The sequence below is a fragment of the Hippichthys cyanospilos genome, chromosome 4 (assembly GCF_059441005.1).
Source record: "Hippichthys cyanospilos isolate Australia breed blue-spotted pipefish chromosome 4, RoL_Hcya_1.0, whole genome shotgun sequence".
Classification (NCBI taxonomy): domain Eukaryota; kingdom Metazoa; phylum Chordata; class Actinopteri; order Syngnathiformes; family Syngnathidae; genus Hippichthys; species Hippichthys cyanospilos.
In genome coordinates this window covers 8,264,488-8,386,383 of record NC_142372.1, presented here as the reverse complement: position 1 = coordinate 8,386,383, position 121,896 = coordinate 8,264,488, and the positions used below count along the sequence as shown (strand labels likewise).

Genomic DNA, 121,896 nt, shown 5'->3' with positions numbered 1-121,896 from the left:
AGTGGGAGACGCAGCCGACTGTGTTGTCTGCTTAATGGCAACTGGGCAAGGTAGAGATGAAGTATTTTTTTAATAATTACTCCCCTGCATTTTAAATTCAAACAAGATGTCCTAATTCTGTCCAAAGCCTAACCCAGTGCACATTGAGGACCCCATCATCCTCAGCAAGCACAATTGTTATCTTGCTTCTCACGTCAGGGGCTCAAAGATGGACTCGGTATCAAATAATGACAAGGTGGCGCCATCCCAAAGTGAGCGTTCAAATTCATGCTGCAGCTAATGGAGTCTCACGCCAACTGCTGATGGATGAGATAACTTCTTAAGCACTCAAAAGGCAATAAACCGCCGTACAAGACTTTATTTGTTGTTCATTAAAAGCCCCGTTCATGCTCCGTCGGATCGAGGCGTCGTGGAAATACGTCTCACTGCATTTGCAATCATAAAAACACTCATTAATAAAAGGCATCTCCTTGTATTTCGGCCGTTGGCGAGAGCAACAAATCATTAGCTTTTATGAATACAAATTACGGGTCGCCCCAGCGAGACGTTGCAAGTGTTGCATCAGACCAAAAAAAATAAAGCTTTTTCATCACAGATGTAATGATGAGGTCTTCTGAGGGCTGCTTAGGGATAAGAATGCAAACTCTTTGCTTAAAAATACTACATTATGACAGGCATCGCCAGGAAAGGATGACAATCTGTAACGACAGTCCTATCCAAAAGTATTCAAACGACAGAGTTAATTCCTCTGTTTATGCAGCATATTGAAGAATAGACTTAACGCAATACAAATACATTTCTTCAAATCCTCAAAACTACTTAACTGATATAAACACACACACACACACATACTATTCTTAAGTGGGTAATCCAAAATGGCGGTCACGGGTGTTTTCCAGTTCTGGTTTGCCCATCTTGCCAAGCCAATAGTGAGCGCCACTGGTTTGTACCCCTACATTGTAACAGAATGGGACACATATGGTCCCCTTTATAGATGTTTAATAGTTTGGACCAGTTATGCATTTGTTTTAAACCACAAACATACTTATTTGTACCTAGAGCCTTTTTTAGGACATGGCAAAATGTTTTTCCCAGGAGTATAAAAACTGACTCCAACAGTATCAAAATATTAAAATGAACATTATTACATGAACTTAAAATAAACAACATTCAAAGGCATACTACACTTATTTACAGAGTTTCAACAGTAATAAATAATTTTTGTCTGAAATGAATTGATAACTAAGTTATTTTTGATGTGCAATGACTACATTTTTCGGAGTATAAGTCGCATTTTTTTCCGCTGTGGATTTGGAAGCATACGGAAAGAGAGAACAAAGAATGATAACTCGATGTAAGGGCCGCACGTCCCCTCCCCTCCACATCATCAGCACAGTCGGGCTCAGATGAAGGGCTTCGGCTAAGTCGGCTCCGGTCCGGCTCGCTCTTGCTCGGCAGATCAGCCTCCCAGTGTGTGGGTGCTGCAGACAGAGATAGTGACTCTCAAAGGGGCCGAGCGCCTCCACAATGGTGGGTGGCTCAAAAGGCTAGCTCTACCCTCAATCATACTTTTACTAATGGAAACAAAAAGAAATAAACGCTGTAGCGTTAGAAATAAATGAGTGACCCTCCCCAGACTCATCCCCGTCGAGGGCGTCACCCTTCTCTTGCTCTGACCTTGAGATGAAGGAGTTGCTCCCATGGCTACATGCAATGCAAATAAATAAATATACACAATTTGCCTCCCCTGATAGCCTGGGAAGGAGCCGGGAAGAACCTTCCACATGTCGGCATTAATCAAAGCGGGTTTAGGCCGCCTCTCTCTGGTCCTTTTTATTTCCCATTAACATCAAGTATGCTGATGAAATACAGAGCTGTTAAATGGTAACTAGTTTAGCCACAGTGCGTCTGCTTCTATCTGCTTCCAATACCATGATAGGAAGCGTGGCAAAAACATCAATAAAACATCTCGTGGATGGTGACCTTGCAGGCCCAACCGTACGTATTGGATTTTCATATAATGTTGCCAAGGACAAGGAGGACAAAGTCTGTAGACATAGTTTGTGTATAATAGTTTCTGGTCTCTGGGTAAACATGTTTTTACTGAGTATTTATCCATATTGTTTAGAGTAATTCAAAACATTCAAATCTCAATATTGTACAAAAAGGTACCTCAAGGTGCCATACACCCCCCAAAATTATTATTTTTTAACTTATACATATTTTTTTTTCTTAATAATTTTCAAAGTTTGAATGTGAAATCAAGTGATATAAATACCCATTGTTTATTTACATTGTTTTTAGACACAAGCATTATTTGTCGCAATTTTTTCTAGCAATTATGATTAGCATTAGAATGCTAGTGAGTACCACAAACCTTAACTTCCTTCTAGTTCACATTTGCATTGGGCTATATGCACACTACACATGAAATTGTGTCTTTAAAATAACTTAGAGACGTTGCGTTAACAATGTTGAGTAAACTTAGGAGAGGAGCTGCCCGTTAGCTACAATGTGGTCAATAACTTCCTGTTAATCTTCTTCTGCTGTTTTTCTTCTCGGCAACTAGACTGGGCATGTTTTGTGCTTCAGTTTGTTCTCATATTTGAACACCTAAAATTCTAACCATCATGCGGCACTGCTCAGCAAATTGAATGCAAATACAGACAAGTATATTTACCAGTAGCGCTTGAGAAGAAAAGAGAATGTTTATTTATGCTAGTTAGCGCAGCATACAAAGGAAGCACCCTAACCTGACCTGGGCTCAGCTTGTGAAGGCCGCCTGAAAAAACTCTGAAACAGTAGCGCCCTGATTGGCGGAAAGTTGAATTTGAAGCTGGGTCATTGGATGTCACATGCGTTCTTACTGTTTCTTTATGACAATCTGCTGAGTCAAACTATGTTCGCCGGTGACCCGTTAGATGTCATTCAGATGCATGAATTCTTAATAAAAATTAAATTTAAAAAAGATCAGGGAGACATGACATCGATGTCGGGCTGTCGTCCCGGAACCTCTGATTTAATGAGACTTCTTTCTGTCAATGGATCCGGTGAAAGCCAGGGTCCAATCGGGTTATTCGCCTGCTCATCAGACAACTCAAGAAATGGGGGAAGAGGCTGTCTGAGATTGAGCTTCATCATGGGGTCTCTGTGGGGGTCTTCCGCCACCTGAGCCTGTTGGTTGGCGGCACAGAACTGATTGGTCGCTTCACACCAATTTAAAATCCAGTTGCCGTGTCAGGTTACACCTTTTCGCACTCACCACCTCTTTTTCTCAACACCTGTGGTGATGTCATCACATTGCCTTGCTGTCTACTCAATCACCAACAGTGTCCCTTAAGTTTCATATATATATATATATATATATATATATATATATATATATATATATATATATATATATATATATATATATATATATATATATATATATATATATATATATATAATATATATATATATATATATATATATATATATATATATATATATATATATATATATATATAATAATATATATATATATAATAATATATATATATATACATATATATATATATATATATATATATATATATATATATATATATATATATATATATATATATATATATATATATACTGTTGTAGCCTGTCTATATATATATATATATATATACTGTTGTAGCCTGTACTTTAAGGTTGCCCCAGAAAAAACAAATTAAAAAGTTCTGAGTCACTTTTATGATAATGAGATCACAAGGTATCGATGAAAATATGAGCCAAACACCAAAGAAATTTGCATACAAATTGTCCAGCTGGTACCTTGTTGTTATGACAACGGTAGCATGCAGCTTCTTTGGGCTTACTGTATTTTTGGTGTCAAATATCACAACAAGTAGAGTCAATGTTAAAAAAAAAAAGAAAAGAAAAGAAAGAAAAATCATCTTTAGCAGCTATGAACCTGTCACACAATACAATATTATCTCATCTCTGTAGAGTTTATGATGAATTAAAAAAAAAAGTCTTACACAAATCAAGAATATGATGGTAATAAATTGGCTTTTGACTGATATTTCACCTGAAAGTCTTGAACGGTTAGAACAGGAGAATCTGCTAAATAAAGAGTTTATTTCTTGGATACATGTTGGCCATTAATCATAAATTACAAAAAATACATATTCTAGGGAATTTCCATAGTTTAAAATGTATAGTCTTGTCTCAGAATGTGCTTTAAAAAAACTTCATCAAAAACAATTAGGGAAAGATCATTTATCAGGAAAAAAAAAACACAAACTACATCAAACTACATTTTAGAGAATAAACACTAAAGTATTTGAACCTTAAAACTTTTCTTCAAGTCTCTTCTGTGGAAGCGTGGCAGGAAATTTGAGAACAATTAATTAATATTTATATAATTGCTGTACATTTAAAAAATGCATTAAACAGTACACTGAATAGTTCTCAGAAAATTGCTCTGTAACCACCTCAATTCATCAACTTTTCAAGCTGCGAGTGATGACAACTGACAACACAGTGCCCCCTTCTGGCGGCATTTGGTAACATGTTTATCGCAAAAAGAAGGCAATATTTAGCTCAAGGGCAACTGAGCTAAGCTGACGCTTTCTTTTTTTTTCCACAGTCATCCTGGCTCAGATTTACTTACCCACCCAGCCGTGAGTGATATAATAGTGTAATCATTTACTTTTTTTTTTTTTATCTAACAGAACCTTGGCTTGACCTGTGCTTGCTTTGTGCAACATTAAGCTGTATAGTTACTCCCCCCCCCCACACCCTTAGAAGCGTGTCAACTGTTATATATTGTTAAGCACAAAATCCTTTAATGGAAAAAGACCAGCGTCAGTAATAAAATCATAACCCATCAGAGTGTGTTTTGGTTGAACAGGTGACACAAGCATGACCTCTCAGGCGTTTAAATGCTCAAAGCTTGCCAAGGTCACACTTGAGTAATAGCCAGACGACAGTGGCCGCCAGCATGGGGCCTTTGCGGTGCTGGGAAAATCAGTCACGACTTCAGCGTGGCTCTGAGGACTCTTCCTCTTCAGGACCACCAGGTTTGCAAAACAAGAAGCCCGCCGCATCCTGAGTCACCTTACCCGACGTATCATTTGTCTAGATAAGAGCCATCGCTTCGAGGAGTCTGGCGCAAGCCCAAGACTTTGCCGAGAGGCATGGCGTCCTTGAGGCGGACGTTAGCGACGAATAGCTGTCCGAGGATCCAAACGTCGGTGAGTGTTGCAAAAGGCAAACTGTTTTTGAGATTTAAGAATGGAAAAAAAAAGAATGGGAAAACTCTGATTTATCATATTGCCATTTAAAGGGGAAGTCAGCCAAGACTCCTTGAGTCAAATCACAGCATATGAATTAAGATGCAAAATCCACACTGTTTTCTCCATCCAACTGTGATGACGACATCACTTTTGGGCTCAGGTAAGACCAACCCATGCTCACCTGCTTTCTGACTTTAGTCATGAGCCATTTGCAAGCTGAGCTATGTTTGCTTAGCGCTGAACAATCTTATTATTGAAATTTCAGTTGACAGAAAGTGGCAAAATGGCCGCTCTTTAAGTTGAATAAGGTGAAACAGGTGGATTTTACTGCAGAATTTAGATTCCATAAATCCGATATTAATCAGAATAGCATGTATGGGCAAGACTAGAGAATGTAATTCCTAAAAAAATTGCCCGTAAAGGCTGATTGAACAATGGGGAAAATTTAGGAACATTTTTGGTGTATGTGTATTTTTCGGAATGTTAAAATAGGTTCTCAAATTGAACCGAATGAGATGAATACTTTCAATTTCAAGTGGGTCTTAATTAATCTATTTCAATGAATCGCTCATTGGAAATTGATATTTTTTGGAGGTGTGAAAAAGAAGAATATTTTTGCAACAAGAAAAAAAATAGTAGCGCGGATGGCATGGATTTTCTGAATTTACTAAAATTTGAAAATATATATCAGGTGAAAAATGTGCAAGGGCATGCAAGAGAAAAACTGGTGGGAATAACATTATAGTCTAGGAAACAAAACAAAAATAACATTATAGCCAAGGAAAAACATAAGTTGTAGAGTTTTCAGGATTTCGGTGGGATCAGTAAAATTATCTGTAAAAATAATTTGTCGTTTCCAGCCTTCAAATAGACACAAGTCTAACAGAGCAGTCGAGCGGTCTGTGAGAGTGCACAGAAACATAATCAAGAGAAGGTTCTTATGCATCTAAAGAGGGAAGGGAGCAAACCTAAAACAAAGAAGCACTTCAGTGTTGAACAGACTTTTCTGTCAAGTTCGAAGTGAAATGTTATTTGTTCAAAAATAGATGGTAACAAAGAACAGCAAAATGCTTTGCTACTGTTTGCTGAATACCACATCCGTGAAGGCCTTCATTCTTTGCACAACTAGATTGGCTAATAAAGAACATTTTAGGCTTGACTTCCAATTCAATTACTTTTGAGCAGAGCAACGAGTTAATGATTCACAAACTTCTTCCTCTGATATACCAATGCAACGTAGAATGTAGTAAGGGTAACTCGAATTTCCATACTGTATTTCTATCACTGCGAACATTGTATACGTGGGAGTGCCGCAAACAGAACGCTGGAGGTTGGGTCTCCTCTTCCTCAGTGCTGGCAAGAACGTTCTGTGTTAGAAACCGTTTGCCATGAACTGTGCACAGATCAAAGACCTCGTGGACGCCGCCAGGTCAAACAATGTCTTTCCTGATGGATGTTCAGTTGCTCAAGGGTCACTATTCTAACAACATAATCGATTGCTCATCATTAAACGCTTTGGGGCACTTCATTGACCTTGCATGTTTAGGATTGTCTCTCGTCGAAATATATCCATTGACTCTGAACATCTTATCCGCACAAGCTAGAGGTGTCAATATTAAGCCATGCTGTCGATTGAAAATGACATCACACTTACGCAGGGTCACAAACAATCACAGCTCACATTTGTTCACTGGCTAAGCGGCCGTAAGTGGTTGCTATCTGAGTCTTGAGCACATTTGATGACATTTTCTCTCGGCAGCAGTGATGGGCAAAGTACACAGATTGTTTACTTAAGTAAAAGTAAAACTACCTTATGTAAAAAAATGACTTGAGTAAAAGTATAGTGCTGAACCAAAAATCTACTCAAGTCAAAGTAAAAGTACAAGCTCTGACATGTACTTTAAAGTAAAATAAAAGTAGCCTATCTACCTACTTATGTATCTACCTTCCCTACATTACCTATCTATCTATCTATCTATCTATCTATCTATCTATCTATCTATCTATCTATCTATCTATCTATCTATCTATCTATCTATCTATCTATCTACACTGTTAAAATTTTGCTCTGATTTCACAGTAAATTATTGGATAAGTTTTGCATTACTTTCACAGTAATTAATACAGCAAAATACTGTGAATGCATTTACAACAACATACCGATAAATGGATTCTACTGTAGAATAACTGTAAAGCATTGTAAAATCTAAGGCTGCTGTAATTTACACAGGTATTCATTGTAATACAATTTACTGTAAATGAATACAGGTAATTGTGAAATGCTGGTAATTTTTTTTACAGTATATCTATCTATCTTTCTATCTATTTAGAAAAACTGCATCCTAATGCAGGTTTTGCTGGATTCACTGTTTATGTTATGTCAGCTCCCTGCTGGCTGGCACGGCTGTTGGCAAGTATGGCTGTCGGCATGATGTCTTGACAAATAGGTTTCCCCTGCTTTTAAAGCTTGCTTTAAAACAACAACAACAAAAAACACATTTGGTTGTTGTTTTTCTTGGGTAACCATATATACGTTTCCATCTCAGCACCACAAGTACACAGGTAAAAACAACTGTATCAGAGACGTGAACTTTTTACAGCTGAAAATAGCTAAAGACATTTAGTACGCCTTTATTTTGACTATCTAAAGTAATCCTTTACTTTAATACTTGGGGGTTACTTTGGCTCCCCTCAGCTTGACATCCTGCCCTCGGTGGAGATGGAGCTCAAGCGAAGTTCCCTGCTGCATATCGGCGTCTACTGTTTGCAGTTTGTCCTGATGGTGTTAGACGGCGAAAGGCCGGAGTCCATCTAAGCGATGGGGGTTTTGCTTGACTCGGCTATGTGTCAGCAATTTGGAATTAGTTCGTTAACCACCTACTGTGGATCAGTGATGACAAGCTGCTTATCCTTGGCGTCTAACAGTGAAAAAAAAATGTCCTCATGAATTGCACTGCTGGAGAAAGAACTCACACACTGTACTGAAAGAGTAGCACGATATTTGGGAAAAGAATGATTAAAGCCGAAGTATGATTCGACTCCTCTAATTACCTTTATTGTTCTTGACTTTACTAAACTGGTCTTAAAAGTGAAATCCCATTTTAAAAATAAAACTGTGAAATACAGATCGCTGAGAACATTTCCTTAAGCGCGCAAACAAAGTGTTTGTCCCACCATAGCTGAATTGCAACACCTGCCTCGCAATAAATAAATAAAAAAACCAAGGGAGGAATTGTTCACGTGGAAAAGCCCAAAGTTATCTTTGAAAATGTCAGACTAATCCAAATCCCTCCCCCGGGAAGCACAGTAATACGGCGGACTGACAGGCAGTGTGGACCTGCTTCTCTGGCAGCCAGATAACCTTCCATGAAAGACTGTCACATTATAACTGTGATTTCCTTATCTTTCGCCAACCGTTGTGTTGCATCATTTAATCATCTCCTAATAATGAAGGTGTGAAATAACCTTTTCTTCTGGTTTAAAGCTTCATTCCTCTAATTGAAACATGTTAGCTCAGTGTTCCACGAACCGAATAGTAACCGGGCGTATTCATGAGAATCTTTGATTTTTGTTCTTTTCCAGGTGTGGATGAGTCTGTAGTTGTGGTGATGAAATTCATCTGGAACGGGATGGCCACATGAATATTCGCCGCCATCGCTGTTTTTCATGTGTCACTCACATGAGTACTAAGACATAATTTTGCAACACTGTCTGCTCAAAAGTATTGCCACAAACAGGAATCTATACCATGTCTTTTTTTTTAAATGAAATGAACTCTCCATCTGCCTACAAACACTTACCTAACTTTTGGTGGAAGACATTATTGAGGTAGCATTTTTGCTCATAATGCTTATCCAGCTAAATTCAGTTGTAATGTTTGCAACAGTTGCAGCACTATAAACATTTATTTATTTATTTATTAATGCTCGGTCCAGGTAGTGATTGTCTCACAATCCTACATTGTGTCATTGGAAATGCGGCGGCAGAAATGCTCCGATTGCGTTAGTAATCGGCCTGTTTGGCGAGAAGAACTTCATTTCCCATAATGCTTAGACACTAAAGCAGGAAGTGTAGTTACCTTATGCCACGAAAGTAAACAGGAAAGAATTTCCCCGGTAAATTGTTTTATACATTTTGTTGAGCAGCAGGTTTAAATGCACTTACCATTAATGATGATTTATTAATTTTATAACAAACCGATCGGAAATGGGCCATGATTACGCCATTTTCTGGCGATCATTAAAAGCCGGACAGCAAATTGAAATTGCTGTTCAAATACGTGTTGGTATTTGTCTCTTTTAAACTGACAGAGGGGCAATAATTCCATTCACCTATCTGTTTTCCGTTTCACTAGAGTCACTAGCTTGCTGGTACTAATCCCAGTTGTCTAGGGCAGTGGGTGTTGGAATCGCAGGCACACAGTCACAAACAACCATTCAAGCATCAAATAAGGATAATTTTGAGAGTCAAATACATCTACCATGCATGTTGCTGGAATGTGGGAGGAAGCCAGAGTGCCCGGTGAGAACGCACACATGCCAACTCCACACAGGAAGGCTGGAGCTAGCTGGACTTTGAGGCAGACATGCTCTGCCTCTGAGCCTAATATTTTTGTTATTGTGTTATGTGTATTGTTCCACATTTAGATTATTATCAAGAATTAATAGCTTGGCTTACTTGACCTCTTTTTGCTACGATTGAGATCGTTAGAATTTGTAACTTAAATACAATATGAGAATCAGGAATAATAATAATAGATTAATTTGAAGAGATTGCGCACGGGTGTTGTAGAGATTGCGCACGGGTGTTGTTGTATAGTCTGGTGGTTTATATATAATTCACATAACCACCACCAGGAAAATATAAATAAGTACTGTACAAACAAACGAAAAAAGTAATAAATTCAACTTTGTCTCCATCTATCGACACCATGCTACTATTGCAACCAGATGCACTCACACCACTTTTCCAAACATGGCAACCAGTTTGAGGGGGAGAACACTTACCCTGCAAAGGCCGGCCACGACTTCACGGTGGCCTCGAAATCTCTTCCGACTCACACGGTTCGAGAATTCACCTCTACATTCAAAACATGTTTACTCCATATTACCGTTTGCACACGCAAGGACCTCCGACCAGAACGAAGTTCAAAGCACAATAAGTTTATTTGCCCATTTCTTTTCATGCCAATTATTTATTTACGCTCCAAAGTGCAATTTGAGGACTCACATTTTTGTGCAGTTTTGAGAATGTGCATTATTGCGGTTTCAACCTTCTAGTTGTGACGAGGGGCAACGTACCAGACGAAAATTGACCTTTGTGGTCATGGAAACATTTTCAATTTGGAATACCTTTTAAATATTTTAGTATTTCACTTGAGTGATTGTTAAAAATTCATCTGTTGCGCTTGTCCTAGTTACGTAAAGAGAGCTGGACTATGGATAGATTGGTGTGATTGTGAGTGTGGTCCATTCCAAATCATTAACTTAATAAATATTTGTCCACAAAAAATAATCAACATAAAATGTCAGACCTGCTCTCAAAAAGAAGTTATTGTAAATTAATGCTTCTCCACAGATAAATAAAGCGTTCTGTTTTGTGTTTACAGTAGAGATCTGATCCCAATAATAAGTCATTAACGTAATTATTAATAAATATTTGTCCACAAAAAATAATCAACATAAAGTTTCACACCAGTTCTCAAAAAGAAATATTCATAAATAAATATTTGTTCACAGAAAAATATTCAACTTTTGGGATCATATTAGAGATGTGTTCACAAAATATATCATTAACTTGACAGGTAACGAGAGGTGGCACATGGCAAGTTGAGTCGCACCATCCAGTATGGGGTAGAATCTGGATTTTTAAAATAATGAAATTGAATAACCGACTGAACATGAAATTTGTTTTATGAACTTATATTTCCCTGAATCATTTAATTCATTCAATCGTTTTAAAAAATGATTTTTGCATGTCTGTTGGTTTTATTTAAAATCTCAAGTACCCCATGGAGCTCCTCCAAGTACTCCCATTTGAGAACCACTGCCTTTGTGAATAGCAGGGGACACATATAAATATATTGTTGTTATATATCCCCTATCTATCCTAATACAAAAAAAATATCCTTAAATTGCATGAAATGAATGGATATTTTCTAGGATTTATTTTTCCATTTGTTCATAGGATATTTATTTTATATAGAACACATAATAAGATGAACAAAAAAAAAATCACTTATAAAATTAATATATGAATAAACAGTGAAACATAAGTATCCAGTGGAAGGAAAATGTCCCATTTAAAAAACATGTGGTTGTACAACTTTTCAAAGAACACAGTGAACTGCAGGACAAATTAAATAAATATAATGGTGCTGTAGTATCTCGTTTTAGACTCAGGATGGCACTCTTGTAATGGCTGAATGGCAGAAAAAGTTGAAAACTCAAAACGAAGTGTTCTTGAGATGACATCAAACATTGAAGCGCTATATGCGAACTGCTGAGCTGTAATTTAAGTAAATTCAAAAAGAAAACCAAGACTGCTTATTTATAATACCAAACGGACCAAAACTGAATGTATTGTACGAGCACAGATGGAGACCAACGCTCGTTGTGAATCTGTTTGAGGCAATCTAAAGATTTTACCTGCGCTGAGCAGAAGTACGGTGAAGCTACATGCAAATGCTAATGTGAATGGGCGTGTAATATTCCAGTGTGTGTCACTGACCCAATCAACAAGCTATTTTGCACAAGCGTGCCAAGTTTTCACTTTCGCTTTAAGTTGCAGCGCTCATGGAGGCATCGTCTGTAAAAGATTGTCTATTGATGACGAGCAATGGATAAATGGGTCCATTTTTTTAATGCTTCACAAAATCATCATGCAAGCTGGATTAAGACTCCCATGTAGGCCGTCTCGGGCCCTCGGTCCGTATGTTTGACATCACCATTCAAAAGTCAAATATGTCCCCTTTCAATGTTCACATCCCTTCGGGTGGGTCTTGAAAAAGTGTCACAAAATAAAAAGACAAACTAATAATGTATTACTTACTAAAATGAAAGTTTTCAAATCTTTGAATTGTGCATTATTTGGTGTTTCCAGGAAATTCCCCTAAGGTTCACAAATGAATAAGTCACATGCTGCTCCAGACTGGAGCCTGACAACGACATCGTCGTCATTGGGACGAATGGCAAAATCAGGGTAGGTCTACCAGACTTGTTCAGACTTGTGCACAAACAAATATGGCATATTCACTTAGCTTTTTTACTCTGTCAAAACTGGAGGGATGAGATTTTGAATTACTGATTTCACACATAACAGAAAGTACAAAGTAAATTAACAGCTCATTATTTGTCATATACTAGGTCCATATATCCCCCCGAATATTGAGAGCATTATTGAGAGCATTGCAGAAGCTACTCTGCGGAACACTGAGTACGGGGCAGGAAGTGTTTAACCGACTGTCTTGACAGCAACACGTGTACTGCATAAATTATGGTGCAACTCGTCACTTGCTAGCAAACAATAAAGCTATTGAAATTGTCAGTTTTTGGTCATGTGTCAAACTGAAATCGCTAGAATGTAAATACCATATGAGTACGAAGCAAGAGTTTGAGCAGCATCACTTCGGCTCTTTAAATGAAACCAAAACAGTAACAGATTACATTTTGCAGTATATTTTGTAGTGTTTACTCATGATTTCATCTCTTGTTGTTATCTTGTTAAAGGAACACAAGCATGAGCATTGTTATGATTTTGAAAGTCATGCTGAACTTGTAGGCTATGCCTTTTGAAGTGGATCACATGAGAATGTTGTGGCTGGTGGGTATTTTTCCACTTAGCTGCTTTTTGGGGGGGATTCTTGGATGTTACATAAGTTGTGCGTTTGTGACATTAGACTGTGCAAGCAAAGCCTCCCTTTTTGGCACACACCTACTTGTTTTTAAAAATCTTGTTACCTCTTACAAACTTGTTGGTCTTTTTCATTTGCAGCATGCTCACTTGACGTCCCTCCATAAGTGCAGTGTCAATCATCCTGCAAAGATGTACAAACTGTTTTCGGTGTGCAAGTGGAAAAACCCCAAACAACGCATGGTGATGAAATGTACTTGAAATTTGACACTTCCTGACGTTGGCAATGAGCAAGCCAATTGAATCGTATGAGAGAAGATCACATTCATTGGCAGCAGGAATTTCCTGTCTCGCCTGACTCGGGAATACATGCTCAGTCACAAGTGGGACTTTTTAGCTGTGAGGCGCTGCTCTCGGATCTACTCACGCACTTGCAAACATGGCAACCAGGTGGGGCATCTGCAGCGCCGGCAAGATCAGTCATGACTTCATGGTGGCCCTAAAAACGCTTCCGCCCAAAGACCACCAGGTATTATTGTATTATTGTGAGATGCTCAGAAACCCCGAGGGCACATGGGACTAATTTGAATATTTGTTCGGTACCACTGCTGCGGTCTTGTGCAATACTAAGTGTAAGTTTACACTGTTGTTTGTGACCAGCCGTGACTTCATCTCAAGTAACTGAAAATAGGATCTGCTTTTTGAGAGGTTGAACATGATTGAAATAAAAGGGGAAAAATACTGCATACACAAAGAGAACATTTTTCTTTGTAATTCTTTAAAAGTTTTTTATTTTCATAATTTAGTGGATGTCTAAAAGCTTATTTGATATTTGGAGCAGTAGTAGCAATTACCAGCAAATCTAATTTAAGGATTTTTAATGCCAGGGCAGAATAAGCTTTTTTTTCGTTTTAATTAAGAGCAAATCAATTGAAACATGAAGCAACTGATGGCTCAATAGGGTTACTCTTTTGCAAAATGTCATATGCCTTGGTTTGTTTTTAAGTTGAATCTGGTGATGCAATTACCCGTCGGATGAGCCAGAAACAAAATGGATGACTTTACACCTGATAAGTGTGGTTCCAACGTTGAATAAAAAAGACACATATGACACAGCACTGTTTAAATTAATACTGCTTGTCATGCAAATACAGTATAATGGGTGACTTATGAGTTTCTATTTACACTTTAAAACGTCAATGAAAATGATAATGTACCCCCCAGTAAAATCATAGAAGAAACGCTTATATTTTGCGAGTAATAAATCTCACCAATGCTATTTTTTTTATTTTTTTTTTGGAGGAGGATTGGTGCTGTTAAAATACATTTCCTACATTACTGACAATTAAATACATTACTTGTGTGCGTGTATATATATATATATATATATATATATATATATATAAATTTAAAATATTCACTGGCTTGTCTGCCTCAATCAAAAACGACTATGTGTAATCTCGCCCAAGAAAATGCAGAAGCGTTATGGCTGGCTGAGTTGTGTCACTTTTATTTTTGTAAATTTTTAATTTCCGACCCACAGGCTGTGGCTGTGGCCGCCCGCAGCTTGGAGGATGCCAAGAAGTTTGGCAAATTGCACGACATCCCTCGAGCCTACGGCAGCTACGAGGAGCTGGCCAAGGACCCCAACATCGGTCGGTGTTCAGGTCGGGTCAATTTTGCGGCGCCCTGGCACATGCTCCTATGGGTTGTTTGTGTGCGCAGACGTGGTGTACATCGGCACCATCCAGACCAACCATCTGAGCTCCTGTTTACTTTTCCTTAACGCCAAAAAGCCCGTCCTGTGTGAGAAGTCCCTGGCCATGACAACCAAGGAGGTGAAGGAGATCCTGGCCTGTGCCAAGAAGAATAATGTCTTCCTCATGGAGGTAACTGAAGAGCGGCTTGACAACAACATGACCATTAATGTTGACTGTTTGCAGTAATGCTTAACAACTATGCCACTCAAATATTGTATTGTCAAAATATTTTTGTTTTATTCCCATTCTGTCATAGTGTATGCACGGAGAAGCAATGCAGTAAAAAAAGTGGTGGAACAACACAGGACAAATTATTTTTACTTGAATTCCCTAAAAATTCCTGTTAAATATGAATCAAGGCGTTTTCCCAAAATGGTTACGCAAAAACAAAATGGGTGACCGTATTTTATTTTGTGTCTAAGGGCCTTGAGACCTGCATCTAATGAGAGATTTTATGGGACAACTATGGCACAATTATATTCAATATTGAACTCCTGATTATAAATCACAATTGTTCATCTTGTTTGGTCAAAACTATGTATGGCCCTTTCTTAAAACAAGCAGTATATAAACAATGCTTCAAGGCTTGATACTTACAAATAATAATAAATAAAAATAAATAAATTAAATAATAATTAATGGAAAAAACTTGGCACACAGGGTAACACAGCGAACTTACTTGCTGAGCGCAAACCAATGAAAGAATCAGCCTACTTAGAACCAAGCACATAATTTACTTTTAAGCAGATTTTAATCGATTAGCAATCAAAATAACATTTTCGGTCATTTCTAACCAAATTTATTCCAATTTTGGGTCCTAATTGACAGCCAGCACTGTAAATATAAGGAATCAGATGAGAAACTCAACACCATTTCACAATGGTAAATAATATATAAGGTTGAGAACATTATTTTGTCCTGAAAACGTGTGGGAAACATTGCCCCCTGGTGGTAGGATGACGGTGCTTGATTTGACATGTAAGGTACAGTAGTCGGCGTTTTAAATGTTAATATCGCCATGGATCAGCTTAATTAATCGTGATCGCGATTAAAACTCAATTAGTTGTGCAGCCCTAGTATATATTTATTATATATATATCAATGTGTACTATATATCTCTACATAATAGAATGTCTGTTTAGTTCGAGTAGCACTGGTACTCTGTCTTCCTCTAGTGGTATGTAACACTCACTGAATTCAATGATCTCACATGAGGTGACCAATATCTTTTAATTTTTTTGAAAATTGCCATAATGAAAACACCTGCTTACATTGAATGCATGGAATGAATCAATGAAATCGATGATCTTTTCCAGGCCATTTGGGCCAGATTCTTCCCGGCCTACCGTGAGCTCCGGAGGCTGCTTGCCCAGGGAGAGATCGGTGACGTGAAGTTTGTCCGTTCCGAGTTCGGCCTGTCCGTGCTGCCTCTGCCGAGACTAGAGCACAAGGAGCTGGGCGGAGGGGCGCTGCTGGACATCGGAATCTACCCGCTGCAGTTCTCCATGATGGTGTTTGGCGGAGAGCGACCACAGAGTATCAAAACCGAGGGAGTCATCCTGGAGACTGGTAAAGAAAAAAAGGAGCAGCTATATTTATGAAACACATTTTTGACATATAAATGTTTTTTTTTTTCCTCAGGGGTTGACGAGACCTTGGTGGTAACGCTCAAGTTTTCCAACAACAGGATGGCCGTGTTCACCAGCTCCTCAGGCCTGCAGCTCGCCAACGATGCCATCGTGGTGGGCAACAAGGGCTTAATCCGGGTAGGTTGCATGGAATATATTCCCTTTACCTTTTTTTCCCCCATGAATTTAATTTCCTCATGCCTGCCGTGCTTTTTGGTGCAGTTCCCAACACACATGTGGTGTCCCGAAGTCATGGTGGTCAATGGGAAGGAGACCAAGTACCCTCTACCGGAACCTCACTTGCCCCTCAACTTTGTTCATAGCACAGGGTTGCGCTATGAGGCCGAAGAGGTCCGACAGTGTTTGCTCAAAGGTAATATGGCTTGCGAGTGAATTGTGTACTCTAAAACATCTCACCTTACATTTAGTACACTTTTGTTTGGGATTTTTTTCCACATCTTCTCATGTTTAAACAGAAGTTCAAACTTTTGTAGGTTACAGTTAAGTTAGCATGTCTGCCTCACAATGCAGAGGCAGCAAGTCACCTCCTGTGTGGAGTTTGTATGTTTCTCAAAAAACATGCAGGGTAGGATGGGTGTATTGGGACGCTCCAAATTGCTCTTAGATGTGTCTGTAAGTGTTAATAATTGTTTGCCTATGCCCCCTGTGATTAGCTGGCAACCCTTTCGGGGTGTTTTCCACCTACTGCTACGAATTCAGCTGGGATAGGCTAAAGCACACATGCAACCCTTGAGAATGAGCTACTAACAACATTTTGATAAAAAAAAATTGCAGCAAATCCAATTAGGTTTTTTTCTGCAAAATGTCCTGCAATATTTGCAAGCATGTTGTGAACCCTTTGGAATTGTTTGGATTTCTGCATACATTGCTTTTTAATGGGCACTCACTTTTTCAAATTAAGCACACTAATTAAGATTTTATGTTTTGTTTTGTCAAGAAGCATTGCATAATGTGAACCCCACCTTTCACAGAAAACCTTCCAGACCAATTTGAGCCAATTAAGACATTAAATTGCATAAACTTTGCCAGTGGTGCAATTCACATACCATTGTAGTGAACTTAAAAGTAGTTTAAAAACCTGACGTTTTCGAGACCAATTTTTGCTGTAAGTAATTTGAGGATTCACACAATTTGGCTTTTTTTTGCACTTAACCTTAAAAGTGTTGTATTTTTCCGACTATAAGACACAACTTTTTCATCATGATTTGAGCCCTGCGGCTTATAGTCCAGTGCGGCTTATCTGCTGGTTTTTCTCACCAGTCAAGCAAATGTGTGTTCAAAGAGTCAATTTATGGAATAACTATGAAATAGAACTGAAGAGATTTAGGATTGTATATGTTATTTATTTGCAGTTTGTGCAATGTTCACTAAGATAATATATCAATTAAACAATGGGAGATAGAATGCTATTGAAGTATTGATTTCGAGTTTGAACTGCTATTTAATTCTGCAGTATTTTGTTGGTAATATCCATCCATTTTCTATAAGTATAATTTTGGGACTAAATATGCAGGCATGTTACGTCTTAAAGAGAGAGGATGTTGCAGTTGGTAGGCAATTTAAAAAATATATAAAGAAAATTGAAGTTCCACATTACCACCATATACCTGCGGTTTATTGTCCAGTGTGGTTTATCCGTGGCAAAAGATGTTTTTTTTTTTTTTTGGCTCAAATTTTGCTGCTGCGGCTTATAGTCCAGTATCTTTTAAAGAAATTTTTGTTCATGAGAATTTTAATACAAACATTTAATAATCTCCATTTGCAGATTTCCAAGCCTCTCCTTGAAGCAATGCCATTTCTCTTGCAAACGTATTTGTATTAGATCACTACTATCATTTTGTGAGAGGATGGCTGCCTGCCAGAATATAGGTCAAATGTGCGTCTTGTCTTCTGCAGGAATGAAGGAGTGTCCAATCGTGTCTCACGCAGACTCTTTGCTACTTGCTGAAGTGAAAGAGGAAATTCTCAAACAAGTTGGAGTGGTGTACGATTGAATCCTTTTTGGCAAACCTTTTATTTTTGGAGTGTAAATCTTCATTTCGAGATGAAATTCACCCTTTTTTTTCTTTGCAATTTGAACAAAATAAAACTCCTACCAAAATAAAGCACTTACAAAAATAAAACACTTCGAAAAAATGTGAAGGTATTTGCCTCTTTATTGATGAAATCCAGTCTGGTGACAACAACCAGCTACACATGACCTCTTCACGCTCGCATAGCTCTAGTGTAACAATCAAAAGCGTGTCAGACAAAAGCGACGACGACAAAAAAAAAGGACTTTTTCCTACCTTTCAATCACCGAGGCCCACATCGCAACCTCACCTCAAAGTGCCATTTGAATATTTAAGTGCCAACTTAGATAGGATCGAGCACACATGAAAGGCTACGTTACATATCTAACTTAATACAGTAACCAGCTCCAACAGGGAACATCCATGCTATTGTTGGACAAAAGACAGAAATGTTCCCCAAACAAACACCATAACAGTCAAGTATAATAGACTAACACAGTGGGAAATAAGATTAGGAGTGTTACACACGGTGAAAGCAGAAAAGACTTCAACCACGCACACGGCACTAACACGACGATCTGGATTGGTGGCGTGGCAGAACAGCATTTTGTTTGTTCGCTTATTCGGCCAGGAGTGTTACGTTAACATGGCGCCGCCCAAACGAGAGCGGTGACCTACTGTACATGCATCTTTGTTTAACACAAGATCGTGGAGTGAATAAATACAGCAGCTTCTGATTGAGGCATGTCAATCTGATTGGGCACCCGGATTGGTTTCTTTGCGGTAAATTTAAACGTGAAAGGAATGGACACAGGAAGTGGACATTGCAAAGCCACCATTAACCCCATGAAGAACGGTTGTCGTGGCCTTTTGGTCTCGGATTATTTCTCGTGTTGTTCATGTAGCCCTAGCCCCCGTGTTGGAAAGAATGGTGGAGCGTTATACAGAGAACAGGCAGAGATGAAGTGGACTCTTTGTTTTGGCTGCTCAGGCAACCAAAACCACACGCATGGTGTTGGTGAAACCGGAGCCTGGACGCCAGCCGGTCAGGACGATGACGACGTCGCCCTCCTTGAAGAAGCCTCTCACCTTGCCTGTAGGTTATGCACAAACACAAACAACAAAATGAGCTCAGCAGAAGCATCAAAAATTGTGCTTACTTGACATTTTGGTTATAGCTACACAAAGGCGCCACTTGCTGTTAGACTTGAGAACTGCATTTGAACGTAGCACTTCAATATGTACTGTATTTTTAAATAGGGTTGCAAAATTCAGTGACATTTTCAAGGAATGTTTCCATGGAAATGAGTATGAATTTACAAATCTGAGGGGTGGCTCAGTAACAACTTTTTAAAACAGAAATAAAAATGACAATATCCGTTTGCTTTTACCCAAATTATTATAACATTATAATATTATAATAACATTTTCTCGATTGAGTACTGAGGTCAGGAAAAGTGAATATCTTAAGATCTTCGAGCTGCATTCGCTGTCTTTTTGCAAAGCGATCATATAACTATGTATGTCAATGACAAGTGACATTAATGCAAAGCCTTACCCATATCCATGGCGAAGTTGACACGCATGTCGACATCCTCGGCCCACACTTCGTGGGCGGGAGCAGTGTAGAGGACTGGAAAGATCCCGCGGTACAGATGAGCTTGGCGAGCAGTTTGGGCGTTTCGAGTTACAGCCAGAATGGGGGCGCGGGGCCTGTACCTAGAAATAAGGTGAGCGGACCTGGAAGAAAAAAAAAAAAAGTTGAGCATAACTCATAAAATGAGCATTTTAGAATCCAGGGATACGTTAGGTTATAAATAAAATTGAAAAGGTGACCTTGTCAACTGCTGTCTTTTCGCCCCTACACCACAGTGTGCCATCACATTCATTCACCCACACTATTTCGACATCTTGCGTACTTACCCTAGTGTAGGAGGGGAACCCCCGCATCTTACCTCCCGGTCTTGGTGAGCACAATAATGGCACTGGCGCAGCACTTGAAAGACGACTCCACGGCTCCGACAGCCGCCACCTCGGACGGGTCTCTGGTCAGGTGGGAGTGTCGCCTCAGATCCTCGAACAGCATCCTATGGAAAGTGGCTGCTTCTGCCTCGCGGGCGATCTAAGCCGGCCCCGGGGGGGACCAATTAGGGAAGGAGGGGGGGGTTACTGACTATCACACACGCCGCGTCATTCATACATCTGGGAAGGGCTTGAAATCACTCCACTCAGTCTCCTGGCTGCATTAGCAGCATTAATAAGTCGAAGTAGACCTTTTCATCATGCTTGAAAAATGAAAAAAAAAATAATATTGAAGTGTGTGGCAAAAGCATCTGTTGACCTGAACTGAAAACAATGCATACAATCTGAGGCTGCACTGCCAGATACTTCACGATAGTTATTTCCAACTTAAATCATTATATAGCTGAACCTGTGCGTGAAAAGCCTAAATGTAATGGATATCATAAATGGTTGTAAAAGCAAGATTCCACGGTGGCACAGATGTGGAATCGAACCTCCATAAATGTAATCTTGAAGGGCATTTTCTCATACAATGTATAAGGGTTAGGGTTAAGCAATTTAGCAAAACATAACTGCTAGCCTGCAAGCTTAGGCAATGCAAATTCAAGTTAGAATCGGTCCAGCTCCAACTAGTAAGTCAAACACACAATGCGATTTTAAAAATGACTGCACAGGTTTTATTATGACTCCAAGATGTTTAGCTAAGTAACTTCTAGTGCATTATCCATTTACCGCAACAGAAAAGTAAATTAGCCATCATACTTGTGTTCTTGTGAACTAAAATCCATTCTGTCTACTACCCAGTAAAAATAAATAATGTACCCAGTAAAAATAAATAATGGCAAGTGTTTCAGCTCCCTTCCAAACAATTTATGTCACCTCACGTGACATCTTTCACTTATTCAAATTAAAGCTGCATGCAAGAAGACTAAAATGATCCCCCAAGCCTGTTTTCCTCAATGACCCAGCCTCATTCAAATAATACAGTATGTTTTAATTTATGAGCGATGCAATCAGAGCTTTTGCCACCTGTAAATACGTCACCATGATTAAAAGGTCTACTAGCAGAGATAAACAAGCAGCAGATTCATGAACGCGATCTCCAGCCTTTCCCAGGTTTCCATCGGTCCCTGTTCTGTCCCTACTCTTACTCTCAGAGCTGACACGAGCGCCACCAAAAACGAGAACAGTCGCCCTACCTTCCGGAGCCCGTGAGCACAATGATGGCTGAGGCCAAACTCTTAAAGGAGGCCTCGACGGCACCGATGGCGATGGCCTCGGCCGGGTCTTTGCAGTGCGGCGTGGATCGACGCAGGTCCTCGAACACCTGACGGTGAAACATGGCCGCCTCGGCTTCGCGAGCGATCTGGCAATCGAGCGAGGGCGGGATGCGATGGGCCAAACCACCACCACCACCACACACAGGCGGGATGATCAAGATGGAGGATATATATACATTTTTTTTTAAGGGAATGAGTGTGCAGTTAGGGGAGAGAGAGACAAACAAATATTAACATAAATAAGTTCACAACCTTTTGCTTGACATATTATGATGAGATCTAGGAATGTATGAAGTTAAAGCGACAAATAATGCACACTAGTAGGACGTTGTATGAAACAGATGATTAAAAAGGTAGAAAATGACAGCAGCTTAAGAGGTGGGGCTGGTTTAAGGGTTTCAAGGTGGCGCAGTATTCTTCAAGTCAGAGTGAAGCATGCACACACATTTAGGCAGGACACAGCATATGAGAAAAAAGGAGGAACAAATGAGCTATTTCTTCAAGTGGAAAAGAAAATGCTGAATCACCCAGCATGATTTGAAGTGATGGGTGGTGAGCCAAGGGGCTGCTGATTGGCATGGGGACAGTAAAAATACACTGCGGTGCATTTTGAAGCACTGAACTTTATAGCTGTAAGCTGCAGAAAAGGTAAATAAGACTTGCACACTTTGCTTTGAAAAAAAAAAAAGTCTTCCATCCATTTATCCCAGATTGCACCTGACCTCACTGAGTTTGCAAGTTGACTTAGTGTGCATACACGCTGCACTGGTTGTCAGCCAATTGGAGGTCCACAAACGAGGATTCACAAGATCCCATGATACCAATGGACGATTTAGAATTCCCTTTTTGAAATTTGAGGAAAAAGCCCGAATGGTCAGAGGAACATGCAAAACCAAACATTAAAGAGGGCCAAAACCAAGACTCGGACACAGAACCACAAGACTGTGAGGCATCCGGGGTAAAGGCTACATTTGATGAAATAAAAGCTGAAAGTCTACACTGTTAAATTTACAGAAGAAAAATACCAAATTATGAATACCCGGTGACTGATCCACATGTTTGACGCTGTTTTCACTAAAATCTTTTGTCTGTCCCTATTGCTGACTTTCAAGATTTCGTCGGCCACATACCATAAGTGTCAAAGTCAGTGGTGCTGTTCGTGCTTAAGTACCCCCAAACCAGCACAAAGCATTTTGTTTTGGTGTGTGTGCCATCCGTGTCAGATTTATTAAACTTTATAACTACATTTATTGCTCGGCAAACTAGTTTGACATCATCGGTTATATTTTTCCTTGTCTGACAAAAAATAGCATCGCCAATGTTCATGCGATCCCTTCGAAGAACAAATCAAACATATTCAACAGTTTGCAAAAGAGACACTATAACACAATTCGTCAATAAGTTGCTTCCGGTTTTAAGATTATTATTATCTTTATTATCTTTATATTATTATTTTATCTTTATTTGAAAGAAAAACTGTACTGGTCCTGTCCGCCAGTAAAGAGCATTCTATTAGATTTGCTGATACATTAAGGAGGTCTGTTTAAGTCTCACATTACCCCGGAATTGCCTTGTACCCTTATATGAGAAATACTGGCTTCAGTCATATTTCATAGTGTTGGAAAACAATAAAAAAAACATTTTTTTAGAGCACACATTGTTGTTTTTCCTTTTATGTACTTGTCCACGCTGTTACACTATAAATACAAATATAAAAATGAACCCATTACCGTTCTAAGATTTATGTTTACTCTTCTCCAAATATACTGAAATTTGTATTAGGAAACTATGCTATGTGGCCGAAGAGAAAACAAAACAAAACAATCATGCAAGAACAGATTTCAATTAGTAAAAGGGATTCATTGTTCAAAAAGGGTTAGTGCAGCAGTATGAGTGTTTTTGAGGCGCGAACTGACCATGTGTTGTGTGCGCACAGCCTCGAGAGGGTAGTCTCCCTTTGCGGTCTCGCCGCTCAACATGATGCAGTCGGCACCGTCCAGAACGGCGTTGGCCACGTCGCTGCCCTCGGCCCGGGTGGGTCTCGGCTTCTTGATCATGCTCTCCAGCATCTGAAGACAGACCATTCCACAGGTTTAAGACACACAAAAAAAAGGTACTTTAAGGCCAAAGAGGCATTCCAACATCTGACCTGAGTGGCACAAGTGATTGGCTTGCCGGCTCTGTTGCATCGGCCAATCATCATCTTCTGAGCTACGAAGACTTTTTCAGTAGGGATCTCAATACCGAGGTCGCCACGGGCAACCATGATGCCATCACTGGCTTCCATGATCTCGTCGAACCTGAAGACATAAAATAGCAGTTACACAAAGATGTCAGGAGATGGCATAGTTTGCCTTGTAGATGTAGTGTCGTTATGCGGCCACTAGGGCGCGATATGTTAAAATCATCGGCTCATCACCATTACAACTAACACATTAGATCACCACCATGCCTCATATAGATGACACAAACCTGCGCACGCCCTCGTGGTTCTCCAGCTTGCTGATTATCTTGATGTTCTTGCCTTTCTCGCCCAGCACGGCCCTGACTGCGTGGACGTCGGCGGCCTTGCGGATAAAGGAGGCGAACACCATGTCGACGCCCTGCTCCACGCCAAACGTAAGGTCCTGGATGTCCTTCTCAGAGACGGCGGGCAGGTCCACGGCGGCGCCGGGCAGGTTGACGCCCTTCTTGCTGCCCAGAGTGCCGCCGTTCTCAATCTCACACATGAGGAAATCGGGACCTAACGCAAAAAAGCGTTCATAAATAGGAAGGCATCATACATTGAGTAATACAAAGGCAACGGTGTGCCGTGAGGGCCTTCAAGGCCTTAAGGCCTGAACATCATCATCAGCACTTAACTGCTTTTAAAACTTTTCATAAATCTGTAAAATATTCGATAATATATTACCGACATTGTTTTCTTTTCATTTAATAGTGTGAGTTGTCTGTGCAGCAGTGTTTTTATCATCATTGTTATTTTGACCAACCAGATTTCGGCTTCTGTCTGGTGTTATACCAGCAGAAAATACATGCATAATTAAAACAGCAGAAGAGCTTTTTAATTATTTTTTTTCTAAAGGATTTGACCCAATCAGATTTCAGTTAACAATTTTTTGTAAAAGGGAAATTATTGACATGAAAATAAAAAATAAATGAGATACTCTCCATCCCCTGTGTCGAAATGTTTTTAAGCACATTTTTACAAAACACGTGTTCAGATTTGCATGATGTTTTTTGAAAAAAAAATTAGACAACATTTATCTTTGTGTAACAAACAAATTAACAAAAGGTTCAGTCAGGAGCATGTCTTAAAAAATTAAACGGAAATAGGAAAAAAGTAAATAGCTCTCTATAGTTTTCAACAGTAAATCAAGTTCTCTAAAATGTCAAAATAAGAGAAATGTTCAAATTTTACTCATCTTTTTTCCTCAAACAAAAACACAAGGTGCAGAGTGCTCTTAAAATGTAGTTTCCTGAAGTTAATACTGTTTTTAACTGCTTGACTTAATGGCCATCAGTTTTTTAAAAAAGGTCGGATCATATATTCATCAAAATGCCCAACAATAGTGTGCCTCACTGGGAATCATTGTATCCCTAGCACAAAGAGGCTCCGTATTTAATTTTGCAATATATTTTGGTATCATATTGCATCAAATTGAAGCACCTATCGAGGATACTGTTAAGACGACACACCGGTCTTATATAATTACCAAATATTTACAGTACTACTGGCTGTTTCTTTATTGAGAACATTTAAAATATGATAATACTAATATTTATTCAACCCTGTTTCTTTGAGAAAATGTTAATTCAAATATCAACAAGCTTACCTATTTCCTTGACCTGCAGTGATATGAGTCCATCATCAATGTAGATATTGCTGCCGGGTTCGACCACTTTGGTGATGTTCTTGTAGTCCAGCCACAGGATCTCTTCGCTGCATTTGTCCTGGTAGCTGTCATCCAAGGTTATCTTGATCATCTTGCCCTTCTTCAGCTCGACCTCTGCTGTGCCGCTCTGTCAAAGACATTCTTATATCGCTGTTGTTTCTAAGTCAAGTTAGCAACCAACAGTGTACTCACTCCCTGGATGAGGCCCGTTCTGATCTCTGGGCCCTTGGTGTCCAGGGCGATTCCGATGGGCCGGTACTGGATGCTACCTGGCTCAAAGCTCTCACATGCCTCGCGCACGTTCTTGATGGTCTCAGCATGGTACTACGGGAAAGTAATAAATAAACCTACTATGAAAACATCAAATAAGCCGCTTTTTGCATATTTAATGAGCAAACAAACCACAGCCATTAAAATGAATAGTGTATGAGTTACAAATGTGTCACAATGTTGGCTTGACTTTTTTTCTACCACACCCAATAACTGTGCAGTCCAACCACAGACATTCAAAAGAAAACGCTGTAGAAATTCAGATCAGGAAAGAAAGGTATCAATCCCAGTTTAGCTTTCAAATGTCAGGGTGAGCTGTGTGATGACTAATGTTAATTCTATGGCAACGCCAACCCACACCTTGTCATTTTTGGAGAGGTCTTTGGTAGCGGTTATTTTTCATGAGTCAGATGACGAAAACGTCAATCATATTGACTTCCATTCAGACACATGCTGAAGTGCAACCTTAAACCAATTTAACCGAGACTACTAATTATGTAACTTGTTTTTTTCTTCCGTAGAAATCATCATTTGTACATTAAATACTTGTTTAACTCCCCATTTCCAAAATGAAGCCTTTTGCTGGATACCCATCAGAAGCAGAGAACTGTGATTGGATTTCGTGATTTGGAAGAGGAACCACCATTTTTCTTTTTGAAAAAGGTTGCAAAATGCATCTGAGGAAGTTGCAAAAGGCCATAGCCCGAAAGTCGAAAAGTGGTAACAGGGCCACCGATTAAACACCTCAAACACACAAAATTCCTAATTTCAAAAAGTAGAAAATGCATATTTATTAAAAACAAACTCAATTATTTGTGGAGTGAATTAAAAATCTTTTAACAATTTGTGTCTGGCTTCATCATATCCACCTGAACATATTTATCAATTTCCGTCTCGCCCACTTTGTGCATAGCCATTATAAATGAATGCCAGTTTACGAGCGGCCATTGTACACACAGGTGTGCAATGTTTGCAGAGCTACACAATGCAATGATTGCAAAACAGGAACGGAGCACACATAGGATAAGAAACTAAATAGCATGCGCCGGTTGAACGTGACGGCCTTTTGGTGGCAGTTGGGCTCAGCCTTTACCAATTTCAAACGGAAAATAGAGGAAGTTATGAAACAGCTCACCTCGTGTGTGCCATGGGAGAAGTTCAAGCGGGCAATGTTCATTCCGGACTTGATCATCTCCTTCAGCATATCCACAGAGCGAGAGGCTGGCCCTGAAAAATGATTCATAAATAAAGTAGGTTAGATCATTTTGACATTTTGTCATTTTACAAGTAGCTCGCACGTCCATAGATCATAACCATGGTGGAGATGCACATAGACACACCGATAGTGCAGATGATGCCAGTGTTGCGAGCCGTGGTGGGTTTTGAGTCGATGTCCAGCAGGCACATGTGTTCCAGGAAGGTATCGGCCATGGCGGCGTTGAGCTGCTGCGTCTGGATGAAGGCAGAGCCCATGTCGACAATCTTTGGCTGAGGCATGGCGATTACGTTGGAGTCCGGAGAGGTCCTGAAGGACACAATTAAACAAGGCTTTGTTTTGTACTTTGTTTTGCTTTGATCCTTAATAGTACCTCAACACTTTTCCCGGGTTCAAAATAATATTTACTAATACATGGCAACAGCACCATTTGCCAACAGGTTATAATAAGATGTGTACTGAAAAAAGGGTTTGTACAATCTAGAGTCATTTGAGTTTAGAGATGTGCTGTTGAGCAAATGTTCCTTAAGCAAATTGAACATGTTTATGTGTACACACCTACAGGTATACAAACAGTGCAATTAATCCGGAGCAACTTTACTTCACTTTCAATTTAATTATACAGGCTACACAACAGTTTATGGTGACGGTTGTCACGACACAAAAATTCAAAATTCGATGCTATACACATAACGTAAGTCAATACTGTTAGTCAAATGTTAAAGTTTTCCTTTGCGTCAAGGAGATCACACTTAAAACTACTGGTATGGAAAATATGCTTGCATTAGGACTGCACTTCTGCTTCTTTGACGATGACCAGTATCAGAATACTTTTTTTTATTTTTACTCTGAAGGATAGGGGGATAAGAAAAAGGATAAATATACTACAGCACTATACATTACGTTGAAAAATAACATTAAATACATTATGTGTGGCTTTTTTTCCTTACACAGAAAAACCTTCATAGTACCTTATGAGTAAGGCTGGATATTATGGTCAAAAATGACAGTCAATCTAGACTATTACTGTTTTAATTGAAGTAATAATAAACCCCCCAAAATAACTTATTTGAAGGTTTGATTGAAATCAATTGTGTGCAAAATGTTCAGAGAATAATACTGTACTATAGTAACCATTTTAATTTAGTTTTAATGTAAACTCATTTATAGCTTGTGAAGAAAAGTTATTCATAGCTTGTGCAGAATATTGCCTAAATGGCACGATTACCATAAAGTAGTTAGTAGCACCTATTGGACACGTCCCAAAACATTGGTTTCACAAGAGTATTTTTAATTTTTTTCCTTTTAAAATGACAAATTAATTTGATAAATTTGATTTTTTTTTTTTTTTTTTTGCCTAGCACTATTCATGAGGAGTGGGTTTTCAACTTCAACTGTAAACCAGACTGCACGTGTACAGCACATTCTGTTCTCCACCAGCTACCCCCACTAGGTTGCCATTGGCAACAATTCATTATGAACCCATTGACAGGACTGAGATCACAGTGCTTTCCCATGCAGATTAGTTAAGGTTTCAATTTGTTCGCAATCTAAACTACACAAGGTTTATTTTAAGCAACAATAAAAAGGCCAGAAATACGAGTAGTTGCATGCCTCTATTTAACGGCTGGTTGTCCAACTTCACGAAAGAATGGGACTCAACTACAACTTATCAACACATCTAATTAAAATGGATACTGGGGTCTGTTCCTGGTCTCTGCCATCTGCCTATACAGTGATTGCTGACTGATGATGTAACAGCAGACCAGTTAGTGGCTGAGGAGAGCTGTACGTGCTAGCAGTCACATCCTGCTGAACTGCATGCAGCAACACACAGCCATGGAAGCGGAACACAGCAGAGTAAGCTGAGTCACAATGAGCCACTGCAGTCTGCATTTTTCCAAGTGTGTCTTTTTATGCATACTAACAACCTCTCTCTCAATACATACAGTATGCATTGCTATTGGGTGGGCCAATGATTAGTAATCACAACAGTCAAAGCACATTTATCCCCACAACACTAGCGCATTCATTTAACTTGCTGTTACACGAGGCAGGAATGACACTGCGCATTTGAGAACAAGTTGCAGCCTGAATCCTTAATAGTTGGATTAATGCCACTCAACAGAAACACCTGAAATCAGTCGTAGCACGATTCGCTGTTCAAAAGTGTTTAAAATGATGCTATTGTTCTAAAAACATTGAATAGCTTAGGTCAGGAATAGGGTAAAGAAATGCTGATGGAGTACAAACCCAGAGCAAACATCAGTATTAAGATGTTATGCTGCGGACACATGGAATAAGATCTGAATTAAAGATAACCTTAAGAAAGGGCTATCTATGCTAATTAGTGGCCAGAGCTGAATTTAAGACCGTGCTCAAATTGACCATTGGGCACATTGACAGATCAGTAGCTTTCACAGTAGCATAACACCTATAATGCTGGAGTTTGTGATGGAGTTTAAAACGGAAAGTAGAAAGAAAGGTGTATCCACTTTGTGTAGTATCTTTTTTTTTTTTTTTGTAAAACAGCCAATCCTGCTTTCTTCTCCTTTGGTGTCATGGGAAAAACAAAGTTACATAAAACACAGGATTTGCTCTCCATGGGGCCCACGGATCTAATTTCACTTCCTAACAAAGTCAACTAAGTATCCTTCACGGACAGTTAGCAGTCACCCTGACACACATGCAAGGCTAATTTAGGAGCTGCTTGCTAATAATCCCCAACAATCCCATCCTAACCGGCTCCAACTTGTGACACACTCACCCTTTTGAATGCCCTTGGTCACATATGGCCTATCTTTTCCAAACACATGCTTTATCACTTTTTTGATAACTACCCAAGTACAATCATGGGTAGGGGCACTGCAATCAGGTTGTTGTGACATTCAAGACTGTGACTCAACACACACACATGAAAATGTCTTCTATCGTCCAAACCTGTTTCATCCACTACATACCCCCAGTAGATCTTCCTGGTCCTCTTGGGAAGAAAGAGGCACCCCACTGCGGCTGACCTCCAGAGGAACCCCAGCGTATTGGCGCGTCCGCCACACTGCAATAGCTGACTGCGACCTACAGTAGCAGGTCTGACGCAACTGCCAGCCGAGACACTCGTGCATGGCAACAATGCTTTCAAAAGGTCAAGAGTAAATCCTTTCGGTGTGGATGATGGGCAAATAGGGCGCCAGGGTTGACTGGGCAGTCGCAATGACGTGACACTACAACCATACATGAGAAATCCACCGACAGCGCGCAGGCACTACAGTGTCACTACCAGCCTTAGACTTGCCATGGTCTGAAAACAGACTAGGATCTAATAATAACATGCAGTGAGTGTTGAGAAATCCAATACTCATTTGGAGTATAACCTCCTGAGGCCAAGCCAATGTTTTTGTGTCCACTGTAGTGGACATTTGTTTTTGCTCTCAATCTTTTGACTAGCGTGCTCAAATCGAAGACTTCCGGGCCTTTCTAATGATGTTTCATGTGTTTCGGCGGGATTTAATTAATTTTGCTGTAATGCCAAAACAAATTGGCCACAACAGTGGTCAAAAAATAATAGTCTTGGTTTCAGAGAGGTAAAGGGATTGGGTGATTTTGTGGAATTAACTGTTGGTTAATTCAGTTCTGTTAGTCAATTGTAGGTTTACACTTTCAATTGTAGTTGGGTGAACACCTTCCCAGGCCAGAAGACAAATATCAACCCTACACAAAGTCACAACGTTGTTTGGAGCATGTACATTAAAAGCATACTGTTTCAATGATACCCATTTTCAAGACTTTCTGAAACGCCGTTTTCAAAAACACTTTTTTTTTTATCCATGTTCATTTCATTCAAGTTCACACAGTGCCACACAGCGCACTAAATAAGGTCTCGAGTGCTTTCTGTTTGTATAAATCCGGTTAGGCAAAACTGGTAATGGAGAAGATTTGAAAGTGTCTCAGAGCTAGACTTTGTCAACAGAGCTACCGTGGGAAAGGAATGCAAATGCACAGATGTGAAGTGTACGCCACACAACACAGGTCAAGGCCAGGGAAGCCATGAACCAGAGAATGCAGCTGAAATTTCATAAATCTATGTGGAGAGGGACTGGATTGAACGCTGGTGTCATTATCGCGCCGTTTACATTAAAAGGCTCAAAGCCTAAACTTAAAATACAGCAAACATAGCAAGACTTGCTTGGTTTCAGGTTTAATAAAGAGTGGAGTTATGTTTATCAGGCAAGAGGTTATCCTCGAAAACAATTTGGTGCTGTTTCAAAGTAGGATTATTGCGTCTTAGTAGAGGACGTCTGCACCTTACTGAGTCATTCTAGTGCAATTACTCAACTCTAATGATGACTTCAGTGAAAAACGTTCCATCTTAAAAATGTATTATGACTAGGCATACCACATGAGTTTAAAACTGGTTTGTTTGGCAGCATTTTTCCAACAAGGTCATTAGACATTCACGAGACTCTATCTTTTACAAAAGAGTCTATTGGCAAAAACAAGCCTATTCTGACACTACGATAGACATTAAATAAACACTAAAAATATTCATTTTACAATCTTTAAAGATTAGGCATCACAAAGTGTCAATGTGGTATCACAATAGACAGGTTCACTTAAAAGGCATTGCGGTATTTCTGTTTAAAAAAAAAGGCCTCAAAATAATGAGTAGGATGAAAACCATTATAAATTGCATTTAACTAGTTATATTTTCTAACACTGGCACTTCTACATCTTGGAATATTTACTGGCATCTTTACAAGCATTCAAAAAACGAAGCTCCTGAGGTGTATTCTTTGCTATTTAGTGTCAACAAGAAGGATTCTTGTTTCATTTGTTTACTGACTGCTTTTCACACTGACTTAACTGCTCTTCATTACAGCATATAACATAAAAGCCATGTATCAAGATCTTACATGGGAGATGTGTGCTCCTCAACACATGCACAGACTTCAACACATGCACAATCCTCAATGCACAAACCGTCCTCACAAGACATCTTTTTTGAACAAACGACGATTAGTTTTGCTGTAAACACAAGAAGCGCAACTTTAGCCTGCTACTAGCTGAATAACAATGGGCTTCATTAGCGATTACGTTGTAGTCGATGCGTCAAATAACATATTCGCATCACTGCGTCATACTGTCTAGCTTCTGAGCTATGGGAGCAGAACCGACCAATCGATGGCCGAGGGGATGCCGAGGCCACGCCCACAACAGGAAGCATCAGGACTATCGCATTCAAGCGGTCTCTTACAATTCTTTCTTAAAGTGCTTTTTACCAAACCGGATATACCCTTGCTATGAGTAAAAGTAGAAGATGGCTGAGCTATGCGAGACCTTACTGCGCACCCGCCCACCAACACGAAAAATCTAAAGAAAACAACGTTGTCGGGAGACTGACCACATAATACCGCACGCAGCAATGTCAGACTCTCAAGATGGCTGCAAAGTTCATCACGCACGTCCACTTCAACAAAAAATGTACTAAACTGATTATTAGTTAAGATAGCAATCGAGGAGATATTCTGTCAGCCGAGCTATATATTTGACACAAATTTAGGCAACATCAAAACGTGTCACGAGGAGTATTTCAGGAAGAACAGAATGTGAAGAAAATAAACTACGGTGATGACAATACAAAATTGAATTGCGGAAAAAATGAAGTAACAAACGATCGAGAGGTTCGTTGAACACACCTCCTCTTGAAGCAGGACGCTGATGATGAAGCGGGCAGCGGCACAAGAACAGGCAGCAGCTCAAGGTGATCCCTTCAATACTCACACTCCTTATTCCGCGGAACTACTTTGTCGTGATGCTGTAATATATCCCTCCGAGGCAGTCACGAAGCTCACACATAAACGCCAATTATGATCTTATACAAGGCTAGTAGTGCTATCTATTACACATTTCCATTTGTGCACCTTCAGGTAAGTTTTGTATTTAATGTTATACACCAAGAAAATAAGAGTTAAATGGGTTAGAGAAAGGTACGCGAAGGGATATACTAGATATAGAGCTGCGATAGGGACGCGTGGTGGATTCAGCCAATCAGAGTACGAGAATCCTCACACAGTCCGTCCGCCTCGACATGTGATGCATAATGGCGAGTCGCAGCAAGTTCTCCTGTTAGTTGGACAATTTAAGATCATGTATTTAAAACAGTTGTTTTACTACGAGAGTGCAAACTGATATATTTTGAGGACAACGCATCGCCTTCAGGGTTGTAGGTTGCCACCACATTCTATCTGAATAAGTAAATAATCCGTTTTGGAGATGAGACAAAAACGACGTTGTTTCACACTACAGTACGCGACATGTTGAGTCAAACGTCACCTATGTGGAGACGATTACATAAGGATGCTATGCGGTTCGGTACCTAAATTGTGGCTATGACACCATCTACTGTTCAAAAAATAGAATTGCACTATGACGTTCACGTTGTCGGGGACAATGTTTGCTATTTGGATTATTGATACCAACAGAAGATATATTTTTACAAAATTGCATATCATGTGATTATAAACGGGAATTTATGTAGATTAAATATGTAAAGTTGAATTTTAAAGGGTTTACGGTAGGAATACTGAAGAGCTTGCCCACTTGGGTGAGCAAAAAGTAGGTTTTTCTATTTTATTTTTTATTTATTGATACTATAGTTAATAGTAGTTTATCATTTACCTATTTGATTATTGTATTTACGTGCACATACAGTAAACGTACTGTAATTTTGGTAAATGAAGTGGATTTTATGTCGTGTTCTTTAAGTTTCCCCCTCTTTATTAGGCCCTCAAGCAAAAAGCACTACGCTCCTTTATTTGGGAGATTTCGCTTTCTTCAAACACAGTAGGAAGTTGACAATCTTATTCCATCCGGTCTTTGGGTCAATCTCCAATAGACACAATCAGATAACCGAGGTAAAGACAGATTATCCCCGAAGCCTTACCGCCATTGTTTCCCTACACAATGGTTATTGCAAAGGCAATGTTATTCAATATTCAATGTTATCACTGAAGTTTTTATCTAGAATAAACAGTAAGTAGTGGGATTCCAAGTGCCATTCCTGCACCTGTAGTATAACTGATTTGTTCAATATAACAACTATTAATGAAAACTGTCACAGTTAAAGCCAGGCAACCGCGCCCACTTTTCCCCATCAGCCAATCACAGTCTGTCAGCCGGTGACAGATGTGTCAAAGAAGTTCCTGCATTTGCTCAAGTGATTAGTCTTGATTTACAAGTTCTTTCCTGTTTCCATGGCCGTTTGGAATTTCTGCAGTGACAACTAAATGTGAGTTTACCCGTGGTGCCACCTGTGAATTACGGATCTACTACTACAAAGTCTGGAGTTTCTCATTCCCGCTTGATTACGGAATATTTCATGGCTTGTAATCAAAACCTTATCCCTGCCTTTAAATGCTTTCCATCTGGATATTACAGTTATCTGCCTATGAATGACTGTGATGTTAACTGCTTGGCTTTGAATGTTCTATGAATGACTGTGAAGTTAACTGCTTGGCTACTTGCCCAATTGGGCTGTCAAAGTTGTAGCCCTGCTCTGTATTTATAATGAACTACAGAGAACACCTGAATATTAGTTTCAAAATTTGCCAAGTTTTTCAATTTTTTTTCAAACTCATCTGCAGTTTTTATGCTCAGGTGAATAGTGCAAAAAAAAAAAAAACTGAGCATGCTATTAGCTAAGCTAAAAATAGCCTGCACCTTCTTACACAACACTTGTCTGTGGCGTGTCAACTTTGCTTTATTTTCACTTTAAGGGACCCGCGTTTGAATCTGGCTGGCTCCGGCCTTTCTGTGTGGAGTGTGCATCTTCTCCCCGAGCCCGCACGGGTTCTCCCCGGGCATTCCGGCCTCCTCCCGCACCCTGAAAACTTGCATGGCAGACGTATTGGACATACTAAATTGTCCTTAGGTGTGATTTGGTGTGTGGATGATTGTTCGTCTGTGTGTACCCTGCAATTGGCTGGCAACCAGTTCAGGGTGTCCCCCACCCAAGGTCGGGTGGGATAAGCACCAGTAAGCCTGCGCTATAGATAATGGATGGATTGATTTTCATTTCAGTGGAGGTTAAATATAAAATACATACAATATTAATAAAAGAAATGAAAACATATATGTTTTAAAAATATACAAAAATAGGGCATAACATCTGTATTAAATATAAAAATCTACAGAAAATAAAAGATGTGCAAAAATAAAGACTAATTTTGGAAATAGAAAGTGTTGGCCTGACACAATATGTAAAAGATAATTTCCATGATTATATGCAGTTTCTAAAAACCTAGCTCTGTAATAAATATCAAATATGTATTGGGGAAAAAGGTAAACATCATCTACTTCGGCTTCCCAGTGCTGGCTTGTCATCTTATAATATTGAGTTCGTGCAAAGCTAATACAGTAATGTTGTATTTATATTTGTAGATTACATGAGTGCACTCAACAACATCAACATGATTACTCATCAACAGACAATGACTAATGACATGCGCACAACCCTCTCTTCTCCATCCTTACCTTTTTTTTTTTTAAATCCTCCCATCCAAACAGCAGCAGTGCAGTCAGCTGCAGGTCACATGACTTGGCTGTCTGCTCTCACTGAGCATGCTCCAAATCCTTTAGTGTTGTCAGGCAAAATACACTAGACGGCGGACGGAGCAGTGAGAGCTGCAGTTGAGAAATACACACACACAGGCTTCAATCGCGGAGTTATTTTTGATGAGCTTACTGTCGTCTGTGCTTGCAGGCGGAAAGAAGCTGAGGCGAGGATAGCATCCTGCGTCTCCATCCTCTGAAGGTAAATATGGATGGAGGAGGTTGGGCAGGGCATGTAGAGGGGGGAGGGGGACTGCATTTTGTGCTAAATAATTATCAAGAGGAGAAATGAGGACGATGTGCTCTGTTGGTATGTGGCACCTCAAAGCCTGTGGGGATGGTGATGTGTGTGTGTGTGTGTTGGGGGGGTGGGGGTAATCGGGGTGTTGCACGTCAGGATGCAGTGTGCATCTGGGCAGCGAAAGGGATATTTTCATCTTCAGGACATGGTAAAATTCTTTTAAGAGGAAGGTTGACTGAAGCGAAGCACACAAAGGCAGCAAGGAGAGTCTCTTTACTGACGCCTCTTTGGATTTTGCATCAGTTTCCTCCACTGTATTGCCTTACTGTGTGTATTGCCGTGCTGTGCTGCTTTTTGCTGTAAACGACACGAAAGTGCTTTGTGTTTTGGTTTGTTAATTATGCAAATGGTATTTGGCGTGACAGCTGGCAGCATTCGATGAGGCAACATTCATCAAATGTTCAAATGATGGGACACTGTTTTCCTTTTTCCTACATCACAGCTTTGTAGGAACTGCGCAAGCTTTTACAATGCTGTTTGACAGACAATTTGTTGACAATTTCTTCTGAAACTAAGGGGATATAGTAATACTTCCCGTTTGAAGCCAAACTATTACCGCTACAAAACCCTTACTAACAATACAGGGAATGTTTGGGGAACCTCAGTTTACGTCGGTATTGACACACAACGTTTTTGCTGTAACAAAGAGTGCACATTGAGCTAGCTTTTCAGTTTGTATTCATGTCTATAGAATTTTCTATGTACACATTTCTAGCACTGTTAATACTGTTTTTTTTAGTACTGCGGACATGTAGGTTAATGCTATCATGTTGCAAAGCAAATAATCACTGTAACAATGAATATCATGTAGGTTATTCTTATTATGTTGTGAAGCAAATAATCACTGTAACAATGACTATCTCTCATACAAGTGTAAAAATAGGTTATCACTTCTTTTAAGATATCAAGCTTGTAACATAAACTCTTTAATGGCCAGAGTAAGGAAATATCATTGAAATGGTAAATGGTGAATTGACTTTATTTATAAAAAAAAAAGCAATCCTTGCATTTCTTTGTTATTAAGGACACAAATAAGAAAAAAAAGTCCATTTAAAAATTGGCCAAGAATTCTAGTTATATAAATCTGAATACTAGCCTAAATACTAACCTAAAAATGTATTGCTTCACTTAGTAGTCAGTAGTCCACGACTGTTTCCTCAGGTTTGCTGATTATGTTCAGTCGTCCACAATAAATCACGATATAACGCCAAAACATTACAACTTTTGAAAAAAGAAACAAAAAATTGTTCTAAGTGAGAGGTGGTTTTAGAAAGATTTGCATCTTTCTGGGAGCCCTACTTAAAAGTTGACTTTCATGCAAATGTCTAAAATCTAAAACATTCTAAAACATTCTTAAGTTAGTGTGTCAAACGGATACAGTGATCATTCAAGGGTTAAAGACAAAAAGGGAGGAACTAGTAACATTTTTTACTGGACGATTGTGAGAAGTATGTTTACCTGTTTAGTGTAAAATGTATGTAAAAATCAACAGTAAAAAAAACACATTTGACAACAAGTGAGAGCAAATACATTGCCTAACATGTCACCAACCAACACTTGGAGTACATAATAATGTTTTTGGTTTTCCCCGTGCCCGCATGGGTTTTCTCCAGTTAATCCAGTTTTCTTCCCCATTCCACAAAACAAGCTTGGTGGGTGAATCGGACATTCCGAATTGCCCTTAGGTGTGTTTGTGAGTGTGAGTGGTGGTTGTTTGTCTATGTGTGCCCTGTGATTGGCTGGCAAGCAGTTCACCACTTCAGAGCGTACCCATCCCCCTGTCCTAAATCAGCTGGGATAGGTTCCAGCATGCTCCTTTCGGAAACAATGACCTCTGCTGGTTGCAGTCAAAAAGCGCATGCCATAGTGACTGTTTCAAGACATGATTAATCAGCTTTCATTAATTTCATGCCATCCATCAATGTTTTCACCATCACCGGATCAATGATTATGCACATCCTTAAAAGTAACCTTAAAAAAAATCGCAATTCAGCATGCCTGCAAATCAGGAAACATCAGGTGTTGGCAACGGGCTGACATAAGCAAAGATACTATTTTTAAAACGAGTCCATTAAAAGTTGAGCCAACCCAACCCAAATAGATGTTTGTTTTTTTTTCCACCAAGGGAAAGACACACCGTAACACAAAGATAACGAGTGCTGAACATCCAGCACCATTCTCCCACACACACACTCTCCACAGTGATTAATGCCACTCTGAAAGGGAGGCAGAGATGGCTGTTGCTAGGAGACAGCAGGAAGGTGAAGTGCAGACAATTTAAAGGAGAGTTTGCCGACAAAGTGTATAATCATGTGAGGTGGCCTGGTTGTTACTTTGTGGCCACCTTATGAATTTGTCCTGTCTGTCGTACCAAGGTGCGCAAGACGTACTGGCTTCCTTCCTTCCCTGCTGCGATGGTTGGCACGAGGCCTAAAGCTGTCTGATTGAACCTTGAGAACAGCCGGACTGATGGTAAGCTAGTTAGCACCGTATTTGATAGCATTACCTGTTTAACCAAAGTCAAAACCATGAGTACATCAAATAAAAGACTATTTCATTGGACCTCTGGGGAATTAGCTTGGATTCTAATAATAAAAAAAGGCATGTTATTTTTAATCACTTTGTAAGTGCATTCTGAGTGTATCCGGTTCTTAAGGCTATATAAAGCTCTGTTTCAGAGTGATGTGTGATGAAAGGCAGTAAGAAATGGTCGCAGTTCCTTTGCACGCCAGTGATTCTTTACCATGCCCACAGGACATCAAAGGCCAGTGCTGGACCGACGAGGAATCTGATGGTGAGAACGAGCCAGAGCAGTTCCTGTACGGCATCCAGGTACAGAGGCGCAATTTCAGTTGTTTCCTGTTATTGGCGTTGGGGCGTAATTAACCTTGACACACCAGATGGAAAGTTTTGTGAAGGGGTTTGTCGCACAAATCCACGGGCGATAGTCATTCGAAGTCTTTATTAAGACTTTATTAAGGTGCAAGCAGTAAAAACAACAAAACTAGAGGTTGAGCATTACACCGCCTGGTCGGATCATGTCAGTTTCTCACCACCACCAAAAAACTTTGACCTACCCCGAAAGCACCTCCAAAGGTTTGAATAAGGATTTCATTCTTGGCAACACCACCATAGGGATGAATGGGGACATTCGCCTCTGGTAGCCCAACAATAAATTTTAATAAGAATTTCCCGCCTACTGCCCAAAGTCAGCTGGGATAGGCACCCAGGAAGCCTGCGACCTTTGTGAGGATAAGTGGAACCAGAGGATGGATGGATGAGTTAAGTGCTTTAAAAAAAAAAGTCCTTTGTTCCGTATGAGCTTCTGAAAAAGTAATGGGTGCTATTGTGACCAACAGAGATTCCGTATTTTACTGTAACTTTATGATCCCAGTCTGTGTTATCATCCAAGACCTGTAATTGAAATGTAAATCCAGTCAAGGTGCTTGCCGCTTGGCCGTCGTAGAACATGAAAGCAGAAAGATAAGGATGAAGCTCTGCAAAATGTCTCTGCAAGATGGGGTGATCAAGAGTGTTAATTTCCTGTCTCGATGGCGAGACAACAGTTTGGGCTTCCTATTATCCATGAATGTTTGTGAGCTGTCGTGAGCCGGTTGATGGACTACATTGCGGCGCAAGATGATAAAATGTTATAAAATATACCATGTTGAGCATGTTTAGTTTGCTTTAAAAAAAAAAAAAAAATATATATATATATATATATATATATATATATATATATATATCATATATATATATATATATATATATATCATATATATATATATATATATATATATATATATATATATATATATATATATATATATGTATGCGCAAGATGGCATTGCACAAATCAGTATGGCCCCTATTTAGAAAAATAATGTAGCTAAACATTAACAATATATTGATTCACTTGCCCGACATAACTGTCAAATATGAACTGCAAGGTTGATGGCAAACAATGTTTGTGACAGGGAAGTTGCGCCGCTGACCTCTATCGACATCCTCAACTCGATGCAGACATTGAGGCAGTAAAAGATATCTATACCGACAGTGCTGTCTCTGTCAGGTACACACACACACACACACACAAACACACACACTTTTGAGCTACTATAAACTTGACTATTGTACACTAGAGTCAAATGTCACGTAACCGAGCAATGTATTGAATGGAAACATTTTGCATGACAGTCAGCTATGAGAAAATGTAAAATCACTTTAAAGGGGCAGTCAACCCCAAAGTTAAAAAAAAAAAAAGTGTTTTATGGGTCCGCGCTTATCTAAACATGGCGTTCAGATTAATACTGTGTTTAGGGAAGTATTTATTAAGCAGCAAAATTTTTTCCATCTCGGGCAATCCAATCCATGTTTTCAATAATAAAAAACAATTTAATTATATATATATATATATATATATATATATATATATATATATATATATATATATATATATATATATATATATATATATATATATATATATATATATATTTTTAGATAATCGAAATAGGTGTAAAAAAGGGATACATTTAGTACATTTAAATGAAATCCATGTTATTTTAAATATTTCTGTATGAATACAATATACCGATTGACATTTATTTGTTCGCAATTTAAGACACTTAAAATAAATGTCATGTTTCAAATTTCAATTAAAACTAATTTAAATTAGGACATTGACTTGAGAAATGTATGACGTTTTCCTTGCAAAACAACGAAACAACAACTTAACAATCGTCCAAATTTTCTTTCTTTGAAAAAAAGTACTTAAAATAATATTTGTTTTGCACAGCAAATATTTTTCACAGTAAAGTCCCTCAAACACAGCAATAATGAGGCAATGAAAAACTAAAGGCGTCACACCGTCCGGTACAGCTTTAAAAAAAAAAAAAAAAAAAGACATTTATTTATTTAAAAAGAAAAAAAATTATCATCAGTATGTGGGCAGTCATTTTGTCATTGACTGTCACCTGAAAATGACACCACAGTTTCTCAGGGCTCAGGTAACAATCAATCAGTGCTCACCTGTTCTCTGAGATATGTCAGATGACAATGATTCGCAAGGCATGATTGGTCGTTACATGATCTCTGAGTAACTGTCATGTCATTTTCACTTGACAAAAAAATGCCAACAAGGCCGCCCCCTGAAATGGACTAATATGAGTGGACTCAATTCATATTCCACAAAATACACTATTAATCAGAATGCTGTGTTTAGACTAGTGGAGCTGCATACAGTAGAACACAATTGTAAAAATATTGTTTGGGGGGGTTGACATCTCCTTTACCCGCAGTTGCTAGTCAATAGTAGGTTAACGATAAAAAATGTGTGATTAAACTGATTAAACAGCACTGAAGTGTTAGCTAGGTTTTTGTGTAATCCCGCTGTCTGACGAACAAAAACAAGCGACATAAAAATCAATCAAAACAATCGATCAAAACAATACCACATTCTCATAACTCAAGTTTTGGAGCTGAGTCGAAGTCTCGGAATAAACAGCGACTGTATCTTTTGTGTCTTTGATCAGGGAGTATGGCATCATAGACGACGTCGACGTTGATCTTCACATTAACGTTGGCTTCCTCGACGTGAGTCAGCATTCTAATAATTTTGCATCACTGCTAGTCTTGTGCACATCTCAGCAACACAATGCATAATGCAGATTAGTCCAACTTTATTCAAATGCAGAGAAGTGCCCTCATTAGCAAGCTAACATTGTGGTTATGTGCATGTGTATGTGTGTGTATATGTGTGTGACTCAGGAGGAGGTTGCGACAGCTTGGAAAGTAATCAGAACAGAGCCCATTATTCTGAGACTCCGCTTTTCTCTTTCTCAGTACCTCGACGGGCCCGGTGAGTAGAGATGTCGTAGTTGATGTTGTTGGCGCTTTTTAGCAATTTGTGCCACACGTGCAGAGCGTGGGAGGTGAGTAGCATGCGCGCAGAATGAGGAGGCAGTGGAGGCTCAGAAGAAACGTTTGCGTGACTGTGCTGTGTAATAACGCCAGTCATCTCCCCGCAGTGCCATCAGTCGATGTGTTCCAGCCTTCCAACAAAGAAGGATTCAGCCTTGGCTTGCAACTCAAGAAGTGAGTTTGGCTATCTACATGTATAACTTTTTAAACGTTTTGCTTTTGATTGATTATATACGCCAACGGTCCTCTAATGGGGGTACAGTAAATGAAGGGCCTTAACGGATGTGTGATATTTTTACGGGGTTTTCATTAATGCTGTGAAAGGAACAGTACATTTTTATTTTCAAATTGGGAGCAAATCTATTGGAACATGTAGCGATGTAATGCTAAATTGTGTTGTAGTGACTCCTTAGAACAATGTTGTGTGCTTTTGTTTTGTGAACTTAAATACAGTTGCTCATTGTCATCAGTGACACAATTTTCTGGCAGATGAGCCAGAAATATAGCAGATTATGTTTGACAATTTATCTTATGGAGTTGCTGACTAAAAAATGCCTAAGGCTGCAAATGTGATACATTTATTTTTTTGAGTGAAGTTATTCTAATGATTCTGTAGACTTAAAAATGGCCATCACTACTTTCTTGCCAACTTTTTTCTATTGAATGGTAATCATGGAAAATATTTGTCATTCCTGTCAATAAATCTCATACTAATCTTTTCTTATATGATACCTTCATGCACTTCTCATTATAACTGACAGGATCCTGAGCACATTCATATCCCAGCAGTGGAAGCATCTTAGTAATGAGTTCCTCAAGGCCCAGCAGGAGAAGAGGCACAGCTGGTTCAAAGCCGGCGGAACCATCAAAAAGTTCCGCGCCGGGCTCAGCATTTTCTCTCCAATCCCTAAGTAAGCTTCTCCTATCTGTACTGCAAAATATCTGTCATGTTAGGCTATTGATCAATATTGCAGTGAATTGATAATTTGAATTTAAGACCTTCGCACTCTATTTGTGACGCTATATACGTATTGCTTCAACGTCCCCAAAGATGCATTAATTATTGCTGTTATACAGCATCTTGTCAGATATTATTATTAATGAGCGGTTTGTTTGTATGGAACAATTAAACATGGGCAGACGCACCCATTGACCTTGCAAAGATAAACATAGCATTGTTTCATCGTGAGTAAACAGGATTTGCTGCTAATAATTTGTATGCTCTTGTCATCAAGGTCTCCAAGCTTCCCCTTGATCCAAGACACGGTCCTAAAAGGGAAGCTGAGCGTGCCTGAACTCCATGTGACCCGCCTCATGAATCGATCCATCTCATGTACCATGAAGAATCCGAAAGGGGAGCTCTTCAGCTATCCGCCAAACAGCCAGGTTAGTATGTCTCACACAGGATCTGGCCTTGTCCACTTCTCATGTTGTGGACAATTGTCTTATAGTCCCTCCTTCTTTCATTCATATTCCCTCCGTATTCCTTCATATTTGGAAAAAATTGTGTAAATATGTATCTGGGATTGAATGTCTCAAATTTTGAATGTTAAAGTTAAACTTACTGTTTGATAGTCTCCTCTTTTGGAAATCACTGACATCATTTTAGCATTTCCCTAATGTCATGCCGTCACCCATAATGCTTTTGTCTTCACCAGACCGTGGCTGTCCCGGCAGCCAGGGCCCCTGCACAGATCACCACGAGGCAGCTGATCGAATTGTTCTTCTCATCCCAGGCGGGCGGACACTGCAAGAACATTCCCACACTGGAGTATGGCTTCTTAGTTCAGGTGCAAATCAAAATCCTAAAAAAAATATTACCAATAATGTAGGCTTCTAATTAGCTTAACGTGATTGTTCCGTTTTAACTGTGGATTAGGGCGTGAAGACTTGTTTTTGCCCCATGTGTGCATGTATGTGTTTTCTCTGACCAGATAATGAAGTACTCCGAGCAGAGGATCCCTACGCTTAACGAGTACTGCGTGGTCTGTGATGAGCAGCATGTCTTTCAGAACGGATCCATGCTGAAGGTATCAAAGAGACTAATCCAGGCATCTAAGTAGGGCCGCACAATAAATTAAATTTTAATCACGGTATTGACTGCCACGTTTAATTAAGCTGATCCTAGGCGATATTAACATTTAAAAAGCCGACTGCTGTAGCTTACATGTCAAATCAAGCACTTTGTCGTCCTACCACCAGGGAGCAATGTTTCCCACATGTTTACATGACAAAAGCTTCTGTTTCTCTCATCCTAATATATTATTTACCAGTGTGAAATGGCGTTGAGTTTCTCACCTGATTCCTAATACATACAGTGTTTCTACTAGTGTAGTGCAATTGAATCACTCCTGACTATCACGCAATTTTTTTTAACACTGGACACAAGTACAGTACTATGATGCTTTTTTTTTTTTTTTTTTTAATCGAGGTTGCTAAGTGTCTTCTGTATTTACATCCTGTCTCTATGTGCTTGTGTGTATGTGTACAGCCGGCTGTGTGCACAAGGGAACTGTGCGTGTTCTCCTTCTACACCCTAGGCGTGATGTCAGGAGCTGCAGAGGAAGTGGCCACCGGTGCAGAGGTGATAAGCTCACACATGCATAAAATGCAATATCAGCCCATCCATTTTTTATATATGCGTTAAAGCTGAGCTGGAGCCTATTCCAGCTGCCTCTGGGCAAAAGCCAGCCCGGGAACATTGTTCAATATTCTAAAAATGCATTTTATGACAATAGGTCTCTTAACCCCAACCCCTAAGAGACGCCTCCTCCGTAGGCAGTTCCTTAAATAGGCATCCCTGGTCACTCTTTGCAGAAAGATGGTCTTCTCAAATATTATAACAGTAATTAGAGTTCTCTTTCCTCTCTCCAGGTGGTCGATCTTCTTGTGGCCATGTGCCGAGCTGCACTCGAGTCCCCTCGCAAAAGCATCATATTTGAGCCCTACCCCTCTGTTGTAGACCCCAATGACCCCAAGACTTTGGCCTTCAACCCAAAGGTCAGCATTCCTCCAAATACTGTTTTATGAATACCATTAATTAGTAAAATTTAAATATGTTACGCTTCTTGATGAACTCATTCAATCCCAAAGACGTATTTTTACGCTTTTCTTCAAGAGTTCAAATATTTAATACCTGATACCTATTTTTTTTTCAATTCTCTTTGTTATATGGCAAAAGGATGGCCTAAAATGCTTGTTACCCAATAACATGAATACTAAAGTAATCAATTACTTTGTGATTAAGTACTCGAATAATTGATTAGGTTCAGTAATTAATCACAAGAGTAACTGAATACTTTCTATAGTTATTGATTATTTTAGTTACGAAAGTAAATAGTGATTTTATTATTTTAGTGCTACCAATTTTTCGACCCTCCTTTAGCCAAACACTTGAAAAAAATAAGTTGCTGGAATTGAACATCTTCATTTTTAAAAATTGTAAAACTATATCTGTGGAAATAGTGATTTTTTTTCCCTCTCAATCTGTGATAGTGTATTTTTTCTTTTGTTATTTTGAGGCAAATGAAAATCAATAAAGCCTACACAAAAATTCAAATTTGGACATTCAAATATGTTGTCAAAGCCTTCCTAGATCCATATGCTCTGCATGCCTTATGCTGTACTAATCTAAATGCCACAGCATATTTGTTTGAGTGGATCATTAATAATCTTGAATGATGAACTACGGAGGTTTTAATATTTTTTCATGAATAAAATATGCAACATTTATCATCAATCATTTTTGTCAATAGTTTGATGAGATTTTAATCGACTAAACTGCAGCTACTAGGCAGAACAACCTCCACATACAACTTAGTGGTAAATGAGCCTCAATGTTTTTGTCCTTACAGCTGATTTTAGACATGTTCATGTTCTTTTTTTTTCATGAATTACAAATCCTGCTGGGCTCCGCTGATAAACACAGAAGAAGAATTATGAGAGACTGCAAAAAGCGCTGGACAGTGTCATGTCTATACGGGAAATGACCCAGGTACAATAAGATCACAGTATATTGTAAAATAGACTAAAAATATATCTTTTATGACAGCCCTGTGCGTCAGCCATATCGCAGTGTGGCTTTTGCATTTGTCCCACTTTGGCTGTAAAGTGTTTATACTAAGCACACGATTCTGCATTTTTTTTTCCAGGGCTCCTATTTGGAGATCAAGAAGCAGATGGACAAACTGGACCCTTTGGCCCATCCCCTGCTACAATGGTGGGTGGAGAGAACATGTTAAAAAAAAGTGTTTGCTCATTCTTGCAAGTTAACAGCTTTTGAATTTTCTTTGAAAAATAGCAGATGGAAACATTAAATGAATGGAAAGTTGAAAACCTTTCAACTTTCACTTGAATGAGGACACAGCAAGCCGACGTTATTATGCAACTGTCATACAAGTGTGAAAAGATATTGACTGATTCAGTAAATTACTTAAAATGATTAAATTAAATCTATAAAGGGTGGATTTGACAGCCGTCAGTCATTCTTCTGAATACCATATTTTTTTGGTCTAAGTTCTCTCTATGTAATGTTCTCAAAAATTGACAACACACCTTATAATATGGCGCAACTGAATTTTGACTCATTTTGTTGTCCATTAATGTTCAATATATGCCTTTTTGTTTCCATTAATGTTTTGTAATATGCCTTTGACCCAGAGGGGCCTATTCGTGGAAACGAACAAAAAAATTAGACTTGTTCTTTGAGACTGCACCTTATACGCTTGTAACCCTATTCTGAAAAATACCATCAAAAAACCATGCTCTTGAGTTTCCAAATGGTACACGGGGCACACTTGGAGCATTTTTCAAATGCACAGAGAATTGTTAAGAACACTTAAAATGTCAATTGTTTGCACATAGAGATATTGTTTTCATAACAAAAAATTCTGATTATTTTACCGCGCAATTAACCACAATAATTAGGAATCACTTGATGTGAATTTCACGTGTATTTATTTATTTTTTGTCTTTTTGCAGGATTATTTCCAGTAATAGATCTCACATTGTCAAGTTGCCTCTTAGTAGGGTATGAAATCAGAAGCACCAGCAGTCCTCTATTACCAAACATGTTTTGCATAGTGTAATTTGTGTTCCGTTCTCTTTTCTGTCTCATTTCAACTTTCATATGATGACCACATCATTATGATAGCAACTGAAATTCATGCACACCTCCCACCAGTTCCTGCTTCTCAGCAGCCCCCCAGCCAAGGAGGCTCGCTTCCGCACTGCCAAAAAGCTCTACGGCAGCACCTTCGCCTTCCAGTGAGTCTGCTTCCCTCTCTCTGACACGCTTTACATTCATGAGTTTTTTTTTGTTTTTTTGGAGACAGCGCACTTTGTAAATATTACATAACAGCATTAGTACATGGAAAGGTACTACACTCTGGTAGATTTAGATGTTGCAACAACAAATGCCACTGCTCAGCAGGTGCATTTGTCTGAGATGTTGAGAAGTCAAGAAAACATGATGGTGAGATCAGGATTTGGAGCAAAAGGTTCACACATGCTCCATCTGGACACTAGAACGGCCCAAATACCGAGAGTATTTACCCCAATTAGCGCCATCCCAATGAAGCCATTCATATAAACCACAAAACCTCATTACATATTATATTTTTATATTATATTTTATATTTTTTACAACTACATTTTTTATGACACCTTGTTTGAATTTTTTATTATGACATATATGCTCCAATTTTGAACCAATTTATATGGGGACAAGACACAAAAACTACGAGTTTTTGTAAAAGAAAGTGCAGTTTTACAAAATAAATCTAGAATCTCTTTTGAAATCAAATAAAACAATGTATTATCAGGTGTTTGGTTGCAACTTGAGTAAAATAAATAAATAAATGAATAATTGCATCAGAATTATTTTTTATTAAACTCTTTATTCCTCTTAGCATTGATCTAAACAGTCTTTTAATGTAGTCAAGAGGTATTTTTTCCCATTCCTCAGATCCCATTCCTCAAAGCGTCATAATTTTTCATTTCTGTCTGACGCTTATATTCTGCTACTAAAGTTCAACTGACTTAATCTGGTTATTTTGTTTACATTCCCTTTAGCACAGCTCCATCTGGTGAATGCATAACACGGTATCAGCCACTACTGTAGCTTCTATTCTATGTGCTTTATGATGAGATGCGCCCTATACCTGAAAAGTTTTAAAATAGGCCATTCATTGAAGGTGCGCCTTAAAATTTGGTGTGCCTTTTAGTGCGAAAAATACAGACCTAATGATAACATTTTACCGTTGAAATGGGTTAATACATTTTGAATCCCTTTCCAAGAGACTAATGCAACTCAGGTCGTTCAAATTTTGACTGGCCAAAAAGCATTTGCAAACCTGCGAAGTGGGTCACCTCGCATGGACATGAAAGTAAACGAACTTTTCAGCATATACAGCCTGTTCTGATATTTTATTGTATTGAGAAGCCGGGACACAATTCACACGCATGTTTTCTCTCATTTCCCCCTACACTTGCTCTAGTGGTTCCCATATAGAGAACTGGCACTCTGTTCTGAGAAATGGACTAGTCAATGCCTCTTACACCAAACTGCAGGTACGTAAACCCTGGCAGTTTACCCTCTCGGATCGTCAGCCTGCTTTGCAACAGAGCGGGCTGGCTGTCCGGCTGATTCATTTTTGCAGTTAATAGATGCCAGCTTCCCTTTTGGGCTGCTTTGCCATTTGCACTTCAGCCAGCAGGGTGTACAAGCAGTATTTTCCTCCCGAGCAAATGTGTGCAACAGTGGATGCCACGCCTGTCGTGGCATTAGCTGTGATGCCGGCTAGGAGGCTGCCTGTGCGCCCTCTTGGAGTGAACCATTTAGAGCAGGGTGTAGGCTAGGTTTCTCGTCTGACGTTGCGGAATGCAAGGGTAACTGCACCCAAAGTGAGTAAAGACTTCTCAGAAAGCTTCCATTGGATGAGGTCAGTAACTAAATTCTATACTGGAACAACATTTTTTTTCCGAAGATACATGAACACTTTTTACTACCACTTAAAAGAAAGATGTATCTATTCATAGCCACTGCTAGCCCAGTAAAAATGAATTTTGACATCTATAACCATCAATGGCAGTGAATGAGTAAATAAATACAAATTCAAATGTGTTTGAAGACCCTGCAAACTGTTTTCTGTGATGTTTCTAAATACATTAAATAATTGTTATACAATATTTTAATTAAATAAAAATCTCATGCGGAAATAAAATTATCAATAAATTTATATATGGGGCGGCGTGGCTTAGTGGTAGAGTGGTCGTCTCCCAGCGGAAAGGCCGTGGGTTCGATCCCCCGACCATCAAGACCATATCTAAGTGTCCTTGAGCAAGACACTGAACCCCCAGTTGCTCCTGAGTAGGTAAATGACTAGTTAGTGTAAAGCGCTTTGAGTACCTAAGGTAGAAAAGCGCTATATAAGTGAAAGTCCATTTACCATTTACCAAAGTCCATATAAGTTCACATTCATCATTGATGTTTCTCAATATGTTAAATACATGCTAACAATATTTTAAATAAAAAAAAGTGTCCCGGGGGTCCACTGCGCGTGTGTGTGTGTGTGTGTGTGTGTGTGTGTGTGTATGTATGCATGTATGTATGTATATAGGCAATTAATTAATGACACTTCTTATTTAATGAAACATATATTTAATGTTGGCACTTTCAGTCCTCCATAAGCAGTAATTGTTGATTTGAATCCATGTAAACAGAGTTGTGTAGTTTTTTTTTTTGTATGAAAATGTGCTGACACTGATTGTTCTCCGTTCTTTTCACTTCAAGCTGCATGGGGCAGCATATGGAAAGGGCATCTATCTCAGCCCCATCTCCAGCATATCGTTTGGATACTCAGGTAAAAATGACTCACTTCCCAGCTTTTTGGACACACTTCTCCGCCCTGCTCACTTTTAGGTCCCTTCTAACAATATGACTGAGATCATCAGTGTCCAAATGGTCACAAAGCCTTTCACATTTTGCTTAAAAGTCAAGTTATGATAGAGGACTGTACTGTGTGCAGGAATGGGGAAGGGACAACACCGCATGCCCACCAAAACCGAGTTGGTGCAGCGTTATAACCGCATGAACACAATACCACAGGTAAGGGTTGAAGAAGTGTTAAACCTATTCACATGGGCGCACATTGCACGTCACATGTTTTTGTTTTGCGTTTCAAGCAGAGTCGCCCAATCCAATCGAGATTTCTGCAAAGTCGAAATCTCAACTGCATTGCACTTTGTGAAGGTAAAAAAAAAAAGAATGAGAGCTCACTGGAATGTTACAGCTCATATTGGTGTGTCTCCTTTCTTTTTTAAACAGTGATCACATCAAAGGATCTGCAGAAGCACGGCAACATTTGGGTGTGTCCTGTGTCGGACCATGTTTGTACTCGCTTCTTTTTTGTGTGCGTAATAGCTTTAAATTGCTTCCTTCTCCTCCTGTAGAGCTAGCATAGTCATTCTCAACCTTTTTTTTTTTTTTTTTAAGTAGGCAAGCTAGCATTCATCCATCCATACTACCTACATACCTGGTGGTTTCAGTTTCATTTCTGGCTTGTACGCCAGAAAAAAAAAAAGACTAATGGCAATGTGCAGCCACATAAAACTTAACAAAAGGAAAGGCATACAATGTTTTACAAAAGAGCCACAAAAACGCAATTTAGGAATGAGTTGTTTCTTTTTCTAGTTTACTTGTTCTTAGTTTGAAAAGAAAACTGTACAAATTTGAATATATATTTGCTGGTAGTTGTACAATTACTTTTAATAATCTGAACCCCTGAAATGCCTTCGCATACTCCCATTTGAGGATAACAAATCAATTAAACTCATCAATCATACACTTTGATTGTCAATTATAAGTAATTCGCAACAATGTCCTCTTTTAGTAAAGTGGAAACTACAGTATGTTTTATTTTACCTGATTCATCAATTGACAAAATAGTATGCAAATAAATGAATTTAAACCTAATCTACACCAAATGATCAGTTTGAAGGTTCTGTTTAAATTTTGACTTTTCTTCACTATGTGGAATTTGCATGCTGTGCTTGTATGTTTTTTTTACAGTGTTTTTTTTTTGCATTTGCATTTGCAGGTATGAGGACGGTCAAGTTGGAGACGCCAACATTAACACACAGGAGCCCAAGGTGCAGAAGGAGATCATGCGCGTGATCGGGAGCTAGATCTGCATCTCCTGGCTGATGGAGACTTTTTCTTTTTCTTCATTTTGCAAGCTGGGTCGCTCTTCATGTAAAGTAGATCCATGCATCGCCATGGGCACAGGTGCACAAAAGAAGCAAAGTTGAATGTATTTAAAGGTATTGAGAGGACATTGTTGTGTTGTTTTGGTCCCGACAAGCTTATTCTCTTGCGGACACTTTTCACCGTAAAAGTATACTAAATGGAAAAAAAAGAAGTCACTGGCATGGCTTTTCCACAGTTACAGCCTGCTTCATCTTCTTTCTTGCTGCACATGTATTATAGCTGTTATTTTTTTTCCTTTACGTCCTTTTTGTGAGTCAACTATAAAGGATGTAAAAGCACCGGAGTATTTCCCTGGCTTAGGGAACTGTTTTTCTTAGTCGTTCAAGAGGCAAAACAAATGAATATTATTGTGTTATTTTTGGCTTTTTAAATTAGTTATATGTGTTGTCAGAATCGCAATCCAGGCCGCATCGGGCAATCTCGCAAGTCATACTTAGCTCATAGTAGATTCTCCTACCCCTGCAAGAAATGATTGCAGATTATTTCTTATGTCGAATATTGTTTGAGTAATGGCTTCAATTACTTCTGTGCAATTGTTATCTAAAGGGCAAGCACAGCTCTGTCATTTCGTCCTTGGCCAATGGAATTCATTTGCCAGAATTCAATAAGGGCGGGTTTGAACTATCCACTAAAGGCACTTTGGTATGATGTGATTTATTGATAGGCTTATTATTTTGTCATGATGAATCCTTACAGCCAAACATTCCACAAGGTAAATGTCTTTCCTGTCATTACAGGGAAACCAAAACGTGAGACAAAACTTTTTTTCTTGATTAAATGTTCATTTCCTACACATCACATCAATTTCAAAGGAAAATAAATCCATGTGACTTTTAGAATATTTTCTATATGTTACACAAAACAACATTGTTACATAAGACAGTGTAAAGTTTATAGAGCAACAAATAATTATCCATCAAAGATAAGTTAATTGATTTCCCAATAAAATGAATGAGAGACACTTAAGTTCCGAAAAAGCACCTTATTTTCATGACTTGCATAATTTTGTGTTTGTGGGCATCAATTTTTCTTGTCAAATTTTGAGAAATTAAGATGTTTTCCCAGAGTCCAGTCAGGAGAATATTAGTATATTAATACACATTGTCAGTTTACAACCTTGTATAAATAATCTGTTTGATCAGTTATTTATTGTGTGCGGTCAATGTGTGAGCAGGCATTTTCTCGACATCGTATGACATTGTGTTAATTGCACTTGTGTGCTTGCCTAAAATCACATGTCCTTTACGCCCGGAACTAAAAATAATTACATTGAGACACTGTAACATTCTGAACTATGTATGTACAGAGAAGGCCTGTAAATATGGACGAAATGTACTGCGCAAATAACTGATGCGTGATTTTGGGGTTGGGGCTTTTTAGCTGCGAATTTGAACGTTGATTCTCTCACCGCTTGTCTCTGATGTAGAAAGTGTTTGGGAAGATAAAAGTGATGTAAAGTGGGATCAAACAATAAAATCCTGATTTTGCACAGTTTTAAATAAACTCTCCTGTTTTTTTTTTGAGAAATTAACATGAATGATGACCAGCTTCAACCATCTTTCACCAGAAGGGGGCAGTCAAAACCAATTAATCATATCAGCATGTTTATTTTATCCGTAAGAGCATCTTTAATATTTTCGATACAAAATCATTTTTTCTCTATTCAACACACCCCCTCTAACATTTGGTAGTAAAGCCCAACATCAGAGCGGGTAACAAAATGCAAGTAAAAACGAAGGCTTTGTGTCAGCCAAACAAGGCAGCATAGCATACTCTCCACAGTGACACAAACACGTCACCAATCACGAATTCGCACTACGCTACGATTTCGACAATTGTGCCATGCAATCAAGAGATGCTTTTTAGAAGCTAATGTTAACCATCATGGAGCCGTGCTGGTCTTTGAAGCTCTGGATCTTCATCCACGCTCAAAGCAAGCATGGGCGGAGAACCTCGTGGAGGTTGTTACATTATTTTTAGTGCAAAGCAAAAGACAGTTATTTGTTTACAGACCATTCAAAAGGCAATGGTCATTATCTCCCCCTTTAGAACCAGAATACTTAATGAATTATGGCTTTTAATTTACTGTTTACAGTGAATATTTTACTATTCACGAATATACATTTTCTAGCATTTAACCTAACCTCGGCAATTGGCTGGGAGAAAAAAAATCTTTGTGTTCTAGAATATATCAAAATGCCACAAGATGGCGCCAAAGCCCTATCAAGAAAGTTATAAATGCCACCCAAGGTAGTACGTTTAGTATCTTGACTAAAATTTTGTATTTGAGGGAGGAGCTTAAATTGGCCTTGGTCGTTAGTGGAATGCTAATAGTTAAAAAGAAAAAGGCTCAAATCTTTTGTAAGGCATAATTTGGCTCATATTAATCTCAGGATGTGTCACTCTTGACAGGTGTGTTCAAACCCTGTCCTCGAAGCCACTAACCTTCATGTTTTTGTTGTTTCCTTCTTCCAACACACCAGAATACAATGATTCGTATCGTCGTCATGCTTCGGCTGAGCTTGCTGCTGAGTTGATCATTTGCATCATGTGTTGGAGGATGGACACATCAACAACATTCAAAATAGTGGCCCTCGAGGTTTGGATAGTGTTTTGTACACCCCTGAACTACGACCTCCGATGCAAGCACTGTCCCCTGGTTTGGTTTCGTCCTGTTACCCCACCTACCACTTTTTTTTTTTGTCTCAGGCCATTTTAAAAGTGTAATTTCCCAATCGGCCACAAAAAGGAGCTCTGGTTTTGCAGTTGCTTCGCTCTCTTTGCATCTTTCAGATGAGTAGACACATAAAGAGACTTGGCTGTGGTTGTTTGGTAGAATCAAGAGTAAGCAAAAAGGGTCAGCGAGGTCTCCGGAAACCCGGCGGGCACGACCTACGGACCGCCTGAGGAAGTGCGGCAGTTCGATTCCCGCACAAAAGGAGCAATTACCGGGGGAGTTGTGTTAATCAAGCGCTCTTTTATCGAACTCGGGATGCGCCCCCGGAGGAGGTCGGCGGGTTGGGGCCGAGCCCCTCAAGAGACTCACCCCTGCAGTGTAATAAATGGAATGTGAATGTTGCGCATGGCAATTAATGCGGAGACATGGACTGAGCACGTTGTGCGTCGTTAGGCATGTTGGGCCGATCCCCCCCCGGAGAGCACGGAAAGCGAGTATCTCGATGATTTAACAAGTAGATGCTTGACAAGAGCTGGAGAACCAAAAACAGCAGTTACGGGTGATTACCGAGCACGGTAGCTGGCAGGCTGGCCCGAGCATACAAAATATGCGTCGGCTCATAGCGGCCAAAAAAACAAAAAACAAAAAGGTTTCTATTTCCTTGCTTTTTTTGTCCGGCCCTGAACTCCGGTAAACCCAAACTCCCATTTGAAACACTGCTCGTCTCCGTGTGTTTCACTTTGGATTTGTGTGTCTGCAAACCTCGTCTTTGACATAATATCTAGCAGATGTTTGACTAGTTTTTTTCTTTCAATGTATTCTCATCTATTTTCATTGTTTCACACACACATAAACACATGTTTATATTTATAAATAGTATGTGTATGAATCTTTGGTTGTCTAATGATTTGATTCGATTCTAATTTTGGGGTTGACAGTTTGATTCAGAATCCATTTTCAAATCAATGTCAAAACAACTTAATTAAAAAATTGACGATAATTTCCGCTTCAATGTATATTTGTGATAAAAAAAAAAAGTTTTGATACACTCCAGTCTGCTTTGTAAGCCAGAATAAATGGACAAAGTGTCATTCATTTTACATTTACTATAAGAAAAGGGCTATTTTCATCAAAGACTGCATGTGGACCACAACTGCTATACTTATTACTTATTTTGAATAGTTGATGTTATGATGTTGGGATAGTTCCACTAGAATGGAAATCGAGGCCTAATTTGTTGTTTTATTCTAAATGGATAAATATTGAATATATTTACTGGAAACAAGTACAATTTCTAAGTAATTTCACCCACAATCATTCTTTCTGATATATGTGAGATTTTAAAGATTGATTGTAAGCCCACATTGTTTAGATATTTGCAGTTATTAACGTTTCATGCTTAGAGGGACATTTTTCTGTTATAGCCAGTAGAACTTCTTCATGCATTGCAATTACGTTTTTCTTTGCATCGTCACCCCCACATTCCTTTGTACTACGCCAACATCTTTCATTTTTTTTGCGTATAGCGACATGGCTTCTAGTTGCTATTTATGGCGGTGCGAGGTGACCAACGTGAATCAGTTTGTGGGGGCATCAGAAGACGCTGGGGCTAACGCACCGTTGACATGAAGCTAACAGCTGTGTGGCTAATGTTTTGTGACACGGAACCCTTCTGTTTCTCCGAGAGCGATACGGGAGACACCGTGTTCCATCTTCACCAAATGTGACGCTGTCATTGTCCCTGTAAGTCTTAATTACACACACATAGGATCCATATCCACATTGTATTGATCCATATCCACAATGTATTGTTCCGCTCCATAATTTGCATGAGGCATTTATGATAATGGCCACGGTCAGCCGTTTCCCAAAATAAAAGGAAAAGGAGGGTAGGGGTGGGGGTTGGGGCAAAATTGTGGTGCAATCTGGCAGCAACCCCCCCCACCTACTTCCACTTGTGATTCTGCGTGTGTATGTTTTCCCTTTTGTTATTAATTTATTTTTTATAGCATTCACACAACTCGCATTAACCGCCCCCCTATCTGCCTTCAAGCGAAGGAAAAGGAAATAGCTGATGTTGATTTTTTTTTTCTTTTTGGTTCTCCCTTCTGTCTCCCTTCCTTTTCCTCTCCACCTCCCTTCATAATTCATTTTGGGATTAATTCATCTCGTCTTTGGAGACAATCCTAATTCTTTATTATTTCCACTTCACAGGCTTGATGACATCCTCGTATCCACATATCATATTCTGGGGGAACTTTATACCCAGCAGACCTTCTACTTTAATTCCTTGCGATACTTTTGAAAGCTATGAGGCAAAAGCGTATTTTGACCTTATTGTACTGAGCTGTCAGCTGCTGTAGCATAAGATTGCAATAGAGTTACCACAAAATAGAGGTTTCAAGAGAGTGTCACGGCTTGAAATTAGGGCTCCAAAACAACGTCAGTGTAATAGGGTTTCAATGAAGGATTGGGGTTTTATGTTCAGGTTTAAAGCCAACATTAAGGTTTCCAATCAGTTTCAGGGCAGAGTTAGGGTTTCGAGCCTGGGTTAACAAGCATTGGGATTTCAAGGCAATATTAGGGTTAAAGCATTGAAGGTTCAAGCCATAGTTAGAGATCAAATGTAGAATTTAAATTGAGGCTTCAAGCCAAAATTAGGGTTTCAAATTGAGGAAAGGGTAATGATTTAGATTTAGGGTTTCAAGGTAGGGTTTCAAGTCAGATGAAGGATTAAGATGAGGGCTTCATAGCAATGTCAGGGTTCTGAGGCATGGGCATAGCCATAGTTGGGGTCTTAAGGTCAGGTTTAAATTTGGGTTTCAAAGCCACTGTTAGGGTTTCAAATCTGGATTTCAACCCATGGAGAGGTTTGAAACCTCCAACAAAGTAGGGGATTCAAATTACAGTCTCAAATTAGTGTTTGAAGCCAATGCTGGCATTTCACCTAATCAAGATTCAAAGTTAAGGCTTTTATTTAAAACCCCAACTAACCTAAACCCTTTTTCAAAGGATTAGGTTTCAGTCGAGGTTCAAATGAGGTTTGTTGTTCATACTAAATAATCATGAGTGTTAATTGCCTCTATCTTCCTCCTTTTTGTCCCTCCCGCTCATCTTCTTCCTTTTCCTTTTGATTCCCATTTCTCATCTTGCATCTCCATCACGCTTGCCTCTCTGCTGTGTTCCATTTCTCTGCCTCTCGTTCTGCCTGTGTACGCGCCCGCCCTCCCTCAATCCCTCCACCTCTGTTTTTCTGCCAATCTTTTATTTCTATCATTCTTTTGTCACATGGCTCTTTGTGCTTTTTCTCTGTCAGCCACTTTCTCACATCACCACTTTTTTGGGACCATTTTCACCTGCCAAGGGCGCTCTCCCTTTTTTCCTGGCATCTGGCAAACATGCACGCACACGCGCGCGCGCGCACATACACACACACGCACACGCAATATGTCCCATCTCCAATTCACTATTAAGTGGGACCCCGAATTTCCCCTGAGCTCTGTTATGGCGGCGGCTGCCTCAAGAGTCCGGCTGTGCGAGATGTGTTGTCTGCTCCCTTACCATTCAATTACACGGCTGTAATCTGACAGGCTCCTCATGGCCTGTGTGTCTTGTGTCTGTGTGTGTGTGCGTGCCCTATCACTGTGCATTTTACCTTATATTATCTCCTGCCGCCGCTGCATTTGTATTCCTGTTCGTGTACGACTCTACACAGGAAAAAAAATGCATCAAGACACCCACATTATTTATTAATTCATCAATCAGGGTGGAGGTCAGTGACTTGGATGAGTTTGGTGTGGAAAAACTTTAAAGGCCTGAATTTTTAAATTCTAGATCTAGGATGAACTCCAAGTGTAAAGGGATGCTCTCAAAATATCTGTGTGTGTTTTCAACTCATTCAGTTCCAAGTTTTATGTTTTTTAAGTCTATCTATCTATCTATCTATCTATCTATCTATCTATCTATCTATCTATCTATCTATCTATCTATCTATCTATCTATCTATCTATCTATCTATCTATCTATCTATCTATCTATCTATCTATCTATCTATCTATCTATCTATCTATCTATCTATCTATCATCCATCCATCCATCCATCCATCCATCCATCCATCCATCATCCACCTACCTACCTACCTACCTACAGTTCACACATACAGTATATATTTAGTCCAATCAATTTGCTTTTAATTCGAAAAGAAAATTGCAGTTCCTGTCATCTAACATTCATCTCATTAAATTAGTTCAATTGTACTTGCTGATACCCACAGAAACCCCTGTAAAATACCCTCTGAAGTTGCTTAACATACCCCAAGATGTTTTGTAACCCTTTTAGGAATTTCCGGTCTCGTGTATCCGCTCGTCAAATTGCCAAATTAGTCTTTTCAATTTTGTGACAACCTGCACATAATCTCCCCATCAAACACCTTTGGGGTCGACTGGAACAGGACAAAAACATCCTACCATCACCTTTTCAAATGTTCTAGAAAGGCTTCAAAGTAGAGTGGAAGTTGTTATATCCTGTCAGAGTAATGACCATTTGTCCTAGTAGTTTTGTTCTTAGAGTGCGCATCGCCACTATAGTAGTTGAGTTGAAAAGCTGTGGTGGAAGGGAGACATGGCAGCTCTTCCCTTCCACACATCTCTTTTCAAAGGCACCATCAAAGTCTGGCAGAAATGTCAGTGCTGCAGGCGGGGGACCGGCCCTGAATGTCAGCCCTTCTCAGGTCAACACCGCCAGCGAACGAGCCAGTCTGACAGAGAGAGAGAAAGAGAGGAGAATGACGAAGGGACTGCAAGAAAGTGAGAGTCGATGAAGATGAAAGAGAGATGATGACGACACTGATGAAAGAAGGACTTGATGTACTGATAGAACATAAAAGACCTGTACAGTATGGCATAACAAAGGAGGAAATAAAAGACAAACGTTTTTTGGTGGCGCTGACAGGAAGTGGTCCGGCGCTGGTATTTTTTTAATTTATTTGTTAATTTTATAACTTTTAAAAATGTATTATTCTTATAAGTGTCTAAGTATGAGTGGCTTTATAATACAAACATACATAAATACTGTGCATACACTTACATACATCCATTTGCAGAGGCGCATTGCCAATAGTGACAATTTTCTCGCAGGGGGTACTTGGTTGAAAATCATTTTTCTCAGGGGTTTGATCATTGCTAAAAGTACGAGGTACTTTTTTTTTTTTTTTTTTGGTCAACAGGGGTCTTATTTGGTCAAATGTGCTGCTACCAAACGTGTGATGGAAACAACTTCTGGTTGCTCATTGTATTTTTCAAAAAGATGTTGGATCTCCAATGTGTCAGTTGTGTTGCATTTTCTTTCAGTGTTTTCTTTCGGCATGGTGGTAGAATGGGGAGCACATCTGCTTTATAGTTCACAAGTCCCTGGTTGCATTTTGAGTTTGTATGTTCTCCCCGTGCCTGCGTGGGTTCCCATCTGGCTCTCCAACTTCCTCCCACATTTAAAAAACATGCATGGAAGGTATTGGGCATTGCATCACTATTGATTGCGAGTCTGAAACTTTGTTTGTCTCTGTGTGCCCTGTGATTGGCTGGTAACCAGTTCAGGGTGTCCCCGGCCTATTGCTCAATGGCGGCTGGGATTGGCATTAGCACTAGATGGATGGGTGTGGCATTAGTCAGATGGAAAGTTAAGATTAACCTTTAATTGGTTTACTTTTTTACTGTTTTAGTTGTATGTGAACCAACTAGATAAAGACACAAATAAATCAAAGACTCCCCATCCGGGAGGGCTTCAAAGACACATTTTACTCTTCGATCAGATAAAAACCTGCGTGGAGCCGCAGAAGGGGACCAAGTTATCTATTCACCCAGCCCCCACCACCTGGCCACACCCCCTGCTGTGTTGCCTTCAAAGACAGCCATGTCATACCATCCGCCCTCACAGACCTCTCCGTTTTTTTTTACACTCATCTCTTGTGTGCGCGATTCACAAGGAAGTCTACAGAAGATAAAATAACGAGCAAAAGAACGGCTTGATGTGTGTTATTCCTCTGACAATCATTCCAGAGTCATGTTTTTGAAAAATTGTTCTGTTGTACAGTGAAGGCAAGTTGCCTGCCTCGGCAGAGTCCCTGCTCTCTGCTGCCATTGAACGTTTTTTTTTTTTTTTTTCCCATGTTGGGAGGATGGGAACAGAGCACAATTTCCACTCGGCGATTTCCACTCCATCTTCGACGAGGTGGACGAATCGAAACACTTCATTTTGTTTTCCTCCGAGGAGGTGCAGATATTGGTGGCAGATTCCACATCGACACAAGCCGCAATTCAAAAAGCTATTTGATTGCAATTCTCGAGTAAAACGTTAAATAATTCCTTTTTTTCTTTTTTTACTGTAGATGCATCAAATAGATTTAAGTTGACTTGAGATGGATTTTAATGATGAGAAGCTGACAAAAATCATGTTTCCATTTCTTCCAATTATCTCTCTATCTGTCATAGTACATGTTAGAGCGGTCTTTGTAATGCGGCTCACTTTGAAGTTTCTTCTTCTTTTTTAAAAGTAAAGAAAAACAACTATATGCATATCAAATCTGTGAATTCAACACCAGGATCTTAAATTTATACTTGGTTTTTAAACCTTTAGATGTAAAAATATATATATAGATGTTTACTATATATGTAAAACATGTTGAGTTCTGATTCTTAAAACAAAAACAGTGTAACTTCCTCTCCAACTAGATTTTAAACTATTTGGGATAACGACTCACACCGACATTCAAACATCAAACATCTTGTTAAAAAGCATGTCTTTTTGTCATGGAAAACCAGCAAAGGCGCTAATTAGTGCGAAGCACTCCCTACTTTCAAATTAAATTGTTTTAGCCATTTTTTTCTATGAAAGTCACATTTAGATGTTGTGTGATTTATTTGCTTGTATCTTTAGAAGAAATTGTAAATATCTGAATAACTGTTATAGAAAATGGAAGCATGTGAGGGTTGTCTGTTTGATGAATGGTAAATTGAACTTTAAAAAATGCCCCAATGGCGCCTTTGAGAAAGGCATTAATGCATTCTTTGTCAGAAGGCGCTTGATTACCACAGAAAAAAACTCAAGTTAGCCTTCCGCATAAATTGAAAGCACCTAGCTGTGACTGCAGCCACAGCTAACAATCGCAACAAAGATGCTAATCTAACAAGCCATTGCAAAGTTTGTTGCCAAACTAAACACAAGGACACATCACCTTTACCAAGTCTGCGATGGATGGAATTCAACGGAAGTTGAACCGTGTTTAATATGAATGTTATTTTCTCATTATTTGGCCATTTACAAACGAAAACTACACCATTCATCCTGATGGTTAAAACTAGGTTTCGGTGAGATTAAAAGGAGATCAATTACTGATTTCCTGTTAATTAATCTCCTTTTTTTTGTATGTGCCTTACAATTGGCTATACAAAATGAATGTTACAGTGTCAGAACCTTCCAAGACTGCACAACATTCCCTCCCTAACAGGGAGCTCCCCTCCCTCCAAGTTAGTGGTGGGCCCCACCGAGTGCAGGGATTCTGCCTGTACTGGGCTATTGATCGGGAACTGGGCTGCAGCTCACCTGCTAATTGAAAGCCGATCGAGGGGCCCTAGGGCAGAGCTGTAAAACAGGCCCCGCGTGGCATTAAAAGCTGAAGGCTGACGGGCGACTGTAAATCCAGTGCTGCTAATAGCGCCGGTGTACATCCATCTGTGTGTACGTCCACGCACTGCGTGGACGTGTCGGTGTTTGTTTGACTTCATGCGCACATATTAACCGCATGTGTAAAGTATGTGTGGGTATTTGAAATGTGTGTACGAGTGTCCCCGATGACTGTAAAGTGTGTTTTTAGTCGATATTTTTATTTCAAGAATAATCTGCCTTGGATGTAACTCAAGACTTCTTTAGACAGCAAACTAGACGGAATCAATAGTATAACAATAGTTGCAGCCAAGTAGCGCACTCTATTTTTCCTAAATCGTTTCACGATATGATTAATCAACAACCGATTCCACATAATTGACAGAATTATTAACAATCATTAAAGTACTAATTGAGCATTATGGCCATTCCTAACACATACACACTTTTCATAGCCTTGATCTTTAGACTTTATTGTTTTACATTAAGGGATTTTTATTCCCAAATGGAGGATAACAAAACACAATGCATGTTTAAACAATGTTTGATCAGGCAAACATGAGCTTAATAGCCCCAAACCATAAAAACAGAATAAGACAAACATGAATTATCGTAGCAAGCGGCAATGAACTAGCCCTTGCACCCGCTTTTTTGATTTGAGCTTCAAAGTTTGACGCCATGCTCCACCCATAAGACAGGTTAAAAAAAAAAAAAAAAATCAAATGCTTCAAAAAAAACAATTGAAGAGCAATTGACTTGATTTGAGGAGCAATTTTGTAATTTTGTTGAGCAGTTTTTTTTGTTTGTTTTTTAGCTCCCAGGGACCTGAAGCAACAGCTTTTATTAACCAATATGACATGGCATTATTAACAATTACAGTAGTATAACTATTACAGTTTTTAATGTTTAATCATCAATTAAATCTAACAAAACCTGGCACCTTTGAACACAAGTGAACTGCAGTTCAAAAACCTCTCTCAGATATTACCCATTTGTTGGAAGTTAGGGTAAGTCGCATATCAAATTCTTTTCTTTTTAACATTTTCATGTGTTTTCATTTATTATCAGTTAACAGATTTAGACAAAACCTTAAAACCGCTAAGAGAAATATTCTGCATTGTTTTAATGTCGTTTTAAAACAGTATGGTAATGATTTCAGTTTGACTTGCTTTCACAAAAATAATTAAAACTTGAATCTTGACACTAACCCAGCTGTACTTGAATTCTGGCTTCTTACCACCTTCCAACATGCATATTAAGTTCACTAAAGACTTTAGATGGTCCATAGGTATGAATGTGAGTGTGATTGGTTGTTTGTTACCTTTGATTCTCCCATAACAAGTTTAATACATACCCTACTTTTTGACTGAAATAAATCTCGTACAGTATATTTTACTCTAAAAAGACTGTTAGGTCCAGGTCTGATTACAGTAAATTTTGTGAGTAAAATTGGCATTTGGAAGAGAGTCAAATATTCTCAGTAAATTCAAGCGTAAATCTCTCAAGCTCTATATATTGTCACTATGCCGACCCAATGCCTTTGGTGAGCGCCTCCGCATTTTCGCCGTGAGTTTTATGACGTGAAGGCTCGAACAAAATCACGAGCTGAGCTCTGACTGAAGTGGGTTTACGTCCATTGATAGAGATTTGTAGACGTTTTTTCTCAGTCTATAGCACAAGCCACTTACCGAGAGTGGGGAAGCGGTTTCCAGTCTGCGACAGGTTAGTATAGCAACATTTTGGCCAGCTCTGCTGTTTAGATTTGGATCAAGTTTGATCTTTTTCAAATAAAATGTACTGTTTTCAGACACTCCCTGGCAGAGGTCATCTATATTGCTAGCCATGCAAATTGTTTTCTCGGGAACCACTTTTGAGTGTAATCGTTCCCTGCTTCCATACCAACTCACAAACGTCGATCAAACAATACCTTTAGTGTTCACATTTTTATGCTAGGCCAAAGTAAAAGCAGATTTGCATACGATGCAAATGCTTTCTCCTGAGACTGGATTCTTCTTTGAAATATGGAAGCTGGAAAGCTGGTGAACATGTGGTGAGCGAGCGGTGATAAGGAAGCTACGAGCAGCAGAACCTCTCTGTCTTTCTTGTCTCTGGTGCCTATATCCAAGAAAGACAGATGGATTTGCTTTTCCCTAGATATATATCCCAACACATGCACTGCACACACACACTGCAACGCCTTCATGTGCATGTACACACAAATATATTACTGTAAAATAGAGTGGGAGCGAGAGTGAGTACGGGTGGGATTAATACACAACCAAAGGCCTAAATATCTTGGAGAACACAGGCACAGTGACTTAGACAAACAAATAGACTCAAGCGGGCACACACTCAAACACTCAGTGCTTGGGAGGCAGCTGCACAAATACTCCGACCCACATTCTTTGCTTCTGAGGAGCGTTCCAAATACAACAGCAAATATTTCCCCTGCTGTCATCTCCTCTTATTTCTCCCGCTTATTTATCAGACGTGTGCCTGGGAAACGACGGGAGGGGTTTCGCGGCGATCCGCCGCGTGCGGCCCGTGGAACCTTCGCATCCTTCCAGGAGCTGTTTGGCGATTGGCTCAGCTGGAAGTTGTGTACCACTTCCCTTCCACTACCTTTCCCCTGAAGAAGATGAAATGTAAATTTAGCGACGCGGGCTCATTGGCGGGAGTCTGGTGCTGTGTGATAGGACCTGACTGGAGGCACATTTGATTAAGCTTAATTCCATCCTCTTGTGGACCACCGTTGCCACATTTGTTAGATTTAGAGGCCCGCTTAATGAACAATTTGCACCACGAGATGTTGGTGAGCAATTTTGGGGATTGATGACTGACCAAATGAAAACATACTAGCAGTTGGTATGTTAACAAATAGCATGGCAGCAACAAGTGAAAAAAAATGTCAGTATGCAGGTGCTGTAATTCTTGAGAACTAATTGATGGTAGAAATTGTTATACGAACATTTGGAGTAACATTTAGGAGACATGTATTACTTCAAATGATAACTGACCAAACGTAAGCATGCTAGCAATTGGTATACAGTCATACCTAATGAGATGGGATAAAATATACTAACAGTTGGAATGCTAACTAGTAGCATGATTGAAACCTGAGTGAAAAAAATCCTTTTGAAAAAAACATTTTGCTATGTCAGTATGCAGTAACCGTATTTCATGTGGATCGATGCAGTGCTAACATGCTAACATTTTGGCAATTGCTATGCCAAGAATGTGAGAAGCACTTACAGATCAGGTACTAATTCGAAAGATAACTGAAGAAACGAAAACGTGCTAACTGTTGGTAAACTATACTAACGAATGAGATGTGATAAAAACATGCTAATAGTTATGCTGACACATAGCATGATAGCAACCTGACTGCAAAAAAACTTTATTTTTTTTAATATTTCTGAGTAAATTAAAGTACAACAAACAAATTGATGGAAGACGAACATACTTATATGTTAGCAATTGCATGTTGTAGTTGAAGTGATCATTTGAAAATGTACACAATTGCAAGTTTTTATAGGGGTCACATTGTTTTTATTTCCCTCAAAGCAAAATCACTGTTGATAATTATTTTGAAAAAAGATGAACATGATCAATGACATTATTATTCACTATAACATCATTAAAGATAATTGAGCAAATGTGTGGATAGAGATATAGAGCAGTAAGTTAATGCCAGCGGTATTAATGTCATTCTTGGAATATCTTCCTCACACTGCCTGTCTTCGCTTGGCCTTGCATGTTCTCATTTGCCACGTTTACAATGGAAACATCCAAATGTACTGACACTATCAATTAATCACCTTGCTGCTAATTACGATCCAATTAACCTCTGTTTCCACGCAACGTCCTGCAGGACAGCTAGTGACACAACCCGCTATGAAATAGCCCTCCACCATCCTCCATTCCTTCTATGATCACACAATGCGTTGAAAGTAGAGTCATATTTAATATAGGAATAAGGAGCCATTTAGGGCTTTAACATGCTCACAATATGATCAAGTTTTGCATATGTATGTGTACTGCAATGCTCAACAGACATCCACGATGGACGACATTTCTAGTGCCTGACAAAAAATTCCATGAATGTGTCCTGAATTTACCTGAATTTCAACACAAAGTCATGGTTTGGAGCAGCCATGTTGTGTCTTTAAGTGACAATAAGTAGGATTTAGACCGATTTTCATGTGTAGTTTTTCACATGCGCTCGGGGGAGCTTTAGGGACATTATGGTAAAAGCAGCAATACAAACTCCTCCTCTGGCCGTCCGTCGCTATAACAGACATGGCAACCTCCAGAGGAGTGCCACCCCCCCATGTAATATAATTTAATGATAACTAGACCTACGATCATATTTAAAACATACAGTTTTAAATATTTAAAACATACAGTTTTAAATATAACTGTCATTAAGAACACATTTATTTGCAAGTTTTTTTACTTTATAATAATTTAATTAATTTATTTGAAAAAAAACATACTTAAAAATTTAACAATACTTCAGAACCTCCTAACTTGTGCATGCCACACACAAGGTTAAAAAAAACCCAAAAAGAATGAAAAAAAACAAACAAGGTAATTACAACACACTGTAACAATGTTCAAATGGTACATTTGGACACAGTCGTATTGTTGACTGAGCATGATGGTTTCCCTGTTCATTACACACGAGGAGAGCATACTTAGGGAATGGCATCTCGTGCATAACTATTATGTGGAGAGTTGTAAATAATGGACCAAAAAAAAACAAAACAATGCAACATCCTATTAAACTATGCTGAATTTGGAGGGCGGCACATGAATGCGCATTCATGTGAATGATGTAATGACTGTGTGCTTTTATATTGGCATACCCCCGTGTGGATGGTAATGGAAATTGGAAAGCTTACAGATAAATATTACCATGTTTTTTTGTGTGCATTAAAATGCATATTATTGAGGAACGAATTCGACTGACAGATTTAAAAATCCCTCATCCTTGCAAATGTGTAAGCAGGGCAGCTTTAAAATTGAAAGCATAACAAGCCAATAAAACAATCCTATCAATCACATCAAACGCCATCCTTCATATGTCCGTTCTGTATTTGCTAGGTTATTTCCTCTGCTGTGATAGCAGCTGCTTCATACGTTCCCCAGGCATTTCATGTTTCTATTATTATAAGTCGTCAATTAAAATGTAGAAATATAATTATCGTGACAAGGTGTCTAACCCCGGGGTTGTATAATTGACAAATGGAAAGTGACACAAGGAAGACTTTCTTTACTGTCCTAGTGCTGCTTCCATGGCATTTGTAATTACTGCCATATGTTTCTGTTCATAAGAGATTGATAAAAATGATTAGTATGATAAAGTACTTTTGTACATAAACATGTTTTCACAGGAGCACAGACAGCTGCAGAAAATAACTTTCCCACTTGCACAAACCAGCAATGTAACGCTGAGTCAAAGACACAATGACAAACATTCGTCATGTCCTTAACTTTAAAGAATGGTTGCAGCAGAGTGAATTTTAAAGTCTGACAAAACATTTTGTCCGGCATTTTACAGAAAATTGTATCCAAACTTAACTTGCAAAATGCCTCATCACTCAACAAGACTTTTATTAACAATTATTATTGACAATTATTAAAATTATTTGCAAGGTATTAAACAAATTTAAAATATGAACTTGTGCATTAACTTGTTTTCCTTACAGACATTCTAAGGAAATATAGTGCCTATATTCCAAAAAGCTAACCCAGAGCTGACGAGTACCAAAGTCTTGTAACATACTCCGATAAGCGAGTGGGCTTTAAATGATTGAAATTTACAGGGATTCCGCTGAGTGCCTTATAAAGGATTCAATTGGTGATTACAGCCTTCTGCTTTGAATGCGATGGCTGATAATGGACCAATATACTGTATTTGGGACAGATGTTTGATGAGATTGCCTGTTTAATAACAAGCGTCAACCCTGGGGGAATAGTCTGTCCTCTTCTTACAAAAATAGAGGCCCATAGAAAGAAAACAGAAGGTTTTTCTTCGGCTTTCTGGTAAACAAACTCTTAGCTACATACAGTTGAAATGCTGCACATCATTAGGATGCAAATAGCGAGTTCAGCACTGTGTTTAGACAGCACCAGTGGACCGTGTCTCATTTGATTACATGATGTCCCTCACGTTGCTCACCGAGCCCACGGGCCTTTTTCATCTGCCCCGTGGTTGACCCTCCGTTTTCCTCAAACGACCTGGCCGTGACACAGCGCCGCTCGCGCCGCCTCGCCCAATACGCACAATCCCTGCGTCCTTCCTTTCCACTCATGCTGCATCTGTCACTTTTTATTCTGGCTGCTTAGCCCTCCGCTCGCTTGTTTGACCTCAACTAATTCTGACAATCTTTGGTACTTGTTATCTCTACCTCTATACCAGAACTTTTTTTTTTTCTCTTATAGAGGGACCCCTTCCATCTGTCCATCAAACCAAACATTGATGCAAAAAAAAAAAAAACTCATAGGCTAGCAGTGAATACTTTATGTCAAACAAACAGAGCAGGAAACAGTAAACTGAATATGCCATTTGGGAATTCATTCATCTATTTTCTATTCCGCTTATCCGTTGCAGGGTTATAGCCTATCACAATAAACTCAGGGCAAGTAGTGTGGTACCCCCTGGACACATTGCCAGGAGTTTTTTTTTTTCATTCATGGATTCTTTGGCGGACAAAAAAGCTGCAATACAATTAAAGGTTTAAGAAAAATATGCCCCACAAGTCATGCAGAGTCCAATAGGGTTATAAAATGGAAGAGGGACAAGACAAATCAAAGCAGTTAGGCTTCCAGGAAGGCGGATCTATGAAAATGAAAGATGTCTGTTGTAAATTACATGGTCCTATAGGTGACGATAATGTACATTTCAAAGGACATCTGACAATTGTTAAAACAAATGAAAAGAAAAATACAGGCTATGCCACAAAGAGCTACACTGAGATTGCATGTCTTTTTTTAACCCTACAAAGAGTTTTGAAAAGAAAAAAATGACAACAAGTGGAAATTTTGGAAATACTGCCCAAAATGTTGAATTAAGAGCCCGTGAAGGCAATCATAACATGAATTGCAATTTCGCTCATGCTGGCACTTCATCATCAAGCCTCTTTATTGCGCGTTGGCAGCTTTCCTTGTTTCTTAGATATTTTAAATTGCTTTTTATCAACTATTTGTATATATGCAAGTCATGAAAAAGTTTCACAAGCTATAATGCGCAAAGTTTGCATTGCAGTGGCCACCGCATTTCCTATGAATGCCCGACGAAGACTGAAACTATCCTTCAATCACACTTTGTGCTTGGCGGAGGTAATGAGGGAGACATGCCCTTCCAGATGAGCGTCGTAAACTCTCCTCGCCTTCATCCGTCTTTCACTTACAGGAAGACCGCACCGTCGCAAAATCAATTTGCGGAGGCAAGTGAAACATTAATTTGGGGAGGGGATTCTCGGCATGGGCTTTGGTCGGCTTCCTTGGCGGGGGCTTCTTGGCGACAGAGCTGAAAATCGGAAGGACACAAAATGCCCGCTGGGCTCCAAGATAATGGTCCTATGCACATAAATTATGGCAGAAGCAGGATGGCATTTGACAAGCAGCGGTAACTTACTATTATTGCCTGCAAACCATGATGACAATTCCCGCACTAGCCAACAGGTCGGAGCGATGTAATATGCATGGGATTCATGCAAATGCTTCCAACACATGTCAGAAATATTGCCGCCACTGGCTAGAAGTCTTGTATCTTGGGAAAGCAGCCTTATTTTCATACTGACAACCATGCATCATTATTGTACTTTATGAATGGATTTGGAGGTCCCCCCCCAGGGGTGGGGTGGGGTCGCACAGCTGGCAGTCCCCTATAAAGAGCCACATAAACTTTGCCGCCCAGGTAGAAGCCGGGAAATTACAAGCGAGCGTGCCCTGGAACAGCAGGGATCTAATCTTCCAAAGCCAGCATCACCACTTCCATGAATAGTCAACGGCGTCACAATAAAAAAAAAAAAAAAAGTGGTATCATGGCCACCAAGCGCATTACAGCTTAATGGAGACGCATCACTTACATTCTCTCCACAATAGGGACTCCTAACCTTGTGAAGAGAGTTGTTCTCTTCTGGCTATTTATGCCCCTCTTTTTTTGATGCCAAAGAGCCGTCATGGAATGGCGCTACCCATATATTCCCAGCTAATGGCAAAACGGCGGGGGCAACCTGACACCCTAATGGCGTTGATGGTTAATGTTTTCATTTAGATTGAGACAGAAAAGTAGTAACCAGTCACATGCAAAGGGCACTGAGTCTGAAGACAGTTTCAACCAGAGAATTCCTGCAGTGCAAAGACATCGCCAGCCAGCTATGACGAGGGTCACATTGTTGCTCTATAATGGACGTACTGATGATTATACAATGATGCGTGTACATGAACAGACAAATTACCGTAATTTGGATTAGCGTGTACGTAATTCGACTGATATTTGCATTATGTGTGTATGTAAATGGAATGCCAAATATGTACATGATGTGTACGTGAGTAGACATGTTTACATTTTGTATGTATGTGAATGGTGAACTGACTTATAGTACACTTGTATTGCCGATATGGTATATATGACGTTTACAATGGCGAAACTGATGTTTAACACACACACACACACACACACACACACACACACACACACACACACACACACACACACATATATATATATATATATATATATATATATATATATATATATATATATATATATGTGTGTGTGTGTGTGTGTGTGTGTGTGTGTGTGTATACATAAAAATATTATACTTGCCAATCAGAATAGGTCCGTGCAAAGTCTATTTCACATATTCTCATCTTCACCATGCTTCTGCCTCATTATTTGCCTGCAGGGTTTTCATCAGATTCCCCAACTAGCAATTAGCACTCCTCTCCAAAGTGGAGGTGAAACAGTGGCTCTGAATGCCCCTTGCCTTTATTGCATGGTTAAGTAGCCTTCATGTGGCTATTAATAACAGTGCCTCTATAGCTCACAAAAACATGCATTTTGACTAAGTAGGTTATTGCGTTGTTTACTTTGCTTCAAAACATCACAAAGAGCAAATGTACCTCTTGTTCTTTCTCTCTTATTTCCTTCCCTCTCCAAATCCAAACCACCTCTTTCCCCCAGTTTGGGCACAAAGAGAGGCAGAAAAAAAGAAGTTAATTAGAAATACATCCACAGTGGGGAGAGGGAGTGCGTGTGTGCGCGCGCGTGTGTGTATGTGTGTGGAGGGGGGGCGGGGGGGGGGGGGGGTAATTTGGTAATGGAAAAGGGGTTCTGCATGGAAACAGATGGACCAGAATTTATTAACTTGCAGGAACGCTCGAAGGAAGCCACTGCGACCAGACCAGACGTCCGGCCAGTCATTGTCTGGGCCCGAACGCTCGTAGGAGGCTGGGTGCAGGTTGCGGCTGTCTGGGCTCCAAAAATAGAACGCAGATTTATCTCTGGATTGTTGCAAATGACCCGTCAGTGCGGAACAATGGATGCAATCCGGCTGACTGGTTGACATCTTTTAGTACACGGCTTGACAGCGAAGACGAGTAATGGGGTTTTTATTCGCTTTCAAAAGTTAGTTTTGGAATTTGATGGGATGCTCCATTTTTTTACATGCTGGATGTGATAAACACTCGAAGACAAGAAATATAGCCATGCAATTGGTGGAGCGGAACTGAGTGAGTGGGTTGTAAACAAAAAGAATACCTTAAACAAATCACAGGTGCTTAAGGGAAACTTGGCAGTACGTGGACATCCACTGGCAGCTTTCCAGCCAATCTTGATGTACTGGCCCAGAGAAATAGCGGCCACCCTCAAGAACCAATGCCAGGACTTTACAGACTGAAGAGACAGGAACACTATCACCTGCACGCTTGGATGATGTAATCTTTTGTGAGTATTTTATATGCCTGCTGGGCAGCAAAGTGCAACACAAAATCACAGTCAAATCTTCTGGGTTCAAATCTTGACTGTGACCTTTCAACTTGGAGTTTGCATGTTCTTCCTGTGCTTTTTTGTGTTTTCCCTGCTTTCTTATCCAAGCTGAGTTTGGGTGAAAAGGTATCCTGAACCTTTCCAAAGTCAATCTCAGGGCACATGTAGAGAAAGACAATTATCAGTTATCAAATTGGGAACTACCACTATAGACACCGTAGCTTGTTTTGGGATACTCCAGCCTGAGGGATTTTGGTTAGATCTGCTAATTTTTTCTTTAAGGAAAGACAGATAATTATTCAGTGTTTTATGCACATGAATAGCATCAGACCTTCAGCCCCGAGATAAGGCATCAAGACAAACAATGGAGGTGTATGTATGTCTGCCACCATTGCTGTATATCTGCAAGAAAGGTCCGTTCAGAAAACATTGGTGCAAACATGGTTCCAGCTGAGCTTCAAGGCAGATATTTTTAGTCGGCCTAGTTTTAAAGTCTACTTAGCCCTGTTTGACTTTTTTCCCAGTCCTAGTCAAGTCTAAACATTAAGTATTACTAGAAAAAAATACATAACTATCACTTGGAAAACAGTAAGGAGAGTGCTCACCAACTGTGTATTTTTGTTGTGTGTAACCACATCCCACCCAGCACCAGATGTCTTTGTGATGTTGGATTTTAGTCTTGATTTAGAAATAGACTTTTGCAAAATGGCTTGTGTTTAGCCCATTAAACATTGTCCAAATTCAGTCCAAAAATGATGTTGACTATCGGGTTGTGTTTAGCCCATCTAATGTGATCCATTTAACCCTAAAATAGCAGTTCATAATTGGGTCATGTTAAGCACATCCAATGTGTTCCATATTTAGCCTATAAATAGTATCACAAAAATGGGGTGTAAGCCTATTGAATGTGGTCAAATTGTTGCTCAACAAATTGTCACTGAAATTTGTTATGGAGTTTTAGCCCATCCAATGCCGTCCGAAGTTTGTCTAAAAGCTGTTGAAAATGCAGTTGTGTTGAGCTCATCCAATGAGGTCTAAATTTACTTCAAGAGTCAGCGTTTTTTCTTTTCTACCAGAAATAATGGCAGTCAGGATGATGAGGATAATTGAGTTCAACCCGTTCTTCATATATTCTTTGCCTGCCAGCATCCTATTCCCTTCGTTTTGTACTTACAGGTACATAGTCCAGTGGTTAAGACCACTTACATAGAACACAGGGGTCTCGGACCGATCACTGATTCATGTCAATAATAGCATTTCATTGATTTCTCAGGGATGAACCTTCATGGGCTACCGAAACAAAAATGTCAGGCAAGAGGGCGGACGCCAGTTTGCTGTTTGTAGTTTACAGTTTACCCTTGCAGCTAACAACAGCTAGTGTTAGCTGAGGTTGTTACGACAGTACTTTTAATAAAAGAAGCAAGCAAGCTCAATCTACGTCTGATTCCATCCTTTGTTCACACAGGAATTTTTCTAAATCCGAGAGGATCATGTAAAGGTTTTGATGTCTACAGTTTATTCAACTAAAAGTGGCAAGGTAAGCAGCCGAGTGCTCGGATTCGAGAACACAGGAAGGAATTCCATTTGGCATTTACTAATTGCGATCTTTTGGCATATACACACAATTATTCTTGGTGAAGCATGGATGCTGCACAACATCGGGTATTTATGACAAATGAACTCGAGCTGTGTCACAAAGAAAAGGAAAAACAACTGCTTCAAGCGTGTTCACTACACTGGCGAGGATTTACTGACCGCCCACAGTGTGGGAAATCTGAAATACAATTAACTTAACCTCAAAAAATGTTGATGTTACAAATAGGAACACAAAAAAATATGAAGGTTTAGGAAGATGAGATTTATTCTTTTTTTGCTGTAATTTGTACTTTGTTTCTAAAGTGTTATATATGAAAATACCAGCATTTGACCCTGAAATTTAGGGTGCTTCTTATACACATGCTTAGCTTACAATTGGGAAATTGCGGTTGTTAATTACACAGCTATAGGAACATTGAAATGTGTTCTTTTTTACAGCTATTGCCTATCATACTGCAAAGAATCCTGAGAAGACCTACCAGTTGAAAAACCCTGCTCTAAATAGATCATACATGAGTGTAAAACTTGTTATTGTGACCTGCAAATATCCACCCAGTCCAATTCACCCATGATAATGCTGAGACGCATAATCAAAAATGAATGATCTATGACACATTTTTGGAAAGTTTGCATTTCAGAGTCAAGAATAACAATACATATAGCCATGTTTACCTCCTACTATACGCGACCATGTACTGCATATATTTTTAGCAATACAGTCAGTAGTTGTAAATTTTGGCAGAGGTCCTGTATGTGTTCCCTTGACACTCTTACTGTTTACATTTGGCAGAGTGCTGGAAACATTTAGCAGCGCATGCTGGCTTCATCTCTAAAGTGTGCACTTCTACTTCCCATTTAAACTCTCCTAACTTCCTGTAAATTAGACGGATCCACTTGGGTCTGGTCCAAGCCTTTGCTTTATTTTTAATTGCACTCGCCTACCCATTGTATGTGAATATGCTAAACAATGAATAAAGAAAAGGAGGTGCCCTCCTAGTGGGATTAAGAAGTGCTGTGAAAAAGCATGTATCTTACAGGAAACTGGCTGCTGCTTTTATAAGAAATACACAACAGCCTGCAGCCTGCTCAACACAACAACAACAACACTCTTAATTGTGGCATCTCCAAAACATCATTTTAAGTCAATCTTATTGCCAATTCTGCTTTCGCCTTGGGTTACACATTAGCTCATCACTTCATGAAACACCCAGTGGAGCAATTGGTGTGTAATTTGCTGCCGTGGCAAGGTGTGAGGTGCTGAATTATAACCGTAATTTAGCAACACTCCAGCGACAAATGGAGTTCAATGATCTATTATAAAACTATATGTTTTGGCTTGGCACCTTTCATCAGGCGTGGAGGATATGAAACAAGTGAAATAAAAATTTCATAAAGAGTGAAATATGGAAAATGAACACATTTTATGACCATACGTGCCTGTGTGTGTATGCGTCAGTGCGGTTTAACAGTTCCGTGTAGAAATGTGACAAGCCATGTGCGTGTGTACGATACAACTATTGGAGGGTGAAAACAAACATTTTCTGACTATCAAACTCAATAAAAAGCATACTGGATGTGGGCACACTAGTCGTAAGGGAACCTTGTTTGACAAGGAGGAGAAAATGGAAAGATTATAGTGGCTCGAAGCATTTTATTCAATTGTGTTCCAACGGCAGATTTTTGTGATATAAAAAAAGTCCAAGATACATTTCAAATCTTCTTCTACCAATGATGTAGCCTCTATGTAACCTCTCTAATTAGAGGTTAAGTTCAAATAAACAACTGAGGTAAGGTGGTTTACACGCTATTATACTGAATTGCTGGAGATCTGAATGTGTTTATTTTTAACACATTTAAACTCATGTTTAATGGGAGTCAGCATTTACCAGTGAGCATTTGAAGTGTCATGTAATCTTCATATGTTCTAGTAGGCTTTTCCTTTCATTTCTGTCGTCGCATCTATAGCAGAATGGGTGTAGATGTGAATATGGAGATGTAGCCAAGCCCATAGCTTTTTCCTATCCATTTTTTGAGCCAATGGTGAGAAAAATTCATCATTTTGAAATGTCTCACAAAATTTTAGCTCAATGTGGATCAAAGCAAAACAAAATACTTTGCACCATGGGATTTTGTCACTCGTGTCTGTTGTCATTAAGCCCAAACATTTGGCAGTCTAAACATGACCAACTGAAATGAGATCCAGAGGGTGCCTAAACATTTTTGCTTTTAAAATCTTCTCTTCAAGCATCCAATCTACTTTTTTTCAGGGGTAGGGACTCCTCAAACATTCACCTGGGTTGCCAGGGAACTAAAATAAAAGGTGGCCAATATCACTCCGAGTACTTGAAGTATCGGTGAGTAGAATGCAAGTTAATCAGCAGAAGCAAGATTAGCATTCAATGTAAAGCGGCTCCAAAATGTCACCTTGTGACTACAAAACAAGCCCGAAATCATGCAAGATATCTTTAATATTACTGAGTTTTATTACTTTAATCAATGTGAACATAGTGAGAGGAACCTAAATATCTTACTACAGGTGCGAGAGGCTCGAGCACATCGGATAACACACTCATGCACGGGTATAAATAATGAAGAAAAAATGTATTCCTCAATCTAATCCTGATAAAAACAGAAGTCATTTGGGTGAAAATTAATAGTATACTTAATATAACCTGTTACATAGTATGTGCATCTGCAGGTATCTTTTAGCCCCATTGTTTGTGTTTGTGTATTTCTTTTTTTCTTCTGTATTGCAATCTCCAATCTACCAATAATACCTTCGCGATCAGTCAACCATGATCGAGGCATCGAGCACGCCTGCCATGTATAAACATAAAAACTTTTAAAAGTCGCACAGATAGACATGAAAACTCTCACACAATTTCACTGCCTCAATAAAAAGCCTCATGGTCTATTGATGTCGAACATTTTTCTCAACTTTCATTGAAATCGTCACTCAATCAAAGGCCTGGATGTCATTGTGTGCATCAGCGGCTCATTTATTATCTTCATGAGATGAAAAAAAAAGCAGTCAGACTCGTTTAGTCACTTCAACCCATTTCAAGCTTCACTAGTCATTTTGTCACATTTAACGTTGTTGGCATTCATTTTTAGGGAACACTGATATCCTCCTTTTCTTTTGTCTAAAACTGTTGCAAAGTGTCAGGTGAAGGGATGTGCGGCCCCCGCGGGCAGCGGCAGAAACATGCCGTTAATGGGGGTCTTTATGGCACTTACAGAGTTGTCACCACAGTCTATTTTTACTTTGGCGGGACCAATGCAGCGGCATCCAAAGCTCACGGCGTCTACACACAAACGTTGACGCTTCACATCGCCTTAGCGAGCAGCTCACAAGCTGCTCTGCCTTCCTCTCACGGTGCTTGGCAGAGCCTTAAATAAAGCAACCAGGCTCCACACTAAATCTATTTTTCATTAGCTTTTAGCACTGCGCTGCGCACGTTGTTTGATTCCATGCTGCAGCCTTTTGGCTCTCGGAACTCATCATTTGGATGATGATCCTTTTCTTGGGTGAAACATTTTCTTAAACTGCAAAAGTGCTGTTTTAGGTGACATGATTAGCATGCTTTTTGTGGAGCGTAAAAAGAAGATAACCTGTGAATATTAAAACAAAGCAACAAAATCCGAGCTAACGTGGCTTCATTAGAACAGCGTTTTTTCAACCTTTTTTCGACCCAAGGCAGACTTTTTCTTTGGAAAGATTTTGATGCACGGCACACTCTGCAACACAGTGGTAAAATTGTAAAATAGGATCATTTCCAATGGCACTCTTGATTTAAAAAAATACATTTTAATGTATTCCTTTTCCATTTAGTGTTTTTCATTTAATTATATGTATCTGTATATTTCTTGCAAAACATAAATAAAATAGGAAAATAAACATCTCAGCTCTGCTTGCGATTGATACATTGACAAATTCAGAGAGCAGCTGAGCTGTGGTCGTTATCTGAGGCCAGAGCAACTGTGATTTTTAATTTTCAGTGAAATGCCAGCTCTTTGAGATGGACAAAAATCACTGTGTTTTGCAGATTATTTTACATTTCATAATATTAATACCTTGAGCCCTGTTGATGTGAATTGATTTCAGTTTCAACTTCTAACTCGGCCAGACACAATGCTCAAAGTTTTCCGGTATGTTTTATGGTTTAAAAATGGAAATAAAAGTATTCAAATGGATTTTTGGACATCTATATTCGTCAACAGCAATGAATGCGTTAATCACAACGCCATGTTTGGACCAGTGAGGGCACATAGAACATAATAGATTTTTATTTTACATATTTTTTATTTTTATTTTTACTTGACTTCCCCTTTAATAAAAGTAATTAGAGCACATTTTATCCCAGCATTGTGAATTGAACTGGCAGCATTCACATTAACAGTCCCCAATGAGTAACCGCTTCCCTATTGCTCAAAGTCACCTGGAACAGGCTCCGTTTGAACCCAAGAAGGACAATTCATCCATCCATCCATTTTCTATAGCCGCTGATCCTCACTATGGTTGCTGGCTTGCTGGTGCCTATCCCAGAGAGAGAACCCAAGCGGGCAAGGGGAGAACATGCAAACTCCACAAAGGAACGGGAGTCCAGGCAAAAATTGAACTCGGGACTCTGAACTGTGAGACGGACGTGCTAACCACTCTTCCACTGTGCCGCCCATAAGAACAATCGATTGTAGAATTTGAATGAAGTGTCCCTCAAAAAAAAAAAATCTCTTCTTGTTCATTAGGTTTGCGTCCCCACACATTTTCAAGCAGTTGTGCAGACCGCGTGTCGCCGCAAGTGCCGTCGACCCCGTGCACCCTGGTCTCCGTGTAAAACTTTGTAAGTTGTCAACGTCTGTGCACCAATGTCACCAAGACAAATCCCTCTACATTTCTATTCGCAGCCTGCGGGTCTGAAAACCTTTGTACTCATAAAACTGCGCAGCCAGCAAATGCGACGTTTTGTGACTGTAAAAGCATCGGCAAAGGTTCTCCAGAGGTCCCTTTAGTCGCTGTATTTCATTATTGTGTAATGATTATTATGAACAGAAAAGCGACGCTTCCTCCGCTAAAAGAAATAACAGTCGATTTGAAATCCAAGGACACTGCGGCGTCTCTCCATATCACTTGACTCTAATTTCATAAGGAAAAAAAAAACATCTGTTAAATGATGCCTCTGCAAATTGAAACAGCCATTTTATTGGAATGCTCTCGGAATGTCAGTGACATTGCACTGATGTTATTGTTGGTAATGGCGAGCTCAGTGGGGTGTTTATTTGAGGAGCGCTTGGCCTGACAGCTCTTGGCAAGTGCTCTTTTTCCAAGCTGTTGTTTCCCAGAGTTTGGCCGGCGACCAAAAGAATTAAAGTCCTAAGCGTCTGTATATTCAAATAAAGGCCTTGATTACAAGTACGATTTGTCACCGTGATTAATCTTTGCGCGGACTGACTGGAGGAACGTGTGGTGTTTATTATTACATATGGTGGAGTCTTGAAGCCACTTTGGAGTTTGTCCTGGATGGACTCCAGCTACCGAGAGTGAAGATAATAGACAAACTAAACAATGAAATGAAAGGTAAAAAGTTGATATGACTTTAAATTGTTGCCTCTGTCTTGGCTCATGTGTAAGGCGGCCAGCAGGATTTAATGCACCGCAACCAAGCAGAACACTACAAACATATGAATAAGGCATACAAAAAAACAAAAAAAGCTGTGAACTAAAAATGCTAACACGTTAAAAAAAATCTAGCAAGAAAAAAACAGCAATCAAAAATACAAAAAAAAAATCACTCAGATATGTTTTTTGCATTTGTTTTCTGTTTTAAGTTTGTGTCCATGCTGTTTTTGTATATTGCATGTTTTTTTTACCATTTTTCGTTTGTGTCAACATCTTTTTAATCTCTGTGTTTTCATTCATTACCATACATCTTTCTATTGCAGATTAACATTCTTATTTTGTTGAAATATCCCAATTTTATTCATTAATAAATATTCAAACTCTAGTTTCATTCATGACTACATCTGTTGTAGGTTCTCCTCACTTTTTACTTGATATTTTTCAGGGCAGACAAAAATCAATTTCATGTTATCTTATCTATTTTTTTATTTTATGAAAGAGACAAACTTAAAAATAAAAATGAACAGAAGAAAAAGAAAGTGAATTTATTTGGGTATTTTGGGGAGCGTAACATTATACGATAAACAAGGGAACACTGTAAAATCAAACATCATAATTCTGTACCATAGTTACAGCAAAGTTCCTCTATTTTTATTTTGTTGTAGTTAATTACCCAAATGTTTTTTCCCCTTTAACCCTCATTTGAAACATTTGGAGGTTAAAATAACTCAGATCAAAGCAAGGCCATGAAGCATGGCTCAATACGAGCTACTTTGACAAACACACACAACACCAATTTAATGCATCCCTGATATATTACACAACATTCCTCCGAGATGTTCCCTTTGCGAGTTTTCTTTTTAATGCTATTATAAAACACGGTATGCGCATAAAACAACAACAACAACAAAAAAGCTTTAAAGAAAAAGTTGTGTGAAGTAAACTTACATATGCTGCTCGTAACGCAGCCGTGGGTACTTTTCAAATCCATATCAGGGGAATTGAGGTTGACAGAAAAATGCCATCAGTTTTGGAACAACAGCCTCAGGGAAGGGAACTGGGAAGAATGTGTGAGCTTGTAAAAGCAAAACACATACAAAGCATACACAAAACACAATGGTGGTCGCCTGCCTGCTTTTGTTTGTCACTTTGCATTACATGTTTCGTTTCTTCAATATTTTAGATGTTAGTTTGAGATTAAGGAAAGGAAATAAGATGACCTTTGCTACTGTAACTACATGTACAAATGCTGCATTTCCTTTTGATGGGCTCCGACCAAATCTAATTTACAACCCAATCTGGTTGGTTGAAATAATGAATCCATCATTTTGGAAAAGCAACCCAGTTTGCTCTAAATGAACAGCTAACCAGAGAGTTGGTTGAATACAGAAAATGCAAAGTGGAAAAAACTAAAAACCAGAGCTGAGATTTGAACCCAGAACCCACTATGGGGCAGACATGCACTAGATACATTTGCATGACTTTGACAATATTAATGAGGAAACATAACAAATCTTGCGTACTAATGGAAAAGCATGGTGGTGGATGAGCAACGTTAAGATTCAGCATGAAACATGACTTTGAGCGCATGTCCAGGCATATCTAAATTCAAGTGCAAACAGTGAGCGAGTAGTCAGAGGACGGATGCGCATTTGTATTTTGGGGATTCATTAGCAGCCAGGAAAAGGATGTCTCACTGCGATCCGTTGACCTCTCATTTGTTTTTTTCCATTTCATTTATTACCCACCTTGCAATCACAGGCCCATCATTATTCATTGGAACGTGTACAACACACCACACAGAGCATCCAATGAGGCAAAAAAAAAAATCCCAAACCAATGTCCAAATAATGAATCGCAAGTTCATTTGAGAAAACATCCTTCTGCATCACCTCTCCCTACTCCAAAAAGAAACATGTTATGAAATTTGAAATGTACTCGGAAGTGGACATTTTTCATTGTTTTTGCTTGTCCATCATTCGTCAGTGTCATACAGTTAAAAAAAAAACACTAAAGTAATTAATCCTCTAGGAAAACAATATTAAACCAACGATGACTTCTGAGCCATGATGGTGTGTGTTTCTCCAAAATTTTGCAAATTTAACACAGATGGTGACAATTAAAAGCCAAGCTAAGCTTATTTGTATAGCCTCGAATCACTAAAGTCTCAAAGGGTTTTGCAGGTGAAAAATAAATCATACAGAACATCTCAAAAACACAACAGCACCCTGCAAACAAGAAGAGGAAAGAAAAACTCAAAAACGGCATCATGAGAAAATGAGAAACCTTCAGAAGGGACCACAGGTGGGAGGAGCCCCACAGGTCCGCATGACAGCATTCAATTCGCCTTTCAACATCTAGACCACTCTCCAAACCAGGAGAAGGTTGCAGGAAGTAGAAGAACGTCTGAGTGATTTGTTTATACGCTGAGTGGGGCAATAGGAAATGTGCCCCCTCCCTCTGGCTATGTAGTTTTCAGGCCCTTCTGTTCCTACACACACTTCCACATAAAAACTACGGTCACACCTCATAGTGCATGCTGTGTGAATATCAATTATTGCCCCCCCTTTCGAACCCAGGGCCAGCGGAAATATGTTCTGCATGACGACATACCACCTGGCACCCAGCTCCACATTTCCATTTTAACTGTGTAATGAAAACACAGTATAAAGGAATTGTGCGTGACACTTAACGCATATATTGTGACGTTATAATAAGTCACCTTGACGGGACTATCAATGATTCTTTTTATAAGAACAGCGGAGTTTTGAATTTTGCGCTAATGGCCAAATGGAAGTTTTCCATCCAGAGCTAATTTGAGTGAAACGCGCCTCTCGGTGAGCGGGGCGCCTCCTGGGATTTCTCTTTCTTTCCATGTCAAATGCATACAAGCAATTCAAGTCCTCTTTTTGAGGCTGAAAGAGGAAGAATTGGCACATGAAGAAGCCAAGAAGAAGACACATTTACTCATCTTCCAACAGAGATGACACCAACACGCCAGACGCAATTGACGAGCAAACCTACGGCTTCAAAGTCGTCACAGCTGCGAGGGCAAAATGCACTGCAGGAGGCCGGGGAGGAAAAACACAGATATAATGGTAAATATAAAAGCCCCCCACCCCCACACCCAAAAGAAAAAAACAAAAAAACAAAAACAGAAGTTGTTTTGGAGACGCTTTGCTAAGACATAATTGCATAGAAAATGAAAGCATTTTCATAACAAAGCCGTGGCCAGATGTTAGTGTTGCTCTGAGAGAATTGTCATCCCAAAAGACGGCTCACATTGACAGTTGACACACATGCGCACACAAATTTACACACACACGCATATATTTGTCTGATCGAAGATGAACTTTCCAAAATTGACAACAGTTTATCCCAAAACGCTGAATGGAGTAAAAATATATTCATCATCTATTAGTATAGTTAACCCTTAGTTTCATCTTTCTTGAAAACAAAAAATTAAAATATATCTAAAACTAATATAATAATTAGTAAATAATGAAACTAAGCATTTTAAACACACAAGAACTAACACATTTCTTCCAAAAATCTAATTGAAATTAAATAACAAAAGTCAAAATTGAATAAAAAGTGCAACAAATGATTGAACATTGCTGGCAATTTTTTTTTTTTTGTATTTCATGTTTACATTTCCTTAAAGGGATACTAAACCTATTTAGGTATTTTTTTTAATAAGTTCATATTTTTTTTAAAATTAATTGGTTGCCTAAATTATTCTTCATATACATATCACATCACGTCATATCACATGACCAAATCCAGAAAACAAGTGAGGCATGAGTGTTTGAGCCTTGTTGTTTAAAAATCGTTTTTAAAGGTTACAATTCTACATGAAAAATACATGGCATTAAATTATCTATTCAGAATATATTAACTTTTTACTACTGAAAATGCCTCTATAAGTTTAGTATCCCTTTAAATCAGCCAATGTAGTCAGTGATCAATGTTTCCACGGCAACAGTGGAAACCATTAATTTATCACAGTTTACTGTCTTGGTAGCTTTGACATTTTTCTATTTTCTTGTTGACTAAGATAGCATCACATGTGTTCAGAGCTCAGGTAACAGGTAAATGTGGCATTCACAAGTTGAGCTATGATTGGTGGTTATCTGAGCTTTTAGCATGTGCTGTCATTTGTAGTCAACACACAGGAAAATGTAGTTTTTAAAGGTATGAACTGTACTTGAAACATACTTTAGTTATTAAATGAATTATAGCCGGGAATATTTTCTTTTTACTGCTGAAAGTAGCCAAGTAAATGATCCCTTCATCTGTCCGAAGTTTTGTCGTGGGCAATTTATCAAATGATGATGACTGGTTATTCAACTATGTCAACATATTAAAAATAAACATTTGCACGTGCATACACAAGACTAAAAAGACAAACTCAAGGATATTCAAACATAGCACACGTGTATACTCTTTGTAAGCTAGCATGCAACCCTCATTAGCAGCACTCCTAATTGACTTGCGACATGCAATCAATTATTGATACATGATATGATGCCATTGCATCTAACTTAATTACCCGTATCAGCGTGGGGGCCTCGCTGCCCTTGTATTGACGCCACATCCCCGACTGTGCTAATTATTAAGCTTCTCCATGTGTGGCTTGCACACTCGCGCTGACAGGTCACGTGCCGCTTGATATCACTCACTAACAATTTCCCTCGACGTCGCCTGCAGTGATCGCTCGAGATTTAAATAAAGCTTTTGAATTGAATGCAATCAATACGTAAATTAGGTCTAAGAAACATAGAAATAGAAGCCTTCAAAGCAAACATGGTGAAGCAGCATTTAGCTGTTAACTGAGCGCAAACAGAATAAGCTAGTAAAAAAAAGTTTTAAACATATTTAATCATCACAAGTTAATTGAACATAATACTTTTTTTAGGATTTTCAGTATAAAGTGTTTACCTCTTTACAGCAGGCTTCATGTTAGCTTCAAGCTAATGGTAATATTCCGAAGCTCTGCTCTAAAAACTTGATGCGCTTTATCTGGAAACCCTCAAGGGATGTTATTTATGAGCTGACCTTGACTCCACAAGCGGCCCAAACACATGTCTCTTTCCTCCTGTGAGTGTACTATGAATGGATGTGCCACATGACCTTTGCTTTTATTTTCATTTCTTTTTTGGTGGAGTCCATGTTTGCTCGGTTGTGACTAGATTAATAAATTGACAGGTCAACAATTTATTCCTCTCAAAAAACGGAATTTTGTTGCTTGAGGCAATTGTTTATTTTGTTTCTCAAATCATGTCATGTAGATGTGAAAAAGTGAATCCGTTCAAATAATACAAAATGCTGTGCAAAAAGACAAAAAGGTCCATCAATCATTTTTCTTTACCGGTTATCCTGATTGGATATCATTGGAGATCATCTCAGTTGTGTTTTGGGCAGTACACCCTCAACTAGTTGCCAGCCAATCACAGAACACACAGACGAACAAGAATACACACTCACAAACACACCTAAGAACAATTTGGAGTGTTCTGTATAACTACCATGCAGGCTTTTGGGAATAATGGAGGAAACCGAAATACCTGGGGAAAACTCATACAGGCATGGGAAGAGCATACAAACTCAGTCCAAGCCACAATCGAATCCTTGACCCCTGAACTATGAGGCAGACTTGCTAACCAATCATCCACCATGTCACTCACAAAGGCAACTAAGCAAAAATGAATAAATAAATAAATGAATAAATAAATAAATAAATAAATAAACATTATTTGATTGTGATATCTTTTCCAGAAAGGTCATTTCACCAGGCCTGCAAATGTTGTAAAATGTATTCACAATGATTTCGTACTTTTTAAATGTTGATGACATATATAGCATATAAGTCAGGAAATGTTTAGATGAAGAAAGAACATTGAAGAGTGTGCTTCTAAACTTTTGAATGGTACTGTATAACAACAAATCAAAACAGATTAATCTATAACCCTGTTGATATATATTTTTGTAAAATTAATATTTATAGAATGAAATTAAATAAACAAAAATAAATACAATACACGGTGAGCTGGAGCCCTTTAAATCAATGCAATATTCATTTATTCATCACCAAATCAACAAAATACACAAGCAGTGGATTTTACATTACTGTTTGCCTTCTGCGCTATTCCCCGCCCACCGTCACTCCTCCCCACGCTCCTATTGGTTCAGAGGGCGGGCGCTTGCGATATGTAAATGAGGCAGTGGGTGGCCGCGTCTGTTTGTAAACGCGACGTCACGATGAACGACGAGGAAGAGGAGTAGGGGAGGGAAGGGGAGAGGAGGAGAAGGGGGCTTAAACTTAGAAAAAAGGAAAAGAAAAGGGGAGGGGGAGGGCGAGAGAGACAGCGAGCGAGCGAGCGAGCGAGCGAGAGAGAGAGAGAGAGAGAGAGAGAGAGAGAGAGAGAGAGAGAGAGAGAGAGAGAGAGAGAGAGAGAGCGAGGGAGAGAGAGCGCCGATCGAGCCCCGCCGGCGGCCCATTGAGGAAAGATGGCCACAGTCAGTGCAAACGGAGTGCTGCGGGAGAATGGATTCAGCACCACGGACAGCGGCGGCAGGATGAACGGACTCGGCCTCGGCAGTCAGAACACCATCCCCATGAAGGACCACGACGCCATCAAGCTCTTCATCGGCCAGATCCCCCGCAACCTGGAGGAGAAAGACCTCAAACCGCTCTTTGAGGAATTCGGCAAGATTTACGAACTCACAGTACTGAAAGACAGGTTTACCGGGATGCATAAAGGTTGGTTCTGGACGCTTTCACTTGTTTGCCGTCTTTAGGGGAACTGCGCGAAAGGGAAACTGTGACCTCATTTCGCTTTTTTTTTTTTGTTGTTTTTTTTTTGTTATCTTTTACGGGGGGAGGGCGGAGGCGTGGAGCGGACCGAACTATTTTACACGCGCATGTGGTTTGGCTCCTGTTAATTGCATGAGCACGTGAAGGCAGCTACTCGCGTCCTTTGTGCGCGTGTATGAATGCGTGTGTGTGTGTGTGTTTACATTGACAATCACGAGCGTGGAAGGGGGCGGGACCCCGCTGAGAAGCTCGTGCGGTTTCACAACACACATCACAGAATGGATAGCGATAAACTTTCAGGGCAGAGGTCCCTCAACATTCATTTTTTTTTTTTTTAACATACAGGCGCAAGCAAAGACTCAAAAATGGGTAGTGCGTGAACTTTTAGTACAGGTACACTTTCACACACACACGCTCAATAATGTTTTGTACTGGACAATATTTACAGAATAAGCAAATGTATGAATGATCATGATGCATATTACAAAAAAATATAATGGCACCATTGCAATTAAGTCACTAAAATGAAGACTGACAGGAAGAAATATTATTTGCCAATCAACCATTTGCTTACAGGTGCACGGCTAAAAAATGACATATTAATTGATATATTAAGAAAATAAAGACATGTATGACAATATTTCTCTATATTGTGATCAGATGTGCAGATGTTGGATGCCGGATCTATTATCAGGGCATGGCATTTACAAGGAGAAACACTTTTATGTACGCACACACAACATAGCGCCATGACCACATATCATAGTGGCTCTAACAGCATGAATCTTGTACTTCGTTTTGTCTTACTTAAAGAAGCTCAAAAACTTGTAGGAGACTTTTATATCTGTAGGAAAGGAGAAAGAAATGGCAATAATGAAAGTAGACTGGGATTTTTTCATAAAAAATCTGTTTACATTTTAGTAAGTGCTGCTGTTTTGGTTAGCTACAGATTTCGAATGGGTTCAGCATTTTCGCTTTTCTGACTTATTTTCCCTCGCGGTAAAAGGGAGGCATCTATTCGGGGTGTGGCATTTACTTGTCCTCTTTTAACATAGAGACTTGCATAATGGGAGGAATTTTCCACAATATAGTGCAGCAACTCAGCGGCCACGCGTTCTCCTCAACATCCCTCCTGACTGAGGGATCAGTAATCACCTCGTAATTACGACGACAAGTCGCTGATTACGCAGAGATCGATCACTTCTTAATGATAACCAAAAAGCGAGGGTGCAAGACTTTTTCTAGGCAATGGGAGCCATTAAGTCCAGAGTCCATTAGGCAAAACTTTAATTGCTTTCTGCACTTTTCCTATATGTTCAGCGCACGACTTCTGCTACGATAAATGGAGTGAATGCAATTTTTTGGCACCAAGAAACGATTGCAGTGCATTCCATGATTGGTTCTTCCTTTTCCTAAAAATGTCAGTTATATTTCTTTGAATTATAAATCAATTGAATGCATTTTTTTATGTCATTGTCACATTATAATCATAACCTTTTGGCCTTGCTAAATACTGTATGGTTCCTAGACTTGCAACGGCTTTTTTGAAATAAACACAAAATACGCACAGCATGTTCTTACATTAATTGAAGACATCTGCCTGAAGCAAATAATGAATTTATGTTTTTTTTAAAGCTTATACGACTCCAAAAATGAGTTAAATTACATGAAATTATACATGGTCAAATTTACAAATTCATCACTACAAGACATGGAACCAAAAGAGAAACAAAAGTATGCTTTTCAAAAGTACAAGGAATACACATAGGGAAAATGAGCTTATATATTCCACTTTATTTAAAAAATAAATGTCATACTTATTTGATTCTCAGCTGGATATTCCACCACTGTTGGAAATGGAAGCCACATAATTTTTTAAAAAATGTGCAAAACTATTCAACCACCAATGATGAGAGTTTTCAGATTCATCCGTAAACTCATAGAAAGTAATTACTGTTTTAAAATAGCTGTTCTATTTTGAGACTTTGTTATAATTGTTGCTTTTGCATGTGGATATATGGACTATGTTACTGCCAACTTATAATATGACTTTTATGATTATTCCTGTCTTTTGTTCTCCTATAAGGATTTTATTTTTGAAATTATGATCAATCAGTACAATTTATGACACTATTTTTTTGGATCATCATTAGTCGTAGTACTTGTTTTTCATTATCGTCAATATTTAATATTTTTTCTTTGCTGATTGGCAATACGATAAGGTATCCATTTTAGTTGCACAATGTGGTCCATTGCCCTAAAATGGCTACTTGTCAGTCATTTGCACATTAGTATTGGCGTTAACGTTCACAATCATCCCCCCTCAGCAAGCCATCAAATTATGTATGATATGTAAGTCGGTGGCTACAGTTCATGATCTCATTGATCGCGCTGAGATGAGTTCAGCTCAAGCATCCTTGAAAACGCCCCGCACCCCTCTTGCGCCACCTGTTCCTCCTGCGCTCCACCTCTTTTCCCGCCGTGATCGATTAAAAACAATATCTGCCGTCGCCGTTGTTTACGCACCGTCCTCGGCCATCCCTGAATGTCAACACCAAGGATGAGGGAGGTCCGACTCGGAAAGAAAGCGTTAATCCTGTTCCGAAGACGGACCCGAGCGGGAGCCCCCCCGCCCCCGCGCGGAGGCCGCTCGGAGGCAGGCCTTCGTTTCTGCCGATCATTCCCGGGTGAGATTCAAAGTCACTTTGTGTGCACTTTTAATGAGATTTCAGCAATGCATTACAGGGATGAGTTTTTGCCCATGAAACACGTGTTCATGTGGTAGTACGGACTTCGGCAGGATGCAAGCAAATGGGATTAGGGCCATTAAGGAAAACCAAAGTAGGTGAAGTGAATCAGCAGCTGTGTCGCCCCAAGGGTGGGGTGCCCGCTAAGGGACAGACACGAGCTCTCGTTGGATGAAAGCAAGGCCACTTGTAGAATATGTATCAGGGCATAGTGTTAAACGTACAGTACACATTCACAGACTCACCAGTGATATTAAGAATTACGTTTTTGGGTTAATTTGCAATAGTGTGCCGCTATGTTTTTTTTTCTTACTCTTAGGCTGGGTTTACACTGCGGCCTCATTTTTTTCTGTATCTGATCTTTTAATGGCAGTATGAACCACACAGATCCAACTTTTTCAAACGTGATCCGGGCCACATGGGTAAGTGGTAATAAATCCCATACGTATCTGTTATTTTGACATATATTCAGTCTACCAGGTCACATTCATCCTACTCATATGTAAGAAAACAAGAGACAAAAGTCATAATTCTGTGCTCCAAAAGACGCAAGCAGGTTGAAAAAAACCCAAAACAACAAAGATAACTCAATGAAGGAAGAGCGAGTTAAATTTCGTGTCCATCTCTTTCTCTCTCAGTGAAAGCTTGTGTGCTCGGAGCGAGTGAGTCCCTCGCTCGGAGCAAGTGAGAAAGACGTTGCTGGCACAGCACAAAATGGCATGTCAAAAAGTCTCCGCCTCTTCAATTTACGCCATAAAATTAGCAGATTGACAATATTCTGGCTCCGCTATGATGGCCATTTCAACATCGCCAGGTACTTCTGTAAACACGTTAAGGATGCCCACTGTATGTGACGTCAAAATGTCTTCAATGGGGACAGTTTTGATTTCGCAAAAAAAATCAGAATTGAGCATATATATATATATATATATTTATGCTATTATTGTCCATAAACATGTATTTTATTAAAATGTATTTTATTTTATTTTTGTTTTTTATTTTTATTTGCATTCAGTAATACATATTTTCATTGAGGAAAGAAAATGTTTTATTCCTTTTAATGGCCCTGGTGGTGAAATGGTCCAGATACAACAATTCGAGTCAATTGGATGACCTCAGTAAATGAACAAACAATTTAGATACAGTTACTAAAGACTTTTGTTTGTCTCGGGATACTCCACCATGGAAAGGGCGACCTTAAATCTACTCTGGATTTTTTTTTTAATTTTTTTTATAACTGTGTAAGCCAACTTTAAAATACCAACGTTTTCACCAGGCCTAATGTGTGTGCAAAGTTGAATGAGTTTTTTACTTGTTGTCTAGCAGTTTCAAGCCACTGCAAGAATGTTTGTTGCCAGTTACTTGCAAATACCTCGCTGTTGTTGTAAGTGATGGCGGTGGTGGTTTGTTGACGACGCGCTATAGGAGGGCATGGCGCTCGTCAGCCCAGGTTGCGCTGTTTAACATCCATCATTTTGGCCCAGCACTACATTATCATAACACTTAGTGTCAGCCATGGAGCCCGTGTGCGCCGCTCAGACATGCTGAATGATGGCGGGGGGCAAATCCTTTCCTTGAGTAGCGTTATTTATCAATCCGTCTGCGATGCTGAGGGGAGACGCACCACACAGCGTAGGAGGAGCACATACAAAGACAGCCTAAATGTCCTCATCCATTGTGAACTCATCGGAGGGTCCATCCATGCTAAAAATATGCCAAGAATCCAACATAAAACCCTCATCGGTGTTCCAGTGCCATGCATGAATAAAATATCTCCTTAAAAGAAAAAAAAAAAAAAATGACACCGAATACTTTGTTCAGGCTGCTTTGCGATTTGGAGATTTGACAGATGCTGGCGCTAAAGCTGCAAGCGTGATGAGTGATGGGTCATGTATGTTGCAGTTAAGTGAACTGTATATGAACCAGACAGCCAGCGTTGTTATCCCCGGAACAGCTCGTCCTAGACGGAAGGATGTAAAAACACCCAAAGGGCGAGGCGTCACCATCACGCAAATGTGGGGATGTCGCTGCCCATGGGTCAAGTAAGGATCATTTAAGAAAAGCATAGCATTCACAGCTCTAGACATCAAAGATCCATTTTATGGAATAAAAAGATGGGCTAGAAACTTTAAACTACTCGACATAAACACTGCAGTGGTCCAGTGACTTTTTTTTGTCATCGTCTTAAAAGAGTTTAACTAATGTTTTATCCAGGGGCTTCAGAGCAACAGATGAATTGTGCTCAACTGATTACAGTCATGATTTGACTTTTTTTTTTTAATTAGGTAAATAAAATTTTTAATCTCTAACTTTATCAATCAATCAATCAATCAATCAAATTTTATTTATATAGCCCTAAATCACCGAAGTCTCAAAGGGCTTCACAGAATGAAAAGAGGTCATACAGAGACATCTTTTCAATGTAAGGTACAGCCTTCTCTATACTGATTTGGTATGTTTTTTTTTTTTTTTTCTTTTTTGCTGTGCATCAGGCTTCTTGTGTTTGATTTGTTGGGAGTTGGTAAACAAAGGTCAATCATACCCAGAGGTAGAAAGTGATGGCTGTCATTTTTTTTGGCATCACTTGATAGGCGCTTGTTTTGTGTATAAGGGCAGGTTTGAGAATTGCTGATTTAATGAAAGGTAAGTGTAATTTTAAAAAAGCAAACTTCCACTTTGATGGTTTGCATTCTTTTTAAGAAGGAGCTTGCTTACCACATAAGCAGCTCAAGTTTAGCCTACCACATAAATGTAAAGCAACCAGTTGTGATAGCAGCCAAAGCCAACATTAGCAACAAAGATGCTAATGTAGCGAGCCATAGCAAAGCTCTTTGCCATGCTAAACTTGTACAAGTCTTTGAGAGCTGAACAATGTTTTATTTTAATGTTATTTTCTAATTATTTACACAAATGAAAAATGAAAAGCATAACTTCTCTTAAATTTTGCACAAAAATGTTCAAGGATATTTTCATTTATGGACAGTGGCTGTCTTATGTCAATACTGCAAAGTATAGGTAATATAATGACAATGTCTGCATGGATGTACAATAATTGTCAGCTTATACATAGTTACCTTTTTGAAAAACAAGAAAGTGAAAGAAAGTTTTGAAAGTAATCAAACACATCATTTTGGAACGACTTCACTTTTCCATTTTAATAGAATTTGTGGGACTTTTGTTGGACTGATGGAAAAGTAAATTGTCCCCACCCCACTTAACCTGCTCATCACAGGACGCCGCCACTTCCTCTGTTGAACAACCGCCACACTTTATATCCCTCATTTCCCAGCCTTTGTCCATTTAACTCAGACAACTTCCACATCTAATTGCTTCACAAACTTTAAATATTGACATGAAATATTGCTTTTTATTGCATATGGTAGCTGAGAACGACCTTTTATGATGGATATTTTTAGTTTGGAATCAAGAACAGCAAGCCTTTGTTGTGACTGAAATTGAAGAAATACACAAAGAAATATAAAGCATTGTTGTGAAGTGGTACTAGGTTCACAATTTAGTTTCAGCAGTGCAGTTTCAGGACGTGAAGACCCAACTGAATGTGTAGTTTATTAGTTTTCATTTGATGACTAACTTATCTTTTGAGGGACTAAAATGGCAAAGAACATGTGCTTCCTGAAGAAAATGTACTTTAAAGTCTAAAGTATCATTATTATTTTGAAGATACAACAAAAAGGTTTTTTTGATGCTGCCTACAGACTCAAATTTTCAATTTAAACCATACCGCAGACTAAAATTTGGAGGTAGTTGGCAACAGAGGCAAGTTACTAATTGAGCCACTAGAAACCAGAGAGGCTAATTTTAATTTTGTCATTTTGCTGGCAGGCTGTTTATGATTTTATGGATGCAATAACATCAGGGGGTTTTATATCTAAGTGATTTATAGGACAATGATTACTTGTGCTGGAGACTAGATGATACAGAAATTATATATTTTCTCAGATTTGGATTCAAGACCATTTTTTTAAGTTATGATTAGTACATTCATTGTAACGTGTTCATTAAAGGCAAAGTCAACCCTAATGATTTCTTTACCATAATATGTTCAATGTAATATGGCATTCTGATTAATATAGCATTTGCGGAATACGTAATATGTAGTAAAATTCACTTCTGGAGGTGACCATCTTGCCAACTGAAAATGACATCATAGTTGGTTTGGATTGGTCATTATTTTCAATTGACAGCAATAGGCAAAATGACTGCCCCTTGAGCTGCTGTCTAATTCATATCCAACATACACAATATTAATCATAAAACTATGTTTACACTAGTAAGGTTGCATAGAACATCATATTGTCAAATATTTTGGGGTGTCTGACTTTTTTCTCATAATGGTAGTTCTAATAATAATGTTCTAATAATGAAACACTCAATTATATTTTAATAATTCATCTACCATACTATTTATATTTATATTTAGTTCAATTGAAACTAGCTGAGTGTAACCAACCTTCCACACTTTCATATCTATCAATATTTCATTACAGATGATAAATAATATGCATTGATGCTGACACACAGATGCACACTAGATTCACTTCCTGGGATGCTTTTGTGAGAGATGAAGGTGGGTTTTAAACAGTGAGGGCTGTTTAACAGCGAGGCTATTTAGGAAATGGTGGTTGGCTTGGTGTTGCTTCTTGCCCTTTTTCTATTCATTTCTGCACTTGACTTAAACTTGGCAAAATAACATTCGCCCAATTTTCAATAGCTCCTAAGCTACTCAGAACCATTGATTTTGGAGCCAGTATTGCTGTATCTGGATAAATACAGCCAACTATTTAAGGTCCAGTAGTACCTTTTAGTGATATCGCAGGCCAGGTAAGAACCCTATGGAATAAGTTGCTAAATTGAAAGGGCAAACTATTTATAACATTTGAATACTCACAACCTTTTGGTGATTATAGATTTGAACCTGTGCAAAAATTCAAACTATTTGAAATGCTGAAATCTGAAATTTGAAGTATTATTACTCGTCTTTTCCTATTGATTTGAGATGAGATTCATTACACTTAAAAACAAAAGCAGACTGACAGGTGGATGTGACCTTTCCATAACTAATATAATTTCATCATAGGATACATATTTGCCTTGCGGAATTCATCTCAACGTGTCATGCTGTTGCAGAGGCATCGTCATTAGTCAATTCCCACGTTTTACACTGACAGCCGCAACCTGTCGCCAGCTGCCATACTCCACTTAAATGTCTTTTCTCTTCCCATCCCTTCCCCAAAACAAGCTCCCTCAATCATAGTCCTTGGGGCTTAAGATACCAGAACCAGAACTACAACGCATAATGGACATGATCTCACTGGGAGCTTTGCAGATGGTCTGAAAATGTAAACACTTCATACAAGAAATATTCAAAATGGCACAACAGATGCAAAACACAATAGACATGGTTTGTGGTATGGTGTAATAGATGGAATGTTCAGGAATTGTTGCTCTTTATTAAATCAAAAATGCTTTGAATTTTTAATGAAGATGGCTGAGATTGCGAGAAGGGCTCAAATTGATTTTGAATTACATCCAGCTTGGAGTAACTGGAGCTAAAGGGCATGTCTGTTTACTTCTCTACCCATTCACAAACAACATACTATAAACTTTCAGGGCTTACTGTTATACCTAACATTAGAAATAAGTACATTTTGATCATTTCTTATGAGGACAAACTAAATTAATTTGCTTCTAATCTACACCCCCCTAGCCTCTAGTGAGATTTGAATGTAGCTACAGGGGAAAATTTGTAAAAGGGACCCAGGCTAGGATTTGGATATGACGATTTTTGGCAGGTTCATTCTAAAAATTATAACGACTAAAATAGCATTTGTTATCTCTGATGCATCGCAACAGGTGTCGATATATGTTTATTTTCACTATTCACGGGCCAGGTTGGTACCTGTTTTCCACGAATAGCAGGGGTCAATCATAAAAACATTGATACAAAAATAATTTTCAGTTGATAAACTGCATTTTAATTGAGTTATAAGGACACAAATTCTTGTCATATGTGTTTTTGTTACTATTAGTAACATGGGTGTCATATTAAACATGTATGCTTAATTTATCTTGCTGTGATTTTCGGTTTTGTGTAAAGTAGCGGCCCCCACGTGAATTCTTTAAACAACTTTCTTGCAATCACTGCTGACAAAAATAATAATAAAAAAAAAAAATGTATAACAGCGCCGCAGAGTGAGCTTATTAACACATTTCCTCATATATATTTAAGGATACAAGGTTATAGATTATTGGTAGTAATGATCCCTGTTTTACGGCTACAAATGGTGAGTGTACATTAAGGTAAAAAATAAAATAATCATCAAATATAGGACATTTGGCTGATCAATTATTTTTTGCTATTGTTTTGAAGGGACATAATCAGTCCATTTAATTGGCAAGCCAATTAATCTGTCAGGCCCTGATACTCACAGACCTCTCTTTGTTTTATTTATTTTTTTAAATCTAACAGTCGACCAAAATTTCTGATGTAAAAAAACAACAACACAAACTTAAACTTATGCTTGATTCTTTTAATTATTCCATCATTAGACTGTGTTAAAATGAATGGAGTTGCTTAGAGCAAAATATTGTAAACATTTTTGGGATTGACTTCCCCTTTAAGTCAGTAGCCACAGATGGCTTTAGAAATCAACTACTACTATTTACTAAGATCTCAATGATTAATTTAAGGGGCACGAAATGTTCTCTACTTTTAAGTTGTTTGAGCTATCCGGCATTGAATTTTTGCCAGTGATCAACATGTGAATCACCTCACAGGCATATTTACAGGGATGTTTGTCATTCCCGGAGTAAATTCCCACCACTGAAGTGAGGCGCCTCCTCTGATGCGTTTCCAATCATCTTCTTATAGCTCATGTTTGTCAAAGCAAACCACACGTGACACAAAGACAGCCCGGGAGACGCCTCGCTTGGCGCTGACACGCCCACCCCACCACACCTCACCCAGAGGCCCCCCGCTCACAGTTTTGTAATGCGGAGGAGGATGAAGAGCGTTTCCCTCCCCCCGGGCGGCTCCCAAACTTTTTCCGCTTTGCTCGTACGGCATGCCGTTTCATCAGTGTCTCCGGGGGTGATTTTTCCTCCTGACTAAGTGCCTGCTAGCGGGTGAAGGTTGTCGTGAAAGGGAGCGCTCCTGGCCGGGTGCCAGTTGCACGGCTTCGGGGGCGACTATATGCTGTGAGCAGGTTATCATCACCGTGTGTATGCGTGTGTGTGTGTTGTGCTCCTTCGTCTCTCGTGGGAATGCTTGGCAGCCGCTGTGACATGTAGTAATGGGAAATTATGCTGCACGGTGCAAAACCCGGAGCTGAATGGGGTCACCCACTGTCAGCTGTGCACCCAACACACAAACGACACACTCCCTGACGGAAGCTGTCGCACATTTGTTAGCGCCTTGTTTATCCGTGCATGTTTACCTCCTGCAACTTTTTTTTTTTTTGCTGAGAAGTCTCCAGGGATGATGCCAGTTTCATGTCATGGCTGTTGTTTTTTATATTGACGCATGTGTTCGAAACTACAAAGGGCGCGGGAAAAAGGGCCAGATCTGGCGTGACCCAGTATGAAGTTATAAATAAAACTCTTGTTATATGAGGGTATAAGGGGCCTTCAAAATGAACCTTGTGACTCGTGCACGTGTCATTTTCAGTAAAAGGGAAATTAACTTCTCAGATTTGCATCATGTGATTGTTATCTATATTGTTCCCATTATAATATTTTTTTAAATTTTAGACATCTTTATTGTAAAATTTTTAAAAACATCATGGAGCTCCCAGGGTCATTGGCATAGCTTAAAAACTAAAATGATTACTCAAACAAATAGCTCGCTATAGTTTTAGAAAGTAAATCACATTTTCAAAATAACAGGTGTTAAAATTTTACCTACCGTTTTAATTTCAAACAAAAGTATGTTACAAGGGTCAGCAGAATCCCATTAACTAAAAATTTAAATATCTTAATTTATCAGATTTATTATTGTCGCTGAAATTTGTCCTGCTAATCAGTCTATCCCTTTTTTTTCAAACCAATTTAATTAAGTGAGAGGAAAAATAAAAAGAATGAAAAAAAATCACAGATTCTCATATGAATATGTATGTTGCAAGCTCCAAGTTTAACCTAGGTTATTTGTTAAAGTTATGGAAAGATTTTGCCTGATGTACATGAGCCACTTTGGTACATTTCGTTTGAATCAATTTATAATTTCTAAAAGCAAATTGTTTTTAGGTTTATTGTTGTAAGATGAGTTTGAAATTATACTAAGTAGATGTAGAATCTCTGTTTGTAGTATTGTTATGGAATAAACTATTAATATGCGGCAATGTACAGTCTGTCCTAATTCCTGAATTAAGAGGCATTGCGCAAATTCACACAATTCAGGAGGAATTTTCTGCAGTTCTTGCATTCTTTATTTTGTATCCAGTACTTAGTATGGTGGAATATTTTTTTTTCTCTGCAGGATGTGCCTTTCTTACATACTGTGCCAGAGAGTCAGCACTGAAAGCCCAGAGCGCCCTCCATGAACAGAAGACTCTGCCAGGGGTAAGTTTAATCTCCAGCCTTATGGTCCGCGAACCTCGGGCCCAAGCCCTCGCCAAATCCCCGCTTGGGCTGGTTGGCATGACGACCTACACAGGCATCATGTCTCGCACTCATAAGTAGGAACGGCCTACCTCACCTTGTGGGGTCTTATCACACTAAATCACCTGAGTGAAGATATTTGATCAGCGCTGCTTCATAACATCCGTCCTTCCCCACGTCCTCTCACAATATGGCAGCCGCAAACACTAATTGCCTTGAGAAATCCCTCTCTCATTATCACGTATAATCAAACAGTAAGTATAAACAATTATTTTAACCATGTATACCGCCATCTGCTGTTTTTGTCCAAAGTCTCATTTCTTTTATCCCTTTGTCCTCCTTTGGTGAATGGGTAACTTTTTCCAAGTCAAGTCCATTGGACTGGTGGTGGGCACCTCTTAAAGCCGTCCCAGAAGGCCCTCGATGCAAGGTGTGTTTCTGCGCTCGGTGTGCGAGTATATCACATCAGGAGAATTATGGAGGTGTGATTGAATTAAGCCCGCGGGTCCTAAAGGAGGAGATGCTCCCCCTCCTTAGCTTCCCTGCCAGGTTGGGGCTTTAATCAGAGCTGCAGGATGTTAAACCACCAGGGAGCTGAAGGAGGTTGGGGACCAAAAAAGAATGGTGGGGCCAGAGGTGTTTGATGGACTTTGGGGAGCTTGGTCTCCCTCCTGCTTTCGGGTTAATCACATGTTTGCGCTCAGTGGTGTATGGCAGGTACTTCAAGCCGCAGCCCAAGAGCACCCCTGGGGGGAGCGGCTGGCTGCCGCACCATCTCCCCCACCCTGCGCGGCTTAATATTGAGATGATTGTCGTGATGGTTTTCGTCTTTATTGGCCTCGAGACGAACGCTCTTGTTTGTCTTCTATCTCCGAAGAGGTTAATGGCCTGCTCTGCCGGCTTTGGGTAAACATTGGCCCTGAACAGAGCTCAGTAAGAGGTCAGTCCTGCAATCTCATGCTGAGCCCAGGCTGCACACTGAGGGCTAATAAAGATGTCCTGTCCTTTTGGATGTGTGTGTGTATGTGCTGTAAAAGTAAGGCCATAAAGATGGGGAAAAAGACAAAAAGACATGTACACAAGCTTGATTGTTATTGTCATGCCGGATGCTTTGAGATGGTCGGTGCTTCAGGGGCTTCTCCCTACAGAGCATAATTGAGTCTGCATGGGTGTGTGTATGCAGTAGTTAAGTATAGTATACAACTATAGTAAAACTACCCCACCAAGGAAGTTGAATAGGTAGCATGGTGGAAGGCTGGTTAGCATGTCTGCCTCACAGTTCAGATGTCCCGGGTCCAATTCCAGCCTGCACCGGCCTTCCTGGTTGGAGTTTGCATGTTTTACCCGAAGTCAGTTGGGATGACCTCCAACGCTCCAATCTATCAACGGCTGGGATAGGCACCAGCAAGCAAATGAAAGGCTGGAAGGAAGGTGAAAGTTTTAGCATTAGTGTTAGCAAGTTTATGTTATTTATGGTGGGCCAGATGTGCAGAATAGTTTCTTTTTTTAACTGCATCCATCTAACGTTTACGTCATATTATTTATGATGTATAAAGTTTCAGCCCATTGGCCACTGGTCATCAATCTAACAACAGTTTGGTCAAATATAACACTATTATGGGTCAACAGCAACCCAACTTTTAAGATTGTCTTGTACAAAATGACAAAAATGTCAAGACAGAAAGTTGGTTGTACTTGAACCAAATATTGGGTGGGTCCTTTTTTTTACAATTGGGTTATTTTCAACCCAACTTTTTGTCGATTTTTGACCACCACAGATTTGACCACCAAGTTCAAGGGATGTTCAAGTGCACTTTTCCTAGAGGGAGATTGTAAAGTCCACCTTCTCATATTTCGTCATATTTTCTCTTCATATTTCTCATACTTCGCAAATGTACCATTAGGCCCAATATACACTATTTTATGTTCTATAGGATTATTCAGAAGTGGTATGGAAACATATAAGCACAACTGTTCTTATCCACTTTATCTCTCACTAGTTCACTGACATGCAACTGTGTTCATAAGTTTGCATACCCCTACGGAATGTAAAATTGTTAGCACAGCTGTAAGTATCTGTATTTGGGAAGCCACAACATTTGTGCGAACTGACATTTTTCAGACACTGCGATGCAAAAGAGAAATATGTGCCAGCTTTACTCCTATATCTCCCACGCAGTAAATTACTCTGAAAACAGTTTGAAAAGGGCTTTTTTAGGGTATGTGGCAAAAAATAACAGTCAAAATTCCCAAGTCCAACATTTTATCCTTAGTACAATACAATGATGTGTAGTGCTACGTACCTTCATGCAGACATAATATATGGTATCAAAATAAAATCTTCCAATAAATATAATTTTAATACCTTGTGAAAAGAGCCACAGAATATAACATAGAAGTGGCCTCATTCTTATTTAAAATAAAATTTCCTCCTCATACTTCTCCCAGTTATTCATCAACCTCCTATAACAGGACCTGCTTCCTTTTATACTCTTCACACATTCCTCACACTGCGCTATTTTCTTATTAGCACTTGGCACGCCTCTCACAACATTCAAGACAACTTCGGGCCAAACAGTGAGATTGAAAGGGAGCAGAAATATACAGTGTTAGCATGCGGGTGTGTGAGCTGAGGAAGTCACGATTATTACATCATCGCTGTACTTGCTGAGAATCTTCAAGTTTTCCTTCATTTGCTTTCGCTTATTTACTTAATCTGGCACTGTTATGGGAATTGCACAAGGGGGAATGTTGCTGGTTCTCTTGCAGCAAACTTCATTACCGTTATTTGATAAATTGCACGTAAAGACCATCATGAGCAGGGTTGAATACATAATAAATGTATTCAGCAGACTGTAATATACACTGTGTTTTCCTATCTTTTCTGCACCGTCTGACTGCATTAGCTGGCTCTCACTCTTTTGCAGTCAGTTGGAAGTTTCTTGTGTCAATCATGGCGGTGACGTGGACGGGTCACAACAACAGAAAAATATAGATTAAACAGTAGAAGGTGTGTCTATTCACTTCCTGGACTGGAGGAGATCATGACATTTCTTTGCACATCTATAGAATAAAGCAGTATCCATTGTCAATCAAATATATTTTAAATCAAACACATTTTCAAATGAAAACTGATTGCTGATGAAATTGTTGACTCTAAAAACAGAATCAAATCGAATTGTGAAACAGGCATACATTTGCAAACCTCAAAAACAATGAAAACAGTATCGAGGCATACCTCTTAAATGTGTGTTTTCTTCCACTTTAAGAAAATACAGGGATATATATGAAGAATCAATTTCATGAAAGTCAATATTTGTGCCATAATACTTTTTGTCATTGAGTGCTCAATGATTCTTATAACAATCATATTTTGTCATCAAATGATGTAAAATAAAAAAATAAAAAAAATTGGTAAAATACATGAAAAATGTAACATTATTATTACTATTATTGTTATTATTAGAGACTCCACAAGGACATTAGCATTGACTTAGCCCTCTTGTTATGTCCTTCTTGCGAGATCTAAATGAACAAGACACAATAAATAGTAAACAGGTTTTGGGGAGATAAATATCTACAGGTTTATTTGATTGGTAAACAAACAGCTTTGATGACAACAAATTTGATATGTTAGAAGTCTAGTTTCCCCCTAAGTGCGTCCCAACGGCTCTTTGATTGCCCACACATTCTACAACAATCATATCCTCCCATTCGCAACGCCATCTGGCCATAAAGGCGGCACGGAAGTGTAACTAATATTTGCAGTTGCTGCCGCACTGAAATGTTACTTACAAGTGTTTGCCAAACACCCTCCTGACATTGGAGGAGCTAATCTTCAAATGAATGCTGCACTCTCCTCTTGGGGGCCACGCCACTCTCTCCTCTCGGGCCAATTAGCTGCTAGTGTTTGCGTGTAACAAGCATGCTAATTGGGCACGAGTGAAGCCCAAAAGCCAATTATAACGTCGGAGCAAAAAAAAAAAGTATGCATTGGCTCTGCTTTGTCAGTCTTCCTTCTCCCATCATGCATGATATCTCTTCCGCTTTTACTTCCACCCCCTCTCCTGACTTCACACACTGTGTAAATGTGATGAGCTTCCATATTTGTAGACTTGGAATGGCTTTGTTGGGTTGGGAAGCTGGGGGGAGAAAAATCAGCACCTGTCTTCTGTGTTGATGATGAAACAGCCAAATGAGCACACCGCAGGGAGAAATGTGTCCCAAAATCTTGGGGTGCCCCCCACCCCCCACCTCTGCCACCACCATGGAAAATTCCAAAGATTGACTCATGTATGCATCATGTGAAAACGGGGTCAGGAGGAGATTGGTTGTCATCCCACAGCTCCTGTAATCATGAGCCTTTGCAGAAGATGTGCAAAATGTTATTGTATTTGTAAACCTCTTTATATCTTATATATTTAAATTCTTCACAAACCTCTGAATATTTGGGAAATTGTCCGGAAGTTGCATTTTAGCTAAGCACAAAGAAATTGATTGATGGATTAAAAAAAAAGAAAAAAGTATCAATCCCAAAATATGAATAAACAAAATCACCATAAGGTAAACAAGCAGTTTAACTATCGGAGGTAATCTTTGACTTTTTTACAATTTGATTAAATTCAGATTATTTTCATCTATGATTTGAGTTTTGATTCAAAAATATTTTTCATTAAAAATGATTTTATTGACAATGATTTCAGCTTCAATCTCGAGACGTGCAAAAAAGCATCATGATCTACACAAGTCTGCTTTGCAAGACAGAATGACAAATAAAAAAATTAAAGTGTATTTTTTTTTTACATTTATTGATTTGCAAACTGGTAAGCACGTACGCTTCTTATGCGGCGGTAGTTTTTTAGATTTGGCGCTGGGCTTCCTGTGTGGCGTTTGCTTGATCTATCCAAGATCGTGTGGATTTTCTCTAAACTTAAGCGACATGATGGACTATTTATTGTAATTAAATAAAATATACAAGTAATTTCACCCCTATCATTCTTCTTGATGAATGCTAGCTTTTATACTGTGAGAGAAAACTCACATTTAGATATTTGCAGTTATCAATGTTTATTCAATATATGGCCCTTTTTTCTGTCTGGGCTGGGAATGTCCTAATGAGTTTGAATGCATCACTAAGTTAGTGGCTTGCGCTAATGCAGGAGACTTTTGCTGCATCGTATTATGACAGCGTAATTGGCTGGTAGTTTCTTAGCGTTCTTGGTCGGCAATTGTTTTTTTTAATATCGTTATAACGGTAGAGACATGATGTGATGTGCGAAAGCCAACCTCAAAATAAAAGCATACTACAGGCATTACATTGACATCCATGTATTATTTGACGGATTTATTTTGAAGTTGGCCTTTGGCGTTTGACACGTCTCTTCTGTCAAGCCATTGACATCTACAGACATAAAAAAATGCATTTTTACTGGGCTGACCATGAATATGTTCAGTTGTCATACATGAGCATTTAGAAACTGAAAGAGACGTGTGAAAAATTTCCTGAGTTGGAGTTTATCTGCAAAACTTTCTATTACATACATGATTTAGCAAAATGAAAGATATGTAGTGTCAGCTTTGTTGTCCACAGGCTTCCAGGTGTATGTTTTACACAGCACATCCATTTTTTCTCTTTACTTGGACACAACAGTTCCTTTATGCATCCTTTTATGGGACTAATTGCGTCTGCTGCTGATCAATTTGTCCTTAGTGTGAGATTATTCCACCCCCGGAGCCCCCTGAGCAGTGGCAATTATGCTACAAAAGGTCCAGTTTAAAACAAGAAAAAAAAGAAAAAACGTTGAGAAACTGGATGCGAGAATTCTCCAAGTGATCCCTGTGCTCTCCTAATCATCAATTAAGTCAGTATCATTTTCCTTCTACTGTCCGCTTTAGAAAAGAAATTAAAATGGCCTATTGTCTTTCTTATCCCAGCGGGATGAAGGCATTTACTTCGCCGCTGCGCTGTGCACAGCCATCCTGCCTATTTGGGGAGCAAATGGACTCACAGTTGCAGTACAAACTCTTAGGTGGCCAATGGCCCTCCTTATTGTGCAGAAATTAATTTTGTGCCATTTGATGGGACTTTCAACCTTGGAGAGTGTTAAATGGTAACCTGGCAGAGTCGGGTTGGCAGACAGAAATGTTTTGAGTATTTCTTTTTTTTTTTTTAAAGGGTAAACAGTTGATATTTTGAGGGCGCCAGTAAACATGGCGGGCTCAAAGTACTGCACAGACAAAGGGGACAGATAGTGATTTTATAGGCCTTGAGGCTCAAGAACTCTGGAAATGATACAGAGCACAGACAGTAAATCCTCCTGGGTTATACAAGTGCTGAAATTAACAAGAACAGTGTTTCTATTTCCACATTCTCTCAGTTTCTACACCATTGGACACAACGCTGATAAAACTTGATGGGTCTGCTCAGGAACTATGAGGCCTCGGTAGAGGTGCAGAAAAGCCAACAGATAGTCCTTAAAATCAAGGATTTTGACGGCATGGAACAGGGTCATCATTACACTTCCCACCTCTACTCTCCTCATAGCCACCTGCCGCGACCCGTTTGAGGGTCTGTGCATTATGACAGATGACAGTGGGCTCTCTCGAGATAACTTTGATTTATGTGACAAGAGATTTTTCTAACTCTGGGATTAATATTATATAGTGTAGCAAATGAACTATAGTAAATGTAGGAGTTACTGTAAGTTCCCGATCGTGTTAACTTTTGCAAGTTCTTAGCAGTTTTTCATACTTTCTTTAGCTTGTGGACTAACACTTGATAAGATGGATGGATGGATGGATGGATGGATGGATGGATGGATGGATGGATGGATGGATCGATAGATAGATAGATAGATAGATAGATAGATAGATAGATAGATAGATAGATAGATAGATAGACAATTTTGTCATACTTTTTTGTCATACTTTTTACTTATTGAAACAGAATATGAACCTATTCACAAATATGTTCAAACATACTTGTATGCTAAATGCTAAAAGCAATTTCCCCCCAAAATGCCACAGTGTATTGGTTAGCACATGAACATTACCATGCGGCATTTTGGGTAAAAACGCTGAGCAGACGTACGAAAGAAAAACCTTTGAAATATTCCTAATAAACATATAAAAACTGTCACTATCGATTATATTCAGAATCAGTTATCCTATCCATTATTCCATCAAGTGGGATAAAAGTGTATTTTGCTATACAGGGTATTACAAAAACATTTTTTTCTCTTATATTGTTTAGTTACCAAATATTTTTTATTAGGGATCAATGTTGCACTCACCCACATTTTTAAAATGATTCAGATAGTCGTTCTGTCATCATTTTTTCCAAAGTAAAATGGATTAAACAAAAGATAATCAAACATCTTTCCCAAAGGACTACATAAATCAGTATAATTACTGGTGAGAGGCTAGAATGGAAAAGTTTTGATCATTTAAAGACAAACAATGGCTCCACATTTTCACTCAATTATTGAAATAGTTGGCGATTATTTTGATCATCGATTATTTGTTAATTATGGAAAAGGAATAGTTTTGACAGCTCTAAAATGTTTAGGTTTTTTTCGAACATATTTGTAAAATGCAAGCCAGATGCTTGAAAAAAAAAATCAAAATGATTTTTGATTCCATGCCATTAAAAAACATTCCCACTTCAATCTATAGATTATGGGATGCCATGCTTTAAGCATTTTGTCTACAAGTGTGTTTATATTTATTTGCAAGAAGGTTTGAATACAATTGCAAATATTTTCTGACCTATTTAATAACGTAGATCATTTTCAGTTTCTTTCATTTAATCCGCGAATCATCAATTTCATGCTATACTGTACTCATATTAAAGGATAAAGGATTATTAAAGGATTCTGATTGTGAGACAGACAATCCCAAATGTAATGTCCCTGCATAAAGAAGCAGGGTCGCGGTAGGTTAATTTATGACAAGTTCTTACCCTGTGCTTATGAGACTGACCCCCCCCTCCAAAAAAAAAAAAAAAAAAGACCGCGGGGACAAATTAAAAAGGGATTATCGACTAAATCTTTCAAGATAATAAAAAAAAAGTGGGCCAGACACTTTTGATTGGTCAGCAAATATTGCCTCTGCTGTAGAAACGTCACTAATAATGAAGCAGATGCTGGAAATGAGAAGCCGGCCAAGTTTGGTTAATAAGCGTGTTAAAGTAAGCGCTTCCTTTACCTTCCCTCCCCTTCGCCGCCACCCTTTCTTCCTCTCGCTGACAGGTGCACGCTCCCCTGCACTAATTTAGCCGCTTCTTTAGCTGTAATGAGGCAGAACTGGTAAATGTAGGGGGGACAGCATTGTTAACATCCCTGCTTCACAGAGAGAGCGAGAGAGAAAGAGTGCCGGGAAAGCTGACAAATATCACGGAATGGAAATGAGGGTGTGGGTGCTGACATCGTTCCAGCAAGGAACGCTTCGAAGTTTTTTCAACTTTACTTTCACTCGGGCTGGTCCGCCGCTTCTGAGCCGGGCTGCCAGCTGGGAGAGTCCACTTCCTCAACCAATTAAAAATCAAAGTCCCTGCAGCAGCCAGTTTACAATAAATATGAGAAAATAAGGATTTTCTATTTTGAGCTTCTTCTTTGGCTGGAAATGAAGTTGCTATTTAAGGTGAACCCTGAACATCTTGACTCTGAGGCAGACATATTAACCACTAGACCAAGGGTCACCAAACTTTTTGAAAGTGTGACCTACCTCTTTGGTACTGAGTAATACGAAGGGCTACTAGTTTTCTACTAACTTTTTACAATCGTATTAAAGATGTAAATCAAGTGTAATATGTAATGTAAATGTAATTTATGTATAACTGTTAAAATTCCTAGAAAATCCCCTGCGGGCACCACGTTGGTGACCCCTGCACTAGACCGACATAACAGTATCACGGTCAAGGCGGGAGGAAAAAAACAAACGAGTGGGATTGCTAAACTGCTGAGTCATAATGAGCAAGACAAAGAAAATATGAAAGATAATTACAAGCACAGCATCACCGAGACAAACTCCTCCATCAGCTTGTCCGAAGGATTAACCACATGCACGTTCCTCTTATCTCCCTCCATTTACAGCGAAAGGAAAACAATGACCTTGCGTTTGTTTACATGCTGATTAAAAACAGGAGGGCAGACAAGGAGAAATGGCGGGAAAGTCAAACGGTAATTGGGAGGAAGTTTGTTCGGGAAGTCAGTTGGTGGGGTGGCACAGCAAGCGGTCGCAAAATACAGCGCAAAAAAAAAACAACGAAAAACAACAAAAAGAAAAAAAACAAGCATGCCATGCCGCGTAGCAGCTAACGAGCAATGAGTGGGCTGGGACAAAGCGTGTGTGCATGTGTGCGTTGCTTGTGAAGGTTGTGCGTATCATTTAAAAAAAAAATAAAGTATGCTTTGTGTGTAGGTGGTTCCATTAGTTAGTCTGCCTGTTTTATTGCACTGGGAATAACTGCTGATGGTGGGCTCATATGAGTCACACTGTACACTACACTACACACCACTACAGTGTGTGTTTTTGTGTGTGCGTTCAGAGCGGTTTGTTTCCTTAAGCGTATCAAACCTTTACAGGCATATATTTCATTTTAGTTATTCTTTTGTGCTTGTGAAAATGATACATAATGCATTGAAAATATTAGAGCCGCCATGTTCAAAATTGCTTGTGTGTTTGCGTGCATCTTTTATCCATGCTGACAACACTTAATTCAGCCATAGTTGTGTCATATTACACTTTATTGTTTTTGTGTGATTTTCTCCCAAATTTCCATTGGAAGACTACTCCAGAAGCAGTTTCCACAATGGAACAAATGAGCTACTGTATATTTTATTTTTATCTCCCAAAAAAGGTCAACGTAAGTGTCAGTAGGCCCACTGCCAACTGGGAAGGTCAGGAAAATGCACATATCGGATTTTCTGCACTATAAGGCTTACCAAAAATCCTTCAATTTTCTCAAAAGCTGACAGTGCTCCTGATAACCCGGTGCACCTTATGCAGTGCATAAACCGCAAGTTTTCATCTTTGGGGACGAAAACTTAAAATAACAATCACTATAGGTTAATAACTTAATGTATATTTTTCAATTGCATTTCAGTAATAAAGGACGCGAGAGTTTGGCACATGAAGTTCTTGGTGGCGAAAGAAGCTCCTTCTTTTCCATTTAAACGGTATCATTAAAAGGGGAGACGGCACCTCCATACCTCATAAAGTGGGAATGCCACGGCAGCCAAGGAGCCACGCACGGCTGCTTTTACAGGGAGCCAAACACCCCCATCCCATTGACACCCCACCCTCTCAAATCGCTTTCATGCGATGCGTTTAGATGATGTTACTCATTTTCCGTTCCCCTATTTTTGTTCCCTTGCTAAATTTAAGTCCCCTTTAGAGTCCTGCTTTTTTCGCTGTCAAATTTCTCCCAACGAGGAGTTAGAGCGTAACATTGAAAGGGTATAATCAAGGTGTGTGTATGGTAGTGGTGATGGGGTTGGGGGGGTTCTGGGGGGCACTCAGGGATCCCATTTGAGGCGTGCTGCAGGGCAGAGTTGATTCAAGAGTGTAGATTGAGTCAAGCCTCATTTCGCATCCCCGCCAATTAGTCATCCAGCTCCTGCCCCCCATAACCCCTCCCCCTATCTACCCGTAGCACGACGTCCTCTCGTTTCACACTAAACTACCGGAGAGTTTTATTTCAGTTTTTTCTTCTTTTTTTTAATAGTGCAATAAGACATAGCCGTTTAGTTCCCTAACTCCCATCTCACCTGCTTCTCACCTTCGCTTGGATAAGCCGCAGCAAAACCCTCCTTCTCCAAAAACCCTCCTTGACTTTCTCCTCATTTGCTCACGCCTCTCCAACTTTTGCACCCTGCCACTCGTTCTCCCTCCGCCATAAATCTCCACTCAAATCCTACTTAAACCTGCATCGGCAGCTGTCCTTAAAACTCCATTATCTACAATTACTCCAGCATTAGGGAGCCGGAGCACTCCTGCCCTCACATAAAAGCGGCCTTACTTAAAAAAAAAATAATAATAAAATAAACCTGCCCAAAAGGGATTTTATGTTTTTTTTTTCATTATTTGTAGTACCTGGGCTGCAGGCGCCCCCGCGGCAAAACTCAGTAACAGAAAAAATGCCAGCAGTCGGGATTAGCGTGGTGAGGAGTGGGTGGGTGTATGAGTGTGCATGCACAAATTTTTGTGGGGAGACCAGCCCAAAACTACACACCATAGACTAGTTGTGAATTACATACATTTGAAAAGCATTTGGTTCCAATTCTAAAGGGCAGATAATAATTCATATTAACCTTAGGCATCTGATACATGCCTCCTGGATGCCTCCAGATCTTGGTGTTCTGGGCATGTCCCACAGGGAGGAGGCCCCCGAGATGCCCCAAGAAACGCTGGTGGGACCATGTCACTCATCTGGCCTCTGAACAATTGGGGATCCCGCCGGAGGAGCTGGACAATGTGGTTGGGGAGAGGGAATTCTGGGCTTCAATGTTGAAGCTGCTGCCCTTGTGACCCAACTCCAGATAAAGACGATATGCTACAAATCTCAAAACTAAGTGAAACACAATGTTCTGCAAAATTAAACTGGTTGACAGTCATATGGATTTTGCAGTATACTACAACACTTTAAAATGAAACCCCCAAATCCCTAATAGCATCATGTCTTGTATGCAGATCTATTCTAAACATGGTATTCTGTTTGATATTGCATTTGGGAGATATTTTTTAACCAGCAAAATCTAGTCAATTTTTCCATCTCGGGACTCACCCTCCGTATTTTCTGCAAGGAATTCAGGCTCCGGCTAACTTAGTGTGTCAGTTGAGATATCTCACTTCAACATGCATTCTTGATACAAACCGTGGACCTGGTTGCATAGCAAGACCAGTCAAACTTATGTTAAATGGGAGCCAGCAAACATCTGCCACCATAAATTGCCAAGGTAGTCCTTAGTAAAAGTCAACAGTTCTAATAGGATTTGGAACCTACTAGTAAAGGGTGTACAATCGCATTATCAATGGTTAAAGAGAAAAAAACTGTTTTGAAATGAATTGTCTTGAATGTATCTATCCATCCAATCATTTTCTGAAGCCGCTTATCCCAACAAGGGTCGCAGACCTTCTGGTTGCCTATCCCAGCTGACTATGGGCTGTAGGCGGGGGACACTCTGAACTGGGTGCCAACTATTTGCAGGGCACACAGAGACAAACAACCATTCATGACCCCAATCACACCTAAGGACAATTTAGTATGTCCAATACACCTGCCATGCATGATTTTGGAGTGAGGCAGGAAACCGGAGTAGCTGGAGAGAACCCACGCAGACTCGGGAAGAACATCCAAACTCCACACAGGTAGCCTAGAGCAAGATGTAGATTTGAGCTCGGGTCCCTGAATTGTAAGGCGGGCATGCAAACCTACCTAACCACTGCGCTACCAAGCCGCAGTGGTTAGGTAGGTCATTCAGTCTTGTGCTCTTTAGGGTCATGCCATTGAGTATTGGGGGGTATGATTATGTGATGTGTTCAGCAAATAGCTAAGGAGTTAAGTGAATATGTCAATACGAAACTAGCAAACCATAAAAAATAGCATGCATGTGTGAGAACCCAATTTTAAGTGCTGCATTTTAAAATTTCAAAACACTATTGTAGTGTAACCCAAGGACCAAAATGTCGTTTTTCCCCCTTTTATAATCCTTGTTCAGTAGAAAATAGCATTGTGTAACATGCCTTTTGGGTGGTCAGGTGGCCTGATCTACTGTGATTGACAGCAACGTCAGATAAGCTGCAGAGCTGCAAGCAAAGATAACGGCCAAGATTAGCACCTTGCGCCCAACACACATAGACACACGGGGCGGAAATGTCCATACTGAAAGTGACAGATTGAAATGTCGATGCAGGAAGGTCTTGGCTGGTGAATGCAAGACTTTTTATTGTGCATGTGTGCTATTGTGCGTCAGATAGTTGAGTGGCCGCTATGAGGAGGCGAAGGAGGAGGCTCGCTAATGAGCTCATAATCCAAGCGGCTGCCGTTTCCTGGGCAACGCCACTGCACACTCATGAGGAGCAAACAGATGCGCTCGCTCGTCTAATTCTGTCTCCTTGCACCCCTCGCCACCTTACTCCACCACCACCACCACCACCGCCGGTCTTCCCAGCCTGTTGCTTCCTCCTTCCTGTCAGCGCAAGCCCTCCTGTCAGCTCCAATTGTCGACTTCCTCTATCATTCCTAATGTCTCTGTTCACTTTTTCCTTCTCCCGTTTGCCTCTGCTCTGATCACAGCAGCCCCCTGAGCTTGCCCTCGCACTTCTCCCAATTTTCTTCCCCCATCAAAACAGACCTCTCACCGGCCTAATTCACCTTCTTTTTCCTCTTATACACTCTTTGTCTTTGCCTACCCCTTGTCCGGGGCCCGCTGTAGCTGTGCGGGGACGCTGGAGGCATGGATGAAGGCTCACAGGGAGATGATTATGCGGTCAGGGCCCTGCAGCTCCCCCACTCCTCCCCTGCCCCGCACCGCTGGTGCTCGACTTGGCTTCTATTTAGCCCTGACGTGTGCATGAATGCAGCACGGGAACTTTATTTTGGAAGGAAGGAAATAAAGCAGATTTTTTTAGTTATTTATTTTTTTAATGCGTGCAAAAAGTTGGATGCTTATACTTTGGTTGTCATGAGGTTAGTAGAGTTGATCGAGGAAGGTTGAGATTATTTTCTGTGTTGTTAAATACAGAGATAGCGAACATATTTTTAATTGCCTTTTGACTGTTTCAATCCAATTACATGCAAGCAAACAAATATGCCTCAAAAGCTTCATTCATTTTGATCCACCTATCTATATACTCACCAGTTACGTTAGCATTTTTTCATGACATATGGATGAGAATTTTCTGGTTAGATCCATTGTGTTTTTTAATTTTTTTTCTACTACAATGCATACAACTACACAAAACAATACAACATATCATGTCATCACTGCGCCTAATCAACCAAGAGATGCTATAGGTATTCCGATGATAATATTTTACTTTTGCCTGTTCCCGTGTCTTTGCTCTGGATGCTGTAATATAGTATAGCTTATAGTTACAGTATAGTATACTTTTTGCTGTAAATCGGTAGTGTAATGGATTACACACAAAAAAAATTGTAATATTTTACCCTGAGAAAAACGCAATGCATTACAATGCATTTTGAAAATGGTGTTTTTTTTTCCCCGAATTTGGCAAAAACACAGCAAGATCAGAGGAGAAATTTCCGGGGCAAAATGTTTACTTTCTGTCATTAGTATCTCCAACAGCAGAGATGAGTGCTGCAGCAGCAGACCACAAGATGACTATGGACAATACGTACACAAGATGGGATTTACGCCCATTTCTTTCAGTTAGTCAGATATAAAGACAAGAAGAATTTAATAGTTAGGTGCATTTTGTGCGAGACATCTAAAGAGCTGTCCACTTCGCAAAAAGCACCAGTAATTAGACAACCCTTTTAGAGCGGTACCATAGTAATGCGAAGTTAGCGAAAAGAAAAGACGCAAAGAAATGAGAGTGGGGATAAAACAAAGCCTGAAAAATTATTATTCTTTCACTCACGTATGCCACTTTACCCTAAAGGGATTAGGTTACTCATGGCAGAGTATGTCATGCTTAGAAGATATGCTCCCGCTGTCCACAATAGATTCGCCAGAATTTCGAAACTAGCAATAATGACTAAGCCGAATGACATTTTTTTGTGACGTACACAGCTCTACACGTACACAACAATAAAATAAGCATGTTAATGTTAGCTTACGATGTTTCTGTGCCATTCCTCTGGATGGTGTAGTAGGACAACCTAATACCTATTTAGGGGCTTTTTGTGCAATTCCGCAACATAGCCGTCAAGAAGCAAATACAGGAGACAATCCGACCGGCGCATGGTTTTTGCAGCATTATTTTTGTGTTAAATTGACCAACCCATTCCAAAAAGATGAGAGTTGGACTGGTACTGTGATGTGGAACATCGGAACTGTGGTGTAAATACAAGTGATGTATCGGTCACATTGTTGCAGTCAACTAACTGACCTTCCATTTTTCCTCTTGGCCCATTTGCACTTTGACCTGCGGAGCAACAGCAAGCAGAGGGTGGACTGAGCCTCGGGTACAGACAATCGACCGCCTTCACACAACAGACGAGTGGACATGAAAGGAGTTTGATAAACGGCCGGCTATTTGGCCTCTAATTGCAGCCCTTTAAAACGTCTCGCCGGTGATTGGAGAGAGCTTTGACTCAAGTTAGCCCGATCAAAGTAAGGAGAGGAAGATTAAAACATGCTGCGCTTCAATTGACGGTGTGTCTTCCACTCGTGACCCCGTGTGGCCTCCCCGGCGCCGGGAACGGCCAATATTCCACGCCTCGCAGCCAAATAAATCAAAGTCTCGGCGAAAAGCTATCTTATGATGAGTTATGCCAGATCCTGGATCCTGTTGCAGTTAATCATCATTTATCAAATCTCCCTGATTATTGCTTTCTAGATCTGAATAAATCTGTTCGTGCATCAGGAAATGGATTTGGGTAATGTTAGAGTTGTGTCTAAAACAGTTAAAACAAAAGGAAGTGTGCTCTGCAGGACATATGATCAGTTCTAGAACCTGGGAGAGGATCTAATCTCCAAAGTAGAAATGACTGAATCCACTGCAGATGTCTGCAACAATTAAGTAATGACAACTCCACTCTATGCAATTTTCAATCATGACACTAAGAAATATAAATATCGTATAATATCGTATGTTACGTTCTTCCAGAATCAGCCGCAGTTTGAATAATTGAACATTTGTATTTTTAAGGGTTATTACTTGCAAAGTACAATTTTAAGAAAGCTTAATATATATATATATATATATATATATATATATATATATATATATATATATATATATATATATATATATATATATATATATATATATATATATATATATATATATATATATAAAATAGAATCGAAGCAAGGGAGCTAGATCATGATGGTTTGCTCCGCCCAAGTTACATTTATTGGATTTAACTTTGTTCATATAATTTCCTGAAGCTCAGATATTGAATAGCTAGCTACAATATGAATGCTTCCTGAATTTAATAAATCGTTCTTTTTGTGGATGACATTTAGTCACCATTGTCTGTCCAATATCCAATATCTTACTAACCTCGCCTCTTTCATGTTGTCAATACTCTGCACCAGATTTGTACTGTATATACCATAGTGTCTTAAATGTAATTTTCTCATGCCAAACACCCCCCCCTCCCAAAAAAAAATATAACCAACAGACGTGAAAGCTATAGGGAAAAACAAAACAATAATAAAGACAAATGACAGTCAAACAAAGGCAACATCACTGTTAGAGTGCCGAGTGTGTGCGTGTTGGCTTGTGATGGAGACAAATGGGGTTAGTTCACAAGGAGCCATTAGGACAACGGAGGGGAGGGCGAGCCCAGTCGGGAGGAGAGCGAAGGGGAACCGCCGGCGCTGCCGGCCCGCCATGGCCTCTCCCGAGTCGTCTCGGAGACCATGTTTAATCGGGCCCGTGAACCTGCAAGGCTGAGGTCACGGTGTAGCACTCATTAGACCTAAAGGGAACGTTGCGCCACGATGGACAATCTCCACTCTGTTCATCCATCTTGAAAACACACATAATTACCTCCCACACACCCCTGAACTTTCATCCTATTACTTGCATGTGAACCCAAGGCTACAACAAACACACCTACGCCTCACACACACACACGCTCATACACACACACATCGAAGCCTAGCTTGCGCTGTGGCTTTGGCTGAGCTACTGTATGCGCTCTGGCCAAGAGCCAGGCATCTCCAGGAAAGATGCGCCTCTCCATTGATAAAGTGGGCAAAAGGAAATTACTTCATAATGGATGGCACAAGGCTTGTAGGACCAAATAAATACAAGGATCCAACAGTAACAAGAAGTCACGCTGTCCAAAATCTTCAAACGGCCACGGCTAGTTAAAAAATACACACAATATCTTCAATCGATATGGTAGACCGCATTTATAAAAATCACTACTCTGCTTCGGACACGTCAGAGTTGATCAAATGAGAGTGTTTGCAGAAGCTGAGCACACATACACTCACAGTTTCTCCACCTACAGTACGAAGTGCTGAGATTTATTACCATGCAAATGACAGCCCACAGCGCATGCCAAAGAGTTAATTACATGCCAAGCTATCCGAGGAGAGACACCAAGAAAGTAGATGTGGCATTTGGTAGATTACAGTAAACGATGGTACTCGATGGGGTTGAGTCATGGATGGGTCACGGCGGTGGGCCCGGCCCGCTTAGATTCAATATTTACAGTATTTTTGCTAAAAGACTCAACAAAATGTAGGGAGTAAAAATCATTTTTGACTTAAGTTGTGATATAGGGTTCCCCTATTAAGTGCTACTAACCATAGACATTTATTTACCAGAATGTTAAATTCATTTCATGTCAAAGTATGCCATCAGATATGAAGTAGACTTCACACAGATGTGAGAAGCAGTTTTTTTGCATGAAATGTAAAATCGGTGACGTGTTGTGATATCAAAATTTGCTATCAATGATGTCTTTGAACAGTTGTAAAATAATACATTACAGAAAATACAATATTTTTTCATTCCAGGGACGTTTTTTGCTGCCTGTTAGGAATTCACTGTTTCCCTACGTGTACAGTCAATTTACTTATTTTTTTTTTTCAAAATACTTTAAATATGATTGTTTTTAACTTTTAAAGTTTTCTCTGTATTTAATTGATATCAGCATATTTTTTGAGAAATTTCTTGTCTGTACTGTAAATGTTACCCTGTATGTCTCCCCCCCACAGGGATTTTTGATGGGTGTCAATAATATACAAATTTTGGCTGAGAAGAGTTGAAAGTGCAGTGAATAAATAAGTTGTTAGATTGTTAATAGAATAGCAAGATATGGTCCATTTCCTGACAAGATCATTGATTGTTGTTGTTGTTTTTTTTTAATCCAAAATCATGATAAAGATAAGTACCTTAACTACATTTCTTTGACTAAATAAATCACCATTGTTTAAGTTATTTTCACATGTATTAATTTTGTTGCTGTATGTCTGATGGTAGTTGTGCGGGAAATCCCTCCAAAATGGGTTCAGTAGTACCCTCTAGATTCTCTCAGACAATTCATCCCTCAAAGCTAAATTCATTAGCTTCATTATTATATCAAATTTGATTGACGCGTGCTAAACAGATGAGCAATACAAAACAGTGGGATTTTTCATTTTTCCTTTACTGAGGCTGGCTATGTCAGCAGAGTTGGGTGACTTGCCATCAAATTTTGTAGCTCTAATTACTGTGCTTCACAAGGTACTTTGCCCAGTGCACCAATGCGTAGTTGGCAGTAAAGGACAATTATATTTTTGACCTGGTAAAGCAGCATGTGTCTCAATACTCTGGGTCGCTTTACAGGTCATGTTCCAAGTAACAATCATATTTCCGTCACCGGATGTTTTATGATCCAACAAGAAGGACAAAACATGTTGTTCCCAATGTTCCTAGATAGTACATTTATCAACCGTATATAGAGATGCGCTCAAAGTTTGGATCAGTAGAATTAGAAGGCTGGTCCAGCCACTCTTATTCTTGTTCTGGTATAAAACAAAATTTACCTTTGGATCGAGAAGAATGCTTTATCAGTGATGTTGACAGCAAATATCCCAGAGGTGGTCCAGAGAAATAAGTGGATTTGGACAGCTGCGGTTTTCTTATTACATCAAGTATTGAACAATAAGCTTTTTGGCAGACTTTTTATTGGCCTACCTCCACTTTGCCAGCTGACCAGTTGCAAATAATAAAATCCCTACACAGCTTATTCGCTCCCGTGGGGGACAAGAAGTGTCAACACAATGAGACAATATTTCCACTGGGCATGCGGCGGCAAGAAAACAGGCAGAGGTGAGATGCATGGTGCAAAGGGAGAAAGTAGTATTTCTCTTATGGGGAGAGAGCAGAACCGCTCCCATAAATCCCGCTCATGACAACTGTGTAAATATTTATGTTCACAAGCTCGGCTGAGACTAACAGCGGAGGACAATGTGACTGGGCGAGCCAGAACGGAGCCCGACGCCGCTCGGCACGTTAACTCAATATTCATCTTCTTCCCCTTCTTCCCCCTCCACTCGACTTCTGGCCGCTTCGTCCCTCCTGCTGCAGACCGCACATGTATATTCATTACTGACCTCCGACTGTCTCGTAAAAGTCATGAGCCCCGAAGGCTGGCTGGGACGCCGCCGTGAAGCCCATCACGAGCGCTCGACGCGGTGGCGCTGCTTTCACTTTAAGCTATTGTGCGCTGTAAAAAAGGGGAAAAAAAGTACAAAAGTGAGGAAATGGATTCCAGAAAAGATTTTACGGAGCGCTCATCTGTCTTTTTCCGGTAGCTTTGTTTTATTTAGTTAGGGTTAGGGTATGAAAACACAAGAATATAAATGATTAATAGGGATACTAGGAAGAACTGAGGACAGCATTCAGGGGCTAAAGTGGCAGTCGGTGTCTTTGATATAATATACAGTATATGCATATTAAATGTGCAATGGCTATTTAATTAACTGGCAACTGATTAATGATCAAATTTATCCATCACAAAAATAAGACATTTTCCTTTACATATATATATATATATATATATATATATATATATATATATATATATATATATATATATATATATACGTATATATATATATATATATATATATATATATATATATATATATATATATATATATATATATATATATATATATATATATATATATTATAAATGCATACAGTATATACATTTGAGATTCCATTTGCTGAAATTGAATTATTTTTGATTTGCTTTTAGATATTGCACTGGAAACTGCTAATAAAAAGTATAATCCACCACTTTTAAAAAAAAATATATTTATTTAACATCTTTTGTTATTTACCAAAGGTACAGAAAGATGCAGAAAATACATCCAAAAATTTACAAAACTTGTGTGAGACCAAGCTTCCATCCTCGTGGTCTTTTTAATCTGTTTAATACACAATGGCACGTATCAGAGGCTGATGTTTGCGCTAATGCATCTTACTATCTCTGGAGAGATACTTAAACAGCTGATTTTTTTTTTAATGTGCGATTGAATAAATGCATAAATACAGATTAACTTAATGGACAGAGGTTGAATGTTTGAATCATTTGACGCTTCAAAAGTCACTTTGCATACTTACCAAAAAAATGTTTCCATGGAAAATGATAATCTGAGCCATTAGTCTCCATAGGTTCTTCATTTTTTTTCCCCTAACGTATTGTTAGCAATGTATGTACGTTCATTGGTGGGGCTATTAACTTTTCATTAAGGGTTAGTATTAAAATCAGCAATACATGTTGCACTTTTTAAAAAGGGACACATTTTGGAAAACTGAGTTTCTATTGTTTGTATACTGTGTACTAATAATATACTGAGGAATATGTTTTAAAGTAGCTGAGCGCAATTGTCATTCATTTGATGAGAGGTCACCAGAGTTGACACGGTTGCTTGGTAATGTCGTTGGACACTGTACAGCCAAAGAAACATGAAATGACTTGATTTCTTTAAATCTTAGAATGGCGGTCCAAGTGGCACACCTCTGATATCACAAAATCTATTAAAAGTACTTGTGCAGGGGTGTAAATGTTTTCCTCTGTGGACCACATACAGAAATATCAAAAGATACAAGGCCAACCTAGATTTTTTTTTTATATTCTAATTTATCATCCACAATAAAATCAATCAAGTACCTATTGTTCATAGTGTTTTTTTTTAAACTTCTTTAACCTGAACATATTTTTACATGGCAAATAAATTTTCCACCCAATCACACAGTATTGAAAGTGAGACAAAAAAAGTATTTCAGTGAATATACCTTTTTGTCTTGACTCAATAAAAGCTAGGGCTCGCTAAAGAATGCTCAAAAATATATCTAAATATCAAAATAAAGTACTTGGACATCCATACTCAATACTTGACATTTTCATATTAATGCTATATCTTCACAAAAACAAAGAAAAACAATACATAGCCATCTTGCGATTTCTACTTTATATGCAATCCGTCATGTTAAAATGTAAAAAACAGTCCACATATTTTTAGCAGGGCAAATGCAGAGCAAGTGTGTACGTGTGTGTGCGGGTGTGTATGTGTGCTGGTGGCGATAAAGGGGACGAGTGTGGCCGATGGGAGACAGGAGGTCTAACGAGGATGTATGGCAGCTTCGAGCATCCACCGCAAGACATTGTTTTGTGCTGTCACTCAACTTTGGCTTTCTCTCTGTTGCTCTCGCACACACACAATTGCGTCTCACACACATTTCAAACCTTCTATTACTAACCAGTCACATGGCACCAGGGAGGGACAATAGCGAATTGAGCACAATTTGAAAATTTTCACTCAGGGGTGTGTTCACTCGTGTTGCCCATTAGTTTGGACACTAAAGCTCTGTGTTAAGTCATTTTTTTCATTTCATCCATGCGTTCAATGCCTGGTGTCTGTGTGTGTGTGTGTATATATATATATATATATATATATATATATATATATATATATATATATATATATATATATATATATATATATATATATATATATATATATATATATATATATATATATGGTGTATGTGGTGAATTAAGAAGAGTAATACATAAATGGATAAATTACAAAAAAAAAAAAATGGTTACTTTATCACTTATATAATCAATTTAAAGTAAGTAAATAAGAACTAAATGACTGATTTTTCATGTGAAAATATGTCTTTTGAATTGAATGAAAAGGAGAAAGTAAAAAGTAAAAAACCTTGGCATTGACAACCACCGTAGAGAAGTGTACATTCTTTCATATTGTCCCATAAAAAGACATGATAAAAAGTGACTACAATGTACTTTTCAATTTTTTGAACATGTTGAACATATTTTCTTTCTTGGTTTACTTCTCAATCCAGCTCTCAATCTCCAATTATTTTCATAGGAAACAAATACCGAATTTGTTGGATTTGAAAAACCAAAATTCCCACAATGCATTTCAGCGGGTGTCAGTTATATGCAGATCTCACCTTTCCATATACCCATCTATTCGCGAGAAGTCAAGTGCATATTTAGAAAATTGTGATGTGCGGACTCACTTTTATGAAATCCAGTCCATCTTGCATCCATTGTCCATCCTGTGTCTATTTTTACAACATTCACTCTTGAATCCGGTGCTGGATGGAATTATCCAAGTCTTGTCTGTTGCCCCTGAAATGGAATTGTGAAAAAAACAAAAAAAAAACTCCATCAGTTCTTTTTGCTCCTGTGTGTGTTACCTCAAATTTATTTCGATCCACTCTACACAGGAAGCCCAGCAAAGGTCGTATTATCATCTAATTTCCTCCAGCAGCTGATTAATTAGCTGATAGTTTGGTATTCTATTAATAGTGCGCTCGAGCCAAGTCTGATGTTTTACACACTCTCACCGGCCACAACATGAGATGTTCTTGCACAACTCCATTGGATTCAGTACAAAGGCATTATCAACGTGTATATACATATATATATATATATATATATATATATATATATATATATATATATATATATATATATATATATATACACAATTGCATGAAAAATAGAAGTGATGGTCATAAATGAAAAGCCGCAATAACCAAACAAGTAAGGAAACACTGCCTTTTTAAAATACAGTACTTTATTGTTTCATTACTTATTTAAACACAAGGTATGAAAAGGGAGAAGAATAAAAATCCGTTTCTGATATTTCAACAGACTTTGTAAAACATCTACTTGTAACCACATTCATACAGCATGAATTCTCTCTTTGTAAGAGACTAACCCGGTAATTTCAGCTAACTTCTTTGCTAGATTTAAAACTAAAAATACAATACAGAGAATACATTGTACAGCATATATAAAGTAATAAGCTGAATGAGTCATGAACTAAAATGAGCAAGATTCATGCCGCATACTTTATTACCAATTCCAGTTAACCTCCTACATTTCTCAACCACAATCAAATGTGAGTGTTGCTATTTTTTTTTTGAAAGTCGCATTATAAATGTATTGAGCTGTTGATGCCGTTCAGCTCACGCACTGGAACTCAATGTACCTAATCAAAAGTCTCATATGTGACGATAAAGTAGAACGTTGCGTGCGAAGTACTTGTAGTTATTTTTCTTATTTGAGAACTTATTTAAATGCATTTTAAAAGCAAGGATGATAAGAGTTCCTTTCATTCTTGCTGGAACAATTGTGTCATTCTCAGCCCATATACATCCGTGATTGACGGCCTGGGGTTTATAATCCTTGCACAGGCAATCTTTTAGTTCGTGAGGTCCAAAAAGGAAATCCCTGTTTATATTCATGTGCAGTTTTTGTGAACACTTGTTGGATTAGTCGTCGAATCGGAGGAGCTAAACAATGCCGCCCCCGCCACATGCAGCGCATTCTCACAAGTTCCAACATTTTTTGGACGGATTAAATGAATGCATCACCTAAAGATAGACGTGGCACTTCTCAATTAACTCCACACAAAAGTTAAAGTGGAAAATCTATTTTGACAGGAGCATGTAAAAAGTGAGTCATGTCAAAATTGAGCAAATTCCTGCTGTTTTAAATGTGGTTTTGACTGCTCAGCTGTATGCTCATTTTAACATAGATTAAAACAACTGTAGGGGGGAATTTATGTCTTCCACTGGGGCACAATACTGTGCAGTATTTAAATACAACCAGCAGAGGCACTGTTGAAGTATCGGAAGTTCAAATTTCTGAGCTCATTTGGCTCAGTTTATCAAAAATTTGCCCATTGTGTATGTGGGTTTAGACAAATTATCGCATGATCATATTTCAAAATAAATAAATAAATAAAAACTTGCTACATTTATTTGTCACATTTTTTGCACTGTTTATGCTGCATATTGTTTTGTAAAAATCATAATAAAATTATTGCATTACCATGAATCAACACGTTCCAGCTAAAATGCTTCATATATCTTAGGGATGTCAGACCAGGAGCAATGTCGTCTTCCAGCCGATAGCTGGCCTTATTTTAAGGCATTCATAATCACGATAGCAACCAATACGAGTGCTGGCTGAGTTTTATGGTCATGAACAAGAAATTACAAATTTAAATAATAAAAATTGAGGCAGCTCCATGGAAGAGTGATGCATGTTATTTTGTGAAATTTTACGGATAACACAGCGGACCCCCCGTGTTACAACGTCCCTGACTTGAGTTATTTTCATGTGCGTTATTTGCGACGTGGAATACTGAGTTAAATTCTAAATCCTTTCTATTTTTTTATTTATAATGTTTTCTGATTGTATACATGTATATTATATATACGTAGCACTTACTTTACTATTTTGGTACCAATTTTTAATATGTATGTACATTTTTGACATTTTTACCTAAGCACATTAGCTATTTAACATACTGTAGGTTTGGATTGCCCAGCGAATTTGCCTTACGACCCCAACCGCGGAACAAATTAATCTCTTAAAACGGGACCCACTGTACTGTATTGGAAAAGGTAAATCTTTCTTTAAAAATATTATGTGTGTCGGTCCGGAAAAATTGATTGGGCATATATATATATATATATATATATATATATATATATATATATATATATATATATATATATATATATATATATATATATATATATATATATATATATATATATATATATATACTGCATACAGTATTTATTTTTTTTCAATTTCCAACTCCAACAGTAACGGTATTGTATTTTGTGCTTCAAATTCTATCATGTACTTT

General features: G+C 39.1%; 4 protein-coding genes and 1 pseudogene across 19 annotated transcripts in view; 4 read left to right on the top strand and 1 right to left on the bottom strand.

The window, feature by feature from the left end:
* Nucleotides 1-875: 875 nt before the first annotated feature.
* On the top strand, nt 876-12,470 carry LOC148424466 (trans-1,2-dihydrobenzene-1,2-diol dehydrogenase-like; annotated as a pseudogene). The gene is made up of 8 exons (XR_015865380.1): nt 876-942; nt 1,459-1,530; nt 4,975-5,054; nt 5,117-5,228; nt 6,561-6,725; nt 7,946-8,116; nt 8,853-9,791; nt 12,372-12,470. The product of XR_015865380.1 is annotated as a trans-1,2-dihydrobenzene-1,2-diol dehydrogenase-like (transcript).
* A 944-nt stretch (nt 12,471-13,414) lies between these two features.
* dhdh.2 (dihydrodiol dehydrogenase, tandem duplicate 2) lies at nt 13,415-18,672 on the top strand. Its single transcript, XM_088413138.1, has 7 exons — nt 13,415-13,650; nt 14,665-14,776; nt 14,847-15,010; nt 16,198-16,450; nt 16,523-16,647; nt 16,732-16,882; nt 18,427-18,672. The coding sequence occupies exons 1-7, from the start codon at nt 13,561-13,563 to the stop codon at nt 18,522-18,524; spliced, it is 993 nt and encodes a 330-aa protein (XP_088269264.1). The 5' UTR covers nt 13,415-13,560; the 3' UTR covers nt 18,525-18,672.
* Nucleotides 18,669-33,084, bottom strand: pkma (pyruvate kinase M1/2a). Of its 4 annotated transcripts, none has more exons than XM_088413137.1 (11): nt 32,917-33,084; nt 27,348-27,532; nt 27,143-27,234; nt 25,930-26,061; nt 25,678-25,864; nt 24,317-24,587; nt 23,994-24,144; nt 23,761-23,913; nt 21,764-21,930; nt 20,101-20,282; nt 18,669-19,636 (listed from the first exon to the last, which is right to left on the bottom strand). In XM_088413137.1, the coding sequence occupies exons 2-11, from the start codon at nt 27,502-27,504 to the stop codon at nt 19,530-19,532; spliced, it is 1,599 nt and encodes a 532-aa protein (XP_088269263.1). In that variant the 5' UTR covers nt 27,505-27,532; nt 32,917-33,084; the 3' UTR covers nt 18,669-19,529. The 4 variants fall into 4 exon arrangements, with proteins under 4 accessions (XP_088269263.1, XP_088269262.1, XP_088269260.1 ...); XM_088413136.1 differs by lacking the exon at nt 32,917-33,084 and adding an exon at nt 32,134-32,271; XM_088413134.1 differs by lacking the exon at nt 32,917-33,084 and adding an exon at nt 30,184-30,473.
* Nucleotides 33,085-34,276: 1,192 nt separating this feature from the next.
* On the top strand, nt 34,277-52,824 carry LOC148424463 (protein mono-ADP-ribosyltransferase PARP6). 8 transcript variants are annotated; one of them, XM_088413133.1, is made up of 24 exons: nt 34,277-34,508; nt 35,982-36,032; nt 38,507-38,603; nt 38,886-38,963; nt 40,109-40,203; nt 41,666-41,726; nt 41,901-41,991; nt 42,161-42,227; nt 42,815-42,964; nt 43,289-43,439; nt 43,712-43,843; nt 43,988-44,083; nt 44,545-44,637; nt 44,928-45,053; nt 45,982-46,047; nt 46,205-46,272; nt 47,034-47,082; nt 47,206-47,318; nt 48,551-48,623; nt 49,846-49,915; nt 50,081-50,160; nt 50,241-50,304; nt 50,380-50,420; nt 51,152-52,824. In XM_088413133.1, exons 3-24 carry the CDS (start codon nt 38,601-38,603, stop codon nt 51,155-51,157), a joined length of 1,773 nt encoding a protein of 590 aa, XP_088269259.1. In that variant the 5' UTR covers nt 34,277-34,508; nt 35,982-36,032; nt 38,507-38,600; the 3' UTR covers nt 51,158-52,824. The 8 variants fall into 8 exon arrangements, with proteins under 8 accessions (XP_088269259.1, XP_088269258.1, XP_088269256.1 ...); XM_088413132.1 differs by having other exon boundaries at nt 34,288-34,508; nt 50,238-50,304; XM_088413130.1 differs by having other exon boundaries at nt 34,324-34,508; nt 41,976-41,991; nt 50,238-50,304; nt 50,380-50,464.
* A 32,508-nt stretch (nt 52,825-85,332) lies between these two features.
* Nucleotides 85,333-121,896, top strand: part of celf6 (CUGBP Elav-like family member 6) — a 157,504-nt gene continuing 120,940 nt past the window's right edge. For all 5 annotated transcript variants that reach the window (XM_088413878.1, XM_088413876.1, XM_088413877.1 and 2 more), the window contains exons 1-2: nt 85,333-85,631; nt 96,927-97,009. In XM_088413878.1, the coding sequence (XP_088270004.1) occupies nt 85,379-85,631; nt 96,927-97,009 (336 nt within the window). In that variant the 5' untranslated portion in view covers nt 85,333-85,378. The remainder of the gene's footprint in view (nt 85,632-96,926; nt 97,010-121,896) is intronic.

Excerpts from the sequence above, each read along its gene's own strand:
- dhdh.2 (XM_088413138.1), top strand. The coding sequence starts at position 13,561 with ATGGCAACCAGGTGGGGCATCTGCAGCGCCGGCAAGATCAGTCATGAC. Across the intron at positions 14,777-14,846 it reads GGCCAAGGACCCCAACATCG|ACGTGGTGTACATCGGCACC; the intron begins GTCGGTGTTCAG and ends TTGTGTGCGCAG. Across the intron at positions 16,883-18,426 it reads CCGACAGTGTTTGCTCAAAG|GAATGAAGGAGTGTCCAATC; the intron begins GTAATATGGCTT and ends TGTCTTCTGCAG.
- pkma (XM_088413134.1), bottom strand. The coding sequence starts at position 30,458 with ATGTATGGTTGTAGTGTCACGTCATTGCGACTGCCCAGTCAACCCTGG. Across the intron at positions 27,533-30,183 it reads ACCAGGAAGATCTACTGGGG|GACCTCTCCGGACTCCAACG; the intron begins GTATGTAGTGGA and ends TGTGTCCTTCAG. Across the intron at positions 21,931-23,760 it reads CTGTGCGCACACAACACATG|ATCGCTCGCGAAGCCGAGGC; the intron begins GTCAGTTCGCGC and ends CTCGATTGCCAG.
- LOC148424463 (XM_088413125.1), top strand. Across the intron at positions 45,054-45,981 it reads CTTTGGCCTTCAACCCAAAG|AAGAAGAATTATGAGAGACT; the intron begins GTCAGCATTCCT and ends TGATAAACACAG. Across the intron at positions 47,319-48,550 it reads GGCAGCACCTTCGCCTTCCA|TGGTTCCCATATAGAGAACT; the intron begins GTGAGTCTGCTT and ends CACTTGCTCTAG.